Raw genomic sequence first — 138891 nt, forward strand, 5'->3', positions numbered from 1 at the left:
GCGGGGTTCTAAGCCCTGCTCTGGAGCACCTGCAGCACCACTCCAAGGTGCACACCAAGACCATGGCCCCGCTGCGCTGTACGTACCCAGTATGAGACAGTCCCTGCCTTGAAGGGCTCAGTCTAACCAGACAAGAGGAGGCTAGCGAAACACACAGATGGGCAGTGACTTACCCAAGGTCCATGGGCAGGCCTGGGACAAGAACACAGGTCTCCTGGCCACTGGCCACTAGACCACACTGCCTGTCATAGGGCTAGGAGGCCACTGCAGCTGAAGTCAATGGGAGCTGCAGGTGCGCGGGAATGGAGAGTGGGATGAGAGAGCAGGGTGCCGACTCTCACCAAGGGAATTTTATTTGCTGATGTAATGAATAAACGAATGGGCTTGTAGCAAAGAGCCTATGAACCTCAGCGTTAACCTGGCCCTGTTTCTTCCTTCCCGCTCCAACAGGGCCTGGCCAGATCGGAGAGAGGGGAGCTCCCCCCGGTCCCAGCGGTGCTGATGAGACTAGGGACTGAAATGCTATGACTCCTTGGACATGGCGAACTCCACCTCCTCCAGGGAGAAGAGGCAGCCTATCGTGGAGTCAGACGGAGACCCGCTAAACTCCTCCTGGCAAATGTGGCCCTCGCCAGCCCGGATCAGGGCATCCGGCAGGTCCTACCCTGGCAAGAGCGACTTGTCTGACTCTTTCGATTCCTCCACCCGTGAGCCTCCCCTGCCCGCCCAGCCACCCGTCGGGGACGTTCCCCACAGCTCAGAGAACCAAGAGGCCTGTCACTTGAAGCCCGTCAGGCGTTTTATCCCGCCGTCGTGGAAGAACTTTTTCCAAAGATGGAGGCGAGAGCCCGAGCCGTTCCTGCCGCTGGCCTACGCCGCTGCCCAGAGCTCCCCACCCGTAAGTCCGTTGTTAGATCGCCGCAGGCCAGCCCGCGATGGCAGCTCCAGCAGCGGTTTCCAGGAACCCTCCTGGTCCAGCCCCTCTGAGTGTAACCAGGAGACAGAGATGTCTCCCCCCAAGAGCCAGCAGGGCCAACCCGCCTTGCCGAGCTATGAGGAGAAGCTGGAGGCCTACAACCTCAAGTACTCCTACATGAAGTCATGGCCAGGCCTGCTCAGGCTGATGGCCGGGCTGGAGCTGCTCTTTGGCGGCATGGTCTTTGCCTGTGTCTGTGCCTACATCCAGAAGGACTACCAGTGGTACAACCTGTACGGCGGGAACCTGCTGTCGGACGGCCTCTTTGGGGGGGGCTACGGGTACAATTATTACGGCCCCATGACCCCCTTTGTGCTGGTGGTGGCCAGCCTGGCGTGGCTGGTCACGGTGATCCTCTTGGGGCTGGGGGTCACCATGTACTATAGGACCATCCTCCTAGACTCCCACTGGTGGCCCCTGACGGAGTTCGCCCTCAACATCATCATGTTCCTCCTCTACATGGGGGCGGCCATCGCCTACGTCAACGACGTGAACCGTGGCGGCCTGTGCTACTCCTTGTTCGCCAGCAACCCGCTCCTAGCTGCCTTCTGCCGGGTGGAAGGGGGCCAGGTGGCAGCGATCGCCTTCCTCTTCATCACCACCCTGCTCTACCTGGCCGGGGCGCTGGTGTGTCTGAAGATGTGGAGGCATGAGATGGCGAGGAAGCAGCGGGAGGCCTTTGAAGCGCTAGTGAGTCCTCCCCAGGGACGCCTGCCCCGGAGCAGGAGGAGGCCGCTTCCTAGCGCTTCTGCCCCCTTCCCTGCCCCCAGGGCCCAGCGCCTTCTCTTGGCTCCGGGAAGGATTCACCCCAGGCAGGGGCGGAGGGGAGGCACTTGGTACCTCTGTTTCAGGGCTACAGGGGCCGGTGTGGCCCCTAGCTTAAGCCGCGGGTGCCCTGTTTCACCACCCATGCTTCAAAGGCCCTTACGGGGCACTGCAGGGAGGCAGAATGCAGACCCACCTAAGCCACACCCCCTTCTACTTTTGAGACGCCCCCTCCCTCCTCCAGCCTGCCCACAGCTTCCCCCTCCCCCCAGGCCCCCCAGAGGGTTCCTTGTGCTGGGGAGCTCCCCTGGGGGGCTCGTGCCTGGCTAGCTGGTATAAAAGGGCGCCAGGGCTGTGAGTAACCTGGCCCTACGCCCCCAGCCCCATGCACGGTTGCATTGTGTGGGGTGAGGCTGTGGCAGAGAGTCCTACAAGGGTCAGGGCAAACCCCGAGCTGGAGACAGTGGTGGTTATACTGAGGGCTGGGGGATTAACTCCTTAGGAACAGGAAATGGTTCCATGTGGGGGACCCACGAACCGGAGCCTTCCGAAGATGCACGAATCCTCCTTCTGGAGCAGCCATCCATCTCCAGCCCCCGCTGCGTCAGAGACGGCCGTCACTCAGACTGGCGGCTGGCAGCTCGCTGGCTCTGTGCGGCAGGAGCCTCCCTCTCTCCGGGTATTTCTGCCCAGCCGTCGGGACGTGCGTGACTGCCACTCCTGCAGACCTAGCGCACTGGAGTACATCAAAGCCAGCTCAGGTCCCTACCCAGGGTCCTGGGCATGCCGCCGCAGCTTCCCTGCTATTGTTACCCAGCTAGGGCTGATCTCCGTATCTACAGGAGCTGCAATCACACCCCCTGCCTACAGCGCAGACACCCACTTTGTGCCCTCGCCCTTTGCATGGGGCTGAGGGGTTGGGGCTTGCCTAACCCTTCCTAGGCAAAGTCTCCCTCCAGTGGCTAGGCCATGCCTAGAGATGGGAGGCTGCTCTTGAGGAAGTGGGCTATGGGGCCTGGAGTGTTAACCCGGGCTCTAGGAGCTCACTATTTGAGGCCCATGTGGGTTGCCGCTTTGCTGCTGAGCCTCACTCCCCTCTGTCTCTTTAAGCACAACCCCGTCCTCCTGCAAGCCAGACCCAAGCGGATCGTCTTCCAGGATGAGGTGATGCCGTCCGGGAGCCTCCCCAGGAAGGTCACCAAACAGCTGGCGTTCTCCGAGAAGGGAGAGGAGTTGGGGGCCTTGAGTTGCTCCATCCCAACGGGGCACACCCCGAAGCCGCACATCGTCCCCGACTATGTTGTGTAAGTAACGACCCGCCCGCCCCATCCATGTCCCCGGCCGCGGGAGCAGGCGAAGGCTGGCTCAGGGCTATGCACTGGTGAGTTTAGCAGGGTCATTAGCAGGGGCGGGGCGGGGTGCTAAGACGGCAGCACTGGGTTTCTGCGTCACTCTCCATCCCGGGAACTGAGGCTCTGGCCTGGGACCCAGGTGACCTGGGTTCAATGCCTGCCTCTGTCACGGGCTCTCCGGATGACCTTGAGCAAGTCACTGCATCTAGGTACGATGATAATACACATGATGTCTGAGCACCCACCTAGGTCTGCAGATACTTTCCTTCCTAAGAAGTCCCTGATTTCCTCCTGCCCCACGGGTTAACATTTTCCCACCATTCGCGGATCCATCCCTTGCCAGCTCCACCCCCCACCTATCACAGAGTCTCTTGGGGCTGGGTAGGAAATACCCGGGGATCTGCTGCCCTGAGGAGAGAGAGAAGTACAAGGCCGTCTTCAATGACCAGTACGGGGAGTACAAGGAGCTCCACCATGAGGTCCATGCGGCGCTGCAGAAGTTCAAGGAGTTGGACGCCGTGATGAGGCGGCTGCCGCGTCTCACACCCAGCCGGAAGGTCAGTTGCTAACCAGAGGGGGCACGGCACGGGCAGGTCGGAGCCAGGGCTGGGATGTGGGGCCTCTCCACCGCTAGGGGTCCGCTTCCTATCCTGCCTGGCTCAGCAGTGAGGAATGTTTGGTGGAATGAATTGACGGGTCCCAGTGGATTTCCTACTGGGACAGGAACAAGCCACAAAAAACCCACTGGAATTGGTCGGCCCCTTTCTCGCAGTGTTGGCAAAGAAGCCCAGGGCTGGAGACAGGTCGGGAACCCGCCAGAAGCAGGTAGAACAATGTGGCCTAAGCCATAGACTGGTTCCGGCGTGAGGCTAGACGCATCAGAGGGTCGACTGAGGAACAAGAAAGGAGCCGCTGTCGCTCTTGTGACAAAGCTGTCCGGAAATTTTCCTTGGACCGGCGGGACTGAGCTTTGTGCTTCGGGTTCCGCTGGGGCTTCCTTGAGGAAGCCAGTTCAAGTCAAACCCTTGTGGCCCATGAACCGACACGGCTCCTGCTGGTTTCATTAATACTCGGAGCAGACGCCCAGGGCTGATTGAGGAAAGGGGAAGCTGGTCATCTGCTGGGATCCAAGCCAACTCCAGGCTTTGCAGTTCTGGTTATTTACCACCCGCTGTCTTCAGAGCTACCCTAAGACACAGAGGATTGTTCAGGGGCAGTTCCTGGTTTTCCGGGATCTGAGAGCCCAGCTGGCAGATCAAAAGAGCAGCAGCATTTCCCAGCCGGGCCCTTGTCACAGTTACCCTGCCAGACGCCCAGCTGAAGGGGGGAAATTAACCCCCCCTCTATTCCCAGGGTGTTGGTGGGGTCCCTGGCTGGCTGGTTAGCAGCTAATTCCTGGAGCTGGCCACAGTATTCCAGGGGCGCAGTCTCTTGTCGGAAAACACTGATTCACCAGAATTGAAAGGTGCCAATTCCGAACAGAAAAATGTTTCCAAATCTTCTGGCCAAATTTCCGCTCCCGCCAGCTCTGCTGATGACCCAGGCTTGCTGGGGCTGCTCCTGTCCGGCACAGCTCAGCCAGGCCCCCTCACCCACTGCTTTGTGCTCCGCAGGAACAGAGCCGGGTCTCCAACATCTGGAAGGAGTACAAGAAGAAAAAGAGGGTGAGTTAGGGGCATGGTGCTGGACTCGCATGGGACAAGCCAAGGGGCGGAGGCTAGTAGGCAGACCGACTCGGGGGGACGCTGCACACCCTGGAGCTCGCCCCATCACAGGGCGTGATTGCAGTGTGCAGACGTATCTGAGCTAGCTCGGGTCCCAGTGACGCTGTGGCAGCACAACCTCCCTGCCCCGATGGCCGAGCTAGCCGGATTCAAGCCAGCTTGGGTGTGTCCGCATGAGCTAGTCACATCCCAATAGCTGAACAGACCTGCCCTGAGGCTCTCCTGCCCGTGTCCCCATTTGAACGGTGCTTGGGGCACCTCTGGCTAAAGAATTCTCCCAAAGGAGCAGGGCCCCTCTGGCCAACTGGGGGGTCTTGGGCATTCCCACACGTGTGGCTGCGGAGCCCCCGTGATACGGAAGAGCCAGACTGGGTTCAAATGACTCGAATGGGGATTCTCTATGGTGGCTGCTGGATGCAGATAGAACCTGTGATTCTCTTGGGGTCCCCAGACTGGCTGACGGGATTTTGTGCCGTCTCTCAATCCTGGCCTGCCTGGGGCTGCTCACAACAGGGCAGCCATAACGGCTCTGGCCTTTCCAGCTGAGGGCTCAGGCCCCGTACAAAGGAACGTCCCCAGGTGAAAGCGCTCCCTGCTTCTCCGCTTGGCTCAAGAGCTGTTCGGGGCCCGGTCGGTGCCAGCAGGGATGCAGCTCCCCGCAGGGTCGAGAGCGTGGAGCAAATCCCGGATCCTTTTGGAAACCCTGTTCCCCAGTTCAGTCTCTAGTCATTGTTTTGTGAATGCCCGCGGGCAGCGGATAGGGGGGTGAAGCCCAGATCCAGCAGTGGTGATGCTGACAAAGGACCCGTTCCCCATCCCTGCAGGACCCCACCTTCCTGGAGAAACAGGAGCGCTGTGACTACCTGAAGAAGAAGCTCACGCACATCAAAGCGCGGATCCAGGAGTACGACCGGACAGCCAAGGAGGGCTCCATGTACTTCTGAGCCTGGCACTTGCGGGGTGGCACCATACCACCCCTGGGCTGGTCCCCAACACCCTGGCCGCCAGCCCTGATTTACTCTGGGGCTTGCTGATGTCTGGGAGATCTCGGCCTGAAAGAGAGCAGGATACAGGACACTGGGGGGCGCTCAGGGGGGCTTGAACAATTTGTATAGTGGGGGTGCTGAGAGCTATTGAACCAAACTGTAAACCCTGTCTATAATGGAAACCATTCCCAGCCAAGGGGTGCGGCCGCACCCCTAGTTCCAGCACCTATGGGGGTGCTTGTGCCTTGTGGCCTCCTGTGCATCACACACACACCTCAGCTGGGTCACATGTGGGTCAGGCACCATCCCTGCCCCGTGCTGCCCCCTCACCAGCTGGGGCTGGGAACCAGCATTGCTGGTGTGCACTCTCCAGGTGGGACCGAAGCTGGGGGTGGGAGGAGTGGGGCCTCAGGCGGGGTGGGGAGAGGTGCATCACTCCTGCTCACGGGAATAGGTAACCAGGTGCACCGTGCATCTGCTCCAGCCAGCAGCAGCCAGACTCATCCTCTAGGCGGACCCTGGGGAGAAGCTGTGAAACTGGACAAAGCTTCTGGCTGAAGAGAACTGTTGTGATGGAGGATAAAACGCCCCCGGGCCTGGATCTGTGGTCACTTCATGCTGGTGTAAACTTGGGAGTCATGGCACTGAGGACAGTGGACTTGCACTGGTCTGAATCAGGTCATTGACTTCAGCGGGAGCAGGATTGGGACCCTGACTCCTGTAATGTGGTCCCTGGCTGGAGCCCTGGGAGCCAGGCTGGAGATTGCCTCTTACGGGCATGACTTCATTGCCACTCTCCCTTACTCTGTCTGCAAAGCAGCCATCGGAGGAGGGGGGCAGCATTCATCTGTGCAGCAAAAACTGAGCTTTGGGGGGTGCCCGTAACTGTCCCTAAGGAGCAATGGCTTCTCCAGTGAATAAAATACACCTGGCGGCCCGTGTGTGAAGTCCCTGTAGCCAGCAGGATCTGCCCTGCCCTGCGCCAGAATTCCCCTGGAGAGGGTCCCGGAAGGGGAAGATGTGAGGGAAGGGATGCTAACACACGTGCTCTCCGCTAAAAGCACTGTGGGTCATAGCAGCATCACGTGGGAAATTAGCAGAGCTCTCTGCTCACCATGCCCTGAGACACCCCCCCTCCCCCCAGAGGATGTGACTCTGTTGCAGCTTCCCCCCAGGGGGATTTACTTCTTTAGTTCAAGCTCATGAAAGTCTCGTGCTCTTCCTGGGAAGGTCCCAGGTTCAGTTCCTGGGCCGTCCCCATGTGGTCATTAGGGAGCAGAGTGAGACGACGTGGGGTGTGTCTCCCCTGCACACTAAGCCCAGGCTCTGATTCAGGTTTGAGCCTCCTGGCTACACACATCAGCCTGACTAAGGTCAGCAAACACTCAAGGCCCAGGTCCTTGGACCCTGCTGGGGGATGGATTGGAGCCTGAGTCCCGCTGTGACTGGGGTCCGAGCCCTGTCATGTTGCAGTGTGGATGCAGCTCAAGCCGTTAGCCCAGCTGTGCAACTCGGGTCCAGCAGTTGTAAAGCCAGGTTTACAGTGCGGCGTGGACACTCAAGAATGGGCTTGGAAAAGCCTGGGTTTACAATGCAGTGTAGACAGACCCATGATGAGCTACCCTGGTGCATCTGTGGATTGTTAGCACTAGTGACCAGCGCTGAAAGCTAGCTGCAGAGGGAGAATTTCAGAACACCCTGACTGACAGCCATCCCGGTGCGGGCAGCTGGTCGGAGCAGCCCTGCTATTCGCACGTTCACTGCAACACACCTGGCTTTAGGTTCTTTCTCCACTTACAAAACTGCTTTTTATTTAAAAATTGGAAACAACAAGGCGTCCAGAGCTAGTTAAGGCCCCAATCCTGCCAACATGCCCCATGTTTAACTTCAAGCCCTGTGGGCCGTTCAGCTGAGACACCCTCTGACTGCAAAGCCTGGGACCCCACAAACTCACTGCACCCATGAAGAGCGGGGGGCGCACTGGGAGCAAGACTTAAAGAGGAGTAAAATCCAAGTGCCGGGCTGGGATCCTTGTGGCTTGGCAGGACCTCTCGGGCCCGACTGAGACAGGGAGAGGCAGCTCAACCATGCCTAGGGGGCTGCTCCCCCGTCGGTCCATGTGCATGACCAATGGAAGGGGTTAAAGTCAAACCAGCCACGCAGCCGGGCGCTTTGATCAGAGTCTTGCACACAAGGCGATTTATGTCCACGCTGGAACAGGGAGCTGAGGTTTAAGCACTCCATCTGCTGCTGCCAAGTTTTTGACTCCAGCTGTGCCAGGTTCCTGCAGTTACAAGCCTTCTCTTCGGCCTGGCTGCAGCGGGAGGAGGCTGGTGGGTTGTTTTTAATGATTGTGCACCTAGTAATGATTAATCCCTGGGCTGCCATTTTAAGATGAACAAAGAGGGGAGGAAAACAGAGGGGACCCAGGTAGCTGCTTTTAAAGGAAACCCAGCCAACCCCCTTCGCAAGGCAGCGGCTCCAGGAATGGCGCCCTGAGCCAGGGGCCCGTCTGCAGGCAGCACCAGGCTGGAAAGCAGCACATTTACCAACAATACTAAGGCCAGAGACGGGCGCAGCTGGCCCTGGAGACAGCAGCTGCAATCTAAGGTAAGGTGTATTGATCGCTTCACGGGGGAGAGCTGCTCCCTTATTTTTGCATCATATGTGTCAGGATCGTCTCAAGCTCTGTCAGGTTTCAGAGTAGCAGCCGTGTTAGTCTGTATCCGCAAAAAGAACAGGAGGACTTGTGGCACCTTAGAGACTAACCAATTTATTTGAGCAGAAGCTTTCGTGAGCTACAGTTCACTTCATCGGATGCTTTTAAGAAAAGTACTCCTTTTCTTAAAGCTCTGTCGAACTTAAGGGGGCCAGATTCCCTGCGGGTATCAGTCAACCTGCAGCCAGATAGGGGTCTGGCCCCATTGACATCAGTGGAGCAATGGCAATGGATGCTAGCTGAGGCCCTGGCCTAGAAAAATTCTTCTCATGAGGTCAGAAGGCTGAATTCACACAGATCTGCCTCCGAGAGTTCGCCTTCGATGCACAGCACCGTGAATGTTCGTTCACCAGCTGCTTCCTTCAGAGCTTAAATCCTTGTTTGTTGTTAAGGGGTTTTTAGAGGGGCCGTTGTTTATTTTGTTTATTATCTTGTTTATTTCTAGAGTAACAAAGCTAGGATGGAAATGAAAACAAGCTTAACTGGCTCAATTGAATAAAGCAAGGTGCTTGCTAAACAAAAATCTTGGGCAATTTAAAGAACCCGGTTAAGGAAAGAGGTGGAATTGCAAAATCTTTGCAGAAAGGGCTTAGGTGTCGGAGTCAACTTCACCGGGTCTGGAAATTCTCTCTGGGGTCTGGGATCAAACTGGAACTGCAGCTTTTAGAAGCACTGGGAGCTTTTGTTGTCTTTGAAACTTGAATCCTGGCCAAAGAAAGGAGGTTTGGCAGCGAGAACACAGCACCAACCTTATCGCGGGCTCTCTTGGGGAAAGAAAAACATTGGGGATTTTTTTTAAAAAGGACTGACTAGAGCACACGCGCGTGTGAGGGGAGCGTACTATTTGCTAGTGCCGGGACAGACGGGTGGAGACCCACGAGGGGCGTGTAGTGAGCAAACCCTGCCCTGAGCTGCTGTGGGCTTCCCAGCTGCAGGCCTGGGAAAACAGAGCCTTATTAATCAGGTGAAATAAGAGAGGAGGTGGTGTTGGCAGAAACTGTTGCAGCCGGCGTGGAGGCCCCAGCCGAACATTCCCATCCTATCTCCAGCGGTTCAGGACGGCTGGATTCAGCAGGGATCATTGACCCTGCACGTTCCTAGTGATCCCAAAATCCAAGGTGAGGCTTAGAAGGATTCTACGGAGGATTGTTTGCCCTTCCCCGTGTTCTCTGCCCCTCCAGCACTGGGGGGATTATAATGGAGCGCAGTGGCAAGGCTCTCGTGAGCTGAGCCTGTAGCAAAATAAAAAGGCCTTTTATTAAAAGTTGGGTGAGGGGGAGAACAGGCAGTTCCTGTGGGAACGCCTGGGCCTGTGCCCAGCGAGTCGGAGCCTGCCGAACCGACCCAAAGGACACTCGGGGGGTGGGGGAGGGAAGGGGGGTACACCTCCGGAATGCAGGGGCAGAAAAGAGCGTTTAAAACGTGGCTACCCCAGAAGTGTAAGGGATCAAATAAACAAATCTGCATCTTCCTTTTATGTATCCCTTTAAATATAGCACAGCAAATTCATCCCTGGGGTAATTATTCTCAGCAGCCAGGTCTTCTGTGTATTAGTGACCCTCGCTTGTGAGGGGCTCAGAACCGGGGTGCCAGCCTGACGGCTACACAGCAGTTTTATAGCCCCGCAATTCAAGCCCGGTGAGCTTGAGTCAGCTCCCCGGACCAGCCAGGGTTTTTTGTCGCCATGTAGACATACCTGGGAGGCCAGGGTTCAATCCCCTGCCCTGGCCGCGACTCCCTTTGAGTAAGTGACTCAGTTTCTCTGGACTGCCTTTGTTCTCCATGGCATTAATGGCCTTTCCCTGCCTCACAGAGAAGTTGTAAATGTAAATACGTGAAATTCCCCCTTTACCGGATAACTGTAACCTACGAGTACACAGGAGTTCTTCTCCCTGGGTCATAATGACTCGTGCAGAAGCAGGAAGGTTGGGCCTCTTTATCTTACTAATAAGGTTTGTGTTACAAAAGCATTTCTGTGTCTGAGCCTCTGTTGTTTGTACCGTTATTAATCAATGCTTGGGAAGTGCTTTGAAGCCCTCAGCGGTGTTGCTATTGCACAGAGCAGGGCGCGGGGGTAGGGGAGACCTAGGGAAAAACCGATTGACTGAAATACACGAATGTAAGGCAGACGGCCTAGAAAGGCCCGTCTGTCTGCTGAGGTCCTAGTACCGTCACCATAGCGTGGGAACATGCGGAAGTAATCTCTTTTAGAAACATATAATCTGTGGGGCTTGGGGGTTTGCATTCTGTTACCAAAGTGTCTGAACAAAATTACTTTAGTTCAGTTGTTGGTGGGTTCTTTTTAAATCTTTTGCATTATTTGGTTGAAGCAATTTGAGTAAATTCAAGTGAGTAAATTTTGTGGGGTGTTGAACTAAAAATGTGGTGGACTTGGTTGATATTGAGGGTGTGACGGCCTGTTTCTCAGGATTTGCACCAGTATATCAGACCCGCATTTGGCAGAGTTATTCCAGGTTTATGCTGGTGTAACTGAGACCAGAGCCCGGCGCTAGTGCAAGGGGGGCAAAAATCATCAAAGTGTCTAAGGATCTGTCTTCAGTGCAAAGTTTACTCAGGTTCTTGCTCGGGGGTTGCCCCTAACCCAGCTCCCGTCCACACCCAAAACCCTCGAAACCTGAGTTTAGCGGTGCTTTCGCCCTGGGCTAGCTGGCTCCTCTAGGGCGGAGTGCTCACGCAGGAGCTGGTAACCCGCCCACTTGTGGCAAGGACATCATGCGGCCAGTCCTCCAGGGCCTTCCCACTATTCCCTCCACGTGCCTAGAGGGACAGACAAGGTCTCCCACAATCCACTGGAGAAAAACTCTGTGGCTCAGTTTACTGCAGGGCAAAGACCCAAGGATGGGCCCCCCGGCGTCCTAGCTGCACGCCTGGATGAGTCGGCACCCGGGAGGCACAGTCACTGTGTGGCTGCCCACACCAGGGCTAGGCTAACCTTGGGGTTGTTCACCCCACTTAACTCAGACCCCATGTGACTTAAGAGTCCAAGCCTCCTGGAAAATCAACAGGCCCCCTCAATTCCCAGCACTTTGGTGACTTCGGCTCCTAAGTCATTTATGTGCTTTAAAAAAAAACTTTACCAAGGGTCCCTAAAGTTCAGCTAGGAGAATCCTTTGCAAGGCGGAGGGCCAAAGTCAACGGGAATTTCACCCCCTAGTGTCAGGGCTGAGCACAGCCTGGGGCATGGGGGCTGTTTGACCCCTGCAGCCTTTGCTAGGTGTGCGTCAATGAGTCCATCGAGGTGAATGGGGTTTCTGTTCTCTGCAGGGGAGAAGGGTCTCGCCCCAGCATGAGGAGATGGTGCCGAGGGCTCAGGGAGGAGGCTGGCTGGGACCAGAAGGAGGATTAGATTCTGGGATATTAGACAAGCAAGTCCCGTTTGGACAGTCTCCCTACAGAATCTCTAGGTGGCATGAACAAGCCCAGCCCCCTGGTTTTGACCTTCCACCCCATCGTGGATCATTTCTGAGCTGGAGAGAGCAGTTGTGCTGCTCAGGACTTAAACTGGGGTCTGCGTGATGCCTCCTTTTGCCGCTGGGGCCAGTTAGAAGATGGCCACATCCTTGTAGGCTGCACCTGTCCCCAAGGGCTGCCTGGCCTTGCCCGAAGCCCTTCCCCCAGCTCATGAATGATTAAGACACCGTATTGCTAGGTCGTGGCACCCAAGAGGGAACATCTACACTGCTGCTTTCAGCCCCGTAACTAGGGTGACCAGATGTCCCAATTTTATAGGGACAGTCCTGATTTTTGGGTCTTTTTCTTATATAGGCTCCTATTAGCCCCCACCCCCATCCCAAATTTTCACACTTGCTGTCTGGTCGCCCTACCCATAATGCAAACCGGAGTCTGTAGACCCAGGCTCTGAGACTCGCTGCTGCAGGGGGGTTTGCAGTGTAGACGTAGCCAGTGACTAACATGCTTGACTTCACCATCTATGTAGACGCAATTACAATATATCTATCTATCTATCTACATGCACCCCACCCCATCTAGCTATCTATCCATTCCCATACACCCCATCTATCTGTCTATCTATCTCCATATACCCCTCTCTATCTAGCTATCTAGCTATCCCCGTATACCCCCTTCTAGCTATCTATCTATCCATTCCAATACAGCCCCTCTATCTATCTATCCCCATACACCCCCCCATCTATCTATCTATGTAATATACATACCTGTACATATAAAACCACCCCAATTCTATAGATGGAGATGCTGGGATTTTCAAAGGGGCCTAGACCCCTAATTGCCACTGATTTGTTATCAACCGGGGTTATTACGGTAGTGCCTGAAGGCCAGCTGGGAATAGAGCCCCACTGTGCTAGGCACTGCACCAATACGAAGCAGGGGGTGGTCGGCGCTCACAGTCTAACTAAAACGAGACAGGCCCAAGGTCTGTGACCCCCGGCGAAGGGCTACAACCCACACGCAGAGGTGGCAGCAAGCAGCATATTGAATCCATGTTTTCTGGAGGGTGGCAGTGGGTTAGTTTGGAGATCAGCTACTTGGAAAGCAAAGGGGGCTGCGCAGGTGTGGAGAGAAGCTCAGAGCTGGAGCAAGCAACGCAGAGCAGTGAAAGTCCAGTCAGAACTGTGGCAAGTTCTCTGGATATTCACAGCTCCCTGCTCCGGCTGCCCTAGGCAGCCGGTTCCACTACAGTCGTCTCCCAAGGCCGGACGGCAGCTGAGGGAAATGCGTGGCCCTCACGCCCTTTGCTCGGGGAGTTTGTAAGTGACTAGCTCAAGGCCTCAGTGGCAGAGCCAGGATTCGAACCCCCTGCCCTTGTGCTTGTCCCACCTCCAGGCCACCCTGCTTGACCAGCTTGTTTATCTGCCGCCCTACCGAGGCGTTTCTAAGGCTGCCCGTCACTGCGGTCTCCGGCCGCCTGCCCTGCCTTGGATCCTTCCTCCGCCATGTATAGCCAGAAGCCCTACGACAGCCCGCCCACCGGCTACGGCCCCCCCGGCGACGGCTACGGCTACGACATCCACTCCCCCGCCCCGGGCTCCTTCTACATTGAGGACGTGCCGCAGTATTTTTACAAGTGGAACTCTCCGCCTGGCGTGGTGAGGATCCTGGAGGCCCTGGTCGTCCTGCTCTGCATCACCATCTTCGCCTGCGTGGGCTCTACGCTGGCCTGGGAATACAGCTACGGCTACGGGGGCATGTACGGGAGCGGGCTAGGGAGCTACTACGGGTCTGGCTATTATGGCGGAGGGATGGGCTACGGGGGATACGGCGGCTACGGCGGCTACGGCGGCTACGGAGGCTACTATGGCGGGATGACCAACCCGCGGGCAGCCAGCGGCTTCATGATCGCCATGTCGGTATTGTGCTTCATCGCACTGCTGGGGTTCTTCGTGGCCAGCGTCACCAAGTCCAGCAGCGCCCGCTCCCGCAGGTTTTACCTGGCGGTCATCGTGGTGTGCGCCATCCTGGCCTTTGTCATGCTCATCGCCTCCATCGTCTACATCATGGGCGTCAACCCCCGGGCACAAATGACCGGCAGCTACTATTACAGCCCCATGCTGACCATGTGCAACCAGATGTACTCCTCCGGTGGAGCCTACATGAACCAGTACCTCTACCATTACTGCACCGTGGACCCACAGGAGGTAAGATGGGCACTGCTTGCGTTTTCCCTTCGGCTTTCCTTCTTTTCTCTCTTTCTCCTTCCTTCCACTTCCTTTCTGCCTTTTCTCTCTTTCTCCTTCTTTTCTCTCTCCTTCCATTTTGTCTTCATCTTTCGTCGACTTTCTCTTGGAGCTGCTCGGAAAACGGGGTGACTGTTTTGGGGAAATGTTAACGTCAATTTAGTCCTGGTTTGTTTAAAATGTGAAATGATCTACAGAGGGGTTTGAAAATTTCCTACCGTTTCGCTCGCTCAATTTCACAGACGAACAGGATGAAATTTTGGACAGAATATTCGTGGAAACCCCCCATTTGTTTTGGGTTTTTTGTTAACATTTTAAAATTTTGCTTGGAAGTGTTGGCATTTCCCAGCCAGTCAGTACCTCCATAGCCATCGGCTGTAACTGCTACTTTCCCTTTTCCACTAGCCATAGGTGCGCTTCTCCAACTTGCCTCAGCTAAGAGCAGTTCCTGGTGACTAGCGTCAGCTGCCCTTGGCTCGACACAGGGTGTCACCAGGGCTAGGAGGACGGAGCTGAGGACAGGGAAATTCAAGGCTCAATACCGGAGGTGCTTTCTCGTGGGCGAAGCTGTGGAGCAATCTCACAGGGGAACGGTGGAGACCCAAGTAGTTGGGCCTTCTAAATCCAGGTTGGGCAAAGTATGAGAAAAATCCTGCTTTGGTGGGTGGATGGGCTAGCCCAGAGGGTTGCAAACTGGCCCCTGGCCCAGTGGGGAGCTGGCCGCTGTCATGGTGCTGACTCATTCGTCCTGGGTTTTGCAGCTGAAGGAGGGTCAGAGCTGATGGGAGAGGGAACTGAAGGAAAAGCATGTGGTTATTTTTCCATTCAACCAATGGCTTTAGTTGACAGGAGTGAAATAGGATCATGAAAGGGATGGGAGGGCAATCCCTCTATTAAGCTGTGGTCCCCACTATGGGAAAGTTCGGTAAACCCTGGACTAGACCATCTCCTGGCTCTTTTCCATCTCTACCCATTTTCTGGGATTTTCCAAACCCTCTGTTCTGATCAGCTCAGAGCTCTGCTCCCCTCTCCCCTCCTTGAGCCGTTCTGGTGCAACGATTTGTACAGTTTAAAACTCTACAGCTATGAACCGAGTGCCACTGACAGTCGCTGAAAGTTGGGTTTTGCCTTAGTCAGTTTCCCTTGATCCCAGTGGGTCGGGTGGTCAGGGCCTCAAAGTCTCTAAGTCCTGGGAGAAAGCTGATGGAAAAGATTTGCTGTAATGTCTTTGTGACAGTTACTGTGGATTGACACCATTGAATCCCCATTGGCTACAGCAACGGTTCTGCAGAGCTACACGGGGATCACCGATAGCAGCATCTAGCAGTCTTCGATTGCCAAGACAGATGAGTCCACTGCAGGCTCCCCTTAGACCAGTGTCGGGGTGCGTTGTAGCCCACTAGCACCTAGACACCCCAGCTGAGGTCAGGGACCCTATGTGCCAGGCGCTGCACAGATGCACAGTGAGAGACAGGCCCTGCACCAAAGAACTCAGTCTGAGTAAATGAAGGAAGGCTCATTCACCCCATTTTACAAAGGGGGAAACTGAGGCCCAGACAGACACACAGCAGAATCTGCAGCCCAGTTATTTATCATAAATGTTTGTATAGCCCACATTATTGTAGTCTCTGAGCTGAGCGCCTCCCAGTGTTTAATGGATTTATCCTCACACGCTCCTAGGAGGCAAGGCCTGGCTGTCATCGCCATTGAATGGAGGGGAAACTGAGGCACAGAGTGGCTGAATGACTTGGCTAAGGGTCACACAGGGACCCTGTGGCAGAGCTGGGAGCTGAATCCAGGTCTTCCAAGTCTGAGGCTAGTGCCCTGATCACTGAACCTTCCTTCTTCTAAGCTAAGAAGCACCTCTTTCAGCTCAGAATAAACTCAGGTCTCCTGACTCCCAGTCCACTGCTTTAGAATCATAGAATATCAGGGTTGGAAGGGACCTCAGGAGGTCATCTAGTCCAACACCCTGCTCAAAGCAGGACCAATCCCTAATTTTTGCCCCAGATCCCTAAATGGCCCCCCAGGGATTGAACTCACAACTCTGGATTTAGCAGGCCAATGCTCAAACCATTGAGCTATCCCTCCCCCCCTTAACCACAAGCCCACCAGCCACGTGCTTTGTCCAGGTCTAGCCCCCAGGATGTAACACGGTGCAAAACAGCTTTATAAAAATCTCCTTCATTTGCTGCTCAATTACTCTGCTGGGCTTGGTCGGTTTCCTTATTGCCACTGTTCAGCTAACTGGGATCTCTGCTTGCTGGCCCTGGCTCCAGAGTCAGAGCTCTAGGCTGTCTGTTGGATAGAAGGCAGCAGAATAGTAACAAACAAGGTGTCTGTGAAGTCAGTTTTGGTCTGGAGAGAAACAATTGCAGCGATTTAAGCAGCAAGCTGGGTGGGGCTGCCGATACCATGCCGTCTGCATTCCGGCCACCTGAAATCCAGAGGCACGTAGAGCTACGCACTTTGCTGTATATTTCCTACCAAAAACAAGCCGTGCTGCACTTGCCTGATGCATGGACCAGATGTGACCTAATCTGGTCATTCCCCCCATGTCTAATATCTATCAAACTTCAACATTCTTACTAGGGCCCTATGGGAAATTCTGAGGAGTCTCCCTCTCTCACACACACCAAAATGCAAGGATTTGAACCCCTTCTCCTGGAGCAAAAATCATACAGAGAATAAGTAGCCGCTGTTTCTGCTGCTCTCGGCCATGTGTCCTTAGGAGAAGATTGTTGGTTGTTTCAGCATGCAGCGGGGAGTCAGGACTCCTGGGCTCTTTTCCTGGCTCTGTGGGGCCTTGCAAAAGTCATTTCCTCTCTTGCCATGTGCCTCAGTCTCCCAGTCTGTAAAATATGAGGGCATTGGATCCCTGTAGCTTGCAAAGTGCTTTGGCATCACCTGGTTCCTTTTTGGTTCTTGAGCTGGGCCCAGTCCCGGAGAATCAAACCCCAGAAAGCTTTGCCAGCTCGATTGTTTTGCTGACTTCCACACAGGATAAGATCATAGCAATGAGCAAAGCAGTGGCAGCCTCCCATGTGATTCCTGCTTTGTGCCAGGGACAGCTGGGGAAGCTGATTCGGTTTGTTGCCAGCACAGCCAATCCCTACCATTCCCCCTTTGAGTGCTGCTGGGTTTGTTCTCCGTCGCTTGGCAGCTCTGGTGAAGGAGCCAGTTCCAAAAGCCCTTGCCAACCCAAGAAGCTGCCTTTTCTTCTCTTCCTCCCCCTAAATCCTAATTCCAGGAAATTCCTCATCTGTCTCACTCTCTCTTCCTTGGGGGGACTCTTTTGTCTGATGTAACAATTATTTTCCCTCTATTTGATTTCCCCTCACCCTTTGGCACCTTCACATGGACTGGAATGACTTCTCTAGCTGTGCTAGCAGGAACGGGTGTCTCATTTCCTGCTAGTGGCCAATCCACATAGACGACAACAACCTACTGCTGCTATCAGCTGATGGAGTTCTTCCTTTAGCTTGAGTGGTAGAGGTCAGTGCTGCAGTGCAGAGAGTGGTGGGGTTGAACCAAGCTGATGGATGACATAAGGGTAATTTCCCTGACTCCCTGGCCAACGTGGGTTTTTTCCTCTCTTCTAGGCCATCGCCATTGTCTGTGGGTTCTTCATCGTCATTCTTCTCTGCGTGATTTGCTTCTTTGCTCACAAGACGCGTCACAAGATCTGGAAGTTTGGGAAGCCCAATATCTACTGGGACAAGCCACTCGCCTTCCAGGAAGGCCCCAACGTGGAGGAGTGGGTGAGTCTAGGATGGTGCAGGCTGCGGGTGGAGCAGATGAGTGATAGGGACTTTGAAGCTCCAACCTGCTCTGGCTAACTCAGGGCATTACTAACCAGCCCATCACCAAGGTGTCTAGCTGCAAGAGCTACCCTCAGGAGCCAGATTGGGAAACAAACAAGGGGAGGGACTCTCCTAAGCCCCATCCACTCATGGCACCAAAATTGAGAGCCCTCAAAGTCAGCCGTCACTCACAGTAGGTTGTGCAGATCTTTGTAGCATGATCCATCCTCATCTTCCTTTTAGCAGCAGGGAAATGTTGATGTTGGTAAATCGGAGAGGGGTCAGAGAAGAGCCACAAGAATGATTAAAGGCTTAGAAAACCTGCCTTATAGCAAGAGACTCAAAGAGCTCCATTTATTTAGCTCAACAAAGAGAAGGGTCAGGAGTGACTTGAAAACAGTCTATAAAGAATCTACACAGGGAACAAATATTTACTAACGGGCTCTTCAATCTAGCAGAGACAGGGCTAACACGATCCAATGGCTGGACATTGAAGCTAGACAAATTCAGATTGGAAATAAGGCATAACGTTTTAATGGTGAGAGTAATTAACTGTTGGAACAATTTACTAAGGGTCATGGAGGATTCTCCATCACTGACCATTTTAAAATCAAGATTTAGGTTTGTTCTAAGAGAGATGCTGTAGGAGTTACTTTGGGAAGTTCTCTGGCATGTGTTATGCAGGAGGTCAGACTAGATGATCACAATAATTCCCTTCTGGCTTTAGGAGGTACGAATCTATAAATGGTTAACAATGTTGACTGTAGGTCACCGTCTGTAGGCTTCAGAGTTAACACTCCATTGTGGTCAATGGGGCATTATCTCTCTGATCTGCTCTTTCAGGCTGTGGGCAGATGTGGCTGGATTCGTCTGCTTCACATTTTAAGATGATCTAGGCATCCATAAATGTCAGGGTCAGGTTAGGTTCTGGAGCAAAAGATGGACTAGGGCAAGTGCAGTGGCCTGGCAGGGACCGTGGCAGAGTGCTGTGCGCTCCCTGACACATGTTATGAAATGTGCTATATAAGAACTAGGAATTATTACTTTTGTTCAGTGTTTGTACAGAACCTAGCACAACAGGATCCTAGTCCGTGGCTGTGGCTCCGGCCTACTTCCGAAATTAAAATAAATAACAATAACAATAATATCATGTAGCAATGAGTTCCATGGGTTAATTTTATATATTAGTGGAGGGGGGATGTAGTTCCTTGCATCTGTTTTAAATGCCTTGTTTTTTCCATTTGCTTTTGGGTCTCTTTGTTGCTCAGATATGAGTAACAGGGTGTAGAGAGCAGGGCTGGTCCAAGCTATCTCGAATGTACCAAAAGATAAATAAAACAGGATTGGATCAGATAGGCTGTGAGCCTGGAACCAGCAACACGAAGGGTTTTTGTTCTCTTCCCCTTTGTCTACTGAGTGCTTGAAAGATGTTTGCTTATGATATGATTTAGTTTCACCCTCGTCAATGATTAACCGGGCAGCTCTTGCCACACAGGGTTTCGCCTGGCACATCTCAAACGGCCACGGTGTTCTGGTCCGTCGCTTGGCGCCAGGTCACATCTGGTTGGCAGTGGGGTTGGGCGAGTGGGGTCACAGGTACTTGGGGATGGGGTGGGGGAGCAGGGTTGGTTGTTCGGGTGAAATTTCACACCAGGGTAAGTGCTGGGCTCTGCTTAAGCCTGGGAAATTCATCTCTAGGCGGGGGGCTGGCGGGCGGTCTTAGCACCACTTGCATCCCATTTACACCCATGCCAAGGAAGCAAAGGATTCTGGGATTGCCAGCCATGGGTGTAGTGGTACCGTGGGGTTGCGCTGGGCTTCTGCCCAGGGTGAAATCCCCCAAGGGCCATCAGAGCAATCACCCCTCTCCCCTCCGCCTCCCCAGTGCATCCCTGCCGCTCAGCGTGAGCGTCTGATGCCTAAAAGCCTAACGCAGAGTGACAAGCCCTCCAGGGCGCTGCTGGGCCAGGGCATATGGCAGTTGGTATCCCCTCCACTGCATGGCATGACCCAGAAAAGCAGCCATCTCCACATCAGGGAGCTGAACAGCGCTGACAAACCTAGCTGTGGGGAAATTAACACAGTCAGAGCAGTCGCTGGAGGAAGACTTGTCCGCAGCAGGAGCCTCCTTTGTTCTGTTTGGGGTCTTGTCCTGCTCTCGTAACTAGGGTCTGAGCGTCTCCCAGGCATGTCCTAAGTGACGTGTACCGTGTTTAAGGGCTGGGCTGCGACCTTCGAAAGGAGAGTTAACTGCCAAATCAGCGCTTCTCACAAGGGCAAGGAGAGAGCGCGACTGTCAGAGTCGTAGGCAGCGCGGCCTAGGGGTTAGAGCTGGATGGGGCTCGGGAGCCAGGATGCCTGAGTTGTAGTCACAGCTCTGGCAGGGAGTGTCTAACAGCGCAAGCAGGGCTGGCAGCATTGAGTCCGGGCAGGGGTCAAGGGCTCAATAATGTGTGGAAGTGAACAAGACAAGTTCTTCCCAGACTGGGCTCTGCAGGTGGGAGCTGGGATTTCCCCTCATCCCACTCAGGATCAGCTCCCAGGTTCCCCTGAGATTCCCCCACTGACCCTAGATCAGCTCCCAGGCCCCCCTGAGATTCCCCCCCCAGGATCAGCTCCCAGGTTTCTCTGTGTCTTTGCTCATGTGGGAAGGAAGGTGGGAGAGAGACTGACTTAGCCAGGGAATGAAGCTTTTTTCTCCAAAGATCCATCAGATCCCAGACAAGCGACAATTTCTGCCCCCGGCAAGAGGCTCCAGCTAACAAGCCACAAAGGGCCAGGAAGAAAGGAAGGGTGAGAGGGGAAAACATCTGGCTGTCTAGGATTCAGTCTAAACAAATGCCCCCGCCCCTCCCCATTTCCTTAACCTCCAGGAGCAGATGTGGCCACATTCCCTCTTTGCCTGCACCTCTCTTGCGTCACCAACCCAGCACCTATCGGCCTGGAGGCCCAGTGCTAGGAAATGCCTTTGGCCTGAGGTCAGGGACTAGGATGCGGGGAACGTTAAGGGGCCGGGGCCCTGCAGCTGCGAGGTTACATAGAGCAGAGGCAGACGTTCATGCTCCGATGGGCAGGGGAGGGAGCGGCCTGCATTATTCAGCAGCCGGCAGCATGGAGCAAAGACAGCTTCCACGGGTGGCTGGGTGGACGTGAGGAGAGGAAGGAAGGAGTTAACGAGTGCATCAGCTATCCAGGGAATGAATTGCAAGCAGGGGCAAACTTAAGGCGTTTAGAAAAGATCTGACTGGAGCAGAGGGGCAACTAGCCAAGGACAGGGGAGAATCAGGCATGCCGTTTATGAAACCTGTTCTGTTTGATCGTTCTGCCTACGTGTGCCAATCCCTTGGGCTTAACAGTCTGTCCCACCTTGTAGTTCACAGTGACGCTCCAAGTACCTTTTCCTGCCCTGAAGAAGAGCTCTTGAAAGCTTGTCTCTTCCACAAGCAGGAGTTGGTCCCATAAAAGATATCTCTTAACCCCCCACCCTTTCGCTCTCATTTCTATCGATCTCGCTGATCACCGGCCTCAAGAGCTCAATCGTCCCATATCCGGTCTCCCAGAAAAATCACACAATTGGCTTAAAAACTAAGAGATTTTGTTTAAAAATGAATTTTGGTTGCTTTTGATTTGCCTTCTGGTTAGTGAGCTGCTGGGGGGCACGCAGGGTGTGTGCTCAAGCTTTCCTCCAAAAGCATGAAGGTTAAAAAATGACTTTTAAAAAAAGGAGATTCTCCCCTAATCCCCTGATTCCAGGCGCTGGAGCTTTAGGAGAAACATGAGGTGTTGAGAGAGTTGGCAACGCTGTATCGCTCTCTCTATGTCATCTTCTCCACATGATGCAAGTAGAGATTGCTTGCTTGCTCGCTTTCTTTCAGAGACCCTGATGAACTCAGTCTAACACTGTTTTACCATCTCCTTCCCGGCCCCCGGTGAATGTTATTCCTATTCATACATTAACTATTTACTGATTATTTAAAAATCTGTTCTGTTGGGATGCCCTCTTTAGCAGATGCCTGGTGGAAGTGGAGGAGGATGTACGTGGGGGGCTGGGCCGGAAGGCTATATCAAGGTCACAACTTCTAAAGCTATGGTTCCCCTGTTTAGAGCCAGATTTTAATACTTTGTTTTTGTAACTTTCTGCTAAGTAGTGTCCTACTGCACAATTGAGGTCAATGGGCCCACTGGCTGCGTGAGGCATTGTGTCCAGCATGAGGAAGATTGTGTGAATACAGTGGAAGGATTGCCTAGTGGTTAGGGCACTGGCTTGGGAAGGTGAGGGGTCATTTCTCTGCCACAGACTTCTTGTGTGACCTGGGGTGAGTCACTTAATCTCTGGGGCCTCAGGGGCCTATCTAGAGAGGAGACAGCATTGCCTAGTGGGTGCAGCCCCAGACTGGGACCCAGCAGTGTTGGGTTCTCTTCTTGGCCCTGCCACTGGGTTGCTGTGTAACCTGGGGCGTGTCACTTCCCATCTCTGTGCCTCAGTTTCACCATCTGCAAAATGGGGATAGTGGTCCTGCCCTCCTCTGTAAAGCCCTTGGAGATCAGCTGATGAAAAGTGCTATGTAAGCAGTAGGTGGTATCTGTACAATGGACATAATTGCATTTCCCTAACTCACGGAGGGTGGGGGTGAAGATAAATCAATATGTTAACGATTGGGAGGTGCTCAGATCCTACAGCACTGGGGGTCCTAGATGTACATAAGACAGATGGGCAGAATTTGACCCTGTAGCCTGCCGTCTGTACAAGAGCAAAGCCTGAAAGAACCGAAGCACCCTGGACGTGACCAGTTTCCCAGCCCTGGGCGTTTCCACGTTCCTCCCAGCTCGGTTTATTTACTGAGCAGGTCACCCCTGGGAGGCATTTCCTGAGTTCTGGTGGAAGCGTCTCCTGCATGGGCTCTGTAGGGACCCAGGTCAGGGCGGCGCTGCCCAGAACGGCATATCCTCCCTTTGTCAGTCCCAGGGATGTCTGGGGAGGGAAGGGTTAGTGCTCTCCAGGTGGCTGAGTCCCTGTGATTTATTGTAAGCGAGGCAAGCAAACACCCCTGGGAAAGGGAACTGGCCCCGTGGCGTGCTGGCACAGGGGAGTTCGGGAGGGGAAATTCCCACCCAAACCGCCTGTTCCCTGGCACTGAGCGCAGCTACTCCCCTTCCCGGAGAGCCTTGTATCTCCTTCGCTCTGCTCCTGCAGCTCCCAGACCTCTAACAGCCAGGAGCTGGGGGGGGAGGTGTCACCCAACAGCCCCACTGCTTTGTTCTCCACTGCAGGTTGTGGGGGCTGGCTCCTGGGGGTAGGGCATAGCAAGCCAGGTCAGCTAGGCCCTGGAATGGGGGGGTAGGTCACACAATTTAGCCCCATTCCTCTGTGCCCGGGACTTATCCACTGGTACCTACCCATCCCTCTGGCCTCTGCTGCTGGGCCGGCAGGTTGCGGGATCGTGGGGCCCGGTGGTGCCCGGTGGTGCCAGCCGGCTCTCACCCAGCCTGCAGGGCGGGGCTGGTTAAATGGCAGGGGAGGTGTTTGCCAAGTGCTGATTTAGCTTATCAGCCCCTCGCACTGTGATAAGGGGGTTGGGGCTGCGCACACGGGAGGCAGAGAGCCGGGATCTGGGCGGTGGTTCCCTGTGCTCTCGATCCCAATCCCAGCTCCGGGGCCCTGCAGACCGGAGGAGGGTTGGGCTGCATTAGCCGCCCCTGGTTTGGTTTTCTGTGTGCCTTTGTGTGACGGTGACCAGGAACGAATAGAACTGGCTGGGCCAGCGTCCCCCTCACGGCTCTGCCAGAGCTCCTTGCACAGTGCAGACCCCCAGCCCCTGTTACCCCAGCCCTGAGCTCCACCACCACCCCGCTCTGCCAGCGTCCCTGAATCCCGACCCACAACCCCTTGTTATCACAGCCCTGGGCTCCCCGCCTCCCCGCCTGCTGATGCTGCTCAATCCCGACCTCCCATCCCCCTGTTATCCCCACCCTGAGCTCCCCCCTCCCACACAGCTCTGCCAGTGTCCCTAAATCTCAACCCCCTGCCCCCTGCTCTCCTGCCCCCCCCAGCCTCCCTCAGCGGTGGGCTGCCGTTTGGGCCCCACTGTGTGCACCCTGCGGACTGCCCCGAGGCCATCACCAGGCCTGAAGTTGAGACCAAGGTCACGCCTGGCCCTGGCTCTCGCTAAGGTGGAGCTAAGGGCAGAGCGTGACCCCAGCATCACGCCCAGCCCCCCCCAAGGCCGCAGGCGGGCACAGAGGGAGCCGAACGCCTCTGGCTGCTTTTCAGGTGAAGAACGTTGCAGAGGGGGCTAGCATGCCCGATGAGATGGCCACGCTGGCCTACTCTGAGAAGCCAATGAGCCCTGTCAACGCCCCGGCCAGCGCCTACGGCTACCCGCGCAAGGAGAACGGCTACTATGCCCCCGAGGCCTACAACCCCGGAAGGTGAGTCCGTCCCAAGGGCTGGGAACCCAGGGTCCCTTTGTGTCCAGATCTCCCACCCGGGCCTCTGGCAGACTCTTCCCCCCAGCTCAGCTGGGCTCACGGTGCTCGGGAGCCACTGGTTTGACGAAGTAACGTACCCGGTGGGTCTAGTGGTTAGAGCCCAGGGCTCGGACTCATTGGGTTCAGGGCACAGCTCTGTGGGACCTTGGGCAAGGCCCTGCATCTCCCTGGGCCTCATTTCCCAGACATCTGCAGACTGGAGGATAACGGTCTGAGGCTGTGAGCTCTGGGGCAGGGGCTCTCTCTCACTGCATGTCTGGGCAGCAGCCGGCCCGGCGGGGTCCTGAGCTCACACTGCTTCACTGCTGCTGGTAGGAAAAGGTGTCCAAACCGATAACGGTGCCCATGTGGGGAGCACGCTCCCGGTTTCACTCAGACCTGCCGCCTTCCCATGCTGCCAGCCCCCGGTCACCTGCAGGAGCTGGGGCGCTCTAGCCCAGGGGTTCCCCTGTGTCCCGCCTGGATGGATGAGCAGTTTGGGGAGGTCTCAGGCTGAGAATCCCGGCTCTAGGCTGAGCCCCGTGTCCACACACACCCCTCCCAGCTCTCCTGCCCGTGTGGTCAGCGATCAGCCTGCCAGGACCTTCAGCACCAGCACCCTGGAGGAGAGGGGGAGGGAGAGCTCCAGCAAGCCCGCCGCCCGGCGTGGGAGGAGAAGGAGGCGCAACCCCGAGCTGGACGAGTCCCAGTACGAGACGGACTACACCACAGCCATGGAGTCCAGCGACGAGCGGGACAAGGACGAGTGGGGCAGGTGAGGGGCTCGCTCTCCCCGGCGCGTCCATCAGTGACCCCTGGCTGCCTCTGCAGGGCCGCATCTACTGGGGCCATCCCCCAGAAGGGTGTCTAGCACCAGAGATCGCTGCTGTTAACATCAGAGGCTGGGCCACAGGGGGAGGGGCTGACCCATGGCCAGGCACAGTCATGCACATTGGAAAACACAATCCCAACTATGCATATAAAATGCTGGGGTCTAAATTAGCTGAAGAGAGAGATCTTGGAGTCATTGTGGATAGTTCTCTGAAAACATCCACTCAATGTGCAGCGGCTGTCAAAAAAGCCAACAGAGTGTTGGGCATCATTAGGAAAGGGAGAGATAATAAGACAGAAAATATCATGTTGCCTCTATATAAATCCCTGGTAAGCCCACAGCTTGAATACTGCGTGCAGATGTGGTCGCCACATCTCAAAAAAGATGTATTGGGTTTGGGAAAGGTTCAGAAAAGGGCAACAAGAATGATGAGGGGCATGGAACAGCTGCCATATGAGAAGAGATGAATAAGACTGGAACTTTTCAGCTTGGAAAAGCGACGACCAAGGGGGGTATGATAGAGGTCTATAAAATCATGGCTGGTGTGGAGAAAGTAAATAAGGAAGTGTTACTGACTGCTTCTTATAACACAAGAACTAGGGGTCACTGAATGAAATTAACAGGCAGCAGGGTTAAAACAAACAAACAGAAGTATTTTATCACCCAACGCACAGCCAACCTGTGGAACTCCTTGCCTTGTTGTGAAGGCCAAGCCCATAACAGGGTTCAAAAAAGAACAGATAAACTCATGGAGGATAGGTCCATCAATGGCTATTAGCCAGTCTGGGCAGGGATGGTGTCTCTAGCCTCTGTTTGCCAGAAGCTGGGAGTGGGTGACTGGATGGATCACTTGATAATTCCCTGTTCTGTTCATTCGCTCTGGGGCACCTGGCATTGGCTGCTGTCAGAAGACAAGATACTGGGCCAGATGGACCTTTGGTCTGACCCAGTATGGCCGTTCTTATGGTCTTATGTTATGCCATGCAGCTGGACCAGGGTGGGGATCCAGGCTGCCCCATTTGGCCTGTGGGGGAGGGCTACTCCATGGGAGGCGGGAGGGGGATCTGGTCACGCCAGCTTCACTGACATTTTGACAAGGTGTGCTGGCATCCCGATGTGATGTCATTGTCACGGCGATGAGCTCATGCAGTGATGTCACCATGTGCCGTGGCAGCAGCATCTGGGGGACGCCTGCATTCCTCCCCCGTCAGACAGGCCGGTGACACTGCCCTCCTGTAATTCCAGTAGGCACCTGCCAGCTCCCTGGATGTGGGTGCAAGAACAACGCTGCATGGAAATAAATTGCAATGATTTGGGGGTGCAGGGGAGCGGGGCTCCAAACTCGAGGCACCTTGAACCTGGTTCCCAGAGACTCGGCCCTTCAGCCCCAGAGCACCCCACCCCCCGCTGAGTCCCCAGTCTAATCTCTCTCTCTCTCTCCCTCTCCTCCTGCCGGGCAGCGTGTACCCCCCAATCACCTCGGACAGCATTCGCCAGGAATACAAGCAGGAGTTCGATGCTGACCTCAAGCACTACAAGCAGCTGTGCGCCGAGATGGACGACATCAACGACCAGTTGAACCAGCTCAGCAAGCAGCTGGACGGCTTGTCGGAGGACAGCCCACAGTACCAGGTCAGGGCAGGGCCAGGCTGGGGCTGTGCTTTTCCGACTGACACGGAGTCTGTAGGATGGGACTCTAGGGCTCAGCAGAACTCTAGGGCTCCCTCTAGGGCTCAGCAGAACTCAGGGTCCCGTTGTGCCTGGCGCTGCACAGACCCCAAGAGCCCGTGCCGACTCCGAAGCGCTCACAGGCTCAACAGACAAAGGGGGCGTTGTCGCCCCATTTTGCAGCCAGGGAACTAAGAACCAGAGAGATTCAGTGGCAGAGGCAGGAACTGAGCTTAGGTCTCCTGATTCCCAGCCCAGTGCCTTATCTACAGGGCATCCTTCCTGCTACTTCACCCCCCTGCAGAGGGGCCAGCACCAAGCTGGAGCCCCACTCAAGGGGCATGTAGGTCTCATCTGATAGCTCATGCTCATCTATTTTGTTCAGGGACCCACCCTGCCCCTGTGGAAGCTGACAGGAAATTTTGTCCAGTCAGTGGGAGCTGGAAGACATCTCTTCTTCTCCTTCCCTAGCTCCAGCCCCTGCCCAGCCCATCCTGATTCCACCAGCATGCAGTGATGGGCTGCCTTGGGAAGACTGCCTTTCGGCAACGTGGCTGGCTTTCCATACAGTAGCCTGAAAGGGTTTCTTTGTCAGCCCCCGCCTGGCACCATCACCTGTGCTCCCTCGTTAGGCCCCAGAGTGATGGCTCTGGAATAATTATCTGCTGTGCACATAACATGGCCCTCTCCTCCTGGTTTTTCTTTTTCAGGGAGTCGCCGAGGAATACAACCGGCTGAAAGATTTAAAACGGGTGAGTCTCCAAAACCCAGCTTGTCTTTAGCCACTTGCCTCTGTGTTTATTCTGTCTGTCTGATCTCCCTTAAGGATTTGTGTGTCTGTCCATTCCCCTAGCTATTCAAATAGCATCCCATAGTGAGTGTCCTCAGCCAAGGGCTTAGCCGTTCAGCATTTCCCACTTCAGCAGCCTTAGAACTTGTCTACACATGCAAGCGGCACTGGCTTAACTTAAATCGCTTTCCAACCCAGACATGGTTAAACCACTGAAAGCCCCTATGTGCAGGTATGGATATCGGTTTGAATATAGTTCTGTCGGTTTAGCTGAATGCCTGTCAATTTTCCTAGGTGAACGAAATCATCAGAGTGAGGCTTAAACTGATTTCAGGGTGTCCACACACAATGTTGCACCAGTTTTATCTGAATCGGTTTAAAATCTCGTGTTGAGTTAGAGCGGGACAGCTCTGTGCGTGTAGACCAGGCCTTGGGGTGATTGTCTTTTTTCCCCTTTTCAGTGAATTTGTTGCTCCCATGAAGGGGGCTGGACTGAGAGCCCAGAGCTGGAGTTCTGTGCTTCATCCCAGGGCAGGGGCAGCATAGGGTGACCAGACAGCAAATGTGAAAAATCGGGACAGGAGGTGGGGGGGTAATAGGAGCCTATATAAAAAAAAGACCCAAAAATCGGGACTGTCCCTATAAAATCAGGACATCTGGTCACCCTAGGGCAGCGAGGCTTTAGTGCGTGTGTAGCCAGTGATGTAACCGATCCCAGAGCTGGAAGGCCCCGGCTAGGGGTGGGAGGTTAGCTCCGCTCTGTGTGCCCAATCCTGAGCATTGCTGTGTACACGCCGTTCTCACTGAAGTCAGTGGGAGCCGCACCCCCCAGAATCAGGCCCCCATTCCCTAGTCTGGGCTGGGTGGGGGGAAAGTCCCATGCAGTGTGTGCTTTTGTGACAGCCACCCTCTTGGCTGTCATAAGGGGGATTGAACTGGGGACCTCCGGAGCTAAACGTAGGAGCTGCTACAGCTTGAGTGAAAGCTCCCTGGGCGGAGCGGAGGCGGGCGGGCATTGTAACAACTCCTGTCCTCGCTCCAAGGGGGTCTGTAACACACGCCCACCAGTGGGTTACACTCTGTAATGTGGAGACTGGTCATCTAGGACCCAGGCGATGAATGTGCTTGACGTGGCCCAGGAGCCATCAGCTGGTTAAAAACTGCCAACCCTTCCGTACCTGGGTCAGAGTCAAACACGTGACCTGGAGTGCAATGCCCTGCCACCCTTCGCAGTGCCCCCGAGCTGGCTGGTTTGGTGTTGGATTATGCTCTGTGGCACAGCTTGAAATCCAACATGCTTCAGTGAGCTGAGACGGAGGAAAAACACCTCCTGCTTTCAGAGTTGTCTAGACGGCACCGTCCAGTGCCAGCCTTGCCCTCCTACAGCCTGCGGCATGGCCAGGGGGCCTTCTTCACTCAGCCGATCTGCTCTCCGCTGTGGGGACCTGGCAGGCCTGCGGAGCTCACTGGCTTTGGATAAAGAACAGGAGGACTTGTGGCACCTTAGAGACTAACCAATTTATTGGAGCATGAGCTTTCGTGAGCTACAGCTCACAGACTAACACGGCTGCTACTCTGAAACCTGGCTTTGGATTATTCCCTTGAGCCCCGCAGAGCCAGCCCAGTGGCATGAGGGGGTTCCACTGAGGTTCATACATCCCAAAGGACAGCTTAGTTCCAGTTGCAAAATCTTTATTAGCGGGGAGCGTGCATGAGGCAAGAAGAAACCCGGCGCGCCTCTGGGATCCCAGGTTGCTTTTGCAGCACAGGCCGCAAAGGATAAAAAATATCTCTGTTCACTTGCAAAGGGAGGGGGTCTAAGCTGGGATCACAGTCAACACGTGGGGCTTGAACTCAGAACCTTGAATATTAAGTACCAGATTTTCAAAGGGGACCAGCGCTCATTTAAGCACTGAAGGGAGCAGTCCCATTGGGTGCTGAGCATTTTCTTAAATCTGGCCTCAGTTGTGGGCACTGAGCCCTTGAAAATCTGGCCATGAATTCTTAACATTTGCTCTCCAGAAGCATCAGCCTGTGCCACTTGAGCTAAAAACAGAACTCCATTAGCCGGTAGCAATGGGAGGCTCTTATCTTCTTATGCGGACCAGCCACTAGATGGCGACGCAGAACACTGAACCAGCTCCCACAATGCTTCGTGCTTCCAGAGCACAACTGCATTAAGGAGCCAGAGAGAATGGGCCCCCGTGTTCCCTGCGACGTGATTAACGCCTCCTCGTTTCTTGCTCTCGCTTCAGACTCCTGACTATCAGACAAAGAAAATGGAGAGCAAAGCTCTGCGGAACAAGCTGTTCCACATCAAACGCATGGTGAGCGATTACGATAAGATGAGAGGCTAGCGCAGAAAGCGGAATCCTTTGGAGGGGGAAGAAATTCTGTGTGGTCAGCCGACTTCCCTCCACGAAGCGCTGCAAGAATGCCAAATACCTGGACTAAAAGCAGATTTCTTTTTGCTTTGTACACTCGTTTCAAAAGCAGAATCTCTCTCTCTTTGTGCTGTTTCCAAACCGAAACCCGACAGGTCTCAGTGAGCGGGGCAAGAGGGCGATTTTTAGAACAGAAATGAAACTCCAAGGAAGTTTGCGCTCTGGTTTGATTCCGGTGGGCCCTTATCTTGCAATGACCTAAGCAGAAATCCTGGCCCCATTGAAATCAGTGACTTCAGTGGGGCTAGGAGATCATCCTTGGTGCTTAAGTTTACGCATGCAAGTCATGAATTTAATAGAACTGAGCATTAAGCATGCACCTGCGGTTGCTGCAGCATCGGCCCTTCGGTTTGTACATGTGTGCAGATGTAAATTTGTAAATACGTGGGTGTGTATATAAATTAGCCTCCTGTTTTATATGATCGAAGGGTGAGCCTCTCTGTAGCATGCTCACGTGCTGGTCCCGATCCTGCAAGCCCTTACTCGCCCAGGTAGTCCCAGTGAGCTCAGTGGGACATCCCTCGTGAGCGAGGACCCTCGGTGGGTGAAATTCACCTCTGGGCAGAGGGATTTGTACAAGGCCTATGCACCACTGACCCCCCCCCGAGCACAGTAGGTGGAATGCTGGCCCCATTGACCTCTGTGGGGAGTGAGCTGTTACTTCAATAGAGCCCGGATTTCACTTCTTTCTGGGGACTTTGTGCTGCATAAGCCTGATGCTGGATCCCTGCCCAAGAAAGGCTTGCAGGATTGGGCCCGTGCTCTCTGGAAAGGCAATTAGCAAGGACTCCCGCTCCCTCTTAGATTACTGTCCTCGTTCCCCGCCATCCCCCGAGTCCCAGTGTGATTCAAAGCCAGGAGCATGGGAGATCCGCAGCTGGAGCTCTGGAACCCAGGCATGTTTCACACTCCACACCAGCCTGCCGTAAGGAGCCCGTTCTAGCCAGCTGAGGGTGACGGCCTGTCTCCCACCACAGCAGCTGAGATGCGTGCAGTCAAGCTGGGTGTAAACGCAGACCCAAGTTCCAGAGATTGTCCCAGCCCCTCACCTCCTGCCCCATTCTGCAGACGTGTCTCTTGTGGAGCTGACAACTGAGTTCGGCAGTGGATGCATTTCACCGGGATGAATAATACATAGGGAACTCCTGAGTCACCCAGCGCAGGCAGCTCACACTCCTGACAACTTGACAAGCCAGCAAAAGCCAGGGTTTGGCCGCCCTCCCGCCAGAGCCCATGCTAGGCGTTCTGGGAGGAGATTTCACGCTCGCATGGGCATCCCGGTGCCAATCTTAGAATAGCCCCTACAGCTGCCGCGGTTTTATAGCACTGGACGGCACGGTGCAAACGTTTGAACACAATTTCTTTTAACGCCACCAGCGCTTCCTACGCCCGTGTGCTATTCTGTAGGGAACCGGTTATGATGTCTGGGGTTGTTTTTTTTAATAAACTGTATCTATTGGTTTTAAATTTCAGCAGCTTGCTGAAAAATGAAACGCTTCCCCCTTTCGCTCCTGAAGCAGTGTGTGGCTTAGAGAAAAAGAATCTCTCTATGTTTTATGGGCTGCAGCAGCCAGAGGCAGTGAGTGTTTTGCCGCTGGCCGGAGCACTATTTGGAGGTAGAAATTGGGCAAGGGGAGAGATGACAGCAAGTGCATTTGATGCAGTCCCTGCTGGCCTCCAGCCTGTCAACCCATTGCTGTCATGAGTTTATGCTCCTGACAGCCCATGTGGGAGGTGAGACTCATCATCCCTGGTTTGCCAGACCAGGCAGGACCCAAGGCCCAGAGTGCTGCAGTGACTTGGACGAGGTCACGCGAGGAGTTTGGGGCAGAGCCTGAAAAGTGAACCCCAACGTCCCCCAGCTCCGGCCAGTGCTTGAACCACAAGGCCAGCCATGCTCTGCCAGCAATGGGCTGCCAAAGTTCCCACCCCCAGCCCAGGGCTGCATTCTTATAGCTACTTCTTATAGCTGCATTCTTCTAACATGCCTTGCTGAGGGGGAGGACCTATACATTTGGCAGAGAGAAGCTGCTGGAACCCTGAAGTGGCCATTTGCCTGCTGCCAGCTGCCTCTTGCTCCCTGCCCGTGAGTACTGCTAACCCCAGGTGCTTCCCCTTTCACGCACTGAACAGGGGCGGCCCCTTTCCTAGAGCCCTTTGAGTTCTCCGGGCCAAGCGAGCCAGGCCAGGTGCTCTTGGGGCACTCCAATATCTTGGTCACAGTTTGAGAGGGGTTGGTCTGTGGGAACCTTGCTTCCCATTTGATGCAGGCTGGTGGATTCAGTCCCCTTCCTGCCCGCCCTTCTCCCTGCGGTCTGCTGTCCCACATGACCTGCGTACGCTGAAGACAAGGGTTTTGATGTGCAGTTAGTGTCTGGTAAGGTCAGCTGGGCCTGGAGAGGACCCGTTAGAACCACATGACCAGCCCTTATGTTGCCCACGCTTGGGATTTTTATTGTGGCGCTCCTCCTGCTCGGGGTTTTTCTTAAAGCGCCAGCTCCTGGAGGCGTGGGATTCATGAGCAGCTCATTGTTTGGTTTCAAGAGAGAAACTTCTAGCCCTGGTGGTTGCAGAGAAATAGCTTGAAAATCATGACCACTAAAGGCTCAAAAAAACAGAAAGGAAATTAAAAAATAAATAACCCCCCCCCATATGTATTGTTCTGTGAAAGCTCCTGATTATCTTTAGCTCATCTTGTGATTTCTGGGAGCAGCGGGGTGCTGCATGGCACATGCTGCTGCTCATCCTCTCAGGCCTGTAGATGCTGTCAGAGCTTTAAGCCGGCCGAGGGCCTGCTGCGGTTTGCCCCATGGGCTCGTTGAATGTGGGGGGCTACTGTATCTTGGGGGCTGTGATGGTATGCAGTGGCACGGCAAGCCACGGGGCTGGCTCTCAGCTGAAATCACTGGGGCTCTGTATGGCCCTAAGGGTCAGCCCTGCAGGTCTTGGTGAAAGCCTGAGCCCAGGGATTGAATCCCCCACCCCAGCTGAAAACCCCTTGGTTGCACTAGGTGCTGTGCTCGCCTGACTCCAAGGGCCTTTCCTCTATCACACTCCCACCCCCAAGAAGTATGTGGGCCCAGTGCCAGGAGCTCTGGGTTTGCCGGCCAGATCCCTCCTCAAGCTGCTGCACTTAATTCTCCATGTCCTAAAGCAGTTCTACACTGTGAAACTGCTGCTGCGTTCCACCCCAGACCTGGCTGCCAGGGCATGGTGGTGTGGGAAGGGCTTTGAGCTGCTTGCCGCATGAACTATTTTCTATAAAATATTTAAAACCCTAGGACCCTTCTTGCCCAGATGGCTTCTGAAAAGTCACTTTAGTCCTAATCCCGCTGAAGGAACTGGGAGCCTGAACTCTGGCTGCATTTTAATCCTCAATCTTTGACCAATTTTACTACAAAGGCCCCAGGTCCATGGTATGGTTTAGTCACCAGCACGATTACACCCCTGAATTAAGTGCAAGAAAGCATGGGTCTGGGGGAGAGTCTTGTCACCCTCCCCCAGACACCTACGTATAATGGTTGCATTAAATGGACGTGACTTGTCTTTTCGATGGCCCTGCACCTCGTGTGCACGTTTACACAAGGGAGGATTTTACACCCAATGAAAAGTTGTTTTACACCTACATCCCACTGCTGTCAGGGCCTGCGCAAGGTGTAGTGGTGAATTAGGCCCAAACCCCTTTACAGACAGGGTGGGCTACACAGAGAGGCTAATTCGGGGCACTGCCTGATGGAACTAGATTGATCATCATGTTAAAACCCAGCCCCAGCACAGAGCGCGTTGGCTGGGGTAGTAAGGGGTTTGGGGGCCCTATAATACAGAATGCTACTGTAACACCATCCCTGGCCCTAGCAGCTCAATTCCTCTCCAGGGGTAGGCATGGACATGTTCGATTTGCATTGATAAATGTCGGGAATCAGCGATTTACCTGCACACGCACACACCCAGCCCAACAAAACAATATTGCCATTGATCATCGCAATTCCCAGGTAAGCAGAACAAGCCCCACGCTGCCTGAGAGCGGCGGATGTAGGATTGTTAACATGTCACTTGGGAAATGACAGTGGAATCTAACTAGCGAAGGCAGAGAAGTATCTGGGCCCAGTGCCAGGAGCTCAGGCAGCAGGAGCAGCCCCTAGCAGGGGATAAGGAGTCCGGGCACAAGTCCGGGTTGTGCTAGTGTGTCCAGCAAAGTCTATTCCAGAAGAAGGCACCACCCAGAAGCATAAAACACACCTTTATTGTTGTGATTCTTTGGCTGAGCCCTTTTCTAAGGGGGTCTTTGCAGGCGTGCTGCCCTGGCGCTTAGACCTGGAGACACTCAGTCCGACAGCAACAGTAACTCTCTGCTTTGGTGACGGGGGAAAAGTTCATTTCCCAGCCCCTTAGGGACCCAGACTGGGACATGGATGCCCACGCAGGATTCAGCGGCGCGTCTGGTTCTTATTTCTGAACAGAAAAATCTCTTCATAGCACCAAACCTTACTTGAAAATTTCAAGTATCGGGGCTCTGCGCTGGTTTTGCCACACCTGATAATATCCCATAATGCCCCTGGGTGACCAAAACGCCCCTGCTCTCGGGGATTAAGTGCAAGCGGGTTTAGTGTTAAGGCTCTTTGCATAGAACAGCAGAATCCAGGGCCTCATTTTTTTCAAGAGAGACTAGAGATTTTGGGTACCACTGTTTCTGGATGCCCTCAAAGGGGGCCATGCTTTCAGAGCTTGCCCAGCACCTGCTTTCTGAAAGTCATGCCCCATTGGGGTGCCTCACGTTGGACACCCCAGAATCTCTAGTCACGCTTGGAAAATGCGGATTCAGGGTCCTATTTGCCTCCACAGTAGGAGGGCGCTTTGGAGCAGCAACGTGAATGTGTAATAATAAGATTTAGCGCTTCGTATCTCCCAGGCACCTTGCAACCATGGCTTAACTCCAGGCAAAGTGAATCCGCAAGGTGGCTGCAAAGCAGCTGTTTCTCCGGCCTTTAAAAACCAGTGGGTGCCAGTGTGTTTAATGGAGAGCCGTTGTCATGCTCCTCCTCCCTCAGAGACGAAAATGAGATCTCTCCTCGGAAGTTTTTAGGGGAGTTGGATTAAAGATTTGTGCGGCTGCTGTGCTGAAAAGTCTCCTGCAATATATACTGAAGGGGGGAAGGCAGGTATTCAAAATCCAGGCAGCTCATTCCCACCCCAGCCCATGTGGTCGAAGGCCAGCGCCTTCCCCACTCCCCTCTAAACAGAGCACCCCTTCGTAAAAGGAACATCTGCATTGACTTCAGTTAATGGGTTTAGAATCAGGACTTGATCTAAATGAAAAGTCCTCCACCCATCTAGCTTTCTTTTGCTTACACAGAGATAGGATGTCTGTGCCGAGCCTGCTTATAGCAAGGATCCTCAGGCTTGCATCACTGGGGAGCAGCTATGCTAGTGGGGCATAGGACACATGGTTCCAGGAACGAGGTCTGCCCCAGATCTGCCTCACTTTGCATTGACCCCCCGTGCTAGGTTCTTTTCTGCAACAGCAATTCCCATGTGTATCAGCAATTGCCAAAAGAACAGTATCTTTTAATAGGACAAATAAACCATGCCCCACTTACCAGTTTAGCACATAACCCAGAATCTGGCCAGCCCTGCCCTTGCAAAGAGTGATTTACCCACTACCTGTCCTGGATTCAATAACTGCAGTCTGCTTTTTATTTTGCCATACAGAGATTCTGCCTCTTGGTCCCCTCCCTTCCACTTCAGATGTTGGCAGCCTTCAAGCAATTTAAGAGCTCACTACCGCTCCTCAAAGGCTCAGCAGAATTAGGAGAGGGAAACAGCTGTATGCCTGAAAAAAAGGAAAGGGGGGGAGACAGTGTTTCCTATATATAAGGGTCTGCGGTGTAAAGCAGCTGCTAACTTTCCTTGACAGGATCACAGGAGGAGAGGGACTGGCTTGAGCTGAGCTGGGAGATGTCAAATATAGAGTGGTGAAATGAATGGGGGGAGGTCATCTGTAATATAGGAAATGCCTCCCCTTCGCCTACTGTCTCCACGCCAGGCCAGGCATCGTGTAACTAGAGCCAAGGTGAATTCGGGCTGAACAGTAGGGAAGCGTCGTTGCCTGCAGGGGGTCGAGGGAAGCAGGCAGGGCCAAGCACTGGAGCTCTTCCCCCATGGAAGGCCAGACTGGATCTGACCTGCGGCCCTTCTAGCCCAGTAGCCCGTGGCCAGCACCTAGGTTCTCCCTAGTTGTTGCGCTAGATGCAGGCGTGACTGGGTGACAGCACGGGGCCTGGGGGGCTGCTGCTCAGAGCGGAATGATCCCTTGGGCCTTGAAAGCGGAGATGATGCAAGAACCCATGCGAAGGCCTAACGTGACCCCCTTCTTCCTTCCCCTCCCCCTGTCCCCCACCACACACTGGCACATCCCTGGAGGGTACGGCTTTATCTCCCTTCCCGAACTTGGTTATTTTAACCCGTCTGATACTGGGCAGTTCTGTTATTCCCTAGAGTGGTCTGCCATTGGCTAGGGACCAGGCGCTGGGCTCTCCGCCGGGTCTAGTTCCTAGGGCTCAAAACGCTCTTGCCAGAGACAGCTGCTGGCTATTTTACCTGACATCTGTCATTTAGCTTGCGTGCAAAAGGCAGACGGGGGGAGGGGGCAGGAGAGAGAGGCCTGCAGCCCCGGTCGCTCTGGACTGGCTCAGAGGCAACAGACAGAGCAGCAGAATAGCCCACAGTCATTTCCCACCTCTGTTGTCCGGTTCCCCAGGGACGGGAGTTTGAGCTTGTCTTGCCTTCAGAGAGGTTTTTCTAAATAAGGAAAAAATAAAAGTTCAAATCCTGACCGCACGACCCGCCCATTGTTCGATTCCAGTCGTCCCCTATCCAGAGCCATCTGCTGTCGCGCTCTGAAAAGTCATCGGCTCCATCCCTTTGCTGACCCACTCCATGAGTGGGGAGGGGGTTCCGTGTGCAACACCCGGGCGAGGCGCCAGCTAACGTTGCCACGTGGGTGGGGGACCGCACTGTCTGGGACTCCGGCCTGGAAAAGAACCGTGCAGGCCTGAGCCTCTGGCCGCGCAGGAACCGTTCAGTACAGGGCCCAGCGAGGAAGGGTTTCTGGTGGAACGGGCTGGGGTTCCCGAGCTGCATCTGGGACCGCGAGGGGAGAATTCCCACTGTCTCCTATTGCCCCGTCCCGTAAGGCCAGTTGAACGTGCTCCCAGACAGCAGCATGTCCCTAATTAGTGTTTCGATGGGTGTCTTCCCCACCAGTCTCATAAAGAAGAGCTGAGAGATGAGTGAAGCCGGCACCGCCCGGAGCGCCGGGAGCCGCAGCAGGAGTCTGCCAAAGCGCTGGGGCTGAGATGGGTACTGGGCACGGACGTACTCCGTCAGGGCCACCTGCGCCTTCTCTTGCAAGCTCTCCACGTGGGCAGGGTCTGAGAGGCCACAGGCATCTGCAAAAGGCAGGGGGGAGAATTGTTAGCAGGGAACAGAGATTGCACAGCTCTGGATGTCCCCACCACACCGTGCTAAGGGCCGTGCAAATGCCGACACACGGGCCCGCTCCACTTCCGAGATGCGAAGGCCGGGCAGGACTATTAGATCCTCTCCTCTGACGGTGGGTGTAACACAGGCCATCACGTGGCTCACAGGTACCCTGTATCCAACCCAGCGCCACCACTCTCTAAGGCTCTTCCATTCCCATCCCTCCCTTGGCTACAGAAGGGCCAGAATGTGTGCCTGGACTGGCAGACAGCATGGCCTAGTGGACAGAGCCCCCGTCTTGGGGTGTAAGGGACCTGGGTGTCGATTTCTGGCTCTGCCATTGGACCCGCTCAGTGACCTTGGGCAAGTCACACCCCCTCCCACGTGCCTCAGTTTCCCTATCTATACAATGGAGATAACGATACTGCGTTTCGATGGAAAGCCCTCTATAAAGCAAGGGATTAGCACTGTAGTCTGCCAGCAGGGACATAGCTTCCTCAAATGAACACAAGAGGCTGAACCTCCCCCACTTCTGCCACAATATTGCCCTTGTGAGCAACACGGTTGCAACAATGCTCCACAGGAAGCCTTAGCATGAGGGTGTAGATTGGTTTCAGGGTAAACCCAGGGTAGACCCGCTGCTCCTACTGCAGGCTGCATGGGCACAGGGGCACTGAGATGCCACAAACACAATCATGTAGCCGGGCAGAGCCTGCCAACCCTGCATCAGCAGCTTTCGTTTGTTCCCTGCAGCCAGTCTCCAAGTAGGAGCAATTCACCCTGCCAGCTGACGCAGAAACACAGCCGGGCTTCTATTTTAACAACCATCCAGCGGCTCATGGCAGGGGTATCTGCCTGCCCAGATATTTTAAAATCACAGCAGCACTGCCATGTTAAATGGAGGTGGAAAGGCATCAAGCCATGGCCTGCCAGTGCCCGTCTGTCACATGGCGATGGCCATCCAGTTAGGACAAGTCCTAGAACATCCTTTTCTCCTCCCCCACACCCCCCACCTTGCATCTTTGGCTACCTTGACCTTCCTGTAACGTTTCCCAATCAAATCAAATTGCTGGCTTTCTGTAGCTATCCATGCAACACTGCATTAGACGCCTGGCGCGCGCATGTCCCGCTATTGCAAGCCAAACATTTTGCTGTCTGGCCCCTACGCAAATGGACTCTTATCAAAACCAAATCCAACCCTGCGGGTGCTTAATCCAACCACAAGGGGATGGCGCAAATGGGTTTTTAATACAAATGCTACAAGCCAGAAAACCCAACCTGGAGCATTTGATTTGTGAGAGGACGGAAAATTGCTTCATCTCGTTAGCTGGCAGTGGGCAGGAGAGCAAGCCGATTGGCTGACGAGCTCCAATTGGTGATTAAATTAGAACCCCACGCTGGCACATCCTTTAAAGGACCCAGACGGTCTTTTTTTTTTTCTCCTCTCTCTCTCTTTAGGAAGGAGGAAGAGCCCACAAGCCAGGCAGTGTTAGATAGCCAGGTTTCTCTGCTAGCCCACCTCGGGAGCTTGGGATCCATGGGATTGTGCCTTGTTACTACTGCAGTGCATACATAGGCCAACCGGATTGCTAGCTTGGCTGGAGGTTGGAATGGCTCTTAAAGGGACATACATTTCGTGTTGTGCAGTATTAACAGACACAAGTTTTTCCATTCTTAGGGCAAAGGCTCTTTAATTTATCTTATAAAAGTTAACCAGTTCCGATTGATGGATCCGGAGCTTTAACACTACGTGCATCCCATGGAGCATCTCTCCCCGCGGGAAAGTTACCTTGCTCACAGGATGTGCCTGGGAGTCGCTACCTTTGAGCTGGAGCCTATGGGAATTAGGCACCCAAATCCCACTGAAACACAAGAGTTAGGTCCTTTTGAAAGTTTTACCCCTAAATCCTGTTGAAACCCAACATGACTGAGGTTCCTAAGTGACTTAGTCGCTTTTTGGAAAATTTTACCCTGGGTGTTTGAAGCCCTTAGGTTACTTCGTAAATCCCAGGCTTCAGCGCTGTCAATTCGGTACCAGGACAGGACACCAGCAGGAAAGGCAGCAGTGCCAGGTGCACATTGTGTCACACACCGGCGCACGGACACGATCTTCAGTTGTGTCTAGTAAGCATTCACTGCAAAGGCTGCGCTCTGAAACCACCCGTGTACACACACACACACGAGACTGCTCCTGGGGCCACCCACAACCACCAACAGCCGAGCACCCAAAGGCCTGGGCTGGGATTCCTCCAAAGGAGTCAGGCAACCAAATCCTACTGAGTGTTGGAGGAAGCAGGATAGAGAACTTCCTAAAATCCTCTGGCGAATGCCAGCTGTGCCAGCCACCAGGGCATTCCCATGACGTGCACAGCCGGGGCAAGAAATGGGCCGGGCAGCGTGTCCTGAAGGTTAGTAAATTAGGGTCACTTTGCACCAAGCTGTGGGGAGAGCTGCAACACCTACCAGAACTCCAAGAACCTACCCGCCCGCTTGCCTCCCCCCATGTGTTAATTCAGCTCGATGGACATTATTTCTATGGCGCACACCCCGTCCCCTCACCATCTTTAGCATCTTTATCCTCAACACCCCGGGGCAGTGCTACTATCCCCATTGTACAGAACCGAGGGACAAAGCCTGGCTAGCCCTAAGTGACTTGCCCATGGTCACGCAGGAAGGTCAGTGGCGGAGGAGGGAACAGAAGCCAGGTCTCGAGCACCCGAAACACTGGATCATCCTTGTTCTCTAGATATCTGTTAATTACAACTCCGTGGCTTTGCTCTAAGGTCGTACAGTGCAAAGGCTTCCTGGGGGGCCTGGGGCAAGTCACTTTGGGCCAGTGTTTTAAAGGTATTCATGGACTTGGGTGCCTAGCTGCTTTTGAAAATTTCACGAGCAGCCACTTGCACCCTTAGGTGCCTAAATACCTTTAAAAACCTGCCTCTTCATCTTTCCCTGCCTCAGTTTCCCACCTGTAAAATGAGGATATGAGCCTTCCTTTGTCTATTTAGCCTGTGACCTTTTGGGGGCAGGGCCTGGCTCTCACAGGGCCTGTGTCTGTGCAGCAGCCGGCCCTGAGCTCAGCTGGGGCCCGGGGTCGGGACATGGTCATGACGATTAGCATGCAGCAGCCGCTCACCTGGTGTGAAGAGGGCGATGGCCTTCAGGCAGCTGTATTCAGCAGAATCCACTTGCAGCCGGTTCAGTTTTTCCACCTGATCCTGAAATATCCGGATCTGGTCCATGAAGGACACCACGCGCTCCGCGGACATGGGGGAGGCGTGGAAGCCGGCCGCGGCCAGCAGGGGGGCCATGTGCAGCGGCAGTGCCGACTGCGCGGCATTGAGGACGAACAGCTCGCTCCAGCTCAGCCGCAGCAAGGCCACCTGGTCGGAGACCGGCAGTTCCGGGAAGAAAGGGATGTTCCGGGCCCACTCCACCGTGCTGAACAGCAGCCTGGCCGCCAGCTCGCAGATGTTGTCGATGCCCATCACGCTGCCCTGCTGGGCGTACTGCGAGCCGTAGCGGGCGGTCGGGTAGGGCTCCGCCCGGAGCAGCTGGGAGATGAGTTCCGAGACCGGCTGCCCGTTGTAATACTCCCCGCTGGGCATGGCGCTCGGGCTGGTGCTGGAGTGAGTGGGCGGGATCCTGCCTCTCTGGACAGCTGGAAAGGGAGCAAGAGGAGGGATTAGATCCCACGAGGCAGCAATGTCCCATGTGGTGGCTACCACCGCGACGCAGCAGCTGGGTCTACGCTGGGGCCGACGTCCCCGTCACAGAGGCCGCAAGTGGCTACCAAACGAGACGGTTGCTGTTATAAGCATTACGGTAGCGTCTAGAGGCCCCAGCAGAGATCAGGGCCTGGCAGGCCTGGAGCGGCATGGACTTGTATCCAGTCCAGGACGGGCCCTGCCTCAGAGTCCGAGCAGGCAACGGGTGGGAGGGGAAACTGAGGCATAGAGCAGGGCAGTGTCTTGCCCACGGTCACCCAGCGGTTCCGTGGCAGAGCCGGACTCCCAGAGCAATGCTCTGTCCGCTGGGCCTCATTAGAATCAGTTTGGACAGAACTGTAAACGCCTTGGGTAAGGACCGGGTTGCCAGCAGAGTGGGCGCCTCAAACCTTCAGCTCCACAGCCCAGGCCTCAGAGCTCAAAGGGTCACTCCATTAACTGGTATCAGTAGCAGGTTGTTATCCAGCCCTTGGAGAGGTACATGACGCATACCTGGCCAGTTACACACACTAGAAATATTTATCTGAAAATAAGATAAACCTCCTTAGCACCTTGGTGATATCACCCCTCCCACACTGCCTAATTACTCCTAATGAGCTGTAAACTAATGCCTAACCCCAGAGATAAGCAACTGAGCTAAGGCCTATAGCCAAGGGCATTGAATGGCTCTGGCTGACAGATGCAGGGCCCCAAATCTCTTCTAGAGCATTTAAAGCTTTGGTGATAGGTCTGGTTTTAGCACAAGTGCTAGACCAAAAGCAAGGAGCATTGCTGGGGTTAAGGGAGAGGAGCCCCCAGAGACGAACAAGTAGATCAGCTCCACCTGGGGGCTTGCAAGAGGGTTAAAGGAAACCCAGGATCAATCTGCAGATAATCTTGGCCTCTGGGACATCTGATTTCATCTCCATTAGCAGGCAGGATTCCAAACTGCACTAAGCCCAGGTTTCTAATCTCCAAGCAGTCACGTGAAGCTTCTAATTCTTTCCCCTCCCCATTTTGCTCTATAGTGAGATGACGGCTAGCCAAGGTCATTTCTCTGCAATGGAAACATACATCTTCAGTGAACTTGTTAACCCTGGAGGTGCTCCTCTTCCTAACTGCATGCTAAGAAAGCTATTTTTCAGCTCCCGTTAGCATCCACTGTTTGCTCGGCCCCCAGTAATTAATTTATGGGCTGTTCTTGCAGCACTTAAATTAGAGCTCTAAATCATCGTAAGTGACAACAATGCTGTCCCGACTCGCCTGGAAGGAGGAAATTATGTCCTGCTCCTAATATCTCTTTCCTGTGCTATTTACATTTCTACCACCGCCTGTGGGGCAGCAAATACGCTCTGGCTAGCCGAACCACAGAGGGATCCCACCGCCCTCAATCTTTGCCCACAGCAAGGTGGAATCCGCCCAGAACAATGGTTGTGATTTTCAAGCTTGAGTACTTAAAAGTTAGGGGCCTAAATCCATACTTAGGCAGCTTAAATACTACTGCCTAGTACTTTACATGAGTAGAGCTCAAAGTGCGTCACATGGAGAAACTGAGGCACGGGGAGGGGAAAGGACTTGCCCAAGATCACCCAGCAGACCAGTGGCAGAGTCAGGAAGAGAGAACCTAGATCTCCTGAGTCCCAGCCCAGTGCGCACTGAGCGAATCCCACTGGGCTCAGCGGAGCACCGTCACAAACCAGGATGCTTGTCTAAGCATCCAACTTTACACAGCTAAGTGGCAAGTGCTGGACCCTTTCTAGTGGGAATAGCCTGGGGAGTCTTGTCATGAGCATCAAGAATGGATTTCGGTCCCACAAAAGTAGCTGAAACTCCCCCACCCCCAACTTCCAGCCTGGGGAGATCCAAGCATTTGAAGCTTGCAATACAGGCCAGCATGGGCACTTCACTCACCCGTCCAGTTGTTGGGTCAGATCCCCGGAGGGGCCACACCCATTTACACCGGCAGAGGATCTGTCCCGTGGCCCCGATTCACGTAAACAGGGTAAATGACTCAAGCGTGTGCGTAAGTGTTTTGCTAACTCGGGGCCTAAATCTGTTACCTTGAGCACAGCCTGAAATCTACTGAGTGTCGCTGCACACGGGGGCCCGGCACACGGCTGCTCTCGCAATGTTAACAGATATCACGCATGTGACTTTACTGGCAAGCACGGAGCCTTAAGTCAGACAACACGCGCCTTGTCTCCAAGCCTTTTGCCTGCGCTGACAACCCACAGACATGGGGAGGGAAGGGATGCCGTAGAAAAGGAAAGCGAGCACAAGCAGTTGCGTTAGGCAGGAGGTGTGAATTTCATGGGGGCCTAGCACCTCTGAAAATCAGATGTAATGGGTTCCCTCTGGATTTATGCCAGCTGGGAATCTGGCCAGCAGAGGCACCCAACCTTACTGAATGTCAGCGGAAACATGCTCTGAGCATCGAAGAGCTTCAGTAGAGGAGTGAAGAATTTCTTGTTCCTCTCGTTCTAGTCCCAGCAGCCCCTGGCCTGCTGGGAGACCTTGGGGATGTCACTGCCCCGCTCTGTGCCTCGGTTTCCCCATTTCACAGAGGGGGTGAATGATCCTGACCTCCCACGTAAAGCACTTTGATGTCCAGAGATGAAAAGCGCTAGAGAAGAAGTAGAGACTATTAAATACAAATACCGCCTGACATCAAGCAAAGAGCGAGTGGTGAATTTAAAACTCACGTCTCCTTTGTCTGCTAAACTCTGTTCATGCTGTTACCTGTCCTTCCCCCACCCTGCCTCTCATCACATCCTCTCTGACACCTCATGCCCCAGCCTTGCACCTTGTGGTCTGACGCCAAGACAAATTGGGTGTGAAATGCCACTGAGGAACATCCATAGTGTTTAACTAGCATTTCGCTGGCGTCAATGGCACAAGGAGCAGGGTGGCTGGGGAATCTGGGATAGGGCCTGTGGTCTTCGTTGGTTGGTATGGCACCTCCCACAATAGAGCTTTGATCCCTGATGGGAGTTCGCACTTGCTACTCTAAGTAGGTCTCTAGTGTCCTAGGTTCCCCTTGTGCAACTCACTCTGCCAGCACCTCCGCTCAAAACCCGTGTCAGCTCGTCCCAGCACGACTGTTTCTGGTCAGTCCCTTCCCAAGCAACCCCCAAGGCCCTAGTGAAACCTTGCAGCTAGCCACCCTGCCCGGCCAGCTCTGCTCTCAGACCTCAAGGAGCAACAATGGCAGAGCCCCTCTGAAAAATCAGGCCACCTGGGTCTCAAGTCGAGCACCCTGAATGAGTGGCCACTTCTGAAAACTCTGGCCTGAACTTTTTTGTTCAAATGAAGATTGCGAACCTAGGAATGGCCAGACTGGATCAGACCCATGGTCCATTTCGTCCAGTAGCTTCCAACAATGGCCAAAACAAGCTGCTTCAAAGGAAGGCACAAGAACCCCTGCAGCGGACAGTTATGGGATAATCTGGGGAAATTCCTTCCTGATCTCCATTGGTTTATGCCCTGAAGCATGAGGATTTATAGCCACTCCAAAGCTCTTGGTTATTTTTAAGCCTTCCTATAACACCTTTGGATATTCTCATTCTCCACAGAAAGTTCTGTCTCAGTTAAAAACCACTCGGCTCCATTCTGAGCATCAGCGCTATCTTATGGCAATGAGTGCCACCAGCCAATGGCGTGTTGTGGGAAAGGGTTTGCTAAGCTTGCCACTGACTGGCTCCTTGACTGCACATGAAGACACAGCAGAGGAGTTCCTGATCGAAGCGGGGCCCCTGTGTTAAGGGGAGGAGAGAGGGTGCTGAGCCACGAGGATTCCTCTGCTTTCCAGCTCTGGAAAGTTGGGAAACGGACTCAAGAAATGCTTTAAAATGTTCTGGGTTCTACTCTCAATGCAACACAATGCCCAAGATAAAGAGAACAGCCGCCAACGCCATCTGCTGTGCCATACACGCACCCCCCCGCCCTGATACACTGCCACAGAAATTTGCATAACTGAGTCAATATTGGAACTGCAAAGGATTATTCTAAGTTTGTCTTGGTTTCCATCTGCGACCTTTAAAGCTGCTAGGTCAGGTGGTCTGGTACAAGGCTCCAGGTGAGTCACCGAATCTAGCCAAGGCTTTGGCTTTCCAAACACACACCACCTGTCGGACTGGTACGCGATCCGCCCAAGGGCAGACTGAAATAGCAGAAATGGCTTTGTATTCTGCCCGGAGACGGGGATTTCACTGTGACAATAATGGCTGCTCCCAGGTACCACAATCAGCCCAGGGATTTCCTGGCCAGTTCGCTCCACAAGACCTTGTGGTAAGGGCCAGATCCTCAACTGTGTTTCCTTGGTGCGATTCTGCTGACTTCAAAGGAGTCTTGCTGGCATCAAACCAGCAGAAAGGTATTCGCTCAGTCTCTCCAACTGCAGTCCCTGGCATGTAACCAAAGATACATGGGGGGCAAAATCCTCAACTGGTATAAATTGTAGAGGGTGGAATGTAACTTACTAAAAGAAGCAACCGGGAGTTCCTGACTCCCCTAACCCATCCACCCCCAGGGCTGGTTTTAACGCAGATTAAAAAGCTAACCCTATTTCCCAGAGGCCCCAGTTCTGCTCCCGCCGGCACAAAGCAGGAGGCATTCCACTGCACCCATGCGAAGCTGGGACAAGAGAGAAGAGATCAGGCCTGGAGTTTCTAATCCTCCCTAGAACATGTCCAGTCACATCTTGGGGAAGTGCTTGGGATTTACAGGCCATTTGGCTGGGCCTCAGCTTCGGGATCTGATCCAGCAACAATCTCCTCTGCTGTAGCATTTACTCACCTGGTTTTCTAGGCAGCTGGTGAGCAGCGTTTACTAGTTCTAAAAGCCAAACAAAAGGAAAATCTGCAGCCACTCTGTCCGAGGCAGGGCATGGTGCATTTTGGGGGGATTGTTCCCTCACCCCCTTCTCAAGAGGCACTGGTTCGGATTGCGACCCCGTCGGAGCTCTGGAGGCTCAGCTCCTGGGGGGGCTAAGGGTGGGAATTTATACCACCTTTGCACCTCCTAGGTTGTGGGGATGCTGGGATCCTTTTGAAAACTCGCTCAAACTAGAGCAGCCCCGGGCACTGCTCTGACGGTTGCCCTGGCTCCAGCGGTCCCGGCCTAGAGGCCAGAATAGCTGGATTGGAGAATGCCTGCTCCTTCCTGGAACATGCCCCTAGGCTGGGAGCTGCTGTGGGAAGCAGGACAGGGCCATTACGCTGGTCCTACCCCAGCAGGCAATCCCCTTTGTGGCAGGGGTAGGCCCGGTCGGGCAGGTGTGGCTGATTCCTAGCCCCTTCCTGACACTGGAGGAGTTTAGTTGAGTTGCTGGGAGCAGCCAGTGTTTAAAAATACTGGGGGAGGTTTTCAAAGGCAGAGACAAGCGTTAGGCACTCAAATCCCACGGATGTCCACTGGGAGCTGGGCACCTAGCTGCCCTCTGTGCTTTGAAAACCACCCATCCAGGAGGCATGTAACTGACCGCCCATGGTGCTGGTCCATGCAGAAGATGGCTGGAATTTTCAAAGGGCCCTATTGACTGTCCGGTCTGCCCTGGAACTTCAGTGGGTTTTGGAAGCCTAAAGCCTCGATAAAATCCCAGCCAATAGTTCCGGCACAGTCACGTCTCCATGCTGGTTAACTACCAGCCTGCCTCCTTGTTTCCAAGCAACAGCAGTTCAAGAACTGGCATTCCAGCTGGTCCGGAGCAGCGCTCTCACTCGTGCCCCTAGGGCCTGGCTTTCCAGAGAGCTCGGTTTCCACTAGGCATCAACCCAAGCGGCTGGGTTTTCAAGAATGCTCACTGGCTGCGGAGGTCTCTTGGAAATCTGGCCAGCAGCGTCACAATGGGAGCCGCTGGGGGCTGAGACCTCTCGCAAATCTGGGCCTCATTACGATGCCTAAATGGGAGCCGAGCTCTTCTGAAAAGCCGGCCCCAAGAGCCCAAAGGTGCGTGGATCCTGTAGCACCAATGCACGTTGGGAAGGACAGACCTAGATATACTCTGCCCGGATTCTCACAGGGCCTTTTCATTGGCCACAGCTTATCGGCATAAGATAGAGCAGCTCAGAGGTTGCTCTAAGTTGCATCCCCTTGCTCTGGTCTCTAGGGGTACAGCCACCCTGCAGCTGGGAGCGAGCCAGGTCAACAGGCTGAGCAGCCCAGCTCCGGCCCCAGGGCTCACAGGCAGGCTCGTACTCTAGCAGCCACCCATGCGGCAACGTCCAGGCTGCATGTCTATCTACCCCCGGGGACACGTGCCAACTGGGCATCAGCGTGGCACCGCTCCATCCCACGCCCCCTGCGGCCCTGTTTGCGTGGGAGGCAGTCGACACAGGAGCCAGCTACACCTCTCACACGCACTGGGGAATGCTCGGCTGGCTAGCGAGTGCCAGAGTCCACCATTCGCAGAAGGGTTTTTTGGCGGAACGGCGGGCCACGTTACCTTCTTTCCTCATGCCCACACGAAAGCACTTCTTCAGGCGGCAGAACTGGCACTGGTTGCGGTGATGCTGGTCAATCTGACAGTCTCGGCTCGACCTGTGTGCAAATCAGACAACACCACGCCATTGCACGGGGGCAAGAAAGCGCCGGCCCGAGAGGGGAAGTGTGTTTTCTGAGTTAAGTACTGGGGAGGAGAGAACACGAGACGAGGGTTCAACTCACAGACTCCTTTGTGGGACCTCGGGCAGGTCACGTTACCCCTCTGTGCCTCAGTTTCCCTGTCCAATGGAGAGAAGAGTGCCCTGCCACACCGGGGAGGGGCCTGGGAGGCTAAATACATTAGAGATTTGGAAAGGCCCAGATACTCCAGGAATGGGAGCCTGAGGAGTACTTTAGAGAGACAGACTGGGCAGAGCGTTGCATTGTATTAGTGCTGGGCCTAGAGGCCTCAAAAGAACCTGGGACTCCGTTGCGCCAGGCACTGCACACTTTGCCTTGCTGTCCGTGACCCTGCTTCGCCAAACAGCTCTCCTGGGGAACAAGAGCTGCCCCCAGTTGCTGCGACCCCTGGATGAAAGTCACCCCCAGGCAGAGGCCCAGCACTCGGCCTAGACCCCCCTGAAGCAAAGTATTTTAATTCAGGATGGCGCTGCCCAGCACGGGGCTATGCATAAGCACTCAAGTGCTTTCCCAGAATCGGGGCCCGAGGGCTAGTCTGTGGGCTGGCCCATCTGCACAGGGTGAACTATGCCCAGGATCCACTGCTGAGGAAAGGGTCTAGTCCCCACCCTGCAAGAGCTGCTCTCCCACACTGCTCTGCCTTCCCAGCACTAAGGAGGGGGCAGCGGTGTTTAAACTGAAAACAGCTGAGCCAGCCTTCCTTTTGTTCCCAGCCCCTTTCACCAGGAGCTTGAAGAATTCCAACTATTTCCTATGAGAACATTTCAGCCCTTTCCAGGCAGCCGAGGGGAAGGGGTCACTTCTCTTCCCAGTGCACACAACTCATTTACCTGCCCTGCTAAGTAAACAGCAGCAGGGCGGGAATAATCCCAGCCCCATTAAAGCGTGTTGATTGCTTTCCCAGGTACTAAGCACTTACAGATTTACTTCCATGGGTCTCATGTTCAGCTCTGCCTAAGGCCTTGTCGACATGGGCCATTTGCCTGGCTTCGCGGGGGGCAGACCTCTAGGGTAGGCAGGGTAAAATCATTATCTGCCCCCGTGCAATTGTGACTCCACTTTGGAGAAGGGGCTAATGCTGAAGGCACAATGCCAACCCCTCTGAAGTCGGCGGCAAAAGTCTCCGGGCCAGATCCTGAACTGTCGGCGCCCCACTGAAATCAGTGCAGAGCCAGTTCACGATCTGGCCCCCTCACGCCGTCTTCGGCGGGGTCCCACCACCGCAAACACCACGTCTGCACCAGCGCTGCTAGATTGAAAAACGGGCACGTCCCACGGAGACCAGGCCTGGGTGACAAAAGCTAAGAGTCAGCAGTTCACCCGCCTGCTGCTGCCCCCCCACCCCCCGTTTACCCAGCTTGCTGCAGAATCAGTACCCCCAAACCAGCCAGTCTCTGGGGGACGACCAGTGCTTGCCCGTTCCCCCTCTGCTCCTTTGAAATGAACCGAGCGTGGCATTAGACAACACACTGCCCCTCTGCTAGTGTTCCTGGTAGAGGGGGTGGCACCCAATATTTGGTAGGCTCTGCAAACGCCTGGTCCCTGCCCCCAAGAGCTTCCAGCGTAAGCAGACAGAGAACGAAATGAAACACATGAGCAACAGGAGACTGGCTTCTGGGTCATTTAGCAGATGGACTGTGCAGACCCAGGGCGATCCTCAGCTGGCGTGACTCTGTCTAACTCCACTGGCTTCAAGACAGCTGTGTGTCTTGCACCAGTTGAGGATCTGGGCCTGAGGGAGCTTTGAGGGGAAGGTCACCTGGGGTGGCGGGGGATGAATGGTGGAAAGAGTGTCTGGGTAAGGGAGGGGACGCAAGGAAGAGGAAGAGTGAAGGATGGGGAGCGGGGGGGCGGCGGGGGGACGGATAGCTCAGTGCTTTGAGCATTGGCCTGCTGAACCCAGGGTTGTGAGTTCAATCCTTGAGGGGGCCATTTAGGGATCTGGGGCAAAAATTGGGGATTGGTCCTGCTTTGAGCAGGGGGTTGGACTAGATGACCTCCTAAGGTCCCTTCCAACCCTGATATTCTATGATCTGAGGAGGGATGAGAGAAGGCTCAGTGGAGAACCGTGCAGAGCCAGGAGTAACAATGCTTTCAAGCACTATGGGCCCAATCATGAGCCTCTTTCTGCAGCTAGGAGTAGGCCCATGACAGTCACCGTGCTCGAGCGGGGGTAAGTGTCTCCCAACCCAGCCCACAGCTTCCAAACCCACCCAGATGCTTTCCGGCAGCCGTGATCGATTTTACAGACTGTACGGAGAGGTAAGTGACTCGGCAGGGACGCTCTGATAGTGAAGGGCGGTTGAGGCAGAGCAGAGGTGGGGAACCAAGCTACCAGCCCTGGTCCTGTCTTCACAGGCTCTTCTCCTGGCCCAGCACATGTTCAAACAAGGATGAGAGAGAGAAAACGTATCCCCATCCTCGCCACTTTGGGCCTTGCATTTTGGATCAAAGCCAGACAAGATGTGAATAGGAAAAACCAGCAGAAAAGTAAATAGACAGGACCCATAACTAACCGCCCCTGCTGCTCTGATCAGGAGTGATTAAAAACAATGGTAAATACTAATAATTCAGGGGTCCTAAGCCCCATGACAGCCTTCAGTCCCGATTCTGAAAAGCGTCTAAGCCTGCTATGAAATTCTATCGACTCCAAGGAGACTTGCACACATTAAGTGTTTTGATGTATAGGGATAAACAGATTCACATGCTTAAAGTTAAGCACATGCTCAAGTGTTATGCCAAACTCCTCTTCCTGGCTTTGATTCAGCAAAATGTAGCATCCTGTGTCTCTTGAGCGCTGCGGCCCTTTTCTGTGTGCTCAAACCCCGTTTGCCATCACATTCATGGTATGAGAAGCATGTTGTCATAGTCAGAGATGTGAAGCAATGGATGTTAGGGGTCAAAAAACAGGGTTTTGTTCTCTGAAGAGCGAAGGCTATCCGGAGAGTCTCTCCAGGATCCAAACCCAGCACACACACGGCAGTCAGCTAGAACAGAAGCTGCATTGCCCCGGTGTCTGGAATCGTGGGCCTTCGTCAGCCAGAGATGTTTACTGCCCAGCTCACTACTTAACGCAATGTGCTGTTTTATTTAAGAGATGTAAATGGCGGGGTGGGAAGGAGGCTTTAACGTACTCCCAAAATCTGATCCTGTGCATTTAGGATGAGTTCCCGCCCCGGTTCTCAAATAATTTTGCACATTGCTACCTCGAGCTTTGTTCCTGCGTAAGTAGGACATGGCAGTCGCCCCTTTGGGGCATGATTTTCATAAGGGCTCTGCTCCCATTTAGGCAGTAAAATAAGCAACCACATTTTCTAAGACGCTCGGCGCACTGGGTGCAGAGGACTTTTGAACAAAAATGGCTGGAAGTGTCACAACAGGAGCAGCTGGGTGCTGAGCCCTTTGGAAAATCTGCCCCCACTGTGGGCGCTGAATGTTTGAGAATTTTCCCCTTCGTTTGTCAAGAGGGACGAGGGATAGACCTGAGGATGGAATAAAAGCATGCAAATGAAGCAGAGGATTGGTTCGGACTTTATATTTGCAAGGGGACCACTAGTAAAATAATGCATGATCAAGTGAAAGGCTGGGGGGGAATGTAAACCATGCACGGTGGCCAGTCAACCTGCAAAGAAATCCCACCCGTTGCCGGCATGAGTGAAAGCATTTGGTTATACCTTGGAATCCTGACACGAATATCCTAATTTTTACATGACTCCAGAGAAGAGCCACGTACGATTCGACAACTGTTCATACTGGAATTAATTTACCCTGAACCTCACCACTGTGTTTAACACATTTAAAATGTGTTGCTGATCAAAAGTTATTCTAGTGGAGAAGCGATAAATCTAAACATCAGATGACATCTTCATCCCAGGGCTCCGTTACAGCGGTTTGGGCTGGAGCATGAGAAACTGTTTGTATCACAAATTCTTCTGTAAAGAGGGCCAGAAATTCACTACAGACAAACCGGGCTATGATTAGTGCTTTTGGTCCAATTCCATTCAGACAGCCCAGGCCAAAACCTGAGCTTCATAGAGCGAAACTGACCTCTACCAGCTGAGAATCCAGGCCTTGAGTTACAGTAAGGGCCAAAAAATATATTTTTTAAAAAGGAAATCACTTTTTATGTTATTTTAAAACTTAAATAGTTGTATTTAAGGCCAAGAGTTCTTAGCAAGTTCTCCTAGACACACTGTAGCTATACAGGAAAATGTGAGAACATAGGAGGTGTGTATGGTGCAAATTATGTAATTAGGACAGGTCATTATTTAGTACAAGAACTAAACTGCATTCAGCTCAGTTTTTAAAATTCAAATTAGAGCAATTTTGGCTTGATGTCGCTGTGAATCCTTTAAGGAAGCCCACTACAGGACTGCCTGAGGAAAGCATTGCCTATGTCCTCACTTAGGAACTGCGTACTAAGAAACTATGTTTTTATTTCATCCTACATTCCTCTGAGCGCAAAGTGAATACGCTCACCCCTGAATACATGCTCTGACCAAAGAGGCGAAAAAATACATTTACAGACGTGAAGGTCTAGCTGGAACGATGTGCTACTTTTCTCAATACATTTGTACCTAACTACTAAGCAACAACAGACATCTATCTTCTTTCTTTGCAAAAACAAACATTCTTTGCATTTGTCGTTTGTCCCCTCTGTAATTCAGAATGCTGGTACTTTCAGTAGGATATATATATCCAGTCTTCAAGTAACAAGAAGACCTAGCTCTTGAATCTAGTGCTTTTCACCAGTAGATCTCAAAGCACTTTACAAAGTAGGTAAGCATCATTATCACGATTTGGGGAAACAGGGGCACAGGATGGTGATATAGCAAAGGTTCACTGAATGTGTTGTGCCCACAGGCCCAGAATTCATAGCGGTGGCAACATACAGAAGGTTTTTAGGATATCGCAACCTTTCAAAACGCAAAGTGCAGGGGACAAAAAACATTGCACAAAGTTTAACAGCTGCAGGATTAATTTCATGCACACAAGGTTCATAAGGTCAGTTTCACATGGCAGTATTTCTGCTGTTAAGAACTGAGGATAAAGAGGAAATCAAGCTCACCCCCACATAAGAGGAGATACGGAACAGGACATAGGGGAGTTTGAATCTGGGCCAGGCGAACTGAGAGCAGAGTGAAAAGGAGTACTTGTGGCACCTTAAAGACTAACCAATTTAGTCTCTAAGGTGCCACTAGTCCTCCTTTTCTTTTGCGAATACAGACTAACACGGCTGCTACTCTGAAAACTGAGAGCAGAGTGGGTCAGAAACTGCAAGATAAATACAGCAGCAAAACTTGCTCTTTGATCAGGTTTGAGTCTCATGACTTCCACCATGACCAGGACTGTGAATGATTATTTCTGTTAACATAGGCACTCAGATACAAAACTGAGGAAATCATTTGTGTACCCAGGCTGGTAAGTAGCCAATCTTATGGAATCTACTGGTTTGGCAAGTACCGTTATGCAAAATTTGATTTGCAAGAACGCCTAGGGCTTGTTACAGTACCATACATGCATGTGAACCTAGATCTTCCTTGTGTTTACTTCTCTGCCTTGAAAAATATTTTTCTTCTAAGAAGGGTCAAGGCCACTGACCAGTTACGGCACCCCTATTGATTTTAAGAGTTACTCCTGATCTACACCAGAGCGAGAGGAGAATTGAGCTCCGTAACACATTAGGATTTGTGTTTTTGGTTCCAATTAGTCGCCACATCAAGTTTTTTAAAAGGCTGCTCTCTGCTGAGGCGCTGGGGAACATAATGATTCATAACAACAACGGCTGCACGTTTGCAGAGAACCGTACAGCCATGAATTAATTAGCTGCCACACTGGCTGGAGAGGGGAAATCTAACCACAAGGAAGAGCCTGCAACGGCACCCCGCACCCTGTGTCATCACCGGCGCTGGTTCAAGGGACCACATGAGAGGCCAGGAACAGGACCCATCTTGCACTGGGGTAAATGGCTGCACAAGGGGCAGGCCTGGGGCAAGGGAGGTTGTTGGAATCTCCCTCATTGCCTAACCTGCTCTTAAAACCCCCGAACACCTGTCAGGGACGGGGTCTAGATAGTACTTAGCAGGGCAGGGACTGCACAAGATGACCTCTCGAGGTCCCTTCCAGGCCTACGATTCTCTGATTCTAGCAGTCGAATCCAAGCAGGCCCCAGGCAGGCATCCAGGTGAGCCCCTACCTGCAGGTGTAACTCAGGTTCCTCCGGATGCTCCGCTTAAAGAAGCTCTTGCAGCCCTCGCAGGTGAAGACCCCGTAGTGCTTCCCGCTGGACTTGTCCCCGCACACGGTGCAGTCCACCTGGATGCCCGGCTTGTCCTCGTCCCCGTGCTCCTGGTCGCTCACCCCACCTTGGGGCGACACCGAGTCCTCTTCGGAGGTCCTGGGGTAACCCTTGTCCACCCCGTTGGTGTCTCCGTTCGGGTCTCCCCAGCCTCCAGCCACCATGGCCATATCTCCGTGGGGCAGCCCGAGGAAACAGCGACGCCTTCCAATGGGAAAAACAAATCAGCGGGGCGGGGGGGGGGGGGAGAGGAATAGAGCTAAAACGAGCGAGTTACTGGTTATTTGGCGCAGGGGGGTAACTCCGGCCTGGTCTAGCCGCCCGGCTCCGGGCTGTGACCCTCAACCCGCCCCGTTAGTCCGTGGGGCTGCGCTGGGGCAGGAGGGCTGAAAATTCCAGAGACGCAGGCTGGGCCCGAGCCCCTTTCCTCTGCCCCCCAAGCCGAGCTCGGCCAGCCCCACCTGGGGAGCAGCCGGCGCCGGAAAAACAAGTCCAACAAGTTTTGGCCAGCCAGGGGCGGGTGCGCGGGGGCTCGCCAGGCGCAGGTCCGGGCGGCGCGCAGGGCAGCGCGCAGAGGGCGGCTAAGGGCGCATCCCCCCGCCGGCCCCGGGGCACGGGCGAGCCGACGCGCCGCTGCCCCGGCCGGAGTCTTCGCCAGAAGCCGAGCGCCCCGCGGAGCCGGGTCCCCGCAGGGCTGGGGCGCGCCCGTCCCCCCGCGATCGGCCCCTACGCGGCCCCCCGCCGCCGGTGCTGCGTCCACATCGCGGGTGGCGCGGCCGGCACCCCCCGCTCCGCCGCCTGCTGCTGCGGGGCTGGAGCCACCGGGCCCCTCCGCCGGCCTCCCCGAAGAGCAGGGCTCAGCCGCCGCCGCCGCGATGCTCCTCCTCCCCGGCGGTCCTCCTCCCCTTCCGCTGCCTCCTCGGGACCGCCCCTGCCCGGCCCCTTCCCGCCCCCGGCTGCCCTTCGTCCTCCTCTTCCCCTTCCCTAGCACCGGGCCGCCCGCCCGACCCCTTCCTTCTCTTCCCTCTTCCACCCACCTGCCTGCCTGCCTCCCTCCCCCCTTCGTCCTCCTCTTCCCCTTCCCTCCCTAGCACCGGCCGCCTCCCTCCTTCCCCCCTTCATCCTTCTCTTCTCCCTTCCCTCCTTCCACCTTCCCCCCTTCGTCCTCCTCTTCTCCTTCCCTAGCACTGGCTGCCTCCCTCCCTCCCCCCTTCATCCTTCTCTTCTCCCTTCTCTCCTTCCACCCTCCCCCCTTCGTCCTCCTCTTCCCCTTCCCTAGCACCGGGCCGCCCGCCCGACCCCTTCCTTCTCTTCCCTCTTCCACCCACCTGCCTGCCTGCCTGCCTCCCTCCCCCCTTCGTCCTCCTCTTCCCCTTCCCTCCCTAGCACCGGCCGCCTCCCTCCTTCCCCCCTTCATCCTTCTCTTCTCCCTTCCCTCCTTCCCCTTCCCTCCTTCCTTCCCTAGCACCGGCTGCCTCCCTCCCTCCCCCCTTCATCCTTCTCTTCTCCCTTCTCTCCTTCCACCCTCCCCCCTTTGTCCTACTCTTCTCCTTCCCTCCCTAGTACTGGCCGCCTCCCTCCCCCCTTCATCCTTCTCTTCCCCCCACCTGCCTCCCTCTCCCCTTCCTCGTCCTCTTCTCCTTCCTTCCCTAGCACCAGGCCACCCATCCACCTCCCTCCTTCCATCTTTTCCCTCCTTCCACCCACCCGCCTCCTTCCCCTCTTCATCCTCCTCTTCCCCTTTCCCGTCTTCCACCCACCTGCCTCCCTCCCTCCTTCCCCCTCATCCTTCTCTTCCCCCTTCCCTCCTTCCACCCCTCACCTCCCTCCCCCCTCCTTCCTCCTCATCCTTCTATTCCCCCTTCCCTCCTTCCACCCCTCACCTCCCTCCCCCCCTCCTTCCCTAGCACCCCCCATCTCCCTCCCTCTTTTCCCCCTTTGTCCTCCTCTTCCCTCCCCCTCCCCAGCACCCTCCCATCTCCCTCCCTCCCCCCTTCTTTCCCTCCTTTGTCCTCCTCTTCTCCTTCCCCCTTCCCTAGCACCGGCCCACCTCCCTCCTTCCCCCCTTCATCCTTCTCTTCCCCCTTCCCTCCTTCCACCCACCCCCCTTCCCTAGCACCCACCATCTCCCTCCCTCCTTTTCCCCCTTCCCTCCCCCTCCCTTCCCTAGCACCTGCCTGACTCCCTCCCTCCCCCTTTGCCCTTCTCTTCCCCCTTCCCTCGCACCCCCCTCCCTCCCTCTTCATCCTTCTCTTCCACCTTCCTTGGAACCCACCTCTCCCTTCCTCCCTCCCCCCTTTATCCTTCTCTTCCCCTTCCTTTCTTCCCTAGCACCTCCACCAAGTCTCTGTTAGGGTTTGGGGCCTGCCCCAAGGGGAGCCAGCACCCGAGGGCAGGAGGAGATATTGGAGTCCCAGGCTCTGAGAGGAAGCAGTGGATCCCCCGGTGCCAGGCGCACACCCCTGCCCCAGTGCCAGGCACATGCCCCTGCCCCAGATCTAACAGCTGCCCCTGGAGTCTCTGGGGACTGGCCCCAGCCCAGTGACCAGGGCAGGCGCTGTGGACCTTTGTCAGCTTGGCCCAGGGCAGCCACCCCGCAGCTTCCCCTCTGCACTAGGTTTCTCTTCCAGGAGCCCTTCTGCCTGCCCCCTGGGCTCACCCCAGGCTCCACCAGCTGACACTGCACTCCTCACCCTCAGGCCCCTGCTCCCCATGGGGCCCCTTGCCCTCCCGGCCCTGCGCTCCCCACTCGGGGTCCCTTCCCCTGCAGTGTGTGATATGAACGTGCACGGCTGCTCTCCAGAGCTTGCTTTGCAATCCCCTGCGTTTCAGTTTCCCTGCCAGTCAGCAGCCCCGCTGCTTGCCCGGCTGCTGGCAGCCCTGTTTGCTTTCCCAGCCGTCCCCGCCAGATAACAGGAGCCATTTACAGCATCTCCAGTCTGCTTCCCAGTGGGCCTTGCAGAACATTAAACCAGCTGCGCATTCCTGAAAGGCCTGCAGATAAGGAGGGTGGCAGAGGCCATGACAGGAGCAGGGAAGGTTCAGGGTGCAGCACTTCCTGCTCTGGCTGTTTGTCCGGTGTTACAAAACGTCCAGGGATGGCAAAAATCTCCCCTCCACTGGCTCATACCCAGGCACCCCGTGATTGTCAACCTGGGGGCAGGGGAGTTGGAAACACTCAACCCCCAGCATGTGCCCCACTACAGCAGATTAACCTTAGGAGCACTAATACTATCCAAGGGCCTGGCTTTACAGTGATCTCTGCACAGCACAGTGTTACTCCTGCATGCACAGAATTTATGTCCCCCACAGATTTCTTTGCTTCCCCCCTCCCACTTCCTGCACCCATCAGTCCTCAGCTGCAGGGAGAGGGATCACTGTGCAGGGAGCTGCTCCGCCATCTCCCAACCACCGTGCATCCAGACCCGCCCATCGAGCCCCACTCCCCGTGCACCTAGACCACCCTGGTGAGCCACCCGCATCTGGATCCCCACCCCACTGAGCCCCAACCACCTTCACCTAGGCCCCCCTGCAGAGTCCAATTACCACTGCAACCAGAACTGCCCCCACCCCCAACATGCCACTGCACATCCAAATCCCTCCTGCACCTGGATTCCCCCACTGAGCCAGCCAGACCCAAATTACCCCACACAGAACTCTCTCAACCCACACCTGGATCCCTCCACACTTGGATCCGGCCTTCCTGAGCCTGGCTGCCCACACCTCGCATGGAGGGGCAGGACCCTGGGGTGTTTCTGGGGCAGGCCCTGTCCTTGCACTGTGTCAAGGTTGGGTACAGCTTCACCGCTGAGTCCCACCTCCATGCAGCCAGTGGCCTGTACTCCCCAATGCCAAGCAGGAGCCTTCACATTTATTTGACAAATAAGATTTGCAGAATTAAAAATTCTGCACACAATATTTTAAAGCTTTTTGGTGCAGAATGCGCTCAGGAGTAACAGCGAGGCCCTGTCACCTTCACCGCAGCAGCGGGGCTTGAACTCATTCTCCTGTTCCAAATGCACAGGCCCCTTGAGCTAAGGGAGAATCTCTATTGGCTAAATGCAGTATAGGGTTAATGTCACACAGAGCGTGTCCACCCTGCAACTGGGAGGTGTGACTGCAGCATGTGTAAACGTACCTGAGCTGGATCAGGGGGTAGGTCTACACATACTGCAATCACACCTCCGCTGCCGTGTATTCAGACCAAAAGCTGAGCAGTTCTGGTTGCGTCCTGTAGAAGATAGTTGTTACTCGTACCCACACTATTATAGTGGCATCTAGGAGGCCATACCCAAAGCTAGGCACTGTACATGCACCAGTACGAAACGCTCCCTGCTCCAACCAGGCTATGATACAGACGCAAGGCATGGGAAAGGGAGGATTATTCTTCCCATTTTATAGATGGGGAAATGGAGGCACAGAAAGACAAAGTGACTTGCCCAGGGTCAAACAGGGAATCTGGCAGAGTTGAACCTAAGCCTCCTGAGTCCCCCCCCACCCTGTGCCCAAGGCCACCCTTCCTCTCTTATAGTTTAACTTTACCCCTTTACTGAATACAGCAATTCTTTCCCCAAAGTACTTCCGGCACTGTACTGGTCACTCACTATTACCCTAGGACTGTGAAATGTGATGCTCGCGCATTCAGTGTGGTCTTCTATTGACAGGGTGGGACAAGGACCCCAAATTGAAATGGGACATATATATCCTAGGTCACTGAAAGGTCATCAGCTTACACAAAGGATATTAACGGCACTTGTGGACTGGTCACCCCGCAGAGAAGGCCTCCAGTTTGGAGGAATTAGTTCTGTGTAGCGAACTGCAGCTGGAGGCATGGCCAAAGGGAACTGTCTAACCAAAGGTGAACGGTTTCTGATAGTCCAGCCATTGGGGCAGAAGCAACTGTGCTCAGCTACAAGACTGAGAAGAAGACCTGGATCATTTCTCCCAGCCCTGGAATGCAGCCACCTCTGGAGGAGAGCAGGGCAGCTGTTTAACAGCACACAGCTGCGATGTCGTTTAGGACCAAAGTAAAGTGCTGTATCCAGCTGCACTACAGTGGTGGGAATCTAGCAAGATAGAAAATAGTTGCCCACATTTGGCATGTGGCCAGGACGCAATGTGAGCATCCCCCTGCCCCTGCAAAAGTTCCCACAGGCTCTTCATCACTGAAGTAGCACAAGGTCTTCGTTTGAATTCTCACCCCAAACAGCTCCTGCATCGGCCCAGCAGCTCGTTGGGGAAGGGCCTTCGTGCAGCGCACTCCCCACCTGGGTTCTCTGTGGGTAGCCCAGGAAGCAGGTCTGACTGTGCTCTCCAGGGGGACACAGCTAGAGGGGGCATAGAGGGACGATGGTAAAGGAGCACAGATGCAATGTGCGGGCCTGCGTGTGCAGTGCCTGCTAATTAGCGCACAAGCTCCAGATTTATTTTGGTTAATGAAATCTTGTTAACGAATCGGTGGCAGGGATAGTCCCTGTGGGAGCCAGGCAGCTTGCAGGTGGGAATGCATTCTGCAGAGTCAGTGTAATGCTGGCTTAATAATTAACTAAGAACTAAACTACAAACAAGGCAAGTGAACTGGGGCTTGGGTCCTTGCTATCATACTGCCTTAGCCTTTCACCTTGGGGCCAAATTCTGCACTTGGTTGCAGTGCAGCAGCCTGGTTTTGTAGCAGAATTATCAGCCTGGCTTTGGTGAGCAAAGCCCAGGGCAAAGGGGCCAGCCTTGTGGCTCAGGGGACCAGCGTCCTATTCCCTGACCTACCGTGTGACCTTGGGCAAGTCTCCTCAACTCCCTGTCTTGTCCAGCTTGGTTTAGACTGCCAGCTGTTTGGGGCAGGGACAGTCTCTTACTGTGTGCGTACAGCGCCTGACACAACAGCGCCCTGCTCTCGCCTCTAGGCTCTCCTGGAATAGAAACAGGTCTAAACTGAGCACACTGTGTGGTCGCTGCACTATGGGGGCTAGACCGGGGGGCAGGTTTGAGGGGCTTGAGAAGAGCTGCAATGTGGGGGCTTGTCCAGCGCTCTGTGCGTTTCTCCTTCACTTTCACACCTTGCACTACCGTCCCACTCATCCTGAAATACAGAAATATGCACCAACAACGCTGTGACCCAAAGCACAGGGCTTGAGTCAAGCCTGCTCTGAGACCGCAGACAGAGCACAGCTAAGGGACATCTACTACTGCTCAGGACATAAATAAAACCTCCATTTCCTCTCGGCTGAGGGTGGTGGCTCAGGAGATACCCACTAACAAACAGGAAGGGAGGCAGCCACTGTGCGGCCTGCAAACTCACAGTGGGCGTGCCATGTGCTAGGTCTTAAGGTGACCAGGTTACTGGCGCCCAAGTAATGGGGAAGTGAGCCTGAACAATCAGCTGCTTGCTTTTGTGGTTTCACTCGGCCTCCGGGGTCTTTACATTGTAGTTTCTGGAGTGGCACGTGGGCAGCTTGGTTCTAGCCTGCAAAAAGCTGAGCGATGCTGTAGCGGGGCAGGACTCACCGCCACGGCGCCTCCTGCTGGTTGTCCAGGGAATTAGCTCACCAGCCTCCAGAGCGCCCTCTGCAGGCTGGTGTCTCACTTGCCACTGGGCCCCCAAGTCTCTCCCAGACCCTGGTGCCCCTTTCACACCAGGGTGTTGCCCCCTGGCAGTACCCAGACAGATCTGGATCCCCCCATCCTCTATCCCCACCTCACCTCAGTCTTTGGCTACTGCCAGTCACCATCTAGCCCCCACTCCCTGGGGCGGACGGCAGCGTAAGTGTCACTCATCATCAGCAAGGAGGGTCTGGACCTGCTGCTTCAGCCTACCCTTGGGCCATTCTCTGCCACCCCAGCACCCTTTTCCTAGGCTTTCATCAAGGCCTGCAGCCTGGTGGTTTCCCAGGCCAGAACTCCCCAGCTCCTCTGGCCTTTCCCCAGCCCTGCTGTACATTAGCTACCCTGCTCAGCTCCCAGCAGTGAGGCCCTTCCCTCTCAACATGTAGAGAGAGACTGTGTCCTCCTGGCCCACTGCCCTCTTAAAAAGGCCAGCGGGGCCCTGACTGGGGCGTGGCCACAGCTGTGGCCGTTTCCCCAATCAGCCAAGGCTTGCTGCTCCCCACTGTATTTTCCACTGAATGCATCGGATGAAGTGAGCTGTAGCTCACGAAAGCTTATGCTCAAATAAATTGGTGAGTCTCTAAGGTGCCACAAGTCCTCCTTTTCTTTTTGCAAATACAGACTAACACGGCTGCTGCTCTGCACCCTGCTACAGTCGGTTATGTAAAGTGTGATTACAGACAGTCATTGTCGTGTGAAAGTGACACTCCAGGGTCTCACTCAGCAGCTCCCAGATCCAACACTCGGTGGTTTTATGAGGCTGCAGGACGTTTCCCCCCCGCCCGACTTCTAGTGCTGCAGGCCAGCTAAGCATCTTGCCAGGCTGATTTTGCTTCCTGGCGCATCCTGGAAATGGGGTGGGAGTGGTGATTTCTGTAGATAATGGGGGAGACAGAACAGACTTTGGTTTGCTCTTCCTGCAGGGGCTGACGGGAGTGAGTTGTGTGAGGCAGACACAGCACTTAAAAACATCCCAAACCTGGAGGAATTTTTGGCTAGCTTGTAAGAGAAAGAAGCCCCCACTTGCGCTGCTCTCGGGTCTCTTATCTCAGGAGTGAGGCAGGGAGGGGAGAACATCACCGAGCGCCAAACCCCTCCCTGGTGTAAGTCCAAGGGCTTAGGCCATGTTGCACCTGGGATGAATTTGTCGCAGGCTCTTCAATCTGAGAAGCGTGACAGTCATCCCCCCATAGCGGAGCATCTGGCTTGCTTTTCCTTCCTCCCCTGTCAGCCTTTGATTTATGGCCTTCCCCCCCCCATCCCCCCACCCCCCGACACTCCCCCAAAATAATAATCCAGGAACAAAGGAAGAAATTGGATCTTCTTTGCCCAACCTCCCGCATTCCCCCCCACTGGAGGCCGTGTTTGTTTTGACATCGGTGTCCAGTTGGCGAGGGCCTTCAATCGCCGAAGGAATTCCTTTCTCCCCTCCACTGCCCCGTGCTGCTCCGCTGACTCAGCAACACAAAAGGGCCTCTCTCCGTTTTCAGCAGGAGGAGGGGGGTTTTTTTGGTCATTGTTGTTTTGTTTGGGCCTTCGAAAGGGCAGCTCCATGCCTGCCCCCGGAGGCTGCTGTGCACAGGAGAGCAGGAAGGAGTCCACCGCGTCCTTAGCACTGCCCTGAAAGTGACGTGAACGTTTCAGCAACGCAAAATTTCCTGCAGGCGTCTCTCCGCCCTTTCCTCCAGGGCCACGAGCTCCAGACCCAGAAATGTCATTTTCCCCCCATAAAATGGGCCATTTTCCTATCAGAATTCACAGATTCGCCCATTTTTAAAGTCATTCTGATCATCCAGGGCCTGTTTTATGAAAGTCTTTAGGCAGACAGGTACCTAAAGGGATCTACCGAAGCACCAAAGTGAGCTAGGTACCTACGGCCCCTTGTCCGACCCCCTCTATAACACAGGCCGTAGGATTTCTCCTGCTGACTATCATCCCAAGAGCCTCGTCTTTTAACCCAATGTGGTTTTCTGTGCCTATTGATTTCCACCAAATAAGTTGGTATAGCCGAAACCATCACATTTCCTTCGCGAGACCATTTCCCATGGCCTTTCCGGCCTGCTTTCGCTCCTTCTTATTTACAACTCAAAAAGCACCATGGGTTTTGAACTGCCTCATGGAGGGTTGGGGAGTGCAGGGGGGACCATGGAACTTTCAAACTGTCTCCTGCTTTCTACCTGCGGGAGTTCCTCCATTTAAGAAACTGCCTGTCACCTGCACATTGCTTTGTCTTACCGTTGGGTAGCGTAAACCCCCCAAAACTTCCGTGTCCAGAAACATTCCCCCACCCACATGAACACTCTTTGTGCGTTATTTGTGAATTTCCCAGTGGTTCCAAAGCTGCAGAGCTGGGTAGATAACACATCATCTTGGGTCTGACCCTGAATCTACTGAAATAATTGCTTCTCTCTTTAGCAAGTGACATAGAAAGCCACAAAATAAACTGCATGGAACAGAAGTTGGGGGCGGAGAAATACTCCCTGGATGGAGCAGAGCCAGAGAACAATTCAATTCAACTCCGTACTTTAGTGGCATGGCAAATGCTGCCGCAGTGAACAAGAGAGAGAGGCAGATTTGCAGCTCAGTGAGTTTGGATTTTCATTCCCTGGTCTGGAGGCCAGCGGGTTATAGTATGATGCCACAATGGATTTTGCGTGGAAGATGCTTGGCTACCATGGCCATGGGTGGCTGGAGAACACCATCAGTTAAATAGCTGCCTGCCCTCTCTACTGTCACGTCTCCTTTCTCCTTAAATCAGGCACATGGTTTTCCTCAGTGCTTTTTCATAACAAATTTTTGACCTTCCCTGCGCATTTGAGACAGTCTCCTCTCATTCCCTTGTATTTCAGACACCAGAGCAGAAAGTGACTCTCTGTAGGGTGACCAGATGTCCTGATTTTATAGGGACAGTCCCAATATTTGGGGCTTTGTCTTATATAGGCACCTATTACCTCCCACCCCCTGTCCCAATTTTTCACACTTGCTGTCTGGTCACCCTCAACCTCTCCTCTTAGCACACCGGGTGGCCTGCCAGTCCTCGGGGCTCAGGCTGCCCTTGCTGCCTCTGTAGGTCACCAATTCTGGATTTGGCAGGGTGTCTGCCCTAGCTTTGCGCAGTCAGCTGCAGCGAGGTATCTGCTAGTGGCATGACAGCTCTGTGCAGGGATCTGCAGTGGTCTGGCTTGTTGTTTGAGATTTGTTCTCCCCCGACCCTCCCATGATGTGTCTTGGGGTGTTCACAGGGCTGGAGACGGAGTTGCCGAGGTCTCGGGAAATGACAGTACATTGGAGCGGGATCATACTTTCATTTGGCTCTTATGTGTGAGCCTCCAGTTCTTTGGGTGGGTGGCCGGAGAGCTGCTTGCTGCTTTGGCTGAGAAGGCACCAGACCTTTAGGACTCCATTTTTCAATTCCCCTCCACCTTTGGCTGTCATTGAGACCAGGGCAAAAGGATACAAAGGGGGAGGGGAGTACAAACCAGGGCTATTGTAGTGAGGCTGAGTTTCGCACCCGTTTTGCCCTGGTGTAAATAACTACCCTTTCTGAGTGGTCTTTTCTAGGGAAATTGAGCCAGATCTTGCTTTCAGTCACTGTTGCTGGAGTTCACAGATTCCAAGGCCAGAAGGGAGCACTGTGATCAGCCAGTCTGATCCCCCCCCACCCCCTTTCCCGGTTTAGCACAGGGCAGAGAATGCCCCCAGAATCATTCCTAGAGCACAGAAGAACATCCAAGCTTGATTTAAACATGGCCAGGGATGGAGAAGCCACTGTTCTAATGGTTCACGGGTACTATGGGGTATTTGTTTTGCTGAACTGCAAATGAAGGGTTGATTGAGCGGTTTTTAGCCTGCCAGGTGTCATCAGCTGGTGAAGTTGGACCCCAGATTTCATTCCTGTCCAAGACGTTGTCCTGTCATATAGTTTTATCGGTAGTTTTACGGGAAGGTTTGGGGGGGCAGTTTAGGACATTCTCCTGGTTGCTCCACTCCAAATAAATCTGGGCCCAGCTCTTCCCCCCCCCCGACAACTGCGCCTTCGTTCACTGAAAGAGAAAGTTTGGCTGAGTCACCCTGCTCTTTTTGGAATCCGTTTGCTGTCTGTTGCGTAGGGGGACGAGGCTGGGGGCGGTTGACCTGTCACACAGAGATGTTTTATGGTGTCCCCAAGAGAATTTGCAGCTGCTTCCTAACTGGCTCCAGTCTGGGAAGAGGCCCAGCTCCTTGCAGATGTGGGTCAGGGGGATGAAATTGCCCCTGTTAGCAGCACTGTGGATCCATTCTTCTGCTGGGAGCCCTGGATTTTCTCGCCCATTCTCCACTGTTCTGTGTGTCTGCAGTCGCTCCCAAATGAAGATGCATGTGGGAAACTCCAGCAGCTTTGCTTCTCAGGGGCTGATGTGGTACAAATATCGTCCCTACTTTCCAGTTCTGATCTAAACCCCGAAATCAGACCTACATTCACTGGGAGCTGGGCCCTGAGTCCCCAGCTCAGTTCATGTATTTTAATGAACCCCAGCTGAGTAAGTATCCCTGAAACTACCTCGCAAATATCTCACTCAGCCTCAACTCCAAACACCTCCCAGAGCAAGTTAATCCACATCTAGACATCTGACTTTAAACCAACAAAAGCAGGGGAATCTGGAGTGAGAGAGGACAGTGCCAGATCACCTCTCATCCATAACTGTGGTGTTTAGGCAAGCGTTTTCCCCTTAACAAATAAGAGCAAGCATCAGATCAGGGCTCTTGGGGGTGTAGATGAATTTGCAAAGCCAGTCTTTGCCTCTCACCTTTAATGTCATGTAGCAGCTCTGAATGACTGAGTATTTTTGCTTTTAAAATGCAGTGAACAGTCTGAAAAGCAATGACACCAACTTCTTCCCTGTCCACAGACCTGCTCCTCCTGCGTCTAAGAGTCACAGCTGCTGACCATCAAAATTGGGGACAATAATCTTTTCTTTTTCCCTCCTCATCCCTGTCTTGTGTATTTAGACAGTGAACTATTCTTTGCAGGGTCCCTCTCTCTCTATCTGTTTGTACACCACCTAGCACAACGGGACCCTGATCTCGGCTGGGGCCTCAAGACACCACTTGTAATAATAATGATAATAAACAAATTTCTACAAGAGCCGATCCAGCTACGAAAGAGCAAGCCAGAGTCTGTTCTGCTTCATGCATTGTCACCAGGACGGAGCCACACTTTGGTTGCGGCTCTTTCCCACCCAGGTCACAGGCAAAAAGAACCGAGCTGAATTTTCATATCCTGGGGTTCGACCTTTTAACTATTGCAGAACTGGGATGGCTCAGGTCATGTTTTAGGGGAGCCAGGGGCAGGGGATCGATGCTGCTGATCTTCACGATTTTATCACGAGTGTCATGAACTGTGGAGGTTTCCTAAAGCCCGAGCTCCTGGACTCACATTATTACATGAGAATCTTGGCTTTTTTTTTTTTAATGTAATATTTCTTAAAGTAAGTTTCTGGGCCTCCTGGACGTGGCGAAAAGCTTGGAAAACAGGACCTGCTCAAGACCTAGAGGTTCAGAAGCTAGAAGGTGAAGAGAAAAAAACCAGCATAGATTATTATTGCAGCAAGGGAGGTTTAGGTTGGACATTAGGAAAAACTTCCTAACTGTCAGGGTGGTTAAGAATGGGAATAATTTGCCTAGGGAGGTGGTGGAATCTCCACGATTGGAGATTTTTAAGAGCGGGTTAGACAAACACCTGTCAGGGATGGTCTACTTAGTCCTGCCTTGAGTGCAGGGGACTGGACTAGATGACCTCTCAAGGTCCCTTCCAGGCCTATGATTATTTAAGATCTCATGATTCTTCAGCCGATCTCCTGCTTTTTGCAGGACTTACCACCCGATTTTTGACCGTTCAGTGATGGCGGCAGGGGGGGTGGGGGTGGGGGAGCAGACCCTTCATGTGTTTCCTGTGAGCTGAGACCCACAGGTCCTGAGTTAGCACAACCTTCCCTAACGTCAACAGGAAGCTGCAGGTGCTGCTGAATATCAGGCATAGGAACTGCCCAGGTGGTTTCTTATCAGTTACATTCCTGGGGCCTGCTTCTCCAGGAGCCAAGGAGCTGCCAGCCAGTTGCGTGTGTGTCTGGGTGGGCGGGTGGGTGGGTACGTGCACGTGGAGGAGGAGGTGAGCCATGCACGTGGAGGAGGAGGTGTGCCATGCGTGTGTGAGTGGGTGTGTACGCACATGCAGGGGGTCTGTGTCTGGCTGGGTGGGTGGGTGGGTGGGTACATGCAGGGGGTCTGTGTCCGGGTGGGTGGGCGGGTGGGTGGGTACGTACGTGCACGTGGAGGAGGAGGTGTGCCATGCACGTGGAGGAGGAGGTGTGCCATGCGTGTGTGAGTGGGTGTGTGTGCCATGCGTGTGTGAGTGGGTGTGTGTGCACATGAGGGGGTCTGTGTCTGGCTGGGTGGGCGGGTGGGTGGGTACGTACGTGCACGTGGAGGAGGAGGTGTGCCATGCGTGTGTGAGCGGGTGTGTACGCACATGCAGGGGGTCTGTGTCTGGCTGGGTGGGCGGGTGGGTGGGTACGTACGTGCACGTGGAGGAGGAGGTGAGCCATGCACGTGGAGGAGGAGGTGTGCCATGCACGTGGAGGAGGAGGTGTGCCATGCGTGTGTGAGCGGGTGTGTGTGCACATGCAGGGGGTCTGTGTCTGGGTGGGTGCAGGTGGGTGTTTGTGTACACACCTCTGTGCGTGTGTGCGCATGGCTCTGTGTGTGTGTGTGTGTGTGTGTGTGTGTGTGTGTGCACATGGGTCTCCGTGCGCATGGCCCTGCCTCTCTCCGCGTGTGGGCGTCGGGAGAGAATTCGGCCTCCAACGCCTGCTCCCCGAGGCCACGGTGCGGGGGAGGGAAGGCGCCTCCCGCCCTGGGATGGGCGCTCCCTGGCTAGGGCCTCCCGGCCGAGCCGTTACCCCGCTGCGCCGCGCCCCCCCCCCACTGTGCGCGGTGACCTTTGCCCCCCGCTCCTGTCAGGCTGGGGAAGGTTAACATTTGGCCTTGGCGGGGCCGCGGGGCCGCCCCAGACACAGGAAGGGGGGAGGAGCCCCACAAAGGGAGCACGGCCCCGTGGCCATGAGACATCTGCCAGGGCAGCCTGTGAGAACCGCGGGCACGGCCCGCGCTGCCAGGAGCCAGAGCCAACAGGAATCGGCTTCCCCCGCAGCCGGCAGGGCCAGTGACCTCTCATCCGCCCCGCACAACCGGGCTCCGCCTTGGGCTGTCTCCCTGCCCCAACCGTCAGAGCACGCGCACACAGAGCACACACAGAGCACACACAGAGCACACACACACAGACAGCACACACACACAGAGAGCACACACAGCATGTGCACGCGCACACACACACAGCACACACACACAGAGCACACACACACACACAGAGCACACACAGAGCACACACACACAGAGCACACACACACACACACAGCACACACACACAGAGCACACACACACACACAGAGCACACACAGAGCACACACACACAGAGCACACACACACAGAGCACACACAGAGCACACACAGCACACACAGAGCGCGCACACACACACAGAGCGCACACAGAGCACACACACACAGAGCACACACACACACACACAGCACACACACACACACAGAGCACACACACACACACACAGAGCACACACAGAGCACACACACACAGAGCACACACAGAGCACACACAGCACACACAGAGCACACACACACACACAGAGCGCACACAGAGCGCACACAGAGCACACACAGAGCACACACAGAGCACACACACACAGAGCACACACAGAGCACACACACACACACACAGCACACACACACACACACAGAGCACACACAGAGCACACACAGCACACACAGAGCACACAGAGCACACACACACACACACAGCACACACACACAGAGCACACACACACACACACAGAGCACACACAGAGCACACACACACAGAGCACACACAGAGCACACACAGCACACACACACACACACACAGAGCACACACAGAGCACACACAGCACACACACACACACACACAGAGCACACACAGAGCGCACACAGCACACACACAGAGCACACAGAGCACACACACACAGAGCACACACAGAGCACACACAGCACACACACACACACACACAGAGCGCACACAGAGCACACACAGCACACACACACACACACACAGAGCACACACAGAGCGCACACAGCACACACACAGAGCACACACACACAGAGCACACACAGAGCACACACACACACACACAGCACACACACACAGAGCACACACACACACACACAGAGCACACACACACACACACAGAGCACACACACACAGAGCACACACACACAGAGCACACACAGAGCACACACACACAGAGCACACACACACACAGCACACACAGAGCACACACAGCACACACAGAGCGCGCACACACACACAGAGCGCACACAGAGCACACACACACAGAGCACACACACACACACACAGCACACACACACACACAGAGCACACACACACACACACAGAGCACACACAGCACACACACACACACACACAGAGCACACACAGAGCGCACACAGCACACACACAGCACACACACACACACAGAGCACACACACACACACACAGCACACACACACACACAGAGCACACACACACACACACAGAGCACACACAGCACACACACACACACACACAGAGCACACACAGAGCGCACACAGCACACACACAGAGCACACACACACAGAGCACACACAGAGCACACACACACACACACAGCACACACACACAGAGCACACACACACACACACAGAGCACACACACACACACACAGAGCACACACACACAGAGCACACACACACAGAGCACACACACACACAGCACACACAGAGCACACACAGAGCACACAGCACACACACACAGAGCACACACACACACACACAGAGCACACACACACAGAGCACACACACACACACACACAGAGCACACACAGAGCACACACACACACACACAGCACACACACACAGAGCACACACACACACACACAGAGCACACACACACACACAGAGCACACACACACACACAGCATGTGCACGCGCACACACACAGCACACTCACACACACAGCACACACACACAGAGCACACACACAGCACACACACACAGAGCACACACAGAGCACACACAGAGCACACACACACACAGCACACACACACAGAGCACACACACACACACACAGAGCACACACACACACAGCACACACACACAGAGCACACACAGAGCACACACAGAGCACACACAGCACACACACACAGAGCACACACACACACACACAGAGCACACACACACACACACACACACAGAGCACACACACACACAGCACACACACACAGAGCACACACACACACACACAGAGCACACACACACAGAGCACACACACACACAGCACACACACACAGAGCACACACAGAGCACACACAGAGCACACACAGCACACACACACAGAGCACACACACACACAGCACACACACACAGAGCACACACACACACACACACACAGAGCACACACACACACAGCACACACACACAGAGCACACACACACACACACAGAGCACACACACACAGAGCACACACACACACAGCACACACACACAGAGCACACACAGAGCACACACACACAGAGCACACACACACACACAGAGCACACACACACACAGCACACACACACAGAGCACACACAGAGCACACACAGAGCACACACACACAGAGCACACACACACACACAGAGCACACACACACACACACACACAGAGCACACACACACACAGCACACACACACAGAGCACACACACACAGAGCACACACAGAGCACACACAGAGCACACACACACACACACAGCACACACACAGCACACACACACAGAGCACACACACACACAGCACACACAGCACACACACAGCATGCACACACACACACAGACCATATATATATATACACACACAGCATGTGTGCGCACACACACAGAGCGCACACACACAGCACGCGCACACAGCACACACACAGCACACACACAGCATGCGTGCACGCACACACAGAGCACACACACACAGAACACACACACAGAGCACAAACACAGCATGCGTGTACGCACACACACAGCACGCACACACAGCACGCACACACTCACACAGCACGCACACACACACAGACCATATATATACACACACACAGCATGCACACTCACAGCACACAGCACGCACACACAGCACGCACACAGCATACACACACAGAGCATACATGCACACAGAACATATGTACACAGCATACACGCAAACACACACACTCACATATACACACAGCATATATACACTCACACATGCAACATACACACACAGCGTATACACACAGAGCATCTACACGCCGCATATATATATTCACACACACAGCATGTACACACGCACAGAGAGCATACACACACACCATATATACACTCACACACACTATACACACAAAGTATATACACTCACTCACAGCATGTATTCACACACACAGAGCATATGCACCTACAGCATATATACACTCACACATAGAGAGCATACACACACATAGAGTACACACACACACAGAGACACATGGCCTCTCACACACACATGCAGACTCACACACAGACGCTGTCTCACACACACTCACAGAGCGTGCACAGAGCACAGACGCAATCACACAGCACAGATCAGTCTCTCTCTCCTGTGCACACACACACATACAGCCACTGTGTCACACACAGACACACATTCTCAGAGCACACACACCGTCTCACTCACTCACACAGAGGCAGAGACACACAGACCCTGTGTCTCACACAGTCCCCCTCCCTCTCCACTCACAGCCACCAGACCCAGATATCTCGTCTGACCCTGCTCAGAGCGTTGTCCCAGTGACAGGAAAGTCCTGGGTTAAGCCAGCCTGCTAGCCCTGTGGCTAGTGCCGGGAAGAGACTTGGCTCCTTTCCCCTCGTCCTGCCCCATGCTCCCTTTGCTGGGGCCAGAACCCAGTGACTGCCTCTCCCCTGTGAGGTCTGATTCCCACATCCTCTTGCTCACAGCCTGTGGCTAGTTCTTACTTGTGACGGTATCACCAACGAGATCAGAGCCCCACTGTGCAGGGTGCTGCCCAGACACTTAGGGACCGACAGCCTTTGCCTCAGTCCAAATAGACAGGACAAAGAGTGAGAGGAGAAACTGAGGCACGGTGAGGGGAAGTGACTTGCCCATGGTCACACCGCAGAGTCAGTAATAGAACCCAGGTGTCCTGAATGATCCCTCATCCCGCGCCCCATCCTGCATTAGTCCCTGCTGCCAGCTCTCGGATGTCTCCCTCCCCGCGCACATCCCGCGGCACAGAAGGGGTTAAGGCCTCTTTAGTGGCATTAAAACTTTGCTGCTACTCTGGGCTCCTGCAGGGAGAAAGGCTGCGGAGAGGGGAACCGTGGATGTGGCGGGCATTGGCGGGGCTCCCCGTAGGCCACGGAAACATCTCGAACAGGAAAATGCCCCCCCCGGCCGAATGTGTCTGCCCTTGTTTGCTTGCGAGTGGACATCTCCCGGGAAGGACTGCAGCCCTGGAGGTGGTGAGGACGAGGGGTAGCTGTGGGGTGAGGGGAGGCCCAAGAGTGGAATAACTGGGGGGTGGAGGGGTGGATCAGGAGTGTGGGTCGCTAGCAGATCTGCTGCGGGAGTCCGGGTTGGAATAGCAGGCAGGACTGAGGGTCCGGAGTGAGGGGCATCCGCACAGCTGTGCATGGAGCCCAGGCCTGGGGGAGCAGCAGGGGGGCTGCATCTCAGGGCTGAGTGGCATTGGCAGAGCTGAGGGGGGCCGTTTGTGAAAGACCTGCATGTGGTGCCTGACTCAGCCAGCACTAGCCGCCCACACCCGAGATCCGAACCAGGCCACAGAGCCGTTCCGTTCCTCTTTTGATTCGGGACGGTGGCCGCGGGCAGAAGGACTCGAGCTCTGCTAAGGCTGCAAACACCCTGCTTTCGTTATCACACAGCCCAGGAGGAACAGAGAACGTGATGAGGCTGAAAGGCTCCATGTGCACAAGGAATGACTGCCCAGAGAGGCGCCCGGGGCAGGGGGGACACAGCAGGGGAGATTAACCCTCCTTATCCCAACCCAGCAATATCCATGTGGGTCCTCTCTGGGGTGGAGAGCCCCCGTGCTAAGGATGCAAGGCCGTGGTGCCTTTCCAGCTGAAGATACCCAAGCGCTTTGCAGACGTCACTGACTTCAGCTTCCCAACCCCCCACTGTACAGATGGAGAAACTGAGGCATGAAAACACTCACCTAGGACAGCAGCTGCCTGATCCGAGACAGCTTCACTCCCACCCTCCACCTGAACCACAAGGCCACGCTCAGGGGCCCCAGTAACAACCCAGCTAAACTTGATGTGGTGTTTTAGTGACATGGACACTGGAGCGGCTTACAAATCATTAACACACACACACACACACACCCCCCTCCACCTCCCTGAGCCGGTGCGTGCACACACACACACACACACAAAACTTCCCCAAGCACACACGCCCCCTCTGCACCACCCCAAGCTGGCCGAACTTGCGTGGTTTCAGGGTTTGGTTGCCAATTCAGAAATGCCCCCGGCCAGGTTCTCCAGAGGAGCAACCCGCCAGGCAGGCCCCCCGGGGAGCCAGGGGAACCTCGGAGGTGGACAAGGTGCAGGATTCTGTGGTGTGGAGCTGAAACGCCGGCAGAGGTTGGGCTGAGTTCTGCTTGGAGCTTTCCGGCCTGTTGGAAGCTGGAAATCAAAGTGAAACCACCCACTGGAGCAGTGCATGCCTCGGCCGGAACCCCACTCCCTCCCAAACACAAGGTCCCAGGACTCCAGCACAGCGTCCACACCTAGCACTGACCGGGACCACCAGCTTGTTTGGCAGAGGCCATTCCATTCCCTGATTTCTACTCACGCCCTGCCTGGGTTGGATGTGAACCACTAATGCCCTGCCATGGGAGAGCGAGGCCCCTGCACCCCAGAAGCAACGGGCTCTCTTGCCCAGTTGGTACATTGAATTGGTCCCCATAGAGACCGAGGGCCTGAGTCTCAGCTCTCCTGCTCCTGTGCATGGGGCTTTGCACTCCCTCTATTCTGGGGCTGTGCAGGGCCCTGCTGGCCTCTGATATAAACTGGAGCAGCCTTGGGGCTGCTTTAACTTATGCGGTGTTCACCATAGCCCACTATGGGTGCTGGGGTGCAGAAAACCACCATAGCACAGTGCTCTCCCCTCACCCCATCCCCCCAGTGCTGGGGGGACACCCCAGCTCCACACCCACTGCAGAGGCCCCCAGTGCCAGGGGAATCCTCAAGGGGCTGTGCCCACCCTTTTACGCTGCCAGAGAAGCCTGAGCATCATAAGAACCAGTCCCCTAGATCAAATGGACAAGGAGAGACAGACAGATACCCAGCAGGGGCAAGGGGGGATCTACCAGCGCGGTTTTCACTGTATGGATGGATGCCCAGGGGCGTCATGGGGGCAACGTGCTATGGTCGCTGAGCTCTCACCGCTCCCAGCCCCCCACAGGCACGGCCTCACCTGCCCAGGTGCTGCACACCTGCGGCTCTGCTGGCAAGGCTCCAGGGTTAATCTTGGAACAAAGCAACCTGCCTGAATGATGCAAGGAGCCCAGACAGGGAAGGAAAGCTGCTCAAATCCCCCTTTGGCTTGTCTTCATCGGGCCCAGAACCCTCCCCCCTGCTTCAGCAGCCGCCTCTGGAGCATTCAGCCAGCCTGGGCACCGCTGGATTTCCCGCAGTGGTCACCCTTGGAGCCTCTGCCACACAGGGAGGGGTGCTGGGTACCCCGGGGGTTCCCTGCCCTGGATCCTTCAGGAGGGGTTGTTATGTCAGGTGCTGGGTGAGCGGTGGGGGGAAGCTCTAGCTCACTGCTAAGCTCTGCATACTGTGATTTTTTCATGGGCACCCTGGGCCTCGGTCCCAGGGGAGCCTAGCAGGCTGGCAGGGCTGTGCCCAGTGCTCCCCAGCCCTGTGTGGCCCCGGTTGTCACCCCCTTCCTGTCCACAGTGACTTTCCTGAACCTGCCTGTCGAGCAGGCCAAGACAGGACTCATGGGACCTCGGCTCTCCTCCTGTCTGATGGTTCCTACAGCACCTGGCGCTGTTCATCGGGCCCAGCCACAAGGGGAACCAGGTCAGTACCTGGATGGGAGAACACTTGGGGCCAGAGTGAGGCCTGCTGCCTGGCTGCACAGCACCCCAGGGATGCCCCCAGTGCAGAGGGCCTGGAGCCAGGAGCACTCCATGGCCAGGAGGGGCTGTGACCGGGGCTGTTCCCCAGCAACTGCAAGGCCCATAGGGCAGCCAGAATGCTAGTCCTAACCCCCACCCAGGGCCTACCAGGCCCTCAGCCACCCCAGGGTAGAAGCCGAGGGTGTCCAACGAATTGGGGATTTGGGGTCTCCGGGAACCAGCTGCTGCTGGCAATTCACTAGTGGGCATGAACCAGTACCCAGCATGGTGCTGCTCCATCCTGTTGGGTTAAACTGCTCCTGCGTCCCACCCAGAGGTGGCTGCATTGCAGTGACCAGGGAACGGAGCTTCCCCTAAGGATAACAAGCTGCCTTCGCCTCGTTCACACGGGGGAAGAGAGGCCTGCCCCGCTCGTGTCAGCAAAGGGCCTTGGGTGGGAGGTGAGGCGCGGGTTCCGCATGAACGATTCCCTCCCGCGCTCGCCCTGAAAACAGACCAGAACAGAGAGGGGACTTGAAAGCCGGGGCAGCAGCCCCGGTCCTTTCTTTTCGCTCTCGCTGAAGCTTGACCCCGGCTCAGGCTCACAAAGCTCCGAGGCCCCCATTTGAATGTGAAAAGGGGCCTGAGCAAAGAGCACTGACCTTCAACCCGCAGGTCAGCCTGTCCAAGGGCCAGCCCCTGGGAAACCTCTGCTTCGGGATGGGGGCGGATTCCACACCAGGCCAGTCACAGAGGGGAGAGGCAAGAAAGAGAAGGGGGCGGCCGGGGGATGACATTGGCGGCTTCCCCGCACTGGCCGCAGCAGAGACCAGCAATCAGCCCACGTCTGCAGGCCTGCTCCATATTTACACGTTTCCAGGCGTCCCCGTCCAGCGTGCGGGGAAAGTCCCTTCTCCAGGGACATGGGCAATGGGAACTTACTTGGCACAGATGAAACCTGGCCTGTGGCTGGTTTTAGTGCTGTTACACTATCTGTGGTCCTTACCGTGACATAATCCATCACCGTAGGGACCGGGCCCCTGACAATTCCTAAGGTAGCTATCCCCCAACACCCCGTTGTAAGCTCTGTGGGGCAGGGACCATCTCTTTGTTCTGTGTTTGTACAGCGCCTAGCGCAGCAAGGATCAGGGCTCTGATGTGCCACCATAACACACCTCAGAAGAATCATATCACCCCCCTTTGACAGATGGGAACTGAGCCGGTAAGTGACTCAACCCAGGCGTCCGTGGAGGGACAGAGAATTGAACCTAGGTTGCCAGCTAGCGTCCTAACCACTGCACCATCCTACGGTCATGCTTCCCTTGGGAGTGGCTCCAGCCCTCTGCCCGCCTCCCGGTGCAGTCAGCACAGGGGTTTCCCCGCCTTTGGGCTCGAATCCTACTGGCTTTGCTCAGGAAAACTCTCCCTCTGCTTGGCCCTGGGGGGATTGAGCGCACATGGGCCAGGCCCATAGACATTCATCTTTCATGAAACCTATATGGATGTCACATTCCTTGCATGGGATTAGGCTGTTGGGAACCGAAACCACGGCCAGTGCTTGAAACAACAGGCCACTGGGATGGGGCTAATCAGACGCAGTGTTGTGATCTCTCGTGATCTTATCGTGAGTCTCGTGAGATTTGGTGCTTTTTGCAAAGCCCCAGCTCCTGGAGTCCTGTGACTCATGCGAGACTTCCGGCTTTCATTTCAGCTAGCGCCCCCGGCCCTGAAGTTTGAGGGAAAAGCTGGTGAATGGAAACCTAGGGGCTCAAAAGTAAGAGCTGGTCGGAATGTTTTCAACAAAATGTGTTTTCCTCAGAAAACCCCTTTGCCTCCGAGTCAGAATGCTTTGTGGAGCCATTACTGGTTGTCGATAACATTTTCAACAGAAAGGTTCCCGTGTCCCTGGCGGACTCCCCGCTCGGTTCCAGAGCGAGATCCGGCCTGCAAACCTGGCCTTGCATGCCGAAAAGGGACCTTCGCCAAAACCCCACTTCACAAAAACTCGCCATGTGGTTTGTTCCGATGTGACATGAGAAGAGCTTTCAAAGCCTCAGAAACCCTGCAGCCAGCGCGGCTCCAAGGCCTCAGAGCCAATAAACCCAAGCCAACGTTTTTAAAATCAGGAGATTTTTGGAGCCCGACTCATGGCTTTTGAGGCTGGAGATCCTGCAGCCGGAGGTGCCCCTGTCATCCGTTCCCATTAACCCCTTCGTTGCCAGCCACCAGACAGCACAGCTTCTTGACCTTCCACTGGGGTGTTCCCAAGAGAGACCTGGAGGGGAGGGGAGGCTATCTTCTCCCGGCCCGGCTTGCATTTCCAGGGCAGGGCTGCTGGAGCTGACTCCTGTTACAGGGCTGGGACATGCTAATTGCCATGAACCTATTTCTGTGCCCGTTGGGCTGGTGTCCTGTGTATTGGGTAATTAGCTCCGTGGGCTCAGCGGGATCCAGCGGTGCCCAGGCTCTGGCAGCGGAAGGGATAATTTTTCTGCAGCAATTACCTACAAACTGAAATTGTCCTTGAAATCCATGTGAGTCGAGTGCTCCTGTTTTAACTGCAGCATTTCCTTGCTGGGTCCACCCCCTCAGGGCGTTTCCAGAGAAGCCTTTCTTACCTCCAGTTCCTACCCTGTCCTGGGAAGAAACACACAGCACTTTCCTCCTGCCAGATTGCTACTACCCAGTTCCCGGCCGGCGCCCTGCAGCTCTCGCTCCCAGTGCCTTGTTGAACTCCGCAGGCGTCCGGACTGGGCTGCTGGGACTCCCCGTGTATACAGCACTGATAAACAGGCCTTTTGCTTCCAGCGGGAAGACGCCACGGCTGGGAACGGCCCCAAGTCTCCACCGTTCTGGAGTCTGCACCTGCGTACGGTTGCAGGACAATTGTGGGGAGCCTGGGGGTGGATGGGTGATGGGCTACAAGGAAAAGGACAAGGGCAGTCCCTCCAGCAAAGCAGCGAAAGACAGGAGCGGCACCACGGCGGCTACTCCTGGAAGTGGAGACCTGTGCTGTCCTCCAGACCCCGTGGTGGTTTGTCTGCAATGCCCTGCGGCTGAATAGCAGGGCCCGTTTCCCAGCATATGGGCAAGGTGTCAGTGCCCATTTGCTCCCCTCCAGCTGAGGTTGCAACCCTGTCCGTGTACACACAGACACGGTCGGCACGCCCGGCTGCACCCGCCCAGCAGAGGGTGCGTGAGCACAACGGGGCACACGTGCCCTGTTTGCACCGCCTTGGAGCACACAGCCTTTACCCTGCAGCGAGGAACACGGAACCGAGCCCGTTTCCATTGCTGCCCGCTTGCCCCGGGAGCTGCCAGCCTGACCCCGTCTCAAGTGGGGTCACCCCCCATAGAACCCCGCTGACCCCAGGCCTTCTGCCTCTGCCCAGCTGTGGGTGTGCACCCGCTCTCACTGCTCCCCTGTTTTCACATCAAAGACCCACGACCTTGCTCAGCTGCCCCCAGCCTGCCCCCCGCCCCCCCGCACTTTGACACTTGGCCTCCTTGGGGAAAGGCCGACAGTTGGTCGGCGCTAGGTGAATCGACAGCGCCGAGACAGTCAATTACCCCGCACAACACAGCAGCTCCTCAGCCCCTGAGCATAGACTCAGAGACCGGCAGGGCTGGACCAGCCACCGGGGTGAGTGAGTCCAGCCCCACGCCAAGGCAGGACCGAGGAACCCCAGCTCGGCCCTGACAGGCGTCTGTCTAGCCTGGATTACAACCATCCAGTGCCGGGTCCAGCGAAGCAAGGGCCAGGGGGGAGTCCACAGCCCATGCAAGCTCCAGGACCAGCCCCAGCTTCACTGCTGGCCTCTCAGTGACTGGCAGCTTGGGGGCCTCACTCGTGGTTCAGGACCCTGCAAGATGTCAGCTGGCTCATGCTCCAGCTGGGTCCTGAGTGTGGGGTGACACGGGGCTGCTGGAGAACGGAAGCCCCCATATAGCAACACCCCCACGTCAGCCAGGGCCGAGGCACTGAATCAGGGGCAGCTTCTGCTGCCTCTCCATGCTGCGTGACTCCACTGACTGCCATGGCTTTAAGCCTGCATGGCTGGGCCCTGGCTGCATCCTGTCCCTGGAGACCATCCCTCCTCCGTCTGCACTGCCAGGGAGGCCCCCACCCGACCGAGGTCAGGGCCTTGCTCCTCTCATGAATATGCATCGCGCCCTCCTGCCACTGTCACCTCTGATCCCACTGTCGGGGTTACCAAATGTCTTCAACGGCGCCCAGGAAATATGGGGGGGAGGGCGGTCTTTGTTCCCAGCAAGAATGAGCTGACCTGCTCCGCCGGAGCCTCCCAGCCCAGCCGCCTGTGACCCCCGAGAGCAGCTGGGGGCCTGGCGGCGGGTGGGGGACCGGAGTCACCCTCTCCAGCCAGCCCAGGTTGCGGGGGCAGGGAGGGATTGTGACTGCGGGCTGAGTGGGTGACGTGGGTGCATCGCAGTCCAGTTTCGAGTGGGCAGGGCATCCCCAGCCCGCAGGCAGAGCGGCCGGGGAGCTGTGTCGTGCTCGACGGAGTCGGGTGTGGCCCCATGCGCTGGCAGGGCAGGGTGGGGAAGGCGGCATTGCTCTGTGCCTACAGGATGTCATTCTCCTGGGCTGCCCTGGTAACGCCCAAATCTCGTCACCCTCCCGTCGAACCCGCTGCCTCCTTGCCGCAGAGGGCGAGAACCGTCTGCTCTGCAGCCCCGCTGTGCAGCAGCTCCCTTCTCGCCAGCTCTCTGCCTCTGATCGCCCTGGCCCCGGGCTCTGCGCTGCGTGCTGGGGACACAGTCAGCATGAAGGACGCCGTGCAGATCCCAAGCCAGCGACAATGCCCCATTTCCGCTCCGGCTGCTTGGGCTGGGGAGGCGGGTTTCCTCTCTCCGCCAGACCTATCCGTCCTGGGTGCAGTCAGGGCAGCGAGTGACGGATCACTCAGGCGCTGGTGCAATGCAGGGGCAGGCAGGGCAGCCGCTCCCACTGCTCAGCATCAATGAAGGGCCTGTTAGAAACCGCTGCACAGAGCGGGGGTCAGGCCGAAGGGGAGCAGCAGTGGGTCCAAGGCGATCGGCCGCCCCAGGCCAGGCAGTGCACACACTCTCGAGTGCCCCCGGCTTGGCGCTGGTATTAAACGGGCCAGCCACACATCAACTCCCTGGCCTCAATAGGGATCACTGCTGCTCTGGGGCAGCGAGCACTCTGATAGATGGATCAAAAGGGTTCCCTGCTTCCACCCCCTCCCCAAGCTGCTATTCACATGACTCCACTTCACATATTCTTCGAGGCTGCCCAGAGCCTGGGGGGGACTTGTTTTTTCCTCCTCCCTTTCTGCACTGGCCAGATCATGCTAGTGGCTCTTTCCACAATCCGACTAGCATGTCCCGCCCTTCCTATGGACCATGGGAAAGAGACAGCGCCTGGGGCAGGGCTGAGGGAGATGCTGCTCTGCTCACAAGCCCCTGCCTGACCTGCTCAGTGCTGGCTGGGAGCTCACTGTGCAGGTTGGAGCTCGCCATGCCCGAAGGCGACTGCAGACATCAAAGCCACTGCGGGCTGAAACCTCTTGGCCCAGCACTGAACGGGCGCCGAACTGGGGGGATTGGCCCTAGACTCCTCCTCAGCTCTCGGCCTCGACAAGGTCTTGTGGCAGAGAGTTCCACAGGATAAGTGTGCATGATGTAAAACAGCTAAATCAGTTACTAAAAGCAGCTGAGTTCAGTGAGGGCCTCCCCTCTATGCTGCTCTGTCTGAGGCTACAAGAACGTGCTCCCTTGGGAAGGTCTGGGCCCGGTGCTGGGGCTGCACTTGGCTTTGAGGCTACCCGAGTCGATTTGCATTGCTGGGTTTCCCCAGGGCAGAGATGTTTCAGAGTAACAGCCGTGTTAGTCTGTATTCGCAAAAAGAAAAGGAGGACTTGTGGCACCTTAGAGACTAACCAATTTATTTGAGCATAAGCTTTCGTGAGCTACAGCTCACTTTTTTTCATGCTTTGCGTGTATAAAAAGATCTTCTACACTTTGCACAGTATGCATCTGATGAAGTGAGCTGTAGCTCACGAAAGCTTATGCTCAAATAAATTGGTTAGTCTCTAAGGTGCCACAAGTCCTCCTTTTCTTTTTTCCAGGGCAGAGAAGCTCCCTGTTTGTGTGCAGAGGCGCCCTCCGCTGGCTCTTTGCTGGCACTGCAGGTCTGTGCTGGGATAGGTGTGAATGCGGAAAGTGCCCGGCTCCATTCAGAGAGAGTCAGAACTTGCTTATTCTGGCTCCCTCCATGCGAAACACACCGTCCGGAAAGGCCGGAGCTTTCCTGTTCCCATTCCCACCCCCTGCCACCCCTAGGAGAGGCCCAGGGGAAAGGAGCTGTGTATTTTCTTACAGAAGGGACTGGAGTCCCGCAACCCCTTGTCTCTAACATTGTCCAGAACAGAGGATGGTGATCTCCAGGACCCGCGTTAAGGATGAAGCTGGAGAATCTGCCATGCCAGGCGTCCCCCCGGGCAGCTGGGGAAGCAGCAGGAAGATTCGAGAGGTAAAATTTATGGAAGCCTGTAACAGAGGATGTGCAAAGAGCAGCCCGGCTAGACCCAGACAGCTCAGCCTTGTCCGTGCCCTTGGGGATGCCGGAAGGCATAGGGAAGAGTCCCATTCGAACTGGAGATCTCTTTATTGAGTGATTTCGTCTCCACCCAAATGCCACAGACCCTGGGCCCAGCATGGACTAAAACCAGACCCAATTCATCTGTACAACCCTCTGCTATTAACCCCTTCCTGCTCAGCACCAAGAATAAACCTCCCAAGCGCTAACCTCCCCCCAATGCAGCTCTCTGGGTGGGAAACCAGGACAGGCTGGGAGGCATCGGCACAGCTGTGTGTGAGGAGCCCAGGGCTGGGCTAGCAGGGGGCTGCGGGGTGTGATTTATGAGCAATAAACTCAATGAACAGAAGACCCCCTCCTCCCAGCTCCCCATGGATCGGAGAGGCGACCCTGGGCCCTGCCAGCTGGTCACCCCTGCACGCCAGCAGGAGGGACTTGGCCACCCCCACTCCCCACCGTGGCTCTGCCCTAGATGCAGGTCTCGCTGCCGGCCACGCGACGCTCCTCCAGCCTTTGCAGAGCCTGTGTGAGCAAGCGCAGCTGCTCCGCATGCCGCTCGCCCATCGCACCCGTCTGGGCCTCCAGCCTCTGCAGCTGAGCCTCCTGCTTCCTCCTGGCATTCCTGTAGGCCAGCACCAGGGCGCTGCGGAGAGAGGTGGGCTCAGCCGCAGGGACTTGGCTCGCGGGCTGGGGCAGGAAAGGGAAGTTGCTCTGGGATCAGCTGGGGCGGGGAGCACAGGGAGGTGCAGAGCTCAGGACAGGCTCAGGGAAGCCCCTGGGGTGTTTCTGGGCCTTAACCAAAGTGCAGCTAAACCCCTCTGCTGGGTGCACGTTGATTGATAATCTCACCCAAACGGCCTGCTGCAGACAGAGGCTGCTGCCTAGGGACTAGCAGGGGGCTGGGAGCAACTCGTGGCCCTGGGAGGGGATTGGGGCCCGGTGGGTTAGAGCTGGGACTGGGAGCCAGGACTCCTGGGTTCCATCCCTGGCCCTGGAAGGGGAGTGGATTAGAGCAAGGGGCTGGGAACCAGGACTCCTGGGTTCTACCCCTGGCCCGAGGAGGGGAGTGGGGCCCAGTGGGTTAGAGCAGGGGGCTGGGAGCCAGGACTCCTGGGGTCTTTCCCCAGCTCTTTTGCAGATGCCCTGTGCGACCTCGGCTCCATTCCCACAGAGACCTGGGCTCTGCCCTTGTCTTTACCAAGCACTCGGAGCCGTTCAAATGAGGCGTCGCCAGGTTGCTGCCCTCAGACCTTTCCCCTCGGGGCGCGTTGCCCCAACTGGCTCCTGCAGACACCGGACAAAGAGCTCCCAGGCTGGGCTGCAGCCCCAGGAGAGTGGCGGGAGGGAGCCCTGGGACTGGGGCTGTGTGGAGGAGGGGGTGCAGGGGCTCCCAGCAGGGCCTTGGGATTCTCCATCCCCACCTGTGAGCCTGGAAGAAGTCTCTGGTGATCCCGACGCACTGGGCCTGCTGCACCCGGCTGGTCGCGCTGCGGTGCTCCAGGGAGGCCGCCAGGCCCTGGGCTTGGCCCCTCAGCTCCCTGCTCCTGCCACGGAAATGAAGGCTTGAGGGTGGATGTCACAGATCCCGTGGAGAGGGGAGGCCCCCTGCCTCGCACACTGAGACTGGATTTCCCCCGCCCCCTCCCCTGAGATGGGATCCCCCCAACCCCAAAAGCATGGACCTTTCCCCTCCCCACAGCCGCTGGCTGAGTCTCCAGCCGTGGGGCACTGCACTGCGCCCAAGATCTTTCCACTGTGGGCCCCCGAGCTGGGCAGGGGCCCCGATTCCTCCACCCAGCCTGTGGCCCCCGTGCAGTCACTGACACTGCCAGGGCTGGGAGGGGGGTGGTGGGGACATGGGGCACCAGCAGATGGGTGGAGGAAGGGGCTCTCCACGGAGGGAGAGGGGGTGCTCACCGGGCCAGCGCTCCAACCAGCTCCAGCATCATCGTCTCCCGATCCAGGGCAGCCTGGGGTCTAGCAGCTTCTGCCTCCCGTCTCCCGACGTCCTGGAGAAACCCAAGAACAACCCCTAAGCTCCCCCATCACCATGCAGCGGCTGCTGGGACGGGGCCCGGGGGCACCTGACAAACCCAGCTCACAACCTCTCCGTCAGCTGGGCTCAGAACCCACCGGCCCCCCACTCCCGGGAGGGACATCGGGGTCACAACGGCCTCTCGGCTCCTTGTGAACCCGGCAGAGGCACTGATTCTCGCCTGGATCCCCCTTGCGGGACCCCCCACCCTGTCCCCCGGGAGGGGCAGATCCCCCACTCCGTGGGGCCATCTACACCAGTGCACAATGGGTGTGAAATGCCCAGGTCAGGGGCAGAGCTGCTCTCCCTTTGGGGTCCGTGGCTGCCTCATGGGCCAGGCCCCAGGGAGTTTCCCTTTTGTTCCTGCGTTCCCCTGACCCCGGCCACCTCCAGGTACGCCCCTCTTCCTCGGGGTCCAGTTGGCCGCGCCTCAGGGCCCCCCTGCCCTGCTGTGTCTGCAGGCGGGCGGGCGGCGCCCAGCCCCTGACGTACCCCGAGGCAGCTGCTGCAGCTGGTGCTGTCTCCACTACTGCTGCTCCCGGAGCTGGGGCGCCGGCCCCGCTGCCCGTCCAGCTCCCCCTGCAGGTGCTCGATGAGCAGCAGGTGGGCGGCCTCCTGCGCCCGGTGCGTGTAGGTGCAGAGCTCCAGGCCTCGCGTCTCCTTCTCCGCCAGGTGCAGCCGGGTCTTCAGATCCGCCATTGACTCCTGGGGCCAGAGGGAGGCGCCGTCAGGGAGGCAGAAGCGAGCGGCTGGCCCTGGGCCACGGCGGGTTCCGGCTCCCCAGGCCTGGCCCCTCCGGCCCGAGCTAAACGCAGGGTCCCCAATAGCTGAAGCAGATCTCCCGGCTCGTGTCCCTCTGTGGGGGGACAATCCCGCCACTAGAGGCCCACATGCCCCACGTGTTGTGCTCCCCCCAGCCCCTCACCCCACCCTCGGGGCTCCCGTTATGGCCTGCTCAGCAGTTACCCCATTAATAATATTTCACAAATGCTAACCAAGCCTCGCCGCCCTCTGGGTCCCTGATATACAGCGAGGGAAACTGAGGCACAGTGAGGGGGACATGCATTGCCCAAGATCACCCAGCAGGTCTGTGGCAGAGCCAGAAATAGAACCCCGGAGTCCTCACACACACACACACACACACACACACACACACACATTCTAGCCACTAGACCTCTCGCCCCTCACAAAGCCAAAAACAAATCCCAGAAGTCCAGCAACCCCCTACCCTGACCTGGCTCTAATCACTAGACCGCACTCCCTTCCCAGAGCCACAGACAGAACCCCGGAGTCCTGGCTCCCCGCCCTGCACTGTGGCCGCTAGCCCAGCCCGTCCTGCCCCGTGCCTACCCTGATGGCCACTAAGTCGTGCAGCAGCTGTGGCTTCTCCATCTTTGGCCTTGGCGTCTCCCTGGGCAGGGCCCCCCCTGCGACCCTGACGGCCTCATCCAGCTTGGCCTCGATGGCGTCGTTACTCTGGATCACGGCACCGGCAGAACCAGGCGCGGCCTGGCAGCCCAGCTCCAGCAGGGAGACCTCCACCGAGGCCTGCTCCGCCCGCAGCCGCCGGATGTACTCGTGCAGAATCCCCTCCTCTGCCCCTCCGGGCCCCAGGGCCCCGGGGCTGGGGGTGCTGCTGGGACAGAGAGGTGTCGAGAGCAGGCTGGGAGAAGAGGGGGAGGGGCCCAACAGCCCTTGGATCTGGGTTGGGGGCTCAGGGTCCCATTCCCGGAATGGGGGGGCAGCTCGGGGGCTCACAGTCCCATCCCCTGGGGTAGGAGGCTGATGGTCCCATTCCCTGGGACTGGGGGGTGCTCAGGGTCCCATCCTGTTGGATGGGGGAGCTCTGGGGTTCAGGGTCCCATCTCTGACTCCTGGGGTTGGAGGCTGCTGGTCTCATCCCCCGGGACTGAGGCCAAGGGGTCCCATCCCCCTGAATGTGGTGGGGGGGAGGATCCAGGGCTCAAGGTCCCATCCCCCTGGACTGGGGGCTCGGGGTCCCATCCCTCAGGGCTCAGATCAGAGTCTAGGGGCCCATCTCAGAAGCCCACAGCCCCAGTCCCTGGACAACCCTACCATAGGAGCTCTGCTACCTTTCCCATCCATGGGTCCCAGCCCGGTCCTGCCCCGACCCGGCTTCCTCGCCCTCAGGCTCCGCTCTCCTCAGGAACCTCCTGGCCTCGTCCAGCACAGCCCCCATCCTGCCGCCGGGGCTGTTGGGGGCGCGCGCCCCGGGCTCTCCTAGAGCAGGGAACAAACTCATGCTGGTGCGTCCTCTGCTGGCAGGGCCCCCCGCTCCTGGCGGGGTTGGAGCCCGGGGCAGAGCCTGGCACAAGGCAGCTGGTTCCCCCCTCGCCCCTGGGGGCGCCGTGGAGCGATGGGCTCCCCCCACTGACCCCTGAGCTGCCAACCCCACAGCGAGGGGCGTTTGGTGGCTGCGGGGTCAGAGGGGACCAGCTGCAAGGACTCACCTTTGTCCAGGGCATCTCCCTCCTCCACTGGCTCCAGCCAGGGCCCCAGCTTCACCCCAGCCAGGGACAGCAGCACCTCGTAGGCCTCCACACAGCGCTCGCTGCCGGGCCAAGCACAGAGAGCAGCCTGAGAGCTGGCGGGGCCCCCAGCCCCTTGTAACCCATCCTGAGCCCCCCAGGCCCTCGCACCCCCTCCTGAGCTCCCAGCCCCTCGCACCCCCTCCTGAGCCCCCCACAACCCCTTACGCACCATCCTGAGACACCAGCCCCTTGCGCCCCCTCCTGAACCCCCCAGGCTCTCGCATCCCCTCCTGAGCTCCCCAGGCCTTCGCACCCCCTCCTGAGCCCCCCACAGCCCCTCGCACCCCCTCTTGAGCCCCCACAACCTCTCGCACCCCATCCTGAGCCCCCCAGTCCCTTGTGCCCCTTCCTGAGCACCCCCAGCCCCTCACACCACCCCCCCAACCCCCGGAGCCCTTTGTGCCCCTGCCCCTCCCACACAGTCCATTCCGCCTCCCGGCCCAGCTTGGCTCCTCTCTCCCCATGGGGGGAATCCAGGCGCGGGTCGCGGGGCCGGGCCCCTCACCTGTATTGCGCAGCCAGGCGCAGGGCCGTGCTGTTGGACTCGTGCTGCCCCAGCAGCATGCTGAGCCTCTCCGAATGGCCCTTCCACTCCTGCAGCGTCCCCGAGAGCAGCTGGTTCAGGCCTTTGAGCCTCTCGATGCACCTGGAGCAGGAGACGCGGAGCTGAGAATCCAGCTGTGACCCGCACCAAGGGGATCGGACTGGATGGGGCAGGGCTGGCTCCTTGGGGAGCCCGGAGAAGGGCCGGTTTATAACCCACCCAGCTCTTCCGCATCCCCGAGTGATGCCCGACCAATACACCTCCCGTGCTATCTACACATCCTCCTCCCAAAGGGACCCTCGCCACCCGCCAATGCAGCTCTGGAACGAGCCCCAGGGGGTGCCACCGGACATCCTGTAGCCCTCCCCAGCCCGGAAATTCAGCCCAGGACTCCCCCTTCACCCCAAGAGGAGGATGTGCCAAATACTGGGGCCATGGCGGCATTTCATTGTCACCATCCTCGGGGGGAAGGGGTTGCCCATTAGAGCTTTGGATGTGAGAGTCTGAAACTGTATTGTCTAGTGCTTAATGTAGGGGACTGGGAGTCAGGACTTCTGGGTTTTATTCCCGGCTTTGGGAGGGAAATGGGGTCCAGTGTTTAGTGCAGGGGAGGGGAGTCAGGACTCCTGGGTTCTATTCCTGGCTCTTCTATTCCAGGCTTCCTGTGTGACTTTGGGTGAGTCACTTTGCCTTTCCGTGCCTCAGTTTCCCCTGCCTGTACCTGGGGGATGATCACACTCATTGGTGCGGAGGGGCCAGGTGCGAGGCTGCCCTGTCCAATGGGTAAAGTACTTGGCGAGCCTCTGCCCTCACCCTCGCAGCTGCTGTGTCCGAGCTTCCCACTCCCTGACGTGGCTCTCCGACGCTGCGGGGCGGTGCTGGGGGAACAGGCGGCAGAGGTGCTGAGTGCTGGAGCAGCTCTGAAAGCACCGGATCAGGCTCTGGGCCGCGGCAACTGGGTCCTGCAGAGGGCACTAGCGGGGATGACAAACCCAGGAATGAGTCTGTGCCTGGCGGAGGCTGCGGGTGGATGTAAGGACTCCTTGCAGGACGGCGACAGGCCTAGGTCCCCAGGGGGCTGGGATAGGGGCACGCAGGTGACACCCAGGGTGGGGCATTAACAAAGCTGCTGTTAAACATCACAGCAGGGATGGAGCTGCCTGCTAGAAGCTGGTGTCACAATCCACGGCCACCTGGGACCAGTGCCCACAACCATCAGTGGAGACTGGCCCAGCCTCTCTCAGCTGAGCCGAAGGAGTAAATCCCCTGGCTGCGAGAAGCCGGCTGTTGTAGTCGCTCTGGCCAGCCCCTGGAGGGAGGCATGGTCACACGCCTGCAGCCCATGTATTACACCCCCTTGGCTCCTTGCCTGTTGCAGGTGATGCACGCAGGGCCTGATCCAAACACCCTGCGGTCAGCTGGGGATTCTTTCCATCGGCTGCAGTGGGCTTTGGAGCATGCCCGCAGCTGGCTGGCAGCTGCTCATCCCGGTCTATGGGTCGTTCCCGGCTCTGAGCTTGGCAGCCACATAACCCAGCAGCCTGGGGAGCTGCGACCCGGCTTGCATCCTGACCCCCCGCAGTGAGCAGGACCTAGCGGCATGGGACGGAGAAGCAGCACTGAGACCTGGCGTTGCACTCACCTGGAACGGCCAGGGCTCCCCTTCCCCGCCGGGGCTGACGGACCCCCTGGTGCTGACAGTGTCACTGGCAGATGCTGAGGGGCTGCAGGGCTGGGACAGTGTCTCGATTCGGAGCAGTGAGTCCTGCAGCTCCTTGACCTGAGCAGAGAGCGGCACCCGTCACTCACCTCACATGGACTCAGCGAGCCATAGCAAGAGCTAACTGACAGCAGCGACCGGAGTAAATCCGGAGTAGCCCCATGGAAGTGAGGGGGGTGAGTCTGGATTGCACCCAGGAAATTAACAAGCCGAGTCCACACAGATCCCAGACCTTGTGAAACCGAGGTCCTCGCATCCCAACACGGACTCTGTGAAATCCCTCCCTCCTTCAGTGCCCCGTCACCCAGCCCCCTTCCAGTGGAATAGCTCAACAGGCTGAGCAGAGCCCTGCTTCCTGGGGGGCCAAGAGCTCCCCTGCCAGGCGGGTGGCCCAGCCCTTCATCCTCCGGAGGCAGGTAACGCGACTCCCATGCATTTTGCCACAAGATGAGAAATCACGGATCCAATGCATCAGGTGTGTGTGGAACAAAACGGCTACAAAGACACAGGCTTCCCCACCGCTTGAGTTCTAGCTTTGTCTGCTTTGTTTACCAGGGAGCACCCCCACCTCCCATGGAACTCTAGTCTACGCAGCACTCAGTGACATCTACTGGCTGAATAAAATACTTCATCTGATGAAGTGAGCTGTCGCTCACGAAAGCTCATGCTCAAATAAATTGGTTAGTCTCTAAGGTGCCACAAGTCCTCCTTTTCTTTTTGCAGATAAAAAGATCACCCATGTGGCTGTGTGCTTGGGGCAGTCGGGTTGAGACCTTCCCAAATGAGGTCCTGGCTGCCCTGCATGGCCAGTGAAATATCCATTGCGCTAGTCAGAAGACCTGAACCTACCACCACTGGCCAAGTCCCTTTTCCCGCAGGGTGCAGCACTGTTGCCCTTCCCCCAGAGGTGGCTGCATGTCAGTGGCAGGGGATATCACCACTGCCATACACACCTTTCTCTGGAGCTTCTCCCGTTCCTCCTGGAATGCTTGCAGGGTGACCTTGGACCTGCTTAGCTCCTCCTCCTTGCTCCCTAGCGCCACCCGGAGAGCCGCATTCCTCTCTGCGTATGTGGCTATTTCCTTCTTGATCCAGCTCACGTCCTCGGCTGAGAGCCCTGGGCTGGCCTCGCTCATCTTCTCCCCCGGCGCCCTGGGTGCTGCCTTCCAGGGACAGCTCCTGTTGTCCTCCGGGAGTCCCGCAAAATCCCCCAGGCCTCTTTCTACCTCTTCCAGGGTCTGGAAATGCAACACACACACACACTCATCCCAGTCACCGACCGAAGCTACGGTCTCTGCATCATGCCAGGAGTCCAGAACTCTCCCTAGGAATTAGGTCTGTGTAAGGCACCTGTCACCTTGGTATCTAGGCTTCATTGAATCCCCACCACCTCTGGTTCCAGGCAATTTAAACTCAAACCTCGCAGATCAGGGGACTGGCTGGCTCAGGAGCGTGGGGAATGGGACACGGGCCTTTTTCCTCTATGGGGCGCCTGCTCCAATCTGCCCCCAGGGCGGGGGAACTGGCTGGCTTGGGGGGGGCAGGGAATGGGATGCCAGGCCTTTTCCCTCTAGGGGGCACTGGCTCCAAATCAAGGGGCGCTTGTTGGTCTCTATGGGGTATATGCAGGTGGGTCTCGGTGCACTTCCACCTCAGACACCATCACAACTGGCTGTAGCTGCCCTCCATGAGTACCCTCTGGAGAGGGGACTGGCCAGGCCCCAGAGAACCAGCTGCCCGTCCCCCAGCGGGGTCCGGGCAGGACAGAGCTGGGCCCCAGTGCCAGGGCACGTCAGGGTTGCTGCATAGAGAAGTTTCAAAGTAACAGCCGTGTTAGTCTGTATTCGCAAAAAGAAAAGGAGGACTTGTGGCATCTTAGAGACTAACCAATTTATTTGAGCATGAGCATGACACTGATGAAGTGAGCTGTGGCTCACGAAAGCTCATGCTCAAATAAATTGGTTAGTCTCTAAGGTGCCACAAGTACTCCTTTTCTTTTTGCATAGAGAAGGCAAACCCCGCCTGTCCCAGCCGGGGGGAGGCTGAGAGCCCAGGCCAGGTGTTTGGAAGGGAGAGGGGATGGGGGCGGTTAAGAAAGGGGGGGAGGGAGGTCTGCTCACCTTGGCTATCTGGGCCCACTCCTCTCCCACCACGCTGGGGCCGCCTGCGCCCATCTCCCCATCAGCACTGGCAAGCAGCCGAGCCTGGCTCCGCCGGGAGAACACGGCATTCTCCAGAGAGGCCACAGCCTGCTGCAGATCTAGGAACACGTCGGAGCTGCCTCCTAGCCGGGGAGAGACGGGGACGAGTCGGGGGGAGGGCTGGTGGGGCTCATGCCCCTTACACCCTCAGGGATCTGGGCTGCATCCCGGAGGGGCTGCCGTAAAGAGGGACAGACCAGCAGGCTGTGGCTCCTCTCAGTGCACAAGGGGACGGAGCTCCTGGCACCGACTGCCTGCGTGGATTTAGCAGCAGGCCCACCGCCGGAGCCCACGGCAGGAAGAGAAGCGCCCATGAGTCTGTACCACCAGGAAGCAGCTGGCAGGCTTTGCCCCAGACATGGCATCCCTGTGTTCACCCCATTCGATCATGACAGTCCCTCCTGCCTCCCTCCAGTCCCATCCCACCTCCCCCGACTTCCACAGGCCTGTGCACCGTTGCCTGGGGCTGGCGTTGCAGTGATGCAGGTGGGCCAAGGCAACGCAGCAGCATCACGATGGGACGAACCCGGGATCGGTGACCCTAGCCGGGTCCGTACACAATAGGCAGCCTGCAACTTCTGGGACGCAGGATCTGTCAGGAATCTGGTGAGAACGGGGCCCCTGACGAGATGAAACCCTTTCAGTGATAATAAACCTTGTCAAGAGCTCTTCCCCCAGCAATCTCAAAGTGCTTGACATAGCAGGGGTGGTACCATTTTCCTCATTTCACAGCTGGGGAAACTGAGGCATGGAGGGGGGAAGTGACTTGCCCTGGGTCATTCAGCAGGCCAGTGGCAGAGGCAGGAATAGAACCCAGAAGACCTAGGTCTGCCCACTAGACCTCATTGCCTCCAAAAGGCGTGGGATAGCTTGGGACAAAATATAATGAACCCCCCTTTACCTTCCTCCATGCAGCCCATGGGGAATGGACAGATGGCTAAGCTCCAGGGCCTCTGCACACACCTGGGAAGGCTCGCTGTGTATTCGGAGCACTGGTCTGAATACTCATCTTCCTCTCTGCAGGAAATCAAAGCCAGAGGATGCCCGGGGAGAGAGCGGTCGACTCCACTCCCCCGGAGACACGGCAAAGGGGGCAACTGATGTGAGACAGCTGAGTTCCAGGTGCGAGTGTAGCCACCTGAAACCAGCCCTCTAAGACACCAATATTTTGTTGCCAGATTAATATTATGCCACTAAGAAACAGTGACATCTAGTGAGCACCTGGATTAATAGCAAGCCTCTGTTCCCAGAGCACGTTTAGTACAGCCTTGCAAAATTAGAATCGTGGGTTTTTGTTTTGTTTTTGTTGTGATGGGCGAGTAAAATATCAGGAGTTTTTTCATCATCATGAGACAGGAGACAAGAAAATTGTGGATCTGAGCCCGTAAACGTTCGTGACAATTGGACAGCCCAGGTCAAAGAGCAGGGTTGTTAGAAAGTTCCTATCTTTTTTCCCCAGGGCTGCAGGAAAAGAAGAAGAACGCAAAGTCACTGCTAGATGAAGCCAGACAGGTCAGACCACAGCAGCCAGTCCATAGCCTTTAAAGGAGGCCATGTTTTCAGCTAAAGAATCAGGCACAAAGATACCCTGGTGACAGGCAGCGTACAAGACCCAGAATAGAATAGAATAGAATAGAATAGAATAGAATAGAATAGAATAGATGACAACTTCATTTTAAAGAGCATCTTTTCTACAAGCAGTGTCCAGAACTGCTTCACAGAGTTAGCTGATCCAGAGTAGCAAAGGGACAGAGAAACTGAGGGCTACCAGCCGGAGAGGCGCGGGCCTTTCAGATGAGAATGAGAGTTTTCCCAAGGGCAGAGAAGAAGGCTCTCGCGCACCGGGGGGAGCTAGGACGGACAGACAGAAAGGGAGCTATTTCTCTGAGGGAGAAGGGGAGTTGAGAGAGAGGCCAGGTATTGGCACAGGCTGGAGGGTAATTTCGAACTGACCCCTGGAACGAACAGAGTGGGGGAGGGTTTGAATATGGAGTGGAAGAGGGAGATGGGGAGAGGCAGGACACTGGGGAGTGGGGCCGTAAGGAGGCCACAGGGCATGCCATTGACAGGGCAAGAGGAGGCCAAGGCCTGGGCGAGGATTCATGGGCAATCAGTCCCAGGCCCAGCATGGCTGTACCAACCCCAGTCCTGCACTACCAACGGAAACTGAACCCAGAGCCATCCACAACACAGCACAGCCCTTTCCCACTCGCACTAGAGAGGGGCTCCATTAGCTGGCAGCAGTAGCGGGCTGTCATTCTCCGTGGGGAGCAGCTGCTCGAGGGGGACATAACACACACTTTGTGGATGAGTTACAGGAAGCCCAGCAGGCCAGAGCACCCCGTCCTACAAAGGGCTAGAGGCAGATGTGTTTATCCCCGCCTGGCATTGCTGCTCTATGCCACAACACCAACAGTGGCAACTGCATGCCCTTCAGTGCCCCCCTGAAGGGGCTCCTGATGCCTCAGGAGCTGTTGGCAGGGCCTTTAGGGGACTGTGACAAGCAGGGCAGGTACCTGGTTCTCCTCTGCTGCAGCTGCTCGGCCTTGCTGTGGAGCTGGGTGATGGTGACGAGCAGTGTGGTGATGTGCTCCTCGTAGCGCAGGATTGCCCGCTCGTCCGCCCCTGCTACGTCGGCCTCCTCCTCCCTCTCAGAGATTGAGTCCAGCTCGCCCTGCAGAGAACCCCGCCCAGAGAACCCCAGACATCTCAGGCTCCTTTCACGCCGAACGATCTGAGAGCCCTGTACCGACCATGGCCCTGATTCCCTGCATCCTGTCGCTGACACCTGTGCAAAGTGCTACGTTTGGATTCAGCTGCGTTTCTCAGTCACTTTGCACTGTAAACAACAGCACCAGGGGCAAGGCCACAGAGAACTGGGCGAAGAGGACACCCACCCACCAGTGCATTGCTAAAGCAGCCAGCTCTGGTGTGGAACGCATCAGCCAGTCTGAACTAGCTGCTTGATACAGCAATTTCTAGGACAACAGGAAGTAAAGAGTATGGTGGCCCGATGAAAGGTTTCAGGGAGACAGGAGGCCCCAAGCATGCAAAAGTCATGAACCTGTCTCCCAGTAATCCAGATACTGGTTTAAAAATCCAGAGATTTTACAAGTGAAACATTGGGGGTGTTTTATTCACCTTTCAGGTTTGGAACCCTTGGGGGTCAAATTTTCAAGCTTTTCTCCCCAGCCAGAAGGGCTGGGATTTGACTTTTTAAAAAAATTGAAGCTGAAATTCTCCCATAATCACTGAAGTCCAGCAGCTGGGGCTTTAAGGAGAAAAAATCAGCAAAATGACGGCAGCTGGCAAAGTCCTGTGTTGGAATGGGGCCAGGACACTAGGGGATGGGGGGTAACCCCTGAGTCCTGCCGAGAGTGGCATAGGATCTTTAATGACCACACAGGCTCGGGATGCCTGTTTCACACCTGAGCACCCCCATCAAACCCACCCCCCCCGCACTGGATCATCGGCGGTACCATTCAGCGCCATGGGCTTCGTTTGGGGGGCTCCCAGCCAACCACTGGGCAAGCCCACCCCTGCTTCATGTATAAGGCCTGCCAGACTCTGCAGCGATGCAGTTACAGCCCCCGCAAGCAGCCTGGCTTTGGAAACTGTACTAGGGAGATGCCACTCCTCCTGTGGGGTGACATTCCCGCTGGGCAGAGAGGCCAGCCTGCGATCTTGGAGCACGTCAGCCCCGTTACACCCGATGCCAGGAATAAGCAGCTCCTGGTTACTCTCAGTGCCTCTGTGGCTGGTGCTTTTACAGCTCACACCATGCCCACCTGCAGCTTCCCGCCTGCGCCCCCTTTGGGCTGAGAGGGGCAGTGCAGCCCTCCATGGGTCGTTAGCCAGCGGGTTTGTAAGCGTCTCAGCCAGCACGTAACCAGGAAAGGCTGGAGCTGCTTCCTGTTTTCAGTGGGAACAATGTCCTCCCCGCAGCAGGAGCGACATCAGCCCAGGGTTAGCCCACTGGTGCCTAGCGTGAGCAGGGAGCCCTCCACCGCCCTGTGCCAGCGCCCCCCACCGCACACCCTGGGCATGCTGGGTACCCCAGCGCTCTTGGGAAGGACACTGTGCCCGCTCTAGGGCCCTTTCCCCAGGGCCGTACAGGATCCCTGCAGTGAGGGTAGGATTTCTGGAGGTGCATGCCCTTAAGATGCCACGCTCCTCCTGCAACCCCACGTGCAACTGGCTTGTGAGGAGCAGGGCTAGGTCTCTCAGTCCCACCCATGGAGCAGCTAGCCATTCCCCCCTCCCTGAGCAGCAGAGGGGGAGAATATGCAGGCCCAGGGCTGCAGTGGCAGCTGGGCTGTGACTGTGTGGAGGGGCAAGGGCCCTACAGGGTCATAGCAGAGAGCGAAAAGATGCATCAGACTGTCCAGCCCGTCCCCATTGCAGGGCAGGGTGGAGCCCAGGCTGGTGCAGTGAGATCAAGAGCTCTGGCCATGGCTGAATCGCCCACAATGCCACGGTGGTCTGTTCCCTGGGGGCTCCTGGTAGAGTCAGGCTGGGAGAGGGAGACAGGGGCCCAGGGCACCTCGTCCTTCCCCACTGCAGAGCGAAGCACAGCCAGTCTAAACCCTGCGAGAGCAATTGCAAAGCCAAGCCAGACCCATAACCCTCCCTGCCTGCAAGGCGAGGCTCCCTTGCCCAGGCCCCCCAGGAGCAAGCCACTTGCCTTCTCCATCCCTGTTCCTTTGCCCCTTTCTCCTTCCGCACGAGAGGAGCCACGTCTGAGGATCCGATCCCTGGGGCGGGAGGTTACAGTCACAGGAAGCAGCAGGGTCCTATCGCTTTGGTGAGAAAAGACAGGGGAGATAATCAGGCAATGCCTTTGCACCCCTTCTCAGCAGCTGCTCTCCAAGACCCTTGGCCTAGCGCAGCCCAGCCACCTCTCAGACTGTCCCAGTGCGAGGAGAACACGGCTCTGCCAGGATCTCCCCGCCGTCTGTGCTGCTTCCCGGCATCCCGGCCCATTCCCATTTCCCGATCCTGTGTATATTTCCTCTCCCTTGTAAAACTTGGCTGCAGGCTCTGTTGCCCTTTAACTCTTGCGCGTCCCATAGACAGGAAGGTAGAGCTGAGTCTGTCCTGCCCGTTGCCTTCACTACAGCCGAATGAGACGCAAGCCTCTCTCTGGACACAGAGGAAAGTGTTCAAAAGATCCGGCAGGTTGGAAGGGCGCCGGGGATCGTTATAAAGTGTCCTGTATTGCTTGTGGCACTGTCTCACAGGGGGTGTGAGGTGCTCAGTCACGGAGGCCAGATAAGTGTCTAGCTAGAGGGCTGGGTCTGTCACATCTGAGACCAAGGGTTTGTCTGCCCTAGTCGGCAGAGCCCCCGAGTGTGGATGCAGCCTAGGCTGGCTGAAGGAGTTTTTCTGTTGGCGTAGGAAGCCCATCTCCCCGGACAAGGTTAACTACACTGTCTGAGGCCCTCTTCTGTAGCATAGCTGTGTGTACACCGAGGTTTGTCCCCACCCCGACGGACATAGTCATGCCGACAGACTTTTCAGTGTGGACCACGCCTCAGGCCAAGTCTGCACTAAAAAGTGAGGTCGACCCAGCGACATCACCGTGGAGGGTGAAAAATCCACAAGCGCTGAGAGACATCGTTAAGCCGAGCGAACCCCAGCAAAGCCTCCCAGCTCCTGCCCCTCCGGTCGCTGTGGTGGGTGCTACAGCTGCAGTGTTTCTAGCCGAGGCATCGCTTGGGATTTGATACGAGACGCCTGTCCCCGAGCACCGGCTACGCTGGAAGGCATGTTTTTCTTTGGGTTTTGCCAGGGCACCCAGGAGCCCCAGTCATGGCCCAGGCTCCCACTGCGCTAGGGGCTGTACAAACACCGAACAAACGCTCCCTGCCCGCAACGGGTATTGACCACAAGCTGAAGTTTATGGCTGTATGCAAATGAGCCTGTGGAATCATGTACATACAATGGTACCTATGGAGCTGGGAAGAATTTGGTAGCCGACCATGTTGTGGTGGGGAGAGGATTTGGGGTTAGCTGCAAATTTGAGAAAATTTGCATGTCAGAGATATGCAAATAGGCATGCAAATTTTGATGCGCCACGAGGGCAGGTCTGTGCATGGCGGGGGTGATTGGAGAGCACAAGGCTCGGGGGCGGGGCTGGGTTCGCCACTGGCGGATGGAACCCAGGGGCAGCGAGGGAGGCCCAGGAAACTACATCTCCCAGGAGCCCTAGCGCTGGCGGCGCCCAGGCCACTTCCGGGTTGCGGGTCGCTAGGGGAGAGGCAGGTCGCGGTGAGCAGCGACGGGCCGGGTTGGGGGGCCGGGCGGAGGGAGCGAGGGGGGAAGTGGGGTGGGCTGGGCTGGGGAGGACCGGGCTGGGGGGGGAACGATGGGAGGGACCTGGCCTGGGGGGGGGAGCGATGGGGGGGACCGGGGTGGGCTCGGGGGAACCGGGCTGTGGGGGGAGCGATGGGGGGGACCGGGGTGGGCTGGGGGGAACCAGGCTGGGGGGGACCGGGCTGTGGGGGGAGCGATGGGGGGGACCAGGCTCGGGGGGACCTGGCCGGGGGGGGAGCGATGGGGAGGATCGGGCTGTGGGGGGAGCGATGGGGAGGAGCAAGGGGGGGACCGGGGTGGGTTGGGGGGGACCTGGCCGGGGGGGGAGCGATGGGGAGGACCGAGCTGTGGGGGGAGCGATGGGGAGGAGCAAGGGGGGGACCGGGGTGGGTTGGGGGGGGACCTGGCCGGGGGGGGAGCGATGGGGAGGACTGGGCTGTGGGGGGAGCGATGGGGAGGAGCAAGGGGGGGACCGGGGTGGGTTGGGGGAGGACCGGGCTGTGGGGGGAGCGATGGGGAGGACCGGGCTGTGGGGGGAGCGATGGGGGGGACCGGGGTGGGCTGGGGGGAGCGATGGGGGGGACCGGGCTGACTGACTTGGATGCTGGGGACCCCTACCCAAAGGCCAGATCCCGATGCCCTCCCAGCACCAAGCCATAGGGAGGGGAGGTGGGAAAGGCCCGCCAGGCCCCGTCTAGCCCACTCCGGCCGCTGCCGGCCAGTGGAGGGCTGTACGCGGGGTTGTCCGTGCAGCATCCCTGCACCGAGCCGCTTCTCTCCCTCTGCCTGAACCAGGGAGCCCTGTGCTGCATCCAAGCTGGAGTCGCCTGTGGAGCGGAGCAACCTGATGGACACCTCGGAGCCCGGGAGCGCCGCCGAGGAGGAGGAGGAGAAGGCGACGGAGCAGAGGCCCAGAACCCGCTCCAACCCGGAGGGGGCCGAGGACCGAGCCTTGAGCGCGCAGGCCAGCGTGGGGAACCGCAGCGAGGGGGAAGGAGAGGCGGCCAGTGCTGATGACAGTCCACAGAGCGCTGCCACGCCCAACGGCAAAGACTGGCAGGTCCCGGCCCAGCCCACGGAGTTCCAGGTCAAGACACCCAGGGTGAACTGCCCTGAGAAAGTGGTGAGTGCCAGAGTCCCGCTCCTGGCCCGCCACCCATTGGGTGGATCTCCTGCATTCTCTGCCAAGGCCCTTCTGGTTGGGGAGAGTCCGTGCCCAGGTTGCTGAGCCGAATGGACCCGATTTAACTCTGCACCCTTCTTTTGGCCATGTGTGTGTTTAAACGTTGCCACTCAGCCGGGCACTGAGGGCTAGTGGTCAATGTAAAGCCGAAGCTCCCAGTGTGATGGGCTCATGAATGATGTGAGATGCTAACGCTGCCGTTTTCTTTAATGCAGATCATCTGCTTAGACCTCTCTGAGGAAATGTCTCTGCCCAAACTAGAATCCTTTAACGGGTGAGCAGCTGCTGTCTATCGGTCAGTGTTTTGTGAATGCCATTAATGCAGTCTAGCAGACAGGGCATCGGCCTGGGAGCCAGGAGATCTGAGTTCTGTTCCCACCTTTGCTACTGACTCCCTGGGCAAATTGCTTCCCTTCTCTGTGCCTCGGTTTCCCCACTTGTGAAATGGGGCTAATGATGCTGACCCTCCTATTGTAAAGTACTTGGAGGTCTATGGATGACAAGGCCTCATGGGGATGGTGAGGAAAGGCATGTGCGACGGTGGGGTCCAGGTGTCAGGCCGATGTTCAAAGCATCAGACAGTGCAGCCCGGAAAATAGGGAGGGAGTGATGTTACAGTGAGCCAGAGGGGAAAGGCAAAGAGGTTTGAGACTCAGTTCGGATCAGGGGGCTGGCACTCCCTCAACCTCCCCTTAAGGATTTGATGCATGGATGCTGGGAGAGGAGGGGATGGGAAGGTGTTAGACAGCTGCTGACCTTGGCATGCTCTCTTGCTTGTTCTGTAGATCCAAAACCAATGCCCTGAACATCTCCCAGAAGATGATTGAGATGTTTGTGAGGACAAAGCACAAAATCGACAAATGCCATGAGTTCGCTCTGGTGGTGGTGAACAATGATGCCACCTGGGTGAGTGAGACCCCCGTAGGCCTGGCACTTTCCTTTCGGATACCGAGGAACAGCCAGGCTGCAGCTGTCCAAGCAGCTATCTAGTCGGGTTTTCTACTTCTGATGTAGGTGTTTGTGGTACCCCAGTCCTAGCAGTGAGGTCTTCTGGGAAAAACAGGAGGCAAGCCCCAAATTCCTAACTTGTAGAAGAAGTAGAAAAAATTGAAAAGTGATCTCAAAACCCCCTGGCAGGCCTTCTTTATCCATCATAGAAAATACCCGGGGGCAAGCCTTGGGTGTCACCTTTTCAGATCACCTTTAATAGCCTCTCTCACAACAGGACCTAGGGAACCCTTTGTGAAATTGGGGATCCCGGTGTGCTAAGCACTGCACAGATACATTTCTTCTCACACCACCATCTTGGTGTGATTCCAGAGGGAGTCTCTGTCAGTTTCCTTTAACATCTCCTGTCTTGTCTCTTAGCTCTCCGGTTTCACCTCTGACCCCAGAGAAGTGTGCAGCTGTCTGTATGATCTGGAAACCGTGGTCTGCAAGTCGTTCAGTATCCTTTGATGGGGGGTGGGGATTGGGGTCTGTGCTGTAGGTGGATGGAACTGAGATCCTTCTTGCCTTCCAATCCCACAGCGCCGCTGGTCACCCGTGAACACAGTGACATTGGTCTTCAAAACAGGGCTTCTGAGCCCTGCAGCCGCGGAGTCTTTTGACAATGTGCATACGCAGATTCTCCCCTTCTCAGCCCCCTGACTGTCTAGAAACCTTAGAGCCCAACTCAGGCCTGACGTCAGGAACTTCCCAGATCCTGAGAGAGTGAATCCTATTCTGGGAACAAAGGACTGTGTTGTAACGGATATATTTCATAAAGTGTGTATCTGATCTGGGGGATCCTTTGATATTTCTGAGTTGCAGCCATGTTAGTCTGTATCAGCAAAAAGAACGAGGAGTACTTGTGGCACCTTAGAGACTAACAAATTTATTTGGGCATATGAAATGGGTTTTAGCCCATGAAAGTTTATGCCCAAATATATTTGATATTTCTGTTATCTGCTGTTTTGCCAGAAGATGGCAGCAGGTCCCAGTGTAAGTGAGCGCTGCCTGTAGGGAACAAATGCAGAGAGATCACAGACATCTCTCCTGGTGTGGTGTCTCAGCTGAGTTTGGCTGGCATTTTCCTAGAGCAGGGGACTGCAGAGTCAGTGCTGATGCACCAGCTAGGAAGGATGATGCAGTGGTTAGGGGCACTGTCCTGGGTCTCTGAAGACCTGGGCTCAGTTCTCTGCTCTGCCATAGACACACTGGCAAATCACTCCTTTCTGTGCCTCGATTCCCCACCTGTCCCATGGGACTAGTAGCCCTGCCCTGGGAGGATAAATACATTAAAGGTTATGAGATGCTCACCTACTATGGTAGCACGTCGCCTAGGATAGATGGAAAACTTAGCATTTTATTTGGAAATAGTCTGCATGCCCTCCTAAATACGTGTAGATGTTCCAACCTGTCCCCACACCCTCTAGCATGTGACCGATCAGAAATGTATGATTGCTTATCACTTACAGTAGCTCCCAGAGGTCCCCCAAACTCGGGCCCATGGTGCTAGGTGCTACGCAAACCAAGTGCCATGCCAAGTGACCCCCAACAAGCTCACCAGCTAAAAACACCTAATAGCATCTGGAAGGGCCGTGTGTGTGTAAGGACCAGTCCTTATCTCTCGAACCTTAGATCTCGAAGGCCTCTTCAATCTCATGTAAGTTTGCTGCTCCGTGGAAGGCAGAAATTACAAATATTGCTTTTATAGCTGCATTGCCCCTTTGATCTGAGCGGTTTAGCCAATGTCCAGGGCCTTGTTTCCATTAGGATGAGAAATCAGTTATACGAATCAGGTCTCGTTCTTGGTGTATTCTTGCTGACGGAACAAAATATGGACACCATGTAGAATCAAGCACGTGGGTTTATTACGCACAGTGTTGGCGGACTGTCACCTTGCTTATTAGGCTCAGAGACACTGCCAAACAATTGATTACAATGGATTTTATGGATTTTCCATGGGTGGAGGGAAATGATGGGGTAGGCAGTCCCAAACCGCTGGATAGGTCTAGCAGCAAGACAAGATAAGCACAGTAGCCAATGGTCAAAAGGTTACATAATGTCTCCGCCCATGTTTTCAGGTTAACACATGACACTTTAAAGGAAAACACCTGTGTACTAATTAACAATATATAGAGTGTGTTAGTATAAAATATATATGTTGAATTCTGATTTGGGATCCATAGGAATGATGTCGCTTCCCTGATTGTCCGACAGGTACACACTTAGGACAAGCAACAGGACAAATGAAAAGTATATAGCAATAAAGACTGTCTTTTAGTTGTTCATTTGTGTTTCTAAGGCAGGCACTGACAATGGCTTGGAGGAGAGGTGCACATCTGTGAGAGGGAGGATATCATATCTCATACTGATATGTTTGAACCTCTTCCATAAACTCAAGGCTGGTGTGTAGGAAGGCACCTCTTCTACAGAAGAAACAGGGCCCCTTTTGTTCCTTTGGTCTGTTTGCAACTTTGAGATAAAGCCCTCAATTATAATTTCCACCTGGCTTCTTGCTGACCAAGCTTATCTGAGCAAAAAGCAAGGTTGTCCTTTGTTTGTTCTGCTTCTTCGCTAATATTGTTCACTCTTTGCTAGGCCTCTGTCTTCTTGACCAAACTCTGGATTTTGGGCCTGTAAAAAGAGCTGACGCAGTCTATATATCAGGTTGTAACAAACAGCATCTGGATTTTAGCCCTTCACTTGCTTATTTAAAAAAAAAAAAAAAAAGTCCTGTTTCCCTGAACACAGTAGAAACAAACAGCAGCAGGGAGCTTCTTTGCTGAGAGATCCCCGGGTCTGCCACTCCATCGAGCTCTGTGCCCAAGAAACTCTCTTTCTGCTTCCTGTCAGGGTCCTGCTCAGAATTCCTCCTGCTGGGCTTCTCCAAAACACACAGGCTGCAACTGATGTCCTAGCCCTTGTATCTGCAACCAGGGAAACCCCTCAGACCACGCAGCTTAGCTCTGATCTTATGCCCCGTTATCTGCAGCTGTTTTTATTGCATGTTGTTTGCTCTTTCTGTAGAACCTGAAAGCAGGTGCTTGGCCCATTGGCTTTAACAGAGTCTATGATTATCTTTGGAGCCAAGATTCACCTGCTGGTAGCCATTGGCCCCTTCCAGCATAACTGTAGCTGTGTATGTGCTTATTTAGCAGCCCAACCCTGCGGCTTCACAAGCGCATGTGGTGGTATTTCTGAACCACGTTCTTTCTCTTTAATGGCACAGACAGCAAAAGATCGAGCTGCCGGTGACAGAAAACATCCAGACAATCCCACCTCCCTATGTGGTCAGGACCATCCTGGTGTTTAGCCGGCCAGCCTGTCAGCCTCAGTTCTCCATGACAGAGCAGATGAAGGTAGGTGTTTCCTGGTTTTCCTACTCATTGGGCTGTCCTTGATGCTGCACTCCATGTCGTCCCAGACAGAAAGCAGCATTCCAGTGCTGCCAGATTACTGTCCAGTGGTGGCTGGCTGTCAGAGGTGCTGGGCACTTTCACTGGAATCAAGAACCTTTGTGAATCAGCCATAAACTCCTGCAGTTTTAAAGATCCAATGGTGCCTGCTGGGATCTGACCCCAAAGCCAAGTCTTCTCACGTGCTTGCTATGGGAGGGGCTGGATGGCTCAGGCCAGATAACAGGGAGTAGTTTGCATCCAGCCCAGGTCAGCAGCGATGGCCATAATGATGGCCTGTTTGGAATTAGTTTAATCTCGGCTTGGTTCCCAGCCGACTGGCAATCATGGCACAAAAGCCACTGCTGCAGCCAGCATGAATCGGCCACGGAACCAAAGATTTAAGTGGACCAGAGACACCAGTCTTGTCCTGAGAGATGAAGGGGTCCCATCGGGGGGTGGTGGGGGGTGTGTGAGGTAAAGTCCAGGTGCACTGCTCCTTGCTATACCCAAGGATCTCAAGTGCCGCATAGCTCAGGTTGGCACCTTTCAACCTTTCCCCCGGCCGTTTACCCTGGGATTCTGCTTTGCCATGGAGCCTGCTAATCAGACTCTACAGTAAGAAGGAATGTGTTTTTTTTTCCCCTCTTCTCTACAGAAAATGCTTCAGTGCCCTTATTTCTTTTTTGACGTGGTTTATATCCACAATGGTGCTGAGGAGAAAGAGGACGAGACAAGCTGGAAGGTGAGAGCCCTGTGGGATCCGTAGTGTGATCCACCCTCTCTTGTCTGAATCCTCCCCAATCCATCACACATCGCTTCGGGCACGGAGGAGGCTCTGGCATCCCTGTCTGTCCTGGGCTGTTTCTTGAACATCCTCACAGTGGTTAAGATCCATCAATATTTTTTTTTCCCTCCCTGAGTGCTGGTTGATGGAGACATTCTTTCAGTCAGCACCTTTTGCGTGTTCCTCCAGCTGTCCAATGGCGATGCCTGCCATGGCAGACATGCTGGCTCCATTCTTAGCCTGTGGCCCAGAGATTGCCATCTTCCTTTTCTGGGGAACGTTCAAGGTAAAAGCTTAGGACATCAACTGAGGACAGAGCCAGTATTTGGGGGTGTCTCTGTGTGTGTATCTGGAGCCACTCTCTATTTTAATAATCTCTAGGATTAGGACTGCAACAGCTGAACAGTGTCTTGAGTCCAATGCTTATTATTAACATCTCAACTCCTGCCGTGGCCCTGGGTATTACAATGGTCTAGGCCTGTACACTGTTGCATATTTGTACTGTAATATCTAGGCCCAATGGGGTTACGCGTCCAGTTTAAACCTTTGTGCTGACTTTGATATTGACCTGTGGGATTGGTATTTCGCTGGTAAATGGTCAGTTCAAACCCAGCCTCGGTTAGTACCATTCTTATTGAGCAAGTGTTGGCATCCCAGTAGGCATCGGCTCGTGATCAGAGTGTACATTTCTAGTGCTGTCTGCCTGAGGATCACATCTGGGTGCTAATGAGTTAATGCTAATGAATTAAACCCCATGGCATCCCAGAGGTCAGACAGCATTATCACCCATTTAACTGATAAGGCAACTGAGGCCTGGCCCAGAGTGACTTGCTTAGAGTCCCAGAGTGGGTCAGTGGCAGAGCTGGGAATAAAACCCAGGTCTCCTGACCCCAGCAGTGTGCTTTAGCCGGCCCTTGTCTCATACTCAATGCCTGATTGTAACTGAGCTGCTCTGTCCCTTTCCAGGAGATGTACGCTTTTTTCAGCAACCTGGACACCAAAGGCACCAATTACAAATATGAAGTGTCTGTGACAGGCCCCGCCGTGGAGTTGCACAACTGCATGGCTAAGCTCCTAGCCCATCCCCTCCAGAGGCCCTTCCAGACCCACGCCTCCTACAGCCTGCTTGAGGAAGAAGAGCCAGCAGAAATTGAAGCCACCGTGTAATAAATGATCCTTCAGGTGCCCAGTTCTATCTACCAGTGTCGCAAAATTCAGGAGGCCACTTCTTGCTGCAAGGTGTCCTGTGTCCAGGGTACTGTTGAGCCAAAAGTCTGGAAACAGTTTTTTTTAGTTTACCTGCCCATAGAATTGCTGTCTGTGTCAGACAGATCTCTAGGAAAAGTGTTCATCAAACCAACTCTCTTCATAAAGCTGCCAGTATGAATTGCTTTTAATATTTCGTTGTTGCCAGTTAAAAGGTCGGATCTTTGCATCACAAGATAAAGCTCGTAACAACGGCTTTAACTAGCTGGGCGATTTTCTGCCTCTCTGCGCGTCCAAGGGTTTCACTTGCCAGACGTGTTTTGTTTTAAATAGTTGCAAGGAACACCCATGGGATTTTCCGTTACAGGTGTGCGTTTGCTGGGTTGGCAAGCTCCCGCCTATGTTAACTTCCACACGTCGGTGCAGCCTGGGCTTTTGATTGGCTGCCCCCACCAGGACTAAGGGCCATGCTGGATGTTTTATTGGGCACCCTAAGGGGTCGGCCGGTCTAGTGAAATGATGGTTTAAAGAAAAAGCTTTGCAACAATGTACCTTGAAGCCCAAGCCGGTGAATAAAAGGTTGAAAGGAAACTTTCAGCAAAAGGGTTTCTGGCTCCTTGTCTTGTTTTAAGCCTAGGTCCCTCCCCTGCTGCGGCCCCTGGGGCGATCACGGCTCTCGCCCTTCACTCAGCAACTTTCCCGGGACACCGCCGCCTGCTCTTCGCACGCGGCCGGGGGTGGGGCTGCAAAGGCCGCGCCGTCGCCCATTGGCTGGGAGGGAGAAGCGGCGGCGGCCAATGAGGAGCGGGCGCGCCGCGGGGCGCGCAGGCGCAGTCGGGGCTGGAGGGAGGTTCGAAGTGGCCGGGCGGGCGCGGGCGGGCGCTGGCCGGGGCTGAGGCGAGATGGCGCCGCCGTGAGCGGGACGCCGCCGGGGACGGCTCCGGACCCTGCCCGCGGGCGGAGGAGCGGCGGCGGCCCCGCCTTCCGCGAGATGGGAGGGGGCGGGGGGCGGCCCGGTGTGCGCATGCGCTGAGGGGAGCGGGTCCCCCTCCCCGCCCGGAGCCGGCATGAGCCGCGCGGGGCCCGCGGTCCTGGCCGCCCGGCTGTGCGAGGCGCTGCACGGCGAGGAGGCCCCGTAAGCGGGGGAGGGGCGCGCTGCCCGGGGGCAGGTTGATGTGTGGGGGGAGGACTTCGTCCGTTGGTAGCAGTGGGGGTGTCACTGCACTGGGGGGGTTAATCTATAGGTAGCAGTGGGGGTGTCGCTGCATGCACTGCACTGGGGGGGTTAATCTTTCGGTAGCAGTGGGGGTGTCGCTGCATGCACTGCGCTGGGGGGGTTAATCTATAGGTAGCAGTGGGGGTGTCACTGCATTCACTGCGCTGGGGGGGTTAATCTATAGGTAGCAGTGGGGGTGTCACTGCATTCACTGCGCTGGGGGGGTTAATCTATAGGTAGCAGTGGGGGTGTCACTGCATTCACTGCGCTGGGGGGGTTAATCTATAGGTAGCAGTGGGGGTGTCACTGCATTCACTGCGCTGGGGGGGTTAATCTATAGGTAGCAGTGGGGGTGTCACTGCATTCACTGCGCTGGGGGGTTAATCTATAGGTAGCAGTGGGGGTGTCGCTGCATGCACTGCGCTGGGGGGGTTAATCTATAGGTAGCAGTGGGGGTGTCACTGCATTCACTGCGCTGGGGGGGTTAATCTATAGGTAGCAGTGGGGGTGTCGCTGCATGCACTGCGCTGGGGGGGTTAATCTATAGGTAGCAGTGGGAGTGTCGCTGCATGCACTGCACAGGGGGGTTAATCTATAGGTAGCAGTGGGGGTCTTGCTGCATGCACTGCGCTGGGGGGGTTAATCTATAGGTAGCAGTGGGAGTGTCGCTGCATGCACTGCACAGGGGGGTTAATCTATAGGTAGCAGTGGGGGTCTTGCTGCATGCACTGCGCTGGGGGGGTTAATCTATAGGTAGCAGTGGGAGTGTCGCTGCATGCACTGCACAGGGGGGTTAATCTATAGGTAGCAGTGGGGGTGTCGCTGCATGCACTGCGCTGGGGGGGTTAATCTATAGGTAGCAGTGGGGGTGTCGCTGCATGCACTGCGCTGGGGGGGTTAATCTTTCGGTAGCAGTGGGAGTGTCGCTGCATGCACTGCACAGGGGGGTTAATCTATAGGTAGCAGTGGGAGTGTCGCTGCATGCACTGCACAGGGGGGTTAATCTATAGGTAGCAGTGGGAGTGTCGCTGCATGCACTGCGCTGGGGGGGTTAATCTATAGGTAGCAGTGGGGGTGTCGCTGCATGCACTGCGCTGGGGGGGTTAATCTTTCGGTAGCAGTGGGGGTGTCGCTGCATGCACTGCACTGGGGGGGTTAATCTATAGGTAGCAGTGGGGGTGTCGCTGCATTCACTGCGCTGGGGGGGTTAATCTTTCGGTAGCAGTGGGGGTGTCGCTGCATGCACTGCGCTGGGGGGGTTAATCTTTCGGTAGCAGTGGGGGTGTCGCTGCATGCACTGCACTGGGGGGGTTAATCTATAGGTAGCAGTGGGGGTGTCACTGCATTCACTGCGCTGGGGGGGTTAATCTATAGGTAGCAGTGGGGGTGTCACTGCATTCACTGCGCTGGGGGGGTTAATCTATAGGTAGCAGTGGGGGTCTTGCTGCATGCACTGCGCTGGGGGGGTTAATCTATAGGTAGCAGTGGGAGTGTCGCTGCATGCACTGCACAGGGGGGTTAATCTATAGGTAGCAGTGGGAGTGTCGCTGCATGCACTGCGCTGGGGGGGTTAATCTATAGGTAGCAGTGGGGGTGTCGCTGCATGCACTGCGCTGGGGGGGTTAATCTTTCGGTAGCAGTGGGGGTGTCGCTGCATGCACTGCACTGGGGGGGTTAATCTATAGGTAGCAGTGGGGGTGTCGCTGCATTCACTGCGCTGGGGGGGTTAATCTATAGGTAGCAGTGGGGGTGTCGCTGCATGCACTGCGCTGGGGGGGTTAATCTATAGGTAGCAGTGGGGGTGTCACTGCATTCACTGCGCTGGGGGGGTTAATCTATAGGTAGCAGTGGGGGTGTCGCTGCATTCACTGCGCTGGGGGGGTTAATCTATAGGTAGCAGTGGGGGTGTCGCTGCATGCACTGCGCTGGGGGGGTTAATCTATAGGTAGCAGTGGGAGTGTCGCTGCATGCACTGCACAGGGGGGTTAATCTATAGGTAGCAGTGGGGGTGTCGCTGCATGCACTGCACAGGGGGGTTAATCTATAGGTAGCAGTGGGGGTGTCACTGCATTCACTGCGCTGGGGGGGTTAATCTATAGGTAGCAGTGGGGGTGTCGCTGCATTCACTGCGCTGGGGGGGTTAATCTATAGGTAGCAGTGGGGGTGTCGCTGCATGCACTGCACTGGGGGGGTTAATCTATAGGTAGCAGTGGGGGTGTCGCTGCATGCACTGCACTGGGGGGGTTAATCTATAGGTAGCAGTGGGAGTGTCGCTGCATGCACTGCGCTGGGGGGGTTAATCTATAGGTAGCAGTGGGGGTGTCGCTGCATGCACTGCACTGGGGGGGTTAATCTATAGGTAGCAGTGGGGGTGTCGCTGCATGCACTGCGCTGGGGGGGTTAATCTATAGGTAGCAGTGGGGGTGTCGCTGCATGCACTGCGCTGGGGGGTTAATCTATAGGTAGCAGTGGGAGTGTCGCTGCATGCACTGCACAGGGGGGTTAATCTATAGGTAGCAGTGGGGGTCTTGCTGCATGCACTGCGCTGGGGGGGTTAATCTTTCGGTAGCAGTGGGGGTGTCGCAGCATGCACTGCACAGGGGGGTTAATCTATAGGTAGCAGTGGGGGTGTCGCTGCATGCACTGCGCTGGGGGGGTTAATCTTTCGGTAGCAGTGGGGGTATCACTGTACATTGCATTGAGAAGGGGTCAGCAGGCAGGTTCGGTGTGCAGTGGGGGTTGCTTCACTTAGGGGGAAGGCACCTTGCTGCTATGGGGCTACCAGGGACACATTGCACTGGTGACAGGAGGTAGCTCGCTGTGCACCAAGGGGCTTGCTACACTGGAGAAACAGGTGCTCACCATGGACACTGCATTGCTGGGGGACTCTCCCCAGTGGGGGAGAAGGGGAAGGGATGTGCAGCACTGGGGAGGGGAGGACTCCCTGTACTAACTAGCTAGCAACTTTGTCCCTTGCTACTGATTCTATGGCTGTTAGTCCCTGGTTTCCACTCAGCCCCCATGGAGGGCAGCGCCAAAGCATACAGGCCTATGGTGCTTGTGTGGGTGTGCGTCTGCCAGCTGCCCTGCCCACCCTGCTGTCACAAAGCAGCACTAATCAAACGTAGGGCGGAGCAGTAGCCAGGCATTAAGGATTCTTCACTGCTTGGTGGCTCATTTCTTGTCCAATTGCCTGAGCTTGTGTCATCTGGGTAGACTAACCTTTTCGGGCAGAGCCTGTGTCTTTGTATGTCTCCAAGAACCTAAGATGCTTCTGAGGGTACATAAATAAGCAATAGTAACCTTGCACTCATTGCAGCTCTGAGCCTGCCTGCTGGTATGAGCCAAAGCATACAATAGTGTGTATCCCTATGCCATTTATGCAGTACTTTGCTTGAACATGTGCAATAACATTTGATGCCTTTTTGCAAATTGTACCTCATAGTCATTGCAATTCCAATGTCAAGCAATTCACTATACTTGTATTATGCTTTCCAAGAAAGTAACTGGTTTTATCTTTGCTGGTTGTATAATGGTAATTCATGGTTATTTTGCACCTTGGTGTGTTTAAGAGGTGGTGATAATGCTTTTCATCAGTAGATCACAAAGCAGATCTGTATCATTATTCCCATTTTATAGATGAAGAAACTGAGGCACAGAGAGGGGAAGTTGTTCCTGCCTAGGGGGATTCTCTCTCTGAAGTGTGGCTAGAAAAAGGCTGCTCTGATGATTGTATGGTAGAAATGAGAGGATTCAAACGCCCCTATATCTTGCTGAAAACAACAAGCTATCTAATCTCAGAACGCAAGGGATATGTCTGGACTTGTTAGTAGAAGCCTGAGGTTTAAGTCTGACTATAACAAGGGGCGGAGCCTTTGCCTTCTCACTGAAAATAGGGCCTCCGGTTAAACAAGTAATCAGGAGAAACAGGAAGCATAAGTCTACAATGCATGGGAAAGCTATCCGAAGGGGGGAGCACCCCACTAGGTGCTGCCTCCGGAAAGCCAGCAGCCAGAGGCAACAGGAAGCTTGTGACGAGTGAAGGCTACTGATAAAGTAGTAGGTGCTCCTTGTGTGCATTGTTTTGAGGGCCAGAAGTTTGTTGCAAAACTTGTAGCAATCTTGAATCACTTGTGAATTACAAGTATATTTCCCCCCACCCGATGAAGAGTGAGAAGAGAAAGTGCGTCTGCAGGCGTTTTAGTGATAAACACATTATTGTTATGAACTGCTGCCAAAACCTTCCTCTTCAGAAAGTGCATTTTACTGTAAGAATGACACCACTTTCTACCCCTCTCCCCAAGAAAAAAACAATCCAGGGGAGAAAAACCTGACCCAAATCAATTTAAGAAAAACAAACAAGTAAATTTTAATAAAATTTAAAGTGTGCATAATGCAGCCTCATGCAGACTTCATCTTGAAATGGGAGACATGCATGAGATTCAATGAAGTCTAGTAGGGACTCTGCAATTGCTATAGATTTTATGTGGCAGGTGCTCAGATACCATGGCTAAGGGCAGCAACACAAAACCCTGAAATAGATCTAAAAAAAGGAAAAGATTGTTACAAAAAATGTCATTTGTCAGTGGATTATATCTGCTAGGGAACACCAGTCCCTAACCAGCACGTCTGGAGATTTTGGGGGACAAGGAGAGATTCTTGCCAGCAGTGTAACCTCAGTTGAAAGATGCATCTTTAGACATTGAAATTATGTATCTTCCGGCACACCCACTCACATTAGATGATAGACTTCTAATAAATGACAAGTCTATAGTACTGTTATCTGATACTCACATAGTGGAATGACTGTTGTAGAAACTTTAAACAGACATTGTCCCTGCCCCGAAGATCTTAGTCTCATGTTGAATGGTCCCTGTCTAGTCATGCTGTGTGACTATCCCATGTGGGCAGCGTGTAATTGGTGCCCTCTTGTACATCTGAAGGGATGTGGAAGCACTGCTGAAGCAGGGTGCGGATCCTAACCTGGTTCTGCCAGAAGGAATTGCAGCGATCCATCTGGCTGCTGGCAAAGAAAGGGAAAGTGGGGTTCGTTGTCTGAAGCTGATTCTCCAGTATGGCGGCAACCCAAATGCCAGGTAATCTGGGGAAGCTTTTTTATTTGGGGAGAAGGGGGGCGGTTTTTAGTTAGCCGATGAAGCCCATTTAATACTTTGTGCACTTCAGACGTTAATGAGTTAATCCTTCTCCCTTTCCACTGCAAAGCAACGTCTTTGTTGTTCAGATAGAAAAACTGAGAGGTGAAGTAACTCACCCAAGGTCACACACTAAGCTATTGGCAAAGCTGGGGATAGCTGGGGAGTCCTGCCCCCTAGTCTTGTGCGCTAGTCATTGGGAAATCTACCCCAAACTTGTGATCCTGGATTAATTAACATCTGTCTTTCCTTATGTACACCTAAAAATAACTTTGAAGCACAAAATGAAAGACTTTCTGTTTGGTAGATTATCACAATGTGCTGATGGACCGGAGATTCTTGCTCAAGGTTCTATCTGAGAGCGTTGAAACTGACAGACTGGACACAGATGTGTTCAATGTGAATTGTGTGGCTTTATTTCTCACCTGCTGAAAAGGCAGGGCAATCAGGGAGGTACGTAGTCTGTGCTCCAGTCCAGTGTGGAAAATGTGTGAGATCCGGGTATGCTGGGTCCTGTTGAATCACGTTTGAACTGAAAGATGCTGGAATGACTTTTTCCCTCTCTTTTTTGCACAGCTAAAAAGATGAGATGCATGTGAAGTTTGATCAGAGAAGAATAGTTGTAAACTGTAAACTTGTGAGAAGTGTTACTATTCAAGATGGTCCCATTTCAACCAGGGCGTTGTGAGCCAGTGTTCAGAACTGCATTCAGTATGATAACGTGTCTCAGGGATTTGCCCTCCACAGAATTGCTGTTTAAACCACCCTCTGAAATGTTAAATGTTTGTCACTCTTTTAGAAGTTGCATATGCAAAGACAGACAAAATATGAAACTCTGATCTCTTATAAAACAATAATAAACTTCCCCTGAATTATGTGTTTCTTAGAAAGCTTGCAATAATACAAACTGCCACAAACCTTGTTATGGTCTATATCATGACAGGTTGTACAAGGAGTGTATGTAACCGTTTTGCAAGATGGAGTCAGCAGTAACAAGTGCCAGGTTCGATATCCCAAGGTCCCTTTTAACAATATAACACAGACCCAGCTTGAGCACCCACCCAGTAATCAATTTTGGTTGGTGTTGGGTTACAAATCATTTGGCAATATAGCTCTGTCTGCTGGATACCTAGGCTGAGTAGGTGTGTTCATGTAAATACCATCTGGTCCTGAAGCCTTTTCCCCCCAGCTCATCACTAGCTGTCAGTGGAGAGCTCATTCAGACCTTACGTATAAAAAGAAAAACATTTGTGTGTCTTATCATGTTGATATACCAATATTTAGAGTGGTTGCCGTCCATCCCTCCACTAGACTCAATCATACATTTGACAAGACAATACTAAATGAAATGTGTTTCTTCCTTTGTCAAATAAGGTTGGAAGTAGTTGCAAAATGTTATGTACCAAAATATACACCAATCAGTGGGTGTTACTCACTATACTGTATCATAATCTCCTGTTTCCTTTGTTGCGTTTTAATAGACACACATTGGCATTTAAAGAATTATTTTCTTAAGGCACATAAAGGTATTGGAATGTAAACCTGGGGCCCTGTGTATTTCAGGTCAATAGAGGAACTCACTCCATTGCATGTAGCAGCTTCTTGGGGATGTTACAAATGCTTGAAGCTCCTACTGAGGAACGGAGGGGACCCAAATCTCAAAGACCAGGTTCGTATAATTATAATTTCAGTGTTGTCATCTTCTCCAGGCTCTTGCTAACTAACTTAGGGACAGGCATTTCTCAGGGCTGTGATGGATTCTCTCATCATTTTATCTAGTCTTCTAAACCGGATCTTTCTAACTGATACACTCTAGCTCAACTTGTGGGCTTGATGCAAGACTTGCTGGGTGATGTTCTGTGGCCTGGGTTATGCCAGAGGTCAGACTAGATAATCATAGTGGTGCCTTCTGGCCTTAAGATCTATGAATCTATAACCAGTGAGGGCCCTGAATGGAAAACCATGTCTCCTTATAGTCCTGAGCAGAGATTACTGCCTGGGTCGAACTGACTGGTGATTTTATGATGTGGGTGAATGTCTTTTAGGGATTAGAGGCCACCAGATTTGTTCCATTTGTCACTTTGAGCAAGAGCGGAAACATTAATGTATTAAACTGTCTGTGGCCCTGAGCACTTGTCATTAAAGCTTATTATTTAACTGCCAGTTCTGTTCAAGGCAGAAATAAAAGCATGGTCCCTGCCCTGAGGAGCTGACATCTCATGGCTGTGTTGCAACAGGAAGATCCACCTATATTCATTCACCCCATGGTGAGCCTTTTGCTTCACCTGGGTACAGTATTCTTCTACACCCTGATTCCTGTTGCGTTGCTATGCGCAGTTAAACAGCTGCCACGTTCCACCTCAGAGGTGGCTGCATTTCAGTAATGAATGAAGTGATTCCTCCATTAATAAAGTGCTTTGGTGTGATCAGCACTATTTAAATACAGCTTCTTCTTATTCCACTAGAACCCTTTACTGTTTAGCTTGAGACCCTTTGTCTCTGGAAACTACATACATCACCTGCATAACGGGCAGTCTTCTTCCAGCCTAAGGTTGGCGAGCCTCCAGATGTGGCTTTCCAGCTGAGTAGCGCAGCCTGGTCTCACCTTTACACTTGGGTAGTTCCCAGCAGAGTGTTTCCCCTTGAGAAGCAGAGCATGATCAGGTGGTATGTGTTTAATCCTCTTTTTTTTTTTTTTTTTTTTGGTGCCTTTGCTCTTCAGGATGGAAACAGAGCAATCGACTTAGCCTTGGAACAGGGAAACAAGATGTGTGTGCAAATCCTGCAGGGCTTCCAGCATGCCTGTCTCCCAGAGGAGGCTGATGGAGCAAACACGCACACATGTAAGTGCAGTAAGCATTTCTGAATGAGTGCTGGGCTTGTGCTTCTGAACTGTGAATGCCCTCATTTGTAAGGGCTTCAGCTGCCTCTGGAGAATCACCTTCTCATGAGCTCTGTCTGGCTCCTGTTTGAAGCAGGAATTGACACTTAAATAAGTGCAAAATTGTATTTAAAAAACCCAGCACTTAACACATTCCCTGCAATAAGTGCTGGGGAAAGGCTTTGGATTCTGGGCCGCTGTCTGTTTGCAAACTTCCTCCCACAAACCATCTGTCTCAGCCCTGACTTGGAGAGACCATCTCCGTGGCGCTGAGAGGGTACTGTAAGCCTCTGGCCCCTCAGTCTTTGGTCTCTCTACTGACCTAGCAAGGCACTGAACAACTAACAGATGAGGACTCTTGCTGTTCGTTGCCTGATATGACCTAGAAATGAAAGGCTCTGGATCCCTCTATCCCCTGACCCAATCCCACAAACTGTTCTCAAGCATTTTCACTTATCTGCAGTCTAGAAAAACCGAAGCAGACTGGATTAATGCTCCGTATTGCTGTGATAATAATAATACCCAGCTCATAGGTAACACTCTTCATCAGTCGATCTCAAAATGCTTCACAAAGCAGAGCAGTAGTAGTATCCCCATCTTACAGATGGGGAAACCGAGGCACAGGGAAGAGAAGTGACTTGACCAAGGTCACCCAGCAAGCCAGTGACTGGGAACAGAAACCAGGTTTCCTAAGCCCTAGTCCTGTGCGCTGTCCACTAGGCCACACTGCCTCCTTTTGAGTTGTACTGTGCTTTGATTTGATTTAAAAATGAAGCCTGACAGCATGCTGTGAGGTGTTCCCCACATTACACGCGAGTGAACTGAGACAGACAGGTGAGGTGACTCTCTCAAGGTCACACATGGAGTCAGTGGCAGAGCAAGGAATAGTTTCTAGGAGGTCTGGTGCCCGACTGTCTGCTTTGCCAACAAGGTGGTACTGCAGATGAACTGCTCTGTGTGTTTCGTTAGCATGGTTTGTAAGACGCAAACATATGTTGATGTTTGCTGTTTTAATATAATGAACACTGGTGTGTCGCTCTATCTTGTACAGTCTGCCATGAAGGCTTCAGAAGAACTGAGAGCTTCCTTTCCATTCTGACTGACGACTGCACAGAAACCGGTATCATCTCAAGTCTTTCTGAAGCGTGGGATGAACCTGGACTGCTCAGCAGCACCCAAAAGTGTCTGCCGGACAGGAGTCCCAGTAACGCAGGGCTGGGTGTCACCTTTAACAACGCGGCAGCTGCCGATGCAAGTGGCCGGCTGAGTTGTATCCCAGGGAATCTCCAGGACCATCCATGCGGTTCAATGCCCCTGTCCACATTGGCCTTTTGTGCCTATTCACACCCGGGGCGTTCCCAAGGACCTTCCACTTTGTCTGACAATGATCCTAGCAGCCGTCCTGGCCTACCTCAGCCAGTACTGTCCAGCACTTGGCTTTCAGCCAGTAATGAGCCTCAAGAACTAACTTCAAGTCTGACTACAACACAGGGCCTTCCTGGGGATGCAGCTTCTGCTTCTCCTTCCTCAGAGACAGACAATGGTTTGACACCACCTGGCCATGGCTATGAAGACACAACAGATGGTGGTCACGATCTGTCTTCCCAGCCAGTGCCTTGCCAGGATGAATCCATTTCAAAGGAGCCCATGATCTTCTCTCAACCACAGCGTTGCAGCATGCGCCATGCAGTGCGAGCACGGAGAAGTGTCAGTTTCTGTGAGTCCCCTAAAATTTTCCCCCTCCGTAACAATGGAAACTGGAAGGAAAGCCATTCCGGGCCACGCTGCAACCCCAGAGCTAGTGATGCCAACGGGACTATGGGCCTGTCCCAGCTCAGTGACTTCCTCGATCTCGAAATGTTAGGAAAGGTGAATGGCCAGGAAGGATTGGATGTCACATCCCCAGACCACGTGTACCTGTTCTGTCGGGCCAACTCCACAGCCATTTATGACTTGGAAAAGACAGTGATGGATCCAACGTTCCTGGCCAGAACGCATGAAAATTCAGACTCTCCCTTCGCCACTGGACAGGTGCTTAGCGGAGGCCCCGAGAGCAGCGGCAGCCAATATGGCAGCTGTGACAGCGACTGTTACATTAGTGCCACAGATGCTTCTGACCACAGTGAGCTGAAGAAATGCTTGGAAGGGAAAGATGGCTGTACCGGTGGAGATACACAATGCTGCAGCTCTTCTCTGTGTGCCGGGGATGGAAGTGCTGATTCCAGCTGCACTGGCAGCAAAGATGGGAGTTCACGAGCGTGCTTAGGCAAACAGTTGATGGCCAGCACCACAGGTCAGAGCTGCGAGAAGCTGGTAGAAATGCCATCTGCAATGGAAACAGTTATGCAGCACGTGTCCCGCTCCGAGTCACAGAACACAGAGATTGCAGGAGGAAGGCATTTATATTCTAGTTCTGAAGCATCCCATATTAGCAGGGATGGTTCTGGTTTGACCTCCGCTGGGAAGCCAGCTTCAGAGCTGTGTACCTGCGGCACTGCACACGAATCTCTCAAAGACATGGGGATATCGAGCCCTTCCCAAGCGTTACAGGCTGAGTGTGTCCCTTACAAGCAGAATGACAGAGGCTCAAACATCTTGTCAACTCAGCAACCACATCAGTTGACACCAGCTGCTGTTGCAGTTGAGGAGGCTGGTCCTCGGGAAGCTGCCTCCACTGTGAACTACAGGCAAATTATTGCAGACTGGGTACTGCAGGGTAAATTGAAGGGGATGGTGCTTTCCACAGAGAGCAGTCTCTCTGCAAGGACAGAACTGACCAGTAGCCAGTGGGTAGCAAGAAAAGCCGATATTCAGGAATGGGATCCCTCTGCAAATGGGTGTGACCCAGAGACGGCGGACACGGTGCTGCTAGGCGGGGCCACGGGTGGGATGCCGGACACGGGGACGCCAGGCGGGGACATGGAAGACAATAGCAGAGAGGAAGAAATGAACGGCAACCCATTCAGAGGGAGATCGGTAAAGCCTCCCAGTCTGAGCAGTGAAGCTGACACCTTAGTGATCCAGTGCCTTGCCAGTCCTGCTGACAGTTCTGGAGAAGAGGAGCTCTCTTACTTGAGTGAGAAAGAGAAGATGTTTCCCACAAAGTCCTTCCACTCACCACTGCTTCCCTGCCATGTCACCCCCAGAACAAAGAGCCGCTTGACGTCCGCAGCGCGTGACAGCAACTCCTCCTCATCGCTCTTCGAGGAGACGCTGGAGATGCCAAGGCGGCCCAGGAGAATTAGGAGCCCCCAGGGGATGCCTTGGATGCCAGTTGGCCCTGCCCCCTGTCTGGAAGGTAATACCGCAGGGGGGAGCTGGGTCGCTCCGGGGGGTGAAAATGCATCTTGTTGGGAAGCTGAAGAAACGAATGACCTGGATGATACTGAAATAATCGCAAAAGCCACTAGCCGCTCAGGGTCCTCTGCTGGTCGTAGCAGCTACCCAGATGCCAGCCCCACGGTGCTGCTAGACTCTGATGGGGGCACCAATGAGCAGGCCTTGTCTGGTAACAAGGGCGAAGCCAAGCCAGGTGCTGCCTGCCACGGTGGCATCCCTCCCCACCTCCCAAGCTCCGATACAGACAACCCCCCATTAGACAGCATGTGGCTGACGGAGGATGGGGAGGGTCATTGCACAGACCCAACATGGCAGGTTGCTCTCACCAAGCCCCTTGGTGCAACAGCCTTTTCCCAGGCTGAGTCCGATGCTGTGAGTGAGGAATGTGGGAGAGTGTTGCTCAGTGCGTGCCTGCAAGAGGAGCGCCGTCAGCCTCAGCTGGATGCCAAGAGGCAGCCTGGTCCCTCCAGGGTTAGTTTCAGTCGGTTATCTTCCAGGAGGCCTTCTCGGGCAACGTCTGCCACCGACCACCTGTCAGGGAGGCTGAGCCCCGTGCTGGACTCATGCAGCCAGGACTTTCCCCTCTCACCCGGCGGCCGCCCTGTGAACCTCAGCACCTGTGAGCCAGTGGAATATCTCTACATGGACGAGGAGGAAGGGTACGCGCTAATCGAGCGTCACGTCCCGTGCACGGACAACACGTCTGTCCTTGCAGACACTACGAGCTCCGATGACACTATCGTTTATGACTGGAGAGCCTACCAGAGCAAACTGGCGGAGCAGGAGAGCAAGGAGAACCAGCCACCGCAGTGCAAGGCACCAGTGGCAACCTCCAGGCTGCATCTCCTTTCCGACGAGGCCCTCATTAGGAAGCTGAGAAAGCTGGGCGCGAACCCAGGGCCCGTTACGGGTCTAACGAGGAAGCTCTACGAGCAGCTGCTCGACAAACTGATGAAAGACCCGAACACCCAGGCCAGGAAGAGGTCTGCAGGTAAGCAGTTTCTTTCAGGGAACAGGTGGGTGTGGAGCTTTTAGCTAAGCTGTTCTGTCAGAGGCCAAGTCAGCATGGGAAAGCTGCACCTGTTTAAATTGATTAAGTTAAACTCCTGCAGAGTCCTTATCCAATTTAAACCGGGTACATTTGATTTAGCTAAAGTGGATTAGGAACCTGAAATAAGCCCCTCGCCAACTGAAATCAGTGTCAACACAGGGATTTGCACTGGTTTTACTAAATCGGTTTAAACAAGTGCAGCTTTCCTGTGTGGACAAGGTCTGCAACATTAACATTTTAACAGATTTTTCTGTTGCTGCTTTTCCAGTCCTGGGGCCTGCTCTTGTCTACGCACAAACTTGCACTGGGTTAGTTAAACCAGTTCAGGCCGCAGTGTGGACACTATAATCTTGGTTTAGCTTAAATCTGTTGCTAATAGACTTAGGGCTTGTTTATGCTTGAAATGCTGCCGTGGAACAGCAGCTGCGCCACTCTAGCGCTTCCGTGTAGACGCGACCTGAGCTGACGGCGGGCGTAGCTAATCCCCCTCCCTGCGAGGCAGTAGCTAGATCGATGGAAGCGTTCCTAGCACTCTGTTCACGGGGGACGGGGCAGCTTAACTACGTCACTCGGGGGGTCGATTTTTCACATCCCCCCCCGCCAAGCAACATAGCTGGGTCAGCCAAACTTTTTAGTGTAGACCAGGCCTCAATCTGCTTGAACATGAAATAACGTCCCACATGGCCTTTGGCATCAGTTTGACAAAATTGGTTTAAACTCTCACCTCAAATTAAACCAGTGCAGCTCCTGTGTACAGAGGTTTCTTTAAAGGTGCATTTGAGTCCACATCACTGCAGACCCCAAAGAAAGCAACCACTTACATGACCCCTTTTCTCCCCTCTCCCATGCCAACCCCCTTGGTTTGTTCCACGAGCTCTCTTTCTGTTAAAAGCATCACTGCTAGAGGAATCATTCCTCGACAGCATCAGAAAGCATCTACTTCCCCTTCCAGGTGTCGTGTTGCGTTGCTCAGTTACCAAGCCTGGACTCCACTCTGTATTGGCTCTGAGGCACTAAACGCTACCAGTTCACTATGGTGACCTCTCCCAACAGCCCAGAGCACCTAGTCGGACATTCAGAGCCAGAGAATTAAGTGGCATTAATCCCAGTTGGGTCCGACTGCTGCTGAGGCAGTTTGGAATGGCCGGATTTCTTTGTAGCTTTGCCCCCGCTGTGATGTGGTGACGTTCACTTAAAGGACTAGGAAAGGCTGGCTATCCGGAGGCCGAGAGGACGGTAATCAGTGTAAGGAAACACAAACCGATAGCCCAGATCCAGAGCGTACGTACATGGTAACCTACAGCCCAGAGTGCTGCAGTCACTAGATTTCTGCTGTTGTGATGTCTCTTGGGAAGAGACGACAGCTGCGTGCTCTCTGGCATGTCCAAATTACTCCACGTTGCCTAGCCATCTCTGGCTCGCCTTGTCTTGTCTAATCTAGCTGTACGCTCTCTTTCTCCCCCTCCCGCCTTTCTGGGGGGGTGTGTGTGTGTGTGTGTGTGTGTGTGAAATGGGCGCAGGACTCAGCCCTGAGCTGGCCTCTGCGCTAGAGGCTTTTCAGATCCCCGACTGCAAGGACGACGACATGGCTCTCTCCAGACAGTTCGACAAGCCCGACAAGAACAGGAAGTGGAGGGAGGGCGTGCTGAAGTCCAGCTTTAACTATCTGCTGTTGGACCCCAGGTATGGCCTCTCTTCCCAGCTCTCTCCCTGCACCATGTCCACGCAGAGCGGCTTTTGCCATCTCTCTCTTAAGGGGTCTCTCTGAACTCTTCGCCCGTAGGGACGAGGTTTGCAGGTCCCCACATCTGACCTGCCTTAAAACTGCCATCTCCTGGGGAAGGTCCACTAGGAGAACTTTCTCTTCCACCCTACTGCTCCGTTGGCAGGAGTGCCTCTGCTGTCCTATTCCTGCAGGACCTACGTGGGGCCAGGGGAGATGGTTTATGCCGTGTTTGTACCAGCAGGGAAGTGATGCCCGCTGGCCAAGATTTTCCGAAGTGACTGGTGATTTTTGAGACCCCTTAAAAGAGCCTGAGCTAATAACAATACACAGAAACTAGCCGGGGCCCCAGAGGAGTCCTGCGGGGCAGCAGCCTGCTGAGAAGTAGCTCAGCCGGAGACTTGGGGCGTGTGTAAGGAACAGCAAATGAGACCAAACCCTTCTACACTCAGCGTTGCCTCCTCTTGCAGGGTGACTCAGAACTTACCTTTCCGCTGCCAGCACCTGAGCCAGGCTGACTGCTTTAAGATTTTCGTCAGTGCCATCTTCTACGTGGGCAAAGGAAAACGCTCCCGACCCTACAGCCACCTCTACCAGTCCTTAACTCACTACAAAGGTGGAAAGAAGCAGGTAACTGGGCAGGAGAGTCATAAAACAAACGGCCACTAGGCGGCGATAGGCCCTAAACGAGACTTTTCTGCTCTGCCCGAGGTTTGAAACCCACATTTAACACAAGCGCTGTACAGATGAGATCAGCGTAAAGCTGGCGCTCACTGATTTACACAGGGCCAGGATCTGGCCCAAAGCTGTTTAGTCCCCTGTGGAAAGGGGTGTGGGGTGTGCATGCCTCAGGAGAGCCCTTTAACATCAAGGTTTGCCACTTTGACTCCTGCGCTGCCTGGTAGTGACAGGAAGCTGGTACCAGCTGATGGCTGGGTGCTGGGAGCCGGCCTGCTTTGTGGATGGAAAGGGCTTTGGGCCTAAGGGCTCTTACCTGGCACCGTTCACACTTGTACCACTTGTCAATGAGGGCCTGGAGAGATGGCTGTCCCGTGGAGAATGACCAGGAACCTGTCAGGGGACAATGAGCTGGCTGCTCCAGATCTGGCCGAGAACCAGTTGGAAGAATAAAATTGCTTGGATTTAAATGTCTCTGGGAATGGCCCATGCCCAGTGTGTCTCACGGGATAACTTGCCCCTCCAGTGGTTTTCAACCTGTGGTCTGCAGATCCCTGGGGGTCCGCAGACTGTCTAAGATTTCCAAAGGGGGCTGCACCCCCATTCAAAATTTGTTTTAGGGGTCTGCAGATGAATGAAGTTTGAAAACCGCTGTGTTGGAAGGTTTGTAGTCACCACTGTGTCCCCCGCAGGCATGCCCCAAAGTGCAGCACATCCTGGACATCTGGGCGGGCGGCCAGGGCGTGATCTCCATGCACTGCTTCCAGAACGTCATCCCAGTGGAAGCTTACACGCGGGAGGCCTGCTTGGTGGATGCGATTGGTAAGGCAGTAGCAAGTAGCACAATGGTTTTGTCCTAGGTTTACACGAGCTTTCCCCCACTCCCCGAAATCCTTTAAAGACACCCCCCATCTGGCCATTCCCTCCATAGCCCCACGGTGATGTGGTTTAGAAGGGGAGGGGCTGGACTCTGAGCCCACGACTGGGAGCCCCAACTCTGAGGTTCCAACCCCAGCTCTGAAACTGAATCCCCCCCGCGTGACCTTGGGGAAGTTTTCCCAGCTCCGTGCCTCAGTTTCCCCATCTGTAAAGGTGGAATGGCGATGACAACTTGCCTCCTAGTGGGGCAGGGAGGGTTGGCTTGTTTATAAAGCACTTTGAAGATGAAATATTTGTTCTTGGTTTCACGTGAACCTCAGTCTGCTCACCCTTCTGAGCTTCTAGCCATCCCATCCTCTTGAGTTCAAGGGACTCGGAGCCTGGGGCAAATGTACACTGTTTTTTCGGGGGGGAGAAAGGATTTGCCTCTATTGTAAAGCAGGTTTAACTGTCTCTGCGTCAGAGCCTGTCTGGCTCTCTCTGCAGCCAGGTTGCCGTTTCCTGTTTTCAGTCTCTCTCTGATTCAGTTGCAGTTGGGAGCTATGGGCAGGCAACGCCTCCTGCACTCTACTGGAAAGACTTCCCCGTGTTGGGGGGCCTAGCTTGAACGCGCCCTGCCTGAATCGGGGGCGGATGGGAGGGATGGGGGCTGTCACTGAGCTGAACTCACTCCTGACACGAGCAGCTGCGACTCTGTTGCGCTCCATGGAAACGCACCTCCTTCAGCAGCCTTCCCGTAGGCAGCCAGAGAGAAGTTTCACATGGCTGGAACAGGACGGGGGTGATTCCGCTGGGGGGTGAGGAGCGGGGGGAATCAAGCTGTGGGCTCCCCTGCTAGTGAAACCGTCTGACTCCCCCACCTCCTTACAGTAGAAGGCTTGAGTGAGCATGCTTCCCCTTCCAGGGTTAAAGATGCTCACCAATCAGAAGAAGGGGAATTACTATGGCGTGGTGGCAAGCTGGCCCATGAAGCGTCGCCGGTGCCTGGGGATTCACATGCTGCACAGGGCCATGCAGATCTTCCTGGCGGAAGGGGAACGGCAGCTGCGTCCCGCAGACATCCAGATTGGGCAGTGAGGATGCTCCTGGCTGGCAGCTGCAGCACCAATTGGATGACTGCGTATGGTGAGCCGGGGAGGTGTACGGCTCGCAGAGGGGCTCTTAGCCAGACGGGGTCTTGGAGTCATTCACCACCGGCAGCAGGGCTGAAACTTGCTGCTCGAGAAAAGGGGAAATCCAAGCTGCTGTGGAACTGACGCCTGCTCACCTCTCCCTAGAGAAGGGGGAGCGTTAAACTGCACTTGGCCAACTGGCCGTGGAAGGTGCCTCCTGCCTGCCGGGGGGGGATTTTTTAATCACTGAAACGTGAATTAAATTTGTCTTTGCTGCTCTGAGGTTTGGCAGGACCCTCGAGAAGTCAGGAATAAAGAACACCCGGGGGTTTTACAGCATTTGTAGGAAGCGGAATCATTCTCTAGTGTCATGTGCTGACCGGCATGTGAGGGGCAGGGGAGTTTTAAACATCGTACCTGTTGATGTCTGTTCATGTTCTTGATTCTGTCTGTGGAATTGCGCGTGGAGAAAGAGCTGCGGGAGAGCAGGCGCTGGGGAGCACGCCCTTTTACATACTGCTAGTTTTTGTGCTGCTTGAAGGTTTGTATTTTTTTAACTTTTTTATTATTCTTCCCTAAGTGTGTTTTTTTTAAAAAATAAAATCACTGTGGATGGCTCTTAACTCAGAAGTAGAAGCTTTTCAGCCTGTCTGTCTGCAGGGATCTGAGCTGGGTCTCGTCTCAGTCCATCCCCCAGCCTCTGTTCTGCTTTGTGAAGCAAACAGTGCAGGATCATTCCTCCTCCCCATCTCTACCCCGAAGTAGGGAGAGGTGTTGGGCTTCCCTGTTCCTTCTCTCACACATTTTAATCTCTCTGGTACATTGTGCTGTACCAATCTTTAGGCTCAGAGCTGGTTTTCTCACACCCCTTTGAACTGATCAGGGCTGTTCTCAGTACCAGCTCTAACAGGCTCCTTGGAGAGCCATAAGACTCCTGCCCGGCCTGTGAGACACCCTGCTCCCTTGCTCATGCTTTAAAATTCAGTGAGACTCTCCTTGTGACCAGCAGAGAGGCTAACGGCTCAGAGCAGCAGTGATGGAACTAGGGCCTATGTTTGAGCCCAGACCAGACCCTGCCCCAGGAGCCTGTCACTATCAATAAAGTCACATGTGCTGAGAATATCGTAGATATTTACTGTATGAAATGGCACACTCACAGGTTAGGGTTTCATTTTTAAATGGTGGATCACAGCACACAACTTTCCTTTTGCTTCCACACAAGCAGGGTCAGGTACAAGTGGCACAGACTCCAGAATTCATGGCAACAAACACTTAAAAGAACGTGTACCACAACAGGGCACAGTAACAGTCACCTCAACACAGCGACAAGGTCAACCCTGTGTTTCCAAGTACAAATCAGGAGGACGGGGGAAGCAGCTCTTGGGGCCCAGCTGTAGGGAGGGACTGTTAATGGTCAAATCAGACAGCATGGCAGTCCAGTGCCAGCAGCAGGCTTCTGTCTGTGGGGCCACAGCCTGCCTGGGGCTGGTGGTTACAGACAGTTCTCTAAGAACCTCACCCTTGCCACTTAGTGGGAGAGAACCTAGCCAAAGCATTGGCCTCTTCTCCCTCCTCATTGGAGAATAGCTCCTACCCTCCCACCCATCAGTGGGGCTAGTTGAACACACCCTGCTCTAAGGGTGAGAAGGGTGGGACAGGGCTGCACCTCTTCACCCCACACTTGGGCAGCCATTAACCCTTAGTGCTAAGGTGGTGCTGTTTGGAGTTGGTAGCATTTTACACCCACTGGTGTAAGGGACTGTGTGGGGTGAGGAGGAGTTGGGTCCAGTACCTCTTCCTTTGTCATGGGCAATAGCTGCCCGCTACTGCCACTATTTTGGGGGGTGGGGAGGGAGAACAGTCTGTCTACTGCAATAAGCAGAGATTTCTTTACGCTACAGTGACAGCGTTCTCTGGTGGCTGGCTGACCATGCAGCCAGCCCCTGTCTGCACTCAGCGCAGGGTCCAGTGCAAATCCATTCTCTGACAATGAAGTTACTACACATTCCTCATTCTGTGGCGTGTCTGACAGACCCCTCGGCTTTCTCAGAGCAGTGTTAGCATTTCCGGACCCCATCATAACAATGAACTAGAGGCAGGAGCCTGTCTGCCATTTAGTCCCTAATCAGTGCAGCTCTTCCTCCTTGGAAGCTGCTGTGTCGTTTTCCTGCTGCTCGGGGCCAGAGCTGGCTGAGTTGCTGCTTCTCTCTGAGATGCCCATGCAAATCCCCTGCAAAGAGAATCTGTTGTCTGTAGTTTCCAGTGAGCCAGGGCTGTCCAAACCACAGCGGGATAATTCCACTGCCCGCTGAAATTCAGCAGCTGTTTAATAGCGTGCAGCAAAAGGCTGCACAACCGTTTCACTTGGCAATGGCAGGGTTAATTTAAGCAGGCACAATGTAATTACCCAGAGTGGGACTGGGCCAGAACAATGAGGTTAACGTTCCCCCTGCCCTTTCCCAGCGAGCTGGGGGATCTTTCCTGACTAGTTCTACATCTCATTCAAACGCAAAGTGCTTCCGAGCCCCACAGCAATAACCCCCGAGGATTCAGTTTGCAAAGGGAGGGTCCGCTTGGATTGTTAACTGGATGGTCCCTAACAAATGGAAGGTTTACAACAGGTCTGTGCACATTTCTGCAGCTGCTCTGAAATAAAACATCAGAAGGCTGAAGTGCTAGGCGGCTTCCACTAAGAATTAAGGACACAAAGAATAACAGAGATGCTGTAACACGGGGGTCATCCAGCCATGTAACTGATGACAAGGCGTTAGTCTAGAGATGGCGTTAGTCTAGAGATTCCTGCTTCGATTGGTTAATAGCAGCCACTTGGTCACACAGTTCACTGGAGGCAAAGTCGACTAACTGGAAACATGTTTTGAACCTCCTTGTAAGTCGTTAAAATTCTCATTATGAGACAAACAGGTACAGACAGCAAGGGCCAGGAGCCAAGTCCACCACAGCCGCATGGGTCAGGAGCACCCGGGAGTGACACCCTTCAGTCAGTGATCCATACCTGCTGGTTCCCGCGGAGCAGGGAGTCAGGCTGCTGTCGCATATGGTGGGTTGCCATACTCAGGCTTCCTCCCCGCTAGAACCTGCTGGCTCGGGAGATGGGTTCTGTTCTGGAACGGCCATCGCTAGGCTGATGGCGGTTACTGTTGTCGTGTCAGAGACCCTAGGGCTGTGCTCCCGGGGACGAGCCAAGCTCAGCAGTGGCTTTTGGCTTGGCCCACAGCCGCTGCAGTCCGTGGCAGGGCTGAGCGTGCCTGGAGCAGGTTTGGCCTTGGAGAAGTGGTGCTGTCACGCAGAGGTGGGCGCAGAAGCCCCTCCCATGGCCTGGCACGTTGCAAGCCCCTCAGCCCTGGCTGTGCAGAAGAGCAGGGGGTCAGCTGCACTCAGGAGGCCCCCAAAGATCCTTCCAGCAACTTGGTCCAGCTCCAGTAGAGGATTGGCTCAGCCTGTTCTTGGGGTGAAGTGTCCGGATCTGCCCCACCCCGCCCCCGTTCAGTTCTCTGCAGAGTGCGGGAGCCGCTCTGCGGAGGCCTGTACAGGACAAACAGGCTCGTTTGTATCTCTTTGGTTTCGATGACGGAGCAGGGAAGGGAGAGATCCCCGCACCCGGCGTGGGCTCTGGTGGCCTGGGCGATGCCGCACAGGGTTGGGTGTGCAGCCCTATGGCCACGAAGCGCTGTTCCTTTTATGGGCCGTCAGCTGGCAATAATCCAGCGTGGAGCAGGAGGGAGCCGACAGGCCTGGCTGCATGGGGGAGAGCTGCAGCACAGCTGTCCCAGCTAGGCCTCGGTCACACAGCAGCCCCCACCCATCCCCTCACTCCTAGTAGCTGAAAATGAGGGGTGGGGGGAGACTTTTTCCTCTGCCTCTGGGTCAGTCTGGCCTGCAGCTGGACACGGTTAAACTGGCCCCAGCTCCTGTCCACCCCGCTGTGGAATGGATCAAATGGTCACTGCTGTCAAAGTGGAGGGGGAGCCCCAGAGCTCAACTTTCAACTCTTCGCAGCCCGTTCTGCAACGGACTCAGCCCCTCCCTGCCCCTTTCAGCCAGTACCTGCCCCGCTGCTGGTTTTGCCAGGGTCCAGAGGAAAAGCCGCATGGACAGCGTCAGAGGGTGGTTTTTCCACAGTAGTGGCATCTACAGGTAACGTGACTGGTTTTCTTTTGTAGTTATTCCCTCATTCTTCGCAGCATTCCCCTCCCCACACTAACCCCAGGGCTAGATTACTCGATGCCCACCAGGTTTGGGTGCGAAAGGTGACGCTAACGGGGATGGATGGATGCACGGTGTGTTAATGGCTAGATGATGTGCCACGGCTCCCTCTCCGCTTGACATGCGGACACACTCAGCTTCCGTCCGGGCTACCAAACTACACTCGGGAGATGCTCAGCGGGAAGCTGGCGAGGAAAATGCCCTGAGGCAGGACCTGGCCCCAGTGAAGGGAGCAGTTTGGGGTTGTAGTGAATCCGGCTGCAATGTCATTGACCTATGGTCTGACTGATCATGGGACGGCATCAAAATCAGTTCCCCAAGACCCTCCCCTGGCCCTATCAGTTCATTGAAGGTTGTGTGGGGAAACGGAGGGTCGCCATGTGGATGAAGCCAGGGAAAAGGTACCTAAAGCACTGGTGAGTTAGGAGGTGGAAGGCATGCTTGGGGTGTGCTGAGAACAGTAGACCCTGCTGCTGGACAGCTCGGCCTTTGCTCATCCGCCCCCTCCTCTCGGACAGCTGGTGTCAAGCTGATCTATGGGCCCAGTCCCAAGGCAGGGCAGCTAGCGTTCAGCAGGAGCCGTCCCTGTGTCCCAGAGCCAGGCTCAAGGGCTGCTCTTCGGAGTCTGGCACCACCAGTCACTATCCCGCCTTGCTCAGCTACCAGCCAGACATGCATGGTGACCAGTCCTCACTTCTCTGCCTCTTCTCCCTGGGGCAAAAGCCACACATCCTTTAGGTTGTGAGCTCCTCGGGACAGGTACCCTGTGTCGGGCAGGGTCAAGCCCACCACTGGCCCTCCGGCAAGGCGCTTCAGCTATCCAGGGCTGGCTCACGTTCAGCCGAAGCGAAGCGGGGGATCTAGCTGCTAAGAGTTCGTGGGAAGAGCCTGCCCCTTATGGCTTTGTCCATCCTCATCTTGTGGCTTCTCCCTTAAAGCGCCCCTTTGGTTAATGGTGGGTGGGATGCAATGGGGAGCGGAGAGGCCCCACATGCTGTACCAGTCTGAGCCCCTCCCCACAGTCTCCCTTCTCCACCCCCTGCCCTAAATGGGGCCACTGCATGAGAGAAATTATACTACAAGGAAACAGGATGAAGATGCAGCTTGCGTGCTTGCGTACCCTCCCAGGGAGCGCGCCCTCGGCCAGTTTGCCCTACTCCTGCCGCCAGCCTGCACGCACCAGGCCCTGCAAAGAGGCTCCCCTTGAAGCCATTGTGCTTAACCGCCAGCCAGCCCAGCTTCCAATCCAGCTGTATCCAGGGAAGAAAGCAGCTCCAGGCATGGCCAGGGAGGAGCCTTTCCACCACACCCCCCTCCGCTCCTGCACTCAGACCCCATCTCTCTCCATGTCGAAAAGTCCCTCCCGTCGAAGTAGCACCGGAGCCGGGTCACCACTCGCTGACTGGCTTATTTCTTCTCCACTTCTCGCCCTTCCCCGGCGGGCATCTCGGGCTCCCACAGGAGGAACTCGTGGAGCAGGGTGTTCACCGTCTCCGGACACTCCATCATCACCATGTGACTGCCCTCATCAATCACCTTCAGGAACGCCATCAGCAGGATCTGGGAATAGAGGACATGGCACAGGATGGCCATCAGGGCTTATGGAAACTGGAAGAGTCAGGATCCCAGCCAGCAGTTCCCCCTCCCATACAGGTGGGCACTAGCGGGGGTAGGGAGGGCATATACTAGTGCTGAACTGATGGTGCAAGGAGGAAGTCTGGAGCTGTCAGACTCAATGGCAGAGCCCCTGGGGCTGAGGTCAGGCTCAATGGGCATGGACTGATTCCCCCCCAGCTCCAGTCCTGGCACCCAGCTCTGGGCTTATCTCATTGGGACGCAAGCTGCCGTGAGAGCCACCCTGCCCATGCCAGCAACACGTTCCATGCTGCTCATCCCCAGAGGAAGAGGAGATAACGCCAGGCAAGGGCAGCTGAAGGGCTCTGCCTGTCTGTTCATGCACTGGCAGGCGTCAGCCATCGCTCACGCTCCAGCTAGCCTGGGGGAGCAGGGTGACCTCCAGGGCCGCTGGCTGGCAGCACAGGAGCCAGAGAGGAGATGTGCCCTGAGCCCAGCGTGCCTCTCTGATCAGGGGCAGGGAAGGGGGGGCAGGCAGTGGGTGGGGCTCCCTGCTCAAGTTGACCAGCATGTTGCACACAGCTGTCCACACAGGGTGGCTCTGCCCCCAGGACTGCATCCAGCTGGACCCCTACTCTGCCTCTCCACCATGGCAGCCGGGGGAGTTCAAGGGAAGGATGATATATCTGCAAATGCAAATCAGAACCACATTTCATCCAATGGCTGCAACAGCTAGATTGGGCTCTGTCCAATGAGAGGGCACATTGCACCTGAAGGATGTGTTCCTTCCAGCCACTCAAGGCTGAAGGGTTTTAATGGGTCCTGGCCTGAGTCAGTACAGCAGGGAGGGGAGATCCCAGGGCAGGGGTCTCACTGGGGGGCAGCTGGGGAGAGGCAGAGAAAACCAGGCGATATGACCCCACCGGCCTGGTCCAGCACAGCAAGAAGGGGGATGCTGACTACACAGACCAACGATCTGATGCCACTTAGCAAATCTCATTGCTTCTAACTCACGCTGTGCTCCTCAGCCCACGCAGGTCTGGCTGCCGGTACCGTACCTCGGCCATCCGCTGATCCTCCTCCACTGGCACAAACTTGTCATGCATGCCATGGACCAGCAGCACCGGCACGGTGAGCTCGGCGTGATAGACCTCGTCACCCTCCGGCCAGTACTGCCCACTCATCATGGCCCGCAGGACGAAGGAGGATACGTTGAAGGCGTTGCCTTCCTTGAGCAGCTGCTTCTCTTTGGCACCCTGGCGAGCGAAGCCAGCCCTACCGGGCACATGACAGAGAGTGGGGGAGAGTTAGCAGCATGGCCCGGGTCAGGGGGAGCCCAGCTGGGTCTGCAGTAGCACAGAGAGCTGGCGCAAAAGATGCCTGGCACAGGGAGTGAGCCCAGGCGATGGGCTGGGGAGGGAGAGCTGCCGTTTGCCTGCTGGGCGGACGGACTGACTGTCTCTGGGTAATGGCAGAGCCCAGATGATCTCCCCCTGCGCGTCTCTGCTCAGCTAGAGCCGGGCCCCTCTTGGGGCTGCGAGAGGCCGGGCAGGCCCCTGCCGTGGGTGCATACTAGCCCCTTCAGATGCCATGCTTAGCGAGACAATAGGTGAAGCTGTGCAAGAGGGGGTGAGAAGCAGATGTGGGGAGCTGCTGCCAGATGTGGCTGCCACTTGCCCTGGCACATCCCCAGCGCTGCCTCTGCCCTTGCTGGTACGGCCCGTCGTACCGAGCGGAGGAGGGGGAAGCTTTTCATACCCTTCTGTAAACCTCTCCCTCCCCAGTGTTAATTTTCTCCAGCCACAGCTATCAGAAGAGTTGGCGACTCACTTGAGGAAGCTCCAGGCTAGGCAGGGGGACAGGCAGTGAAGGACGCAGGTTGGCATGTTGAAGATGGAGCACAGGCTGGGCTCCAGCGCGGTGGGGCCGCCCCCGTTGATCATGATCACCTTGTGGACCAGGTCCGGGTACTCATGGGCTAGGAAGGTGCAGAAGGAAACCCTGCAAGGAGGAGACGGGCCATTTATCTGACGGGGGCTGGGGGGGCACCCGCAGTCACACCAGCTGGTGTGGAAGTTACAAAGGCTGTTGATACTCGTATGTCCGAGTACAAAAAGGATTGAGGCTGGCGGCCGGGGGGGGCTTCTCCCCCTTCCCCCCCCACATGGGATAGTGCTGTGTTAGAGAGGAGATACGCCTTCCTCGGAAGCTGTCCCAGCCATGGGCTCCCTACACACACCGCTCTGCCAATGCCAGTCACTCCTGACCTGCACCCCCTCTCTGCTATCCCATCCCTGGGCTCCCACCACACACGGCTCTGCCGACCACCCTTAATCCTCCCCTGCTAATCCAGTCCTACTTGAAACATGTGGGTTGACCAAGAGCCGAGGAACCCCAATATCATTGCTCCAAGTGAAACCCAGCCTGTACCATTTACTTTGCCTGAGACACATTTTGAGCCCCAGAGCAGGAGGGAGCTGATCGGTTCAGTCCTGCTTTATGTACACACCTGAACTCAACCAGCTGCTAGGGCATCTTTGCTCCATAATTACTGGGGTCTGAATTACACAGACGCTCCAGAGCTGGGACAGGGATAGCCTCTAACAAGTGTCTGATTCTCACTGCGCTGCAAATCAATCATTAGACAGCATGGATGAGAGTGTCCATCGCACAAGGACCTGGGTGGCGGGAGGGTGGGGGGGATGTTTCATCTCTGATCTAGTTGACAGCCAAGATCCCTTCACGTTCCACAGCTGTCTTTCAAACCTAATCCCCTTTCACTCACCGGCTCTGAGCCAGTATCTGTCTCCTCCATTCCTGGCCACACCATTAAATACCTCGGGAGGCTGCAGCGAAGGCCTGGTCCTTTACGAATTCCTTCTCCCCGCACTGCTCTTTGCACGGCTTAACTGCTGCCTAATTGACTTTCTTGGACTTACTGCTATTTATAGGGCTCCCTCCCCCTTGCAGGACAGGTCATCAGCACTGCTTGGGAGCAGTCACTCCCCCTTCATCAGCCTCCCCGGTGGCCACAGATGGAGGTCTTTGTGCAGCCTGGCTTCCAGCATTAGAGAGCAGAGGGGAGATGGTGCTGATCATAAGTGAAATGAGGTCTCCAGCTCTCAGTTTAGACCCTGAAGGATGAAGCATATTGGTCCCTACCGGGAAAGCAAGAGCTGGGATGAGTTGTCTGGCTCTACCTCACTGCTAGGAGCACTAGGACTGCAAGTGAGTGGCCGGGAGCCCCTGGGGCATGATTGAAGCTGGACAGCCAAGGGGGTGGGACCGAGCTACGGAGACATTCAGATGCGGTTTCGCAGTTCAAATCCAGCTCAGGTCTGGCCCGAGCCCTTTGTGCGATGAGGTGACTAGTCTCAGCACAGGACTTCTGCCCCACCGGCCTCTAGCCAGCCCTCTCATCAGAGGTCTCGGCAGAGAGGCCAAGGATGGGAAGCGCCATGGAAAGTGATCTCCCCTTTCACCTGCAGTGCCTGGGGGTGAAGCACATGCTGTGGGGGGCCTGCCCAGTAGCTGTTCCCAGACTTCCTCAGCGTGGCTCAGAGCTCGTTGCATGGCCACTGGGAACTGCGCAGGCTACCTCTGCTCCCCGGGCAGCAGTGACCAGGGGCAGTGGAGCTGACACTAGGGCCAGCCAGCACAGCACAGCCCCCCAGAGTGCATGTTTAGGGCCTGTGATCTGGGGCTGAAGACTGAATCCGCCTGGGGGTAGGGATCATACACCAGTCGACAAGAGGCAGCAGGAGATGCACTGGGCTTTGCTGCAGCCACTGCCGGGTTTGCAGAGTCTCCTCCCAGATTTAAGAACCAAATAAAAACTAATAATCAAGGGATCAGGAAGGAGGCTGACCACTCCCAGCCACCCCTGACAGCAAGGAGCCCACTGGGGAGAAGCTACCATTAAAGGGACAAGCCACACAGCTACCCTACCAAGCAGAGCCAGAGAGGTCTATTTGCATTACTGCTTCCTCTGGCCTTGCACAAGCCTTGCAGCTGCAACTTGGGCCACTAGTTTCCTTGACGGGACAATGGGCCAGCTGCATGGGGGGCTTCCCTCACCTTCCAAAGGGCCAGTCCAGGAGGATGGCCCAGTGGTGTGATCCAGCTTGATGAGTGGGTGGGACATGAGACCGGATGGACCGATCTGTAATTGAAAGACCTCTAGTCCTATCATCTTTCTTTCAGCGGGGAGTCGTGACCCACACGGTGTGTTGAGAGACCCATTCACAAGAGAAGACTATGCTGGGGTGGGGAGTTACCCACTGTGCAAGCCTCTCCACCACCCGCCGGTGCCTTACCCGTACGAGTGGCCTATCAGGATGTTCCTCTTCTTTGCATAGCGTTTGAAGACGGCCCTCATGTCCTCAGCCAGGGCGTAGAAGGTGTAGGCGGCCGCGATCTGCGGGGCGGAGCTAGAGCCATGTCCGGCCAGGTCTGGGGCCACCACCTCGTAGCCCAGCTTGCTGAAGAAGTCCAGCTGCTCCTTCCAGATGTCCAGGGAGCCGCCCACGCCGTGGATGAAGAACAGCACCACGTCACTCTGCGTCCCCTTGCAGCTGCTGATCTGCTTCTTGCAGTCGATGTTGACAACCTTCTTGGGCTTGCGCTTCCGGCGCTTGCCGGGCGCCAGAGCCTGCTGGGCGCTGGAGCCCGGGTTGGCAGTGCCCTGGGTGGAGGCATTGCCAGCAACGTCCGAGAGCTCCAGTTCCATGGTGCTCTGGGGCTCCATGGGGCCATTCTGGCAGTGCAGGAGCTCGGAGCGGATGGCATCGCCCAGGTTCTCAATCACCAGCTGCCCATTGCGGTAGAGGGTGATCTTGCGCTTACAGTGCACCACGCCCCGCTCGGGCCCCTCGGGTCTCTCCTCGGGCTGGCGGGTGGGCAGGGTGTGTTTCACCCGCAGGACCCTCCCGGGCTTCACCTCCAGGAAGCTGTAGCCGTCGCTGGACTCAAAGCTGTCCACGGGCCCCACCGCATTGGTTGTCTTGCCCATCAAGCAACACATGATCCCATCGGCGATACTGGTCAGCATGATGCTTCCTGGAAAGGGGTGAAAGGCAAGCAAGGAGGAGAGCTGTTAGCGAGGAGACCGACTCCCACTGAACCACCCGCGCTCCTGTCCCAGGCCAGATCTGCAGCGGGGTATGAATCGGCATTGCTCCATTGACAGCAGCTGAGGATCTGGCCTGTCTCAGGGCAGGGAGAGCCAAGCAGCCCAGTGTGAGCAGGACACGACTGAGCCTGGTTCTTCTCTACCCTGCACCGTGTGTCGTTGCTGTGCAGAGAGAGTGGAACATGCTGCCGTTCGGCTCTGTAGCACTTCACACCCAGCAAGTGCACGCAGCGGGGAATCAGGCCACTACAGCCAGAGCTCTTTGTCACCCTCCCCCAAAATCAGAAGAAAGAAATCCCCAATGTGGCCCCAGGGGGCCTGATTCTGTTCTTACTTACACTGGTGTGAATCAGCAGTAAGTCGAGCCAGTGGAGTCGCCCCGGGGTAAATGAAATCAGAGTGGGGCCCATTGGCTCTTAGCAATGCACATTTCTCCTGCTTCGGAGATGTTAAGTGCGGAGTGTTAGCACAGATGCGCCCTGGCAGAGACACTCCAAATGCCCAGATGGGGCACTGGCGACGAGACGCAGCCCGAGTCTCTCCTCGCGCTACCAGAGCACCAGCAAAGTCACCTCAGTGAAAGTCAGAGGAGGTTCAAGTCCCATGAACAGTGCCAAAAACAACCCCACTGTCCTGACTCACAAAACACAGTAACAGTCCCCCCTTCACTGCTGCAGCCTTCCTGCTACCCACGTCACCAGATACATGCTTTGCAGGCGATTGAGAAATACACTCTGATTTATCTAGTCCCCTTTCGTCAGGACTCCTGGGTTCTATTCCTGACTTGCTGAGTGCCATGGATAAGTCCCTTCCATGGATGGCAACTGTGATTAAGCAAGTCGGGTGTGACGCACAGCCAGCCTGGCTGGAGATAAACTCAAGTAGCAATAAACCAGCGTCTAGATAGCAACAATCCCTGGCATCTCACAGCCACCCACAGTGGCAGAGACAGGCCCCAGAAGAGATAACATTAGAGGGCATGTGTCTAGGTCACCACACACACCCGCCAATACTATTCCTTTGCCCTTGCCTAGCGCCCACACACCTCAAAGCACTTTACAGACACACTCGTTAATCAGAATTTACAACAAACATGGGAGGAGAGGAAGATTATTACCGTCATTGGCATCGAGAGAAGAGACTTACCTGAGACCACAGACCCAGTCTGTGACCAGCTGGCAGTTCTAACCTGAAACATCCCCACCCTGTGAGGAGGGGCCGATTCTGCTGAGAAAGGGTTACGTGGGTTCTGGGCAGAAAGAAAGAGAGGGAGAATCTAGAGTGTGGGCTGAGCAGGCCTGAGCGAGGAACAACAGGTGTAGCCAAGCCTGAAGGGAAGGCTTGAGCTGGAATTTAGGTTACTGCTAAAGCCAAATCCCAGGAAGGGGCGAGTTTGGGATGCAGGCTGGGAAAGGAACCTACTCATGGAGCCAGACAGCAAGGGGAATGTAAATGTTTTTTGTGACACTCAGTTCCATTGCTGCTTCCGACAAATCAGCCTCCCATCCCTCCACAGACACACACACACGCCCCCGCCACACGTACACCTTTGCTATCCCCTCTCAGTTCTGAATCAGCTCAAACTCAGGGAATCATTTAAATCAGATTCTTCGACGCTTGCCAACAAAAACTCCCAAAGAAGAGCACATTTTTAAAAAATCTACATTTTACTTCTGGCCCTGAGTTAGCCGCTAAAGAAAGGCAGCTACAACCACCAACATATATAGATTTGAATGGTCTGAATAATGCATCTCCAGTCAAAACCACCAGTACAAATATTGGGAGCTTGAAATTACAGGGAATGGAGTTGGAGGGTTTAATTACAGTCATTCCATAAACCAACTCTGACAATCGTGCAGAAGGGGAGTTTGTGGGGGGTGTAATTACGGCTCCTCTTCCTCAGGGGGCAGGAGGCATTCTTATTGGCCTTCCAGCCTCTCAAGGACCAGACCGTAGAAGGCCCAGCTAAGGACACAGATTAGTGAGAGACCACCATGGTCCGGGCCACCCCCAGTAAGAGGACCCAGACCAAGCTATGACATCTGCCTTCACCATCTCAAACCAGTGAGAGCCTGGATGGGGCCTGTCTTAGCCTGTGAACTCCCTGGAGCAGGGGCCATTTGGGCAACACTGAGCATTGCTGGTGTGTAACAGGGTAACCTGCCTCTTTGAGGGCCAGGAGGCCTCAGGTCTGCCAGCCCTGTTCAATTAGCCCCAGCCTGCTACACCTACCTGGGCAGCGGGACTGAAAAGGAGGAAAGCCCAGCCGAGAGCTGGTTGGAGGGCCCCTGCAACCTCAAGACTCCAGGTGGGAGGCCCGAGTCACTGCTCCGCAGAGAGGCTTCTGCAGGGAAGAGGCTGCAGCCAGGTGGGGCTGGGAGTGGATTGACGAAGAACTCAAGTGGGTGGAAGGACTCTTGTTTGTGTGGACTCTTGCTGGACTTTTGTTACCCCAAAAAGGGGACTAGACCATGAGAGTGACCCTGCAGGAGGGCTGAGCTGCATGAATCCCCAGGAGCGATGGAAAACCCTGGTGAGGAGAAACCTGAGACAGGCACCATAGAGCCCCCCTGGCCAGGAGGGGGTGCTCTGGAGGCGCACTGCCTGCGTCGAGGAGCCCTGATCCTGACCAAGGCCTCTGGGCACGACCTATTAAATAACAACAGGGGATGGGATGTGGCAACTTGCCCCTGCAGCACACTTATTCAAAAGCAGTCCAGGTGGGCAGGGGCCGACAGATCTAACCGTTGGGTGGCCCCATGTGAAATGAGTTGGTGGGTCTTGGTGTAATCGGCACTACAAGCCCCCGCCCCGCTGGCTGGCAGTTCTCAGTCGGGAGGCCAAGGGTGAAATAAGTCCTGGAGACTGGGCTCCTCTCTCACCCCAGGGGTGGCTCTTCCAGCTCAGGGCTGAGAAATCAGCAGGATCGGTATAGGGGACGCTTGCCCGCCACTGTCCCAGCTCTGTGCAGAAGCAGGTGACTTCTAGCTCCAGGGCTGCCAGTTTACTCAACATCCACCCGCGTCAAAATCTAGCCGCTGTGAGCCAAAGTGCGGGCGAAAGTCCCAGCTGCTGCCCGTTGACAATGCGCTGGGGGATGAAAGCAGCAGTGCTACCATCCAGCTCCCGGCACCACGCGTCTCTGGAGCAGGGTCTCCTATTTCCCCCCGCAGCTGGCCTGCCAAGACAACGGTGGGCCGTTCCCTTGTCCCGCTTAGACACGGAGCCGCCTTGATCACAGCGGCCCAGCAATGCTACGATGGCCAGGAGAAACAGCCCATTCTATGCAAGTACGGGACGCTGGAGCGATGTGTCTGAGGGCTGCAGTAACACGTCCGCCAGCTGTAAGGTGCTGGCTCTTTACTGAAGAATACTCACGCCCACATGCGTCCTCACCAGAGGTTCCCATGGCTGCAAGAGTGAGTCTCAAATCAGGCTTCTGGATCAGAAACTACTGGGGTTTCTGTGTGCCCTGCAGCATCTTTGCATGTGGAGAACTCTTCTGCCAGCCTGCGTCCCTCCTCCCACCCGTCCACAGCGGGCACATGGGCCAAGCCAGTGGCTGTGAAGAGCAGGAGGAATGGGGAATCAAAGCAATACAGAGTCAGGGTTACAGGGAAAGCTGCAAAATACTTGTGCAACAAGCTTTCAACCCAATGGACAAATGTGGGGTAGGAAGGGAGGGAAGGAGGGAAAGTGGCCAAGGTCACAGCAAAGGGTTCAAAAAAGAACTAGATAAATTCATGGTGGATAGGTCCATCAATGGCTATTAGCCAGGATGGACAAGGATGGTGTCCCTAGCCTCTGTTTGCCGGAAGCAAGGAATGAGCAACAGGGGATGGATCACTTGATGATTCCCTGTTCTGTTCATTCCCTCTGGGGCACCTGTCATTGGCCACTGTTGGAAGACAGGACACTGGACTAGATGGACCTTAGGTCTGACCCAGTATGGCCCTTCTTATGTTCAAACCTGCTCTGATCCGCCAGAGACGTTGCCTGCACCTGTCTTGAGGAGAGTCGGGGTGACTTCAAGTCAGGGACTCAGCTCAGCGTGTGTTGCTATGGTGCAGGTGGGGGAACTTTGGCCCCAGTAAGATGGACACACTGGAGCGTAGCTCCTATCTGCTGCGGCACTGGGATGCTAGATTGTGCACTGGGGAGAAATTCACGCCAGGGCAGGGAGACAGCAAAGTTAGGCTCCCATCTAGGTCACCCTGGACTGAAGAGGAACAGAGGCCTTGTGGGGTCAATTTCACCCCATATGCTTGGACATCTGAAATCAATGCAATAGCACTAGTGTAATCGCCCTCAGTGCAGTGAGCTCATACTAGCCATGCTCTCAAGCCCTGCAACCTGCCACCCTAGGAGGTGGATCAGGGTCATTATCCCTGTTATTGAAGGGGAAACTGAGGCACAGAGAAGTGGTAGGAACTTGCCCAAGGGGCAAAGCAGGGAACAGAAGCTGGGAGTTCCTGACTCCCACTCTAATGCTTAGCCCTCCAGATAAAACAGTAGGTCAAAGGATCATCACCACCATTGGAAGAAGGACTAGGGGGGTGGTGTCATACGGTGGAATGGCCCTTTGGCTTGCACCCCGCCTGTGACTAATTAGCTGCCTCCCAGGTGAATAGTTTGAGAATCAGGTGATAAGATTCAGGTCACCTGGTCCTTGGCTAAAAGGCTAACAATCAGCCAGCTGGGAGTGAGCCAGGCCAGCCCCTGTGGAGAACAGGTCTGGGTTTAGCTCTTGGATTTATGTCAAACTGTTGGATTTGGAGAAGCAAAACCCAACAGTGTAGAGAAGAGCCTGAGCTGCAGCTGTTGGATGCCCTGGCTTACAGGTGGGTGTTTGGTGCGTGCGGACGGAGGCTGTTTCATGCAGATGGGAACAGGAGATGGAAGCCCAGGGGGCGAGATGAAGAGCTCGTCTATTACCCAAGTTCATCTGTAATCTGAATGCCAAGAGCAGTTACAGAAGGGATCCTGGGAACATAACCTGGGTCAGAAGTGACTCTGTGGCACAGCACAGAGACCCACCATCCCCGCAGAGAGAGGCCCCAAGGCACAGGTAAACAGAGCAGATGCTACCAAAGGATCCACACCCGGATATCTGTGTCAGGTCCTGACCCGCTCCCCGCAGGAGCCAGACTCGTCCGGGGTCAGGCAGCCTGTAGGACGCAGTCCCTGCAGGGGGGAAGGGGAGATCCCCCCTCCCGCGGGGCAGGTCGAAGTGCATTTCTTATT

General features: G+C 55.2%; 7 protein-coding genes across 10 annotated transcripts; 4 read left to right on the forward strand and 3 right to left on the reverse strand.

Moving 5' to 3' along the window:
* The first annotated feature begins 538 nt into the window (after positions 1-538).
* On the forward strand, positions 539-5761 carry OCEL1 (occludin/ELL domain containing 1). The gene is made up of 5 exons (XM_077805480.1): positions 539-1666; positions 2852-3045; positions 3479-3650; positions 4707-4757; positions 5642-5761. The coding sequence occupies exons 1-5, from the start codon at positions 539-541 to the stop codon at positions 5759-5761; spliced, it is 1665 nt and encodes a 554-aa protein (XP_077661606.1).
* A 7695-nt stretch (positions 5762-13456) lies between these two features.
* On the forward strand, positions 13457-30115 carry LOC144257417 (occludin-like). Its single transcript, XM_077805363.1, has 7 exons — positions 13457-14158; positions 17800-17958; positions 24272-24429; positions 25055-25243; positions 26761-26932; positions 27679-27720; positions 30014-30115. The coding sequence occupies exons 1-7, from the start codon at positions 13457-13459 to the stop codon at positions 30113-30115; spliced, it is 1524 nt and encodes a 507-aa protein (XP_077661489.1).
* Positions 30116-34425: 4310 nt separating this feature from the next.
* Positions 34426-54544, reverse strand: NR2F6 (nuclear receptor subfamily 2 group F member 6). Of its 3 annotated transcripts, none has more exons than XR_013348751.1 (5): positions 54206-54544; positions 47831-47925; positions 40818-41342; positions 37036-37650; positions 34426-36032 (listed from the first exon to the last, which is right to left on the reverse strand). XR_013348751.1 is itself a non-coding variant. In XM_077842011.1 (4 exons), the coding sequence occupies exons 1-4, from the start codon at positions 54475-54477 to the stop codon at positions 37376-37378; spliced, it is 1167 nt and encodes a 388-aa protein (XP_077698137.1). In that variant the 5' UTR covers positions 54478-54544; the 3' UTR covers positions 34426-37375. The 3 variants fall into 3 exon arrangements, 1 of the variants encoding a protein (XP_077698137.1); XR_013348750.1 differs by having other exon boundaries at positions 36939-37650; XM_077842011.1 differs by having other exon boundaries at positions 34426-37650.
* Positions 54545-82228: 27684 nt separating this feature from the next.
* On the reverse strand, positions 82229-93586 carry USHBP1 (USH1 protein network component harmonin binding protein 1). Its single transcript, XM_077841958.1, is given in 15 exon segments — positions 82229-82403; positions 83182-83304; positions 83678-83769; positions 84288-84500; positions 85146-85431; positions 85889-86036; positions 86267-86367; positions 86853-86993; positions 87705-87853; positions 88534-88671; positions 89565-89849; positions 90732-90895; positions 91714-91829; positions 93329-93555; positions 93557-93586. Coding segments are annotated over 15 exon segments (2388 nt in total).
* Positions 93587-97025: 3439 nt separating this feature from the next.
* On the forward strand, positions 97026-105291 carry BABAM1 (BRISC and BRCA1 A complex member 1). The gene is made up of 9 exons (XM_077842152.1): positions 97026-97082; positions 97923-98250; positions 98526-98584; positions 99096-99216; positions 99679-99757; positions 100933-100957; positions 102527-102656; positions 103351-103437; positions 104446-105291. The coding sequence occupies exons 2-9, from the start codon at positions 97975-97977 to the stop codon at positions 104644-104646; spliced, it is 978 nt and encodes a 325-aa protein (XP_077698278.1). The 5' UTR covers positions 97026-97082; positions 97923-97974; the 3' UTR covers positions 104647-105291.
* Positions 105292-105567: 276 nt separating this feature from the next.
* On the forward strand, positions 105568-123347 carry ANKLE1 (ankyrin repeat and LEM domain containing 1). Of its 2 annotated transcripts, none has more exons than XM_077842198.1 (9): positions 105568-105820; positions 110845-110997; positions 112618-112723; positions 113777-113897; positions 114987-118265; positions 119846-120008; positions 120519-120678; positions 121419-121548; positions 122510-123347. In XM_077842198.1, exons 1-9 carry the CDS (start codon positions 105753-105755, stop codon positions 122680-122682), a joined length of 4353 nt encoding a protein of 1450 aa, XP_077698324.1. In that variant the 5' UTR covers positions 105568-105752; the 3' UTR covers positions 122683-123347. The 2 variants fall into 2 exon arrangements, with proteins under 2 accessions (XP_077698324.1, XP_077698325.1); XM_077842199.1 differs by having other exon boundaries at positions 119876-120008.
* Positions 123348-128306: 4959 nt separating this feature from the next.
* On the reverse strand, positions 128307-133574 carry ABHD8 (abhydrolase domain containing 8). Its single transcript, XM_077805394.1, has 4 exons — positions 132833-133574; positions 130347-130517; positions 129575-129791; positions 128307-128501 (listed from the first exon to the last, which is right to left on the reverse strand). Exons 1-4 carry the CDS (start codon positions 133564-133566, stop codon positions 128349-128351), a joined length of 1275 nt encoding a protein of 424 aa, XP_077661520.1. The 5' UTR covers positions 133567-133574; the 3' UTR covers positions 128307-128348.
* Positions 133575-138891: the final 5317 nt, after the last annotated feature.

Source organism: Eretmochelys imbricata, chromosome 25, assembly GCF_965152235.1.
Source record: "Eretmochelys imbricata isolate rEreImb1 chromosome 25, rEreImb1.hap1, whole genome shotgun sequence".
NCBI classification, from domain to species: Eukaryota; Metazoa; Chordata; order Testudines; family Cheloniidae; genus Eretmochelys; species Eretmochelys imbricata.

Bases quoted from the DNA above. Each gene is read 5' to 3' on its own strand.
- ABHD8 (XM_077805394.1), bottom strand. From the start codon at position 133,566: ATGCTGACCAGTATCGCCGATGGGATCATGTGTTGCTTGATGGGCAAG. The intron at 130,518-132,832 runs GTAAGGCACCGG...TCCTCCTTGCAG, and splicing joins CTGATAGGCCACTCGTACGG to GGTTTCCTTCTGCACCTTCC. The intron at 129,792-130,346 runs GTGAGTCGCCAA...TGTGCCCGGTAG, and splicing joins CTAGCCTGGAGCTTCCTCAA to GGCTGGCTTCGCTCGCCAGG.
- ANKLE1 (XM_077842198.1), top strand. From the start codon at position 105,753: ATGAGCCGCGCGGGGCCCGCGGTCCTGGCCGCCCGGCTGTGCGAGGCG. The intron at 120,009-120,518 runs GTATGGCCTCTC...CTCCTCTTGCAG, and splicing joins TATCTGCTGTTGGACCCCAG to GGTGACTCAGAACTTACCTT. The intron at 121,549-122,509 runs GTAAGGCAGTAG...TTCCCCTTCCAG, and splicing joins CTGCTTGGTGGATGCGATTG to GGTTAAAGATGCTCACCAAT.
- LOC144257417 (XM_077805363.1), top strand. From the start codon at position 13,457: ATGTATAGCCAGAAGCCCTACGACAGCCCGCCCACCGGCTACGGCCCC. The intron at 17,959-24,271 runs GTGAGTCTAGGA...GCTGCTTTTCAG, and splicing joins GCCCCAACGTGGAGGAGTGG to GTGAAGAACGTTGCAGAGGG. The intron at 27,721-30,013 runs GTGAGTCTCCAA...CTCTCGCTTCAG, and splicing joins GGCTGAAAGATTTAAAACGG to ACTCCTGACTATCAGACAAA.
- BABAM1 (XM_077842152.1), top strand. From the start codon at position 97,975: ATGGACACCTCGGAGCCCGGGAGCGCCGCCGAGGAGGAGGAGGAGAAG. The intron at 99,758-100,932 runs GTATCCTTTGAT...CTCGAACCTTAG, and splicing joins CGTGGTCTGCAAGTCGTTCA to ATCTCGAAGGCCTCTTCAAT. The intron at 103,438-104,445 runs GTGAGAGCCCTG...GTCCCTTTCCAG, and splicing joins AGGACGAGACAAGCTGGAAG to GAGATGTACGCTTTTTTCAG.
- OCEL1 (XM_077805480.1), top strand. From the start codon at position 539: ATGGCGAACTCCACCTCCTCCAGGGAGAAGAGGCAGCCTATCGTGGAG. The intron at 3,046-3,478 runs GTAAGTAACGAC...GGGGCTGGGTAG, and splicing joins ATCGTCCCCGACTATGTTGT to GAAATACCCGGGGATCTGCT. The intron at 4,758-5,641 runs GTGAGTTAGGGG...CCATCCCTGCAG, and splicing joins AGTACAAGAAGAAAAAGAGG to GACCCCACCTTCCTGGAGAA.
- NR2F6 (XM_077842011.1), bottom strand. From the start codon at position 54,477: ATGGCCATGGTGGCTGGAGGCTGGGGAGACCCGAACGGAGACACCAAC. The intron at 47,926-54,205 runs GTAGGGGCTCAC...ATTTGCACACAG, and splicing joins AACCTGAGTTACACCTGCAG to GTCGAGCCGAGACTGTCAGA. The intron at 37,651-40,817 runs GTGAGCGGCTGC...TGCCTTTTGCAG, and splicing joins CATCGCCCTCTTCACACCAG to ATGCCTGTGGCCTCTCAGAC.